The following is a 144,179-nucleotide window of genomic DNA, read 5'->3' as shown; positions in this document are numbered from 1 at the left end:
TAATTTGTACGGGCTAAGATCAAAGAACAAACAAAGCCATGGGTGGAGACAATGGCCAAAAGGCAAAGATGGCTCGTGAGAAGAACGCTGAAAAGATGAAAGACCAAAAGGAAAGTCAGCTTGAGGCCAAAAAGAAGGCCATGAATATCCAGTGCAAGGTGTGCATGCAGACATTCATTTCCGTCACTTCTGAAGTTAAATAAATATTACTTCACTAATAAGTATTAAGCGTATATATAGTTAGACTATTAGAGTATTAGTCATATTAGTCACTAGTAACATATAAATTCGGTTTGTTCGAGTCGATTTGGTTGATAATTGAAGTCAACCGTATCCGAACCGTTAAATCGTACTATTTTACAATTGCATTTGTAAATCGAAATGGAATTGTATTATCCAAATTGAATTACCCGAATTGTTTCGAATCGGCTCGGAAATTCGAATTGAACCGATTTGTGCACAGGCCTAGACTATAACATCTAATACTACTAGTTATGTGAGGCCTCATACCAAAGTGATTATGAATTTATAATTTGAGTGGCAAATGGGTGGAAAATAGGGGTAAGGGGCAACATTTGAAGAAACCAATTCGCTTATAGGGGGTTGGCCGCCCACTGGCACAGCAACCTCCTCACTGGACCCCACTCCTCCTCTTCTACTAGCAAAAAATAGCCAAATGGATAAAAGGCGTGTCTCCTATTTCCTTTCTACTGCTACTAATACCAATAATTTCTGCCAAAATAAGTTTTTACTATATTTTGTGTATATAATAATTTTGCCACTCCTATTTATTTGGATTTTGTGTATATAATAATTTTACCTCTCCTATTTCTGTGGATATGAATTTTGGTATTTCTATATTCCATTTTCTCTATTTATTTGGAAAATAATCTTTTATACCATATGACACGTTAAGACGTTATGAGGAGAAAATATATTAATATTACACTATGCCGTCGAATAATTTGAGCTAATATGAATCTACTTTTCAACTCCTTATTCTGATTGTAAAGTTCTGACACCGTGACGCTTAAGACTCGATTAGTTTTATATTTCTTTTACTTTAAATTCACAAAAAGGTGGTGGAATGTTGAAGAAAACAATAGTGATAAAGGTGGAATCTACAGAAAAGTTTTTTGGCACGTCTCTTAGTAGTAGGTAAAGTAACTGCAAAGCAATGAACTATAACATCAAATACTACTAGTTATGTGAGGCCTCACATTAAAGTGAATTGGAATTTATACTTTGAGTGTCAAATTGGTGGAAAGTAGGGGTAAGGGGGCAACATTTGAAGAAAACAATTCTCTAATACGGGTATCCCGCCCACGAGCACAGTCACCTCCTCACTGGCCCCTACTCCTCCTCTTCTACTAGCAAAAATTAGCCAAATGACGAAAAGGCGTCTCTCCTATTTCCTTTCTACTGCTACTAATACAAATAATTTTTGCGAGAATAAGTTTTTACTATATTTTGTGTATATAATAATTTTTTCACTCCTATTTATGTGGATTTTTTGTATTTAATAATTCTTCCACTCCTATTTTTGTGGATATGAATTTCGGTATTTCTATATTCCATTTTCTCGTTTTATTTGGAAAATAATTTTTTATACCATAAGACATGTTAGGACGTTACGAGGAGAATATCTAGTAATATTACACTATGTCGTGGAATAAATTCACAAAAAGGTTGTGGAATGTGGAAGAAAACAATAGTAATAAAGGTGGAATCCTAAGTAAATTTTTTGGCAAGTCTCTTAGTAGTAGGTTAAGTAACTGCAAAGCAATGGACCATACATCTAATACTAGTATTTATATGAGGCCTCACAACAAAGTGAATCTGAATTTATACTGAGTGGCAAATGGGTGAAAAGTAGGGGTACGGGTGCAACATTTGCAGAAAGCAATTCGCTGATAGGGGTGGCCAGCCTACAAGCACAACCACCTCCTCACTGGCCCCCACTCCTCCTCTTCTACTAGCAAAAATTAGCCAAATGAAGAAAGGTGTCTCTCCTATTTCCTTTCTACTGCTACTAATCCAAAAAAATTTGCGAGAATAAGTTTTTACTATATTTTGTGTATATAATAATTTTGCCACTTCTATTTAAGTGGATATTGTGTATTTAATAATTCTTCCACTCCTATTTTTGTGGATATTAATTTCGGTATTTCTATATTCCATTTTCTCGCGTTATTTGGAAAATATTCTTTTATACCATATGACATGTTAGGATGTCACGAAGAGAAAATCAAGTAATATTACACTATGCCGTGGAATAATGTGAGCTAATATGATTCTACTTTTCAGCTCATTATTTCCACTGTAAAGTTCTGACACCGTGATGCTTAAGAATCGATTAGTTTTATATTTCTTTTACTATTAAATTCACTAAAAGGTGGTGGAATGTCGAATCAAACAATAGTAGTAAAGGTGGAAACCGAAGCCAATTTTTTGGCACGTCTCTTAGTGTTAGGTTAAGTAACTGCAAAGCAATGGATTGTAACATCTAATACTACTAGTTATGTGAGGCTTCATAACAAAGTGAATCTGAATTTATACTTTGTGTGGCAAATGGACGGATAGCAGGGTTAAGGGAGCATCATTGGAAGAAAACAATTCGCTAATAGGGGGTGGCTAGCCTACAAGCACAACCACCTCCTCACTGGCCCCCACTCCTCCTCTTCTACTAGCAAAAAATAGCCAAATGGAGAAAAGGCGTCTTTCTTATTTCCTTTCTACAACTACTAATAACAATAATTTTTGCTAGAATAAGTTTTTAATATTTTGTATATCTGATAATTTTTCCACGCCTCTTTTTGTGGATTTTGTGTGTACAATAATTTTACCACTCCTATTTCTGCGGATATGTAATTCGGTATTTCTATAGTCCATTTTCTCGCTTTATTTGGAAAATAATCTTTTATGCCATAAGACATGTTAGGACGTTACTAGGAGAAAGTCATGTAATATTACACTGTGCCATGGAATAATTTGAGCTAATATTGTTCTACTTTTGAACTCATTATTTTCACTGTAAAGTTTTGACACCGTGATGCTTAAAACTCGATTAGTTTTACATTTCTTTTACTATTAAATTCAATCAAATGTGGTGGAATGTCGAAGAAAACAATAGTAATAATGGTGGAATCCGAAGTAAATTTTTTGGCACGTCCCTTAGTAGTCGGTTAAGTAACTGCAAAGCAATGGACTATAACATCAAATACTACTAGTTATGTGAGTCCTCACAACAAAGTGAATCTGAATTTATACTTTGAGTGGCAAATGAGTGGAAAGTAGGGGTAAGGGGGCTTCATTGGAAGAAAACAATTCGGTGATAGGGGGTGGCCCACCTACAAGCACAACCACCTCCTCACTGGCCCCCACTCCTCCTCTTCTACTAGCAGGACATTGCCAAACGAAGAAAAGGCGCCTCTCCTATTTCCTTTCTACTGCTACTAATGCAAATAATTTTTGCGAGAATAAGTTTTTACTATATTTTGTGTATATAATAATTTTGCCACTTCTATTCATGCGGATTTTGTGTATTTAATAATTCTTCCACTCCTATTTTTGTGGATATGAATTTCGGTATTTCTATATTCTACGTTCTTGCTTTATTTGGAAAAAAATCTTTTATACCATATGACATGTTAGGACGTTACGAAGAGAAAATCTACTAATATTACACAATGCCGTGGAATAATGTGAGCTAATATGATTCTACTTTTCAACACATTATTTTCACTGTAAAGTTCTGACACCGTGATGCTTAAGACTCCATTAGTTTTATATTTCTTTTACTATTAAATTCACTAAAAGGTGGTGGAATTTCGAAGAAAACAATAGTCATAAAGGTGGAATCCGAAGAAATTTTTTTGGCATGTCTCTTAGTGGTATGTTATGTAACTGCAAAGCAATGGACTGTAACATCTAATACTACTAGTTATGTGAGGCCTCACAACAAAGTGAATCTGAATTTATACTTTGTGTGGCAAATGGGCGGAAAGTAGGGGTAAGGGGGGCAACATTGGAAGAAAACAATTTGCTGATAGGGGGTGGCCAGCCTACAAGCACAACCACCTCCTCACTGGCCCCCACTCCTCCTCTTCTACTAGCAACAAATAGCCAAACGGAGAAATTGGGTCTCTCCTATTTCCTTTCTACCGCTACTAATGCCAATCATTTTTGCCATAATAAGTTTTTAATATTTTGCATGTATAATAATTTTGCCACTCCTCTTTTTTTGGATTTTGTGTGTACAATAATTTTACCACTTCTATTTCTGCGGAAATGTAATTCAGTATTTCTATAGTCCATTTTCTCGCTTTATTTGGAAAATAATCTTTTATACCATATGACATATTAGGACGTTACGAAGAGAAAATCTAGTAATATTACACTATGCCGTAGAATAATGTGAGCTAATATGATTCTACTTTTTAACTCATTATTTTCACTGTAAAGTTCTGACACCGTGATGCTTAAGACTCGATTAGTTTTATATTTCTTTTACTATTAAATTCACTAAAAGATGATGGAATGTCGAAGAAAACAATAGTCATAAAGGTGAAATCCGAAGCAAATTTTTTGGCACGTCTCTTAGTGGTAGGTTAAGTAACTACAATGTACTGGACTGTAACATCTAATACTACTAGTTATGTGAGGCCTCATAACAAAGTGATGCTGAATTTTTACTTTGTGTGGAAAATGGGCGGGAAGTAGGGGTAAGGGGGAAACATTAAGAAAACAATTCGCTGATAGGGGGTGGCCAGCCTACAAGCACAACCACCTCCTCACTCGCCCCCACTCCTCCTCTTCTACTAGCAAAAAATAGCCAAATGGAAAAAAGGCGTCTATCCTAGTTTCTTTCTACAACTACTAATACCAATCATTTTTTCCAGAATAAGTTTTTAACATTTTGCATATATAATAATTTTGCCACTCCTCTTTTTGTGCATTTTGTGTGTACAATGATTTTACCACTCCTATTTCTGCGGATATGTAATTCGGTATTTCTATAGTCCATTTTCTCGCTTTATTTGGAAAATAATCTTTTATACCATAAGATATGTCAGGACGTTACGAGGAGAAAGTCATGTAATATTACACTGTGCCGTGGAATAATTTGAGCTAATATTGTTGTACTTTTCAACTCATTATTTTTACGGTAAAGTTCTGACACGGCAATGCTTAAGACTCGATTTGTTTTAAATTTCTTTTACTATTAAATTCAATAAAATGTGGTGGAGTGTCGAAGAAAACAATAGTAATAAAGGTGGAATCCGAAGTAAATTTTTTCGCACGTCTCTTAGTAGTAGGTTAAGTAACTGCAAAGCAAAGGACTATAACATCTAATACTACTAGTTATGTCAGTCCTCACAACAAAGTGAATCTAAATTTATACTTTGAGTGGAAAATGAGTGGAAAGTGGGGGTAAAGGGCCAACATCTGAAGAAAACAATTCGCTGATAGGGGGTGGCCGCCCACAACCACAACCACTTCCTCACTGGCCTCCACTCCTCCTCTTCTACAAGCAAAAAATAGCCAAACGGAGAAACGGTGTCTCTCCTATTTCCTTTTTACAGCTACTAATGCCAATCATTTTTCCCATAATAAGTTTTTAATATTTTTTGTATATATAAAAATTTTGCCACTCCTCTTTTTGTGGATTTTGTGTCTACAATAATTTTACCACTCCTATTTCTGAGGATTTGAATTTCGGTATTTCTATATTCCATTTTCTCGTTTTATTTGGAAAATAATCTTTTATGCCATAAGACATATGATGACGTTACGAAGAGAAAATCTAGTAATATTACACTGTGTCGTGGAATAATTTGAGCTAATATGGTTCTACTTTTCTACTCATTATTTTGACTGTAAAGTTTTGACTGCGTGATGCTTAAGACTTGATTAGTTTTAAATTTCTTTACAATTAAATTCACTAAAAGGTGGTGGAATATTGAAGAAAACAATAGTAATAAAAGTGGAATCCGAATTAAATTTTTTGGCACGTCTCTTAGTAGTAGGTTAAGTAACTCCAAAGCAATGGACTATAACATCTAATACTACTAGTTATGTGAGGCCTCATAACAAAGTGATTCTGAATTTATACTTTGAGTGGCAAATGGGTGGAAAGTAGGGTTAAGGGGCAACATTTGAAGAAACCAATTCGCTTATAGGGGGTTGCCCGCCCACTGGCACAACAACCTCCTCACTGGACCCCACTCCTCCTCTTCTATTAGCAAAAAATAGCCAAATGGAGAAAAGGCGTCTCTCCTATTTCCTTTCTACTGCTACTAATACAAATAATTTTTGCCAGAATAAGTTTTTACTATGTTTTGTGTATATAATAATTTTGCCACTCCTATTTATTTGGATTTTGGGTATATAATAATTTTACCTCTCCTATTTCTGTGGATATGAATTTCAGTATTTCTATATTCCATTTTCTCTCTTTATTTGGAAAATAATCTTTTATACCATATGACATGTTAGGACGTTACGAGGAGAAAATCTATTAATACTGCACTATACCATGGAATAATTTGAGCTAATATGATTCTACTTTTCAACTCCGTATTCTGACTTTAAAGTTCTGACACTGTGATGCTTAAGACTCGATTAGTTTTATATTTCTTTTACTTGAAATTCACAAAAGGTCGTGGAATGTCGAAGAAAACAATAGTAATAAAGGTGGAATCCAACGAAATTTTTTTGGCACGTCTTTTAGTGGTAGGTAAAGTAACTGCAAAGCAATGAACTATAACATAAAATACTACTAGCTATGTGATGCCTCACATTAAAGTGAATTTGAATGTATACTTTGAGTGTCAAATTGGTGGAAAGTAGGGGTAAGGGGGAAACATTTGAAGAAAACAATTCTCTAATTCAGGGTGGCCCGCCCACGAGCGTAGTCACCTCCTGACTGGCCCCCACTCCTCCTCTTCTGCTAGCAAAAATTCGCCAAACGACGAAAAGGCGTCTCTCTTATTTCCATTCTACTGCTACTACTACAAATTATTTTTTCGAGAATAAGTTTTTACTATATTTTTTGTATATAATAATTTTTTCACTCCTATTTTTGTGGATTTTGTGTATTGAATAATTCTTCCACTACTATTTTTGTGGATATGAATTTCGGTATTTCTATATTCCATTTTCTCGTTTTATTTGGAAAATAATCTTTTATACCATAAGACATGTTAGGACGTTACGAGGAGAAAATCTAGTAATATTCAACTATGCCGTGGAATAAATCCACTAAAAGGTGGTGGAATGTGGAAGAAAATAATAGTAATAAAGGTGGAATCCGAAGTAAATTTTTTGGCAAGTCTCTTAGTGGTAGGTTAAGTAATTGCAAAGCAATGGACTATACATCTAATACTAGTAGCTATATGAGGCCTCACAACAAAGTGAATCTGAATTTATACTGTGAGTGGCAAATGGGTGAAAAGTAGGGGTACGTGGCAATATTTGCAGAAAACAATTCGCTGATGGGGGGTGGCTCACCTACAGGCACAACCACCTCCTCACTGGCCCCCACTCCTCCTCTTCTACTAGCCAAAAATAGCAAAACGGAAAAAAGGCATCTCTCCTATTTCCTTTCTACAGCTACAAATACCAATCATTTTTGCCAGAATAAGTTTTTACTATATTTTGCGAACATGTTAAATTTGCCACTCCCCTTTTTGTGTATTTTGTGTGCACATTAATTTTTCCACTCCTATTTCTGTGGATATGAATTTCGGTATTTCTATTTTCCATTTTATCACTTTATTTGGAAAATAATCTTTTATACCATAAGACATGTTAGGACGTTACGAGAAGAAAATCTACTAATATTGCACTATACCATGGAATAATTTGAGTTAATATGGTTCTACTTTTCAACTCATTATTTTCATTGTATAGTTCTGACACCGTGATGCTTAAGACTTGATTAGTATTAAATTTCTTTTACTATTAAATTCACAAAAAGATGGGGGAATGTCGAAGAAAATAATAGTAATAAAGGTGGAATCCGAAGTAAATTTTTTTGGCACGTCTCTTAGAGGTAGGTTAAGTAACTGCAAAGCAATGGACTATAACATCTAATGCTACTAGTTATGTGAGGCCTCACAACAAAGTGAATCTGAATTTATAATTTGAGTGGAAAATGGGTGGAAAGTAGGGGTAAGGGGGCATCATTGGAAGAAAACAATTCGCTGATGGGGGGTGGCCCGCCTACAAGCACAACCACCTCCTCACTGGCCCCCACTCCTCCTCTTCTACTAGGAAGAAATAGCCAAACGAAGAAAAGGCGTCTATCCTATTTCCTTTCTACTGCTACTAATACAAATAATTTTTGCGAGAATAAGTTTTTACTATATTTTGTGTATATAATAATTTTGCCACATCTATTTATGCGGATTTTTTGTATTTAATAATTCTTCCACTCCTATTTTTGTGGATATTAATTTCGGTATTTCTATATTCCATTTTCACGCTTCATTTGGAAAATAATCTTTTATACCATATGACATGTCAGGACGTTACGAAGAGAAATTTACTAATATTACACTATGTCGTGGAATAATGCAAGCTAATATCATTCTACTTTTCAAATCATTAATTTCACTGTTAAGTTCTGACACCGTGATTCTTAGGACTCGATTAGTTTTAAATTTCTTTTATTATTAAATTCACAAAAAGGTGGAGGAATGTCGAAGAAAACAATACTGATAAAGGTGGAATCCGAAGCAAATTTTTTGGCACGTCTCTTAGTGGTAGGTTAAGTAACTGCAAAACAATGGACTGTAACCTCACAACAAAGTGAATCTGAATTTATACTTTGTGTGGCAAATGGGCAGAAAGTAGGGGTAAGGGGGCAACATTGGAAGAAAACAATTCGCTGATAGGGGGTGGCCAGCCTACTAGCACAGCCACCTCCTCACTGAGCCCCACTCCTCCTCTTCTACTAGCAAAAAATAGCCAATTGGAGAAAAGGCGTCTCTGCTATTTCCTTTCTACAACTACTAATACCAATCATTTTTGCCTGAATAAGTTTTTAATATTTTGCATGTATAATAATTTTGCCAATCCACTTTTTCTGGATTTTGTGTGTACAATAATTTTACCACTTCTATTTCTGCGGAAATGTAATTCAGTATTTCTATTGTCCATTTTCTTGCTTTATTTGGAAAATAATCTTTTATATCATTAGACATGTTAGGACGTTACGAGGAGAAAGTCATGTAATATTACACTGTGCCGTGGAATAATTTGAGCTGATATTGTTCTACTTTTCAACTCATTATTTTCACTATAAAGTTCAGACACCGTGATGCTTAAGACTAGATTAGTTTTAAATTTCTTTTACTATTAAATTCACTAAAATGTTGTGGAATGTTGAAGAAAACAATAGTAATAAAGGTGGAATCCGAAGTAAATTTTTTGGCACGTCTCTTAGTAGTAGGTTAAGTAACAGCAAAGCAATGGACTATAACATCTAATACTACTAGTTATGTGAGGCCTCACAACAAAGTGAATCTGAATTTATACTTTGTGTGGCAAATGGGCGGAAAGTAGGGGTAAGGGGGCAACATTGGAAGAAAACAATTCACTAATAGGGGGTGGCCAGCCTACAAGCACATCCACCTCCTCACTGCCCCCCACTCCTCCTCTTCTACTAGCAAAAAATAGCCAAATGGAGAAAAAGTGTCTCTCCTATTTCTTTTCTACAACTACTATAACCAATCATTTGCCAGAATAAGTTTTTAATATTTTGCATATTTAATAATTTTGCCACTCCTCTTTTTGTGGATTTTGTGTCAATAATTTTACCACACCTATTTCTGCGGATATGTAATTCGGTATTTCCATAGTCCATTTTCTCGCTTTATTTGGAAAATAATCTTTTATACCATAAGACATGTTAGGACGTTACAAGGAGAAAGTCATGTGATATTACACTGTGCCGTGGAATAATTTGAGCTAATATTGTTCTAATATTCAACTCATTATTCTCACTGTAAATTTCTGACACCGTGATGCTTAAGACTCGATTAGTTTTAAATTTCTTTACAATTAAATTCACTAAAGGTGGAATATCGAAGAAAACAATAGTAATAAAAGTGTAATCCGAATTAAATTTTTTGGCACGTCTCTTAGTAGTAGGTTAAGTAACTGCAAAGCAATGGACTATAACACGTAATACTACTAGTTATGTGAGTCCTCACAATAAAGTTAATCTGAATTTATACTTTGAGTGGAAAATTAGTGGAAAGTGGGGGTAAGAGGGCAACATTTTATGAAAACAATTCGCTGATAGGGGGTGGCCGCCCACAAGCACAATCACCTCCTCACTGGCCCCCACTCCTCCTCTTCTACTAGCAAAAAATAGCCAAACGGAGAAAAGGGGTCTCTCCTATTTCCTTTCTACCGCTACTAATGCCAATCATTTTTGCCATAATAAGTTTTTAATATATTTTGTATGTATAATAATTTTGTCACTCCTCTTTTTGTGGATTTTGTGTCTACAATAATTTTACCACTCCTATTACTGTGCATATGAATTTCGGTATTTCTATATTCCATTTTCTCATTTTATTTGGAAAATAATCTTTTATGCCATAAGACATGTGGGGACGTTATGAGGAGAAAATCTAGTAATATTACACTATGCCGTGGAATAATTTGAGCTAATATCGTTCTACTTTTCAACTTATTATTTTGACTGTAAAGTTTTGACAGCGTGATGCTTAAGACTCGATTAGTTTTAAATTTCTTTACAATTAAATTCACTAAAAGGTGGTGGAATGTCGAAGAAAACAATAGCAATAAAAGTGGATTCCGAATTAATTTTTTTGGCATGTCTCTTAGTAGTAGGTTAAGTAACTCCAAAGCAATGGACTATAACATCTAATACTACTAGTTATGTGAGGCCTCATAACAAAGTGATTATGAATTTATACTTTGAGTGGCAAATGGGTAGAAAGTAGGGGTAAGGGGCAACATTAGAAGAAACCAATTCGCTTATAGGGGCTTGCCCGCCCACTGGCACAGCAACCTCCTCACTGGACCCCACTCCTCCTCTTCTACTAGCAGAAAATAACCAAATGTGGAAAAGGCGTCTCTCCTATTTCCTTTCTACTGCTACTAATACCAATAATTTTTGCCAGAATAAGTTTTTACTATATTTTGTGTATATAATAATTTTTCCACTCCTATTTATTTGGATTTTGTGTATATAATAATTTTACCTCTCCTATTTCTGTGGATATGAATTTCGGTATTTCTATATTCCATTTTCTCTCTTTATTTGGAAAATAATCATTTATACCATATGACATTTTAGGACGTTACGAGGAGAAAATCTATTAATATTGCACTATGCCGCGGAATAATTTGAGCTAATATGATTCTACTTTTGAACTCCTTATTCTGACTTTAAAGTTCTAACACTGTGATGTTTAAGACTCGATTCGTTTAATAGTTCTTTTAATTGGAATTCACAAAAAGGTGGTGGAATGTCGAAGAAAACAATAGTAATAAAGGTGGAATCCAAAGAAAAAAATTTGGCACGTCTCTTAGTGGTGGGTAAAGTAACTGCAAAGCAATGAACTATAACATCAAATACTACTAGTTATGTGAGGTCTCACATTAAAGTGAATCTGAATTTATACTTTGAGTGTCAAATTGGTGGAAAGTAGGGGTAAGGGGGAAACATTTGTAGAAAACAATTCTCTATTATGGGGTGGCCCGCCCACGAGCACAGTCGCCTCCTCACTGGCCCCCACTCCTCCTCTTCTACTAGCAAAAAATAACCAAACGACGAAAAGGCGTCTCTCCTATTTCCTTTCTACTGCTATTAATAGCAACAAGAGTTGCACAATGTTTTCTTCATTCTCTCTCTCTCTCTCTCTCTTTGATTCATTCATTAGGCAGGTTTTCCTATTTTCCAAACAACAAACAAAACCTTTACTCCAATAAAGAAGCAAAGCACCCAAAAATCAAAATCAAGTAAGCACTCATCATTTCCTCTGTTTTTATTTTCAATCCATCTCTCTGTTGTTAACTTTGTGTGTTATTGCTTATTTGTTTGATCTGTGAAGTATATTGCTCGCTTGATAATTTATGTGACACTGTTTGAATTTCAATAGTTAAATAAGAAAATCTTCAACAGGGATTTATTCATATGCATTTTAAATATTTTGAGAGTCAAACTTCTTTATTTTAACTCTCGAAATTCGAGCGGTAGCATATAAATTGGGGATAGAGAGAGTGTATTTATTTTGCTCATTGCTGTGCTTCGAAATTTTGAAAAAAATGTGAAATTTCTAGTATTTGATCATTTGATGAAGCTTCTACATGAAGATTTTATTTCGGTTTTCTGTGGTGATGAATGTCAAATTCTTCTTACTTCTATCTTGATTTATATTTTGAGTTTTTCTTGTTAAATTTTGCTTCGATTTAGATCGCTTATTAGTAATCTGTTTGTAGTATCTCAAAGATGAAAATACTCCAGTAAACTATTAAAAGGACGTTTTTGTTCATTATGTAATGATATGATCTTCATCTTCTCTCTAATTGATGCTCGCTTCTTCGTAAACCATCTGATCATCAAGCACCAGTTCTTCTGATCATGTGTTACTTTTGTTAAAAGAGACGTTTCAATTTATTTGTCTTACTTCCCTTTTTTTAGTTTGTAACGTTTCTTTCTAATTTGACAACTCTTTACTTTCAACAATCTAGTGACATGTTTAATATTACAAAATTAAAGAACATTTTGGTGCATGATACATTTCTTTAGTTTAAGACCCAAAGTTTTCTTTAATTTATTTAACTTTGTGTCCAGTCAAAATTAAAACAAATAAATTAAAACAGAGGGCGTATTAAAACTGTCTAGAATTGTTTTGGCAATTTGTGGTTGAGAGGTTATATCAGTAGTGGATTCAATTATATTCATGGTGCAATAATTAGTATTGGATCTGTATGTGATTTAAAGAAATGATAAGTTTCCGATTCTTACCTGGAAGACTGTGAGAGAATCAATAAGGTACCTTACCCCCGTTGTTTACGCGCTTTTGCCTCTCAAATTACGCCTTTTTTTTTTCTTTCCCTTTCGTTACAACTTACAATTAGTATGATTTATGTCTTCTGGGAAGGAGGACATGCGAGAGAAACTATAGTTCAATTTTCGTGTGATTTGAAATAGGAGAATATCCATAGCATATTACATTTGATTCGATCTTAAATATGATTTTTACTAGATACTATAGTAGTTTCCAGTTGTTCACTTGGATAATTTTTCATTTAATTGCTTCGTCTCAGTTGCCTTCCATTTTTATATTTTGAAACTTTTACGCACGAATAAGTTTTCGATATATCGTGTATGGTCTTTTGTGTCGTGTGTTGCAAGTGTACTTTTCCGGAATAAGTTTTTACTATATTTTATGTATATAATAATTTTGCCACTCCTATATCTATGGATTTTGTGTATATAATAATTTTTGCCACTCCTATTTTTGTGGGTATGACTTTCGGTATTTCTATATTCCATTTTCTCGCTTTATTTGGAAAATAATCTTTTATACCATGAGACATATTAGGACGCTACGAGGAGAAAATCTAGTAATATGACATTATGCCGTGGAATAATTTGAGCTAATATGGTTTTACTTTTCAACTCATTATTTTGAATGTAAAGTTCTGACACCGTGATGCTTAAGACTCGATTAGTTTTAAATTTCTTTTACTATTAAATTCACTAAAAGGTGGTGGAATGTCAAAGAAAACAATAGTAATAAAGGTGGAATCCGAAGTAACTTTTTTGGCATGTCTCTTAGTAGTAGGTTAAGTAACTGCAAAGCAATGGACTATAACATCTAATACTACTAGTTATGTGAGGCCCCACAACAAAGTGAATCTGAATTTATACTTTTAAGCTTACAAATTTTGTCCCCATTTATTTTGCAAGACAGAAAAAAAAAAAAAAAAAAAGAGCCAAATAATTAAAGAATTCAACTTTGCATCTGGAGTTGGCAGAATTTCTTATTTGTTGGATCTGTGACAGTGTGACTGTGATCTAATCGTGTTTTTGCTATTGTTATTTACTTTTGTCATACTCCTAATATTTTTTTTAATTGCATATACGAGCCGGCTTGGCTCACTTGACCTACCTAACTTTTTAGTACTTTTTTTTTTGGCTTAGTGCATATGCAACCTCCTAAACTTATCTCTTTTTTTCATTTTAGCACCTCAATTAAGTGTTGTTCCTATTAAACCACTGAACTTGGCCTCAAGTGTGTCTATTAAACACAATTCAACTTTCATAGTAACATATATGAAGAGTTTCATTTTCTTTAGCCTTGCGCGTGAATGTCAATCGCATTTTACATGAAAAATTCAATCAATTAAAATACCATGCAATTTTAATTATACACGTCAAATAGGAAGAAGTGTGCTACTGTGCTATGCAAGTGAAGAAGCACTACTTAAATCAATCAAATAACAAAACTGGATAATAAGAAATCAAAATTAGTAACTAAAACTGAAAAGTGAAACCAAAACTGAAAAATAAGAAGCCAAAAATATTAAGCAACACCCGGGCCTATTATGTTATTCTAGAATCTCAAAAAAGCTTCAAAATCAATCTCAAAAGGCTAGTCTTCAATTCCTGATTGGCCAAATTGCTTGGTTCTTGAAAAAAGGTCGTTGTATACATTTTTTAATGATGTGTATAATTAAAATGCGTGAACGGTTTTAATTGTTGAATTTTTCACGTAGGATGCGATTGACGTTCACGCGCAAGGCTAAAGAAAATGAAACTAAAAAAAAAGGAAACTCACCATATATGTTATGTAAGTTGGATTGTATTTGATTGATACACTTGAGGTCAAGTTTAAGGGTTTAATAAGAATAATACTTAGTTGAGGTATTAAAATGACAAAAAGAGGCAAATTTAGAGGGCTGCATATGCATTAAGCCTTTTTGTTTTAACTAAATTGACGGCTGTCTGTAGTAGAAGGGATAAATCTATTGTCGTGTGTGTACATAGTAATCCTGTTTGACAATCGAAGGTAGAAATGGGGTAAAATATTGGGAACAGAACCTCCATTATTATTTTTATCATCCAAAAGGGAGGCCACGCTATAAGCAACAAATGATGACAAGAACTAAGAAAATGCCAATTGCCATGTTTAGGATGTCCGTGCGCTTGGAAAAATATCTTGAACTACAAAGAAAATATCTTGAAGACCTAAACGGATATCATGAAGCTGTAGAAAAGTTAGAAGAACTTAAGCTTTTATTGGTAAGAGTTGTTGGGGCATTAAAAGACATTGACTCTCAAAATGTGAAGTTAAAGGATGAATTGTCTCTCACAAAAGCGAAGCTGGAGGAAACTGAAAAGAAATTTGAAGGGCTTGAACTTGATCACAAGAAATTGCAACAGCAGAGTGCCGAAGCAAAAAACAGATATAACACTGAGCTTAAAGCATTGGAAGAGGCATTGCAAGCTCACGAATTGAATAGCAAGGAGCATGTTAAGGTTAAGGAGGCATTTGACAGACTTAGCCTCGAGTTTGAAAGCTCAAAGAAAAAGATGGGAGAGCTTGAGCAAGAGCTTGAAGAAGCACTCACGACCAGAGCTTCAGAGCTTTCTAAAGTTCAAGGAGAGTTAGAGATCTCAAAATCACAAGTGCAAGATATTGAGAAGAAACTTGCATCAAAAGAAGCTCTTATAGATGAATTAAGCCAAGAGCTGGACATGAGAAAAGCTTCTGAATCTCAGGTAAAGGAGGATATTTTGGCTCTTGAGCTTCTATTATCGTCCAGTAAAGAAGATCTTCGGGCTAAGTTATCTGAGTTGGAAGACATAAAGTTGAAGCTTCAGGAGGAAGTAGGTTTAAAGGAAGATATTGAAGCTAAACTGAAAAGCCAGGAAACACAACTCTCAGTGTCGCAGGAGGAGCTGGCCAAACTATCTACAGAGAAAGGAGCTCTTGAAGCTGCTGTAGCTGAGCTAAACAATAATGTAGTCCAGATGAAGGAATTATGTAGTGATCTAGAGGTGAAATTGCAGCTCTCAGAGGACAAATTCTGGAATGCAGATTCTCTTCTTTCTCAAGCTTTAGCAAAGAGTTCGGAGCTGGAACAGAAGCTTGAAGAACAAATAAGCACATTAGAGAAGAAATGTGTGGCGGCAGAAGCAGAATCTAAGAAGCACTCTGACAGGGTATCTGAGCTTGAAGGCGTTGTTGAAGAGCTGAAAGGGAAGTGTACTGAATTTAAAAAGGAGAAAGAAGCACTAACTCAAGAGAACTCAGAGCTAAAGGGAAAAGTGGCCTCAATTGGGTCTAAACTCGATGATTTAGAAGCCAAAATGTCAGCTATATCTGCCCAGAAGAATGAAGCAGTTGAAGAGCTTAAATCCTCAAACCAGGTTATAGACAACTTAAAAGAACAGCTTAATTCTGAAGGACAGGCTCTACAACTTCAGGTTTGTGACACTTTGAAACGGTATCATTCATACTACTAGGCAATTACTGCAGGTGCATATATTTATGTCTTAACTCGAAAGATTACTGATTTGCAATTACTGTAATTCAAATTGCAGGATATTGGTGGCAGTAGTAGTGATCGAAAGGATGACGTAGAGGTGAAATCTAGGGACACAGACATTGGACAAATGCTCTCTACTCCAACAAAGCGAAACAGCAAGAAGAAGTCGGAAGTCTCTTCAACTCAACCATCCTCCAGTGAATCACAAGTTCAACACGTCGAACGTTCTGCTGCCATTCCCCTGAAATTTATTTTGGGGGTTGCTCTAGTTTCAGTGATCCTGGGAATAATTCTTGGTATTAGGGAATATTCTGCACATAAATAGAGGATCTACAGGATATTAGCATTTACTATAACATATCTTAATTGATTGTATGTATCTTAGGACTTATTACATTTCCATTCTTGTATTGTATTGTTATCGTAATTGTACTATAAATATATGAACCCATTGGTGTTGGATTATCACATCAGAATATATTCAATTTGGTATCAAGAGTGTAAAAGATCCTTCCTCTCTTCTTTCTTTATGATGGCACCTTCTTCACCCATTTCTTCTCCAAAAAACACCACATCAGCCACTCTTTCTTCTCCAGAAAACACCACACCCGTCATTTTGGTGCTCCCCCTCCAGCCACCCTCAATTTCTAATATAAAAAAAATTGTACCTTTTGAACTATCTCACTTGGAAAAAGGTTTTCAAGCCTTTCTTGCGTAGCCAAAATCTTTTGGACCTTGTGGAAGGTTCTATTCCCATGCCCCGATCTCACTCAACCACAATATACATTATGGATACAGTGTGACACAACTGGTCATAGTTAGATCAATGCAACGTTGTCACCATCCGTCCTTGACACGCTTATAAATTACAACTATGAGACTTCTCATCAAGCCTGGATCATGCTGGAAAAGCTTTTTCTTGACCATGTTTAATCCTCTATGATCCATCTTAAAAATAAACTTCAAGAAAGGGTCTCTTTCCATGGAAGAATATTTACAACAGTTGCACTCTTTATCGAGTGCGCTATCCGCCATCTGTAAACCAATATCAAATGAGGACCTTGTTACTCAAACTTTGCAAGGGATACCTCCTTCATACAGAACGTTTGTTTCGAGATTAAATGCCAATTGGCCATTTCCCTCTTTTTTTTTTCTACGCCCTTGTCTTCTTACGGAAGAAGAACACATCAAAGCCATTTCATCTGATGATTCTCAACAATTGGCGGCTCTCTTTACTTCAAACAAAAATACTAATGACACTAGTCGTTTCAATCAAAAAAATCAAGGTCATGGCTCTAATCAAAATCATGGTTGTGGGGGATTTCATAACAAGAATCGTGGTCGCGGATTTTCCCAGAACAATTATAATACCAATTTTGGTAATTCTTCTCGTGTTTCTCCAAGCATCCTTGGCCCTCTGCCTACTCCAAATGTTAATAGATCGACGACACAATATCAGATTTATTTTCACTATAATCATACAACTTTGGAATGTTGCAATCGCTTCAACCATTCATTTGTTCCACATAATTCTCCCAAAGGTTTGTCAGCAATGACCCTTGAAGAAGTACGAGCAACAATCTAGTACCCTGATACTGGCACCTCCTCACACATGACTGGAAATCCGAATGTCCTTTCTGATCCCATTCCATATCAGGGTAATGCACAAGTGATGATTGGCAATGGTAACCTACTTCCTATCTCTCATATCAGTCATAGTTTTCTTCCTGCTTCTAAACAACGTTTGCTTCTTAAAAATATTCTTCTTGTTCCTCAACTCAAGAAAAATTTATTATCTGTTCATCGCCTTTGTGTTGAAAATAAATGTTTTGCTAGATTCACCGACTCTTCTTTTTTCCATTAAGGATCCAAGGACCAACCGCACACTGCTCCAATGTAGGAACTTGGGCTCTCTCTATCCGTTTTCATCTTCCTCGAGCTTCTCTCCATCAATATGTCCCACTGCTTTGTTTGGATTTGCTTTGCAATCTTCATTGTGGCACAAGCGCCTCGGTCATCCCGGAAAACTTGTGTTTGATGTATTATCCCAAAATAAATTTAATTCTAGTTCTTCATGTTTTAATCCTTCTATGTGTAATGTTTGTCATTTGGGTACACAATCAAGGTTCCCATTTTCCACTTCTGCAAGTACAACAAATAAAGCCTTCTTTTTAATTCACTCTGATGTTTGGACATCCCCTATTGTGTCCAATTCCAGTTATCGTTATTATGTGTTCTTTATGGATGATTATACCAAATTCTCTTAGACTTATCTCATGCACCCAAAATCAGGAACTTTTGAAAAATTTCTTCAATTCTATAATATGGTTTCTAATGTCTTTGATTCATCGATTTCGTATTTCCAATCTGATGGGATAAAGAATACGATAATACTCAATTTAAGACCTTTTTCCATGACTAGGGTATTATTCACCAATTTTCTTGCCCATATACTCCCCAACAAAATGGTCATGTCGAGCGCAAACATTGATACCTCAATGATGTCATTCATTGCTTAGTTTTTCAAGCTATACACCTGCCTCTGTTTGGCTTGAAGTTCTACTTTATGCCACTTATATTATTTATGCTACTTATATGATTAACAAGCTACCACATCAAAATTTGAAGTTCTCCTCACCATTTAAAGCTTTATTCCATAAAGAGCCAGATTTATCACTTGTAAAAATATTTGGGTGTCTTGTTATCCACATATTGTCTTGGTCATGTTCAAAAATACCATCCTCGTTCCACTCCTTGCTTATTTTTGGGGATTTCACCCGATCACAAGGGATATAGATGCCTTGATCCATCAACTAATAAAATACTAATTTCTAGGCATGTAAAATTTGTGGAAGATGTGTTTTCTTATGATGTTATGTTTGCTGATTCTAATTCTCCAAAAATCCCTACCAACTTTGATTTTTTCACAGCTCAACCTCTCCTACATCATCTCCTAATTTTTCTTCTTCACCTACCCATGTATTTCTCCCCTCAAATTATGGGATTCAAACACCACTTTCCAATTCAAAGTCCTTTCCCAACTCAAATTCTACTTTACCTTTAATACCTGGCAATTCTCACGCCAACATACCTCTTGATTTACATAATTCTTCTACTTTTTCATCTTCATCTAATAACTCTACCAATTTTTCTCCATCTAATAATTCTCCTAATTCTTCTCCATCTAATAATTATCATAATTCATCTCCATCTAATAATTCTGCTAAGCCTTCTCCGCCTAATAATTATCCTAATTCATCTCCATCTAATAGTTCTCCTAATTATTTTCCATCTAATAATTCTCCTAATTCATCCACCTCAAGTAATTCTGATACTTCATCCCAAACAACCTCTTCTTCTCCGGTGGTTGCTCCTCAGCACTCCAAAATTCATGGGATGACAACTCGCTCTATGACAGGTTCTTTGAAGCTGAAAGTCTTACCTTCCTTACTGGCAACGGTCACTCTCGTTCCATGTGAACCTTATTGTTACTCAGAAGCGGCAAAAGACCCATCTTGGAGAGATGCCATGAGCGCTGAATATAACGCTCTCATTTTTAATAAAACTTGGACATTGGTTCCTCCTTCTCCTCATCACAATCTGATTGGTAACAAATGGGTATTCAAGATCAAAAGAAAAGCTGATGGAAAGATTGAGTGTTACAAGGCTCGTTTAGCCGCCCAAGGTTTCTCTTAACAACTTGGAATTGATTATGATCAAACTTTCTCTCCAATTGTTAAACCTTGTACTGTACGTTTGGTCCTATCTCTGGCACTTTCTCAGAGTTGATGAGGCAACTAGACATCTCTAATGCCCTCTTGCATGGAAACTTGGCAGAAACTATTTACATGTGCCAACCTCGAGGCTTCATCCCTCCAGATTATCTAGATTATGTTTGCAAGCTTAATAAGGCATTATGTGGGTTAAAGCAATCTCTTTGCACTTGGTTTGAGCGCCTTACCACATATCTTTCTGATTTGGGTTTCATGCAAAGTCGTTCAGATCATAGCATGTTTTTATACTCATCTGCAGGTACTCATATTATTATTCTTATACGTTGATGACATTGCTATCTTTGGTTCTTCTTCTTATCTTATTCAGAAAATAATTGATGCTATGAAATCTGAATTCTCCTTAAAAGATTTGGGTCCTTCGAGATTTTTCTTAGGGGTTGAAATCAATCCTAATCCTTATAGAATAATGTTATTCCAAAGAAAGTATATTTCAAATTTGTTGGTTTGACATAATTTGTCTGAATCAAAGCCAGTGAGTACTCCTTTACATAGCAAGCAAACTTGGCACACTATTGATTCACCACTTTTGAAGGATCCAACTGAATATCGAAAAATGGTTGGAGGATTACAATTTCTGGCTTTCACTCGACCTGATATCCTGTTTGCAGTGAACATAGAATCACAGTTTCTCCATCAACCTCGCCAAACTCATTTGCATAATGTTAAGCGAATTTTTTGCTACCTTCGAGGTACCGTTGATTTTGGCCTACAACTCTACTGTGATTTCTCACCTAATCTTCTTGTTTATTCTGATGTTGATTGGGCGGGATGCCAATCTAGTCGACGTTCAACTTCTGGTTATTGTGTATTTTTTGGAAAGAATCTTATTTCTTGGTCAGCTAAAAAGCAGCCCACAGTAGTGATAAGTATAAGGATGTACAGTCCTAGTATGTTAGGATAAGTATCTGATTTGTATACGTATTTTAGTTCTTCTTATCTTTAGGTCTCTTAAGCTTAGCAAACTCTTTTCTCTTATATACATGTACCTGTATAAATACAATACGTTATATCAATGATAACCAAGCCTTTCATAATCATATTCAACTCTTATATGGTATCAAGAGCATAGAAAACACTCTCACGAGTATATCCGATCCTCTTTCCTTCTTTTTTTTTCCAGAATGTCAGAAAACTCCTCTGCGCTCTCCCCATTAGTAACTCTCAATCAATGGGACATTGTTCAACCCTCTCAATTGATCTCCTTTAACCCTGCATCACAACTTTTCTACAAGCTAACGGGAAGCGCGAATTATCCGACATGGAAATCCCAGGTTACCACACTATTGTTTGGCTATGACCTTCTTAACTTTGTTGATGGCTCACTGCCCATCCCATCCATGCAAATTCTAGACAAAAATAATCAGCATTCCCCAAATCCCAACTTCAAATTGTGGCAACACCAAGACAGTCTTGTTCACAATGCCATTATGGCATCAGCTGACGCTACAATTGCCCCACTCATTGCTCATGCTTCCACTGCCAAAGAAGCTCGGGACATTCTCCAAACAACTTATGCTAGCAAATCGCGCTCAAGGATTTTTAGTTTGTGCGATACTCTGGCAAATATCAAACGAGATGCGCATTCAATCAGCGATTACATGAGAGAAATCAAAACCATTGCAGATGACTTGGCCTGCAGTAGTTCACCCGTTAACAGCGAGGAACTTGCCATTAAGGTCCTGAGTGGTCTAGGCCCTGAATATAAGGATCTATCTACAACAATAAGAGCTCGTGATAATCCTATCACATTCGAAGAACTCTTTGACAAACTCCTGGCTTATGAGATGTTCATCAAACACTCGGAGCCTAAGGCTGACACACCCCTGATCACTGCTCAACTTCATCAACGTTCCCACAACAATGCTCCTAGAAATAGACCATCAAACTCTTCCAATCATAGGAACACTGCTCCGTCTAATTCCTCCAACTTTCGTAACCAATCTGTCCCAAATAACAGTTCTTTCACCCAGCTGAACAATACAAAAAGCAATAACCAGCGAATTCAATGCCAACTCTGTGATAAGTTTGGGCTCATCACAAAGGTCTGTAGGTCCAAATCACACGATGCAAATAAAGCATACGCCAATTTTGTCAACCGTCAATCTTATGCTCCCAATCCAGCAAGCCCTTGGGTTGTTGACTCTGGAGCCTCTCATCATATTACAAACAACCCTCAATCTCTCCACACTCCAACTGAATTCTCTGGCACTGACTAAATAATTGTTGGTGATGGTAAAGGAATTCCTATCACTCATATTGGTCACACTACTTTAACTTCGCCTAGTCTTATTACCAAATTTCTTTTGAATAATGCTCTTTGTTCTCCATCTATAAAAAAGAAGTTGATTTATGTTGCTCGATTTTGTAGACAAAAACTAACTTCCATTGAATTCTTTCCTTATTCTTTTGTTGTGAAGGATTTGAGCATGGGGGCATGTCTTCTTCGAGGCAAGAGTAACGGCGATCTCTATGAGTGGCCAACGGACATGACCAAATCAGCCACAACTCATCCTCAAGCACATTTTATTGCATCAACGTCTCCATCACTGCATCTATGGCATGCTTGTCTAGGCCATTCTCAACCTTGCATTACCAAAGCTTGTGTCTCTTCCTTCAACCCACCAGTAAACTATGTTGAGTCTTTTACATTTTGCAATTCGTGTTTATGTAATAAGAGTCAACGTCTACCATTTGATGACAATTCAATTTCAAGTTCTAGGCCTTTTGATGTTGTTTACTCTGATGTTTAGGGTCCCTCTCCAATTATGTCTTTTGATAATTTCAGATTCTATGTTATTTTTGTTGATCATTTCACGAAATATACATGGTTGTTTCCTCTCAAATCCAAATCAAGCGTGAACGAAATTTTTACTAATTTTGTTCGAATGGTTCAAAATCAATTTCAACTGACAATTAAAACAGTGTACACTGATGGGGGAGGTGAATACATCAGTCTTAAATCTACTTTATTAAACTTTGGAATACAACATCTCATGAGTCCTCCATATACTCCCTAACTGGTTAGTACTGTTGAAAGAAAACATTGCCATGTTGTGGACACCGCTCTAACTTTTCTTCACCATGCCTCTGTCCCTCTCAAATTTTGGTCCCTTGCATTCCAAACTGCAGTATACCTTATTAACAGACTGCCAATGCCACTCCTTGGCCGTAAATCTCCTTTTCAGTGTCTCTTTAATACTGCCCCAAACCATCTCAAGCTACGGGTATTCGGTTGTCGTTGTTATCCATGGTTAAAGCCCTACACATCACCCAAACTTGATCCCAAGTCCAATCCTTGTGTATTTGTGGGCTATTCTACTGCCACAAATAGTTATGCTTGCCTAGACCTCACTACTTTAAAAATTTATATCTCTAGGCATGTCGCATTAGTAGAACACATTTTTCCGTTCACAACCAGCTATCCTCTGTTCTCTCGTCCACAAGTCTCTCACATGGCTAATTGGATTTTTCCAGATGCTCCCTCTAGCCTCTCCTCTTCCTCGCAACCTCCTTCGCCTCCCATCGCTGACCCAATTTCGATTCTTGCTACTACTGATTAGGTCAACTCCGTCGTTTCTCGTGGATCGTACACTCAAGGCCATCGGGATGATGTGCCCACCGACTCCACTGTAAGCCCTTCTACAAACTCCTTGTCTTCTTCTCCCTCTCCAAATAGCAGCACATATGCTCCCACACGGCAACTCCTGAAGTACCGTCAAATCGAATGGTCACCCGATCTCAGAATAATATTTTCAACCTAAAGTGGTCTTCGATTACCTTGCAACCTCAACTGTAAAACACCTTTCGGTTACCCCAAATACTTTCAGTCAAGCATCCAAATATCTCGAACGGCTGCCAAGAAAGACGAACACATAGCCCTCCTCAAAAATAAAACTTGGTCATTGGTTCCATCTACTCCCTCTCAAAACATAGTTGGGTGTAAATGGGTGTTTCGTGTCAAACACAAACTTGATGGTTCCACAGAGCGTTATAAAGCTAGGTTAGTGGCTAAAGGATTTCATCAATGTCCTGGAATTGATTTCCATTCCACCTTTAGTCCAATAATTAAAACCACAACAATTCGCCTCATTTTGGCCTTAGCTGTGTCTTTCAAATGGCCGTTGGGTCAACTTGACGTGAACAATGCCTTTTTACAAGGCACTCTTCGTGACGTTGTTTTCATGCAACAACCACCTGGCTTCATAGATTCTCGATTCCCGAATCACGTGTGTAAACTACACAAATCTATCTTTGGACTTCGCCAGGCACCACGAGTATGGTACACTGAAATTAAAGAGTTGCTCTTATCTCGTTGCTTTGCTCGCTCTAAGTATAATGATTCTTTATCTATCAAATGGTCTTCTAATTCTCTCATTATTATTATGATCTATGTTGATGACATTGTTGTTACAGGCTCTAACAAGTCTCATGTCCAGGCAACAATTAAGTTGTTGGGTGATAGATTTTCAATCAAGGACCTTGGCCCTTTACATTTTTTTCTAGGTGTTGAAGTTATATAGAATGCTCATGGATTGATGCTCACACAAAGTAGCTTCATTGCGGACATAATTGGAAAGTTCAAGATGCTGGATGCAAACAGTGTGAGCACTTCTCTGTCTACAAGTGACATTCTATCCTTGGAGGACGGTCCTCCATCCGCAGATGCTAAGCTTTATAGGTAGGCCATTGGATCACTGCAATACCTAACCTTCACACGACCTGATATATACTTTGCAGTAAACAAGCTCGCCCAATTCCAACACTCTCCTTCATCCAAACATTGGCAGGCAGCGAAGAGGCTTTTTCGTTATCTAAAAGGAACCATTACCCATGGACTTCACTTCAAACATGGTAACTCTTCACAGTTACTCACCTACTCAGATGTAGATTGGGGTGGTATTCCCGACACTAGGCACTCCACCTCAGCTTATGTTATTTTTCTTGGAAATAATCCAATCAGTTGGTGCTCCAAAAAGCAACACACTGTCGCTAGATCTTCCACAGAAGCAGAGTACAGGGCTTTAGCAAGTGTTGTAGCTGAGCTAAACTGGCTCACCAACCTACTGCAAGAACTTCGAGTCAAGATGCCTTCTCCTCCCAAGGTTTTTTGCGATAACATCGGTGTCACTTACCTATGTCGCCATCCAGTCTTTCATAGTCGAATGAAACATGTAGCAATCGACTTTCATTTTGTCCATGACCAAGTTGAAAGTGGAAAAATTTCAGTTCATCACATTCCAACAGGAGCTCAACTAGCAGATGCTTTAACTGAAGCACTTCCCAAAAGGTCCTTTGTCAACTTCGTTGGCAACATTGGCCTCCAGAAAATTGAGCCAATGTAGAGGGGGCATGATAAGGATAAGGATGTACGGACCTAGTACGTTAGGATAAGTATCTGATTTGTATATGTATTTTAGTTCTTCTTATATTTAGGTCTCTTAAGCTTACCAAACTCCTCTCTCTTATATACTTGTACCTGTATAAATACCATACGTTGTATCAATAATAACCAAGTCTTTCATAATCCTATTCAGCTCTTATAAGTAGCACGTTCTAGTACTGAAGTGGAATATCGTACTCTAGCCTCGGCTGCAGCTGAAGTCACATGGGTCCAACAACTATTGTGTGATTTACACGTTTTCTTGAAAGAGCCAGCTCGATCTTACTTTGATAATATTGGCGCATTATATCTTGCTCAAAATCCAGTGTTGCATTCTCGAACGATTCACTAGACTATCATTTTGTTCATGAGAAAGTTGCTTCAGGACATCTTCTAATTCATCATGTCTCATCGTCCCAGCAACTTGCAGATATGTTTACTAAGTCATTACCTTCAACCAGGTTCACCAATTTCGTCACCAATCTGAACGTTCTATCCTCCTGCTCAGATTAAGCGAGGGTGTTAGGGAATATTTTGCACATATATAGAGGATCTACAGGATATTAGCGGATCTACAGGATATTAGCATTTATTATAATATATCTTAATTGATTATATGTATCCTAGGATTTATTAAATTTCTATTCTTGTATTGTATAGTTATTGTGGATGTACTATAAATATATGAACCCACTGGTGTTGGATTATCACACCAAAACATATTCAATTCTTGGTAAAAGATATTAGTTTCAAGGTATTCGAGTTTTGGTCTTGGCTTTAGAATGGGTTATTCTTTTCTTTTTCTGGGTACTCTGTTCTTTTTCCACTTTGTAATTTTTGAAAAGCACTTGATCCTTATTGTTGGTATCTTACTCGATAGTTGGGGCCGGAAGTTTGTGGGGAAACTCGTTTTTCTATTTCCCTCTACTTGATTAATGTAGTAATGAAGATTGTGTTTAGTTTTGCTCATGAATTGTTAATTTACGAAATCGTCTATTGTTGATAGGTTTCAGCTACCAGAATTTTTCTTTTCTTGATGAAGTCATTTTACTTGATTAAATGAAGGCTGGAAAGTTGCTGCTTTTGGTGATATTTGTGTCATTTAAAGTTAATCGTAAAATAAATGTGCTTTTAGTTGAAAATTCTGAAATTGTTTTTGGTCTTGTTTTTGTCTTTTCGTTTGTGCTTTACTTGTTTTACTTAGATTGACCATATTCATCAATAAGTCTTACTTCTAAGTAAGAGCGTCAGATTCGTTCCTTTGATATATACACATACTAAACTTACGGGTCCGAAGTCTAAAGGGCATAAAAATACACGGTATAAACCAAAAGGGGATTGCCTTTCAGAAATATACCAAAACGGGTATAACGTGGAGGAGTCCACGTTATACCCCAAATGTTTTCTTCATTGTCAGAAATCACAACAAAAAAAAAAATAAAAAAAAAATAGTATAACGTGGACTGATCCACGTTATACAAAATTATTTGTATAACGTGGATCAGTCCACATTATACCATTAATATATACTTTTCTCCCCAACATTTTACAAAATAGTTTGTAAGACGTTGCCTCTATTTAAATCATATTCGGCTGTGTTTTTAATTAAAAAAATTTATTGATTTTTAAAATTTTTAAAGCATATAGTTAATTTCAGCGATTAACTCAAATAAATATTTTAACACATGCAATAATTAAATATGTGTTATATATGCGAACATAAATAAAAAATAAAATATAAGTTAAATAAACGTCACACGTTAACTGAGTAGTGAGTGTTAAATTACATACTAACTATTAAACGGCACAAGACATGTTATATATTCTTGGAAGATTACATAAGGAAACAACGATCGTACAACCCAAGAAAAAACATAAAAACCAACAAGCAACAACAACTACTGATTTCTGTTAGGGCAGCGATTCTTGTTATGACCTGTTTGCTTGCACGTACTACACTTTCTAGCCATGCGAGTAGGAGCTATATCCATTTCATTCCTCCTTCTAGTTGTAGTCCGCGCTCTTGAAGTTCGCTCGTATTCAGTGTTTGCAATTAAATTGAAGGGAGAAGGTGGCCAATATGCCTCACCAACCAACGGTGAAAAATTTCCACTGTACGCTTGCTTGTAAAACCTGCAACTATAGTACTTGCTAACATAGGTCTTTGGTTGAATTCCACGGATATCACAATATTTAATTGCATGTGAACATGGCATATGGTAGTTTCTCCACTTCCCACACGAACACTTTTTCCCTTCGGCAAAGACTTTATGGATATTCCGCCCTTACCTTCGTGTGCAAATGTCAGAATCTCAAGACCCCTTCAGCTGCATTGTATTGTTGCATGTCAGTATGCTTTAGGGACCTCTCCCAGTATTCATCAAACTTCTTTTCAACAGTGCATGGCCAAAACTTTTTATTCGCAATCAACGAATCAGCAAGGGTGCTTCTCTCAACAAACCGATCAACAATATTTTTAAACGTATAACGGACCATGGCAGCAATAGGCAATCCACGAGCTTTCTTCAATAAACCGTTGTAAGACTCGAAGACATTCGTTGTCATAGCCCCCCCACCTATGACCGTTGTCCTTATGCAATGTCCATTTCTCCTCCGGAAGAGATTTTAACCACAGATGTGCTGGAGGTGACATTCTTTTGATTTGTTCCATCCTCATTTTATACTTCTTCTTCTGGTGCTCTGTAGCCGCCAACCACATTAGCTTCTCAAGGTCACTGTTGAGGAACTTTTTATTAAAGTTGTTTTTCAAATGCCGAACGCAAAATCTATGGTGTGTGGATGGTGGTTGTAACCAATCATATTATTGGACACATTGCAAGATGCCCCGATGACGGTCAGAAATAAGTCCAATTCCTTGTCTCTCACGAACAATATGTCTCCACAACAACACAAGGAACCACGTCTAAGACTCAAAGCTCTCACATGCAACAATAGCATATGCAAGTGGAAAAATGTTATTGTCCATCAATTCCAACAGCAATTAGCAGTTTCATCTCATACTTACCGTAAAGATGAGTACCGTTTGTTGAGATGACAGGCCTGCATATTTTGAATCCATCGATGCTTGGTTTATAAGCCCAGAAAAGAAACTTGAAGATGTGTTCACCTTGCATTGTAGTTGATTAGTGCTCCCACTCAACAACGGTCCCTGGATTGAAATATTTTAAGGCAACCATGTCGGGGCAATGTCTTGAAAGAGGTTTCAAAATCACCAAATACCATTTCAATAGCTTTCTTACGCCCCTTTTGTGCTTTTCTATAACTAGGAGTAAACGTATGCAATCCTTATATTTTTTTGCTGAACTGACTTAATACTGATGTATGGATCGACCATAATATATGGTATCAACATAGTAGCAATTAGGTGACTGTTCAAATTGGAATGATCCATTCTGTAATCATCCGTGAGACAACTGTGGTGCAGAACTGCTTTGCCTTCCTTCCACATACCACTTGAAATTTCTCTAAAACGGATCATCTACTCACATCCCAACATATGACACTTGCAAATAACTCTCCAAAATTTACCTTTGGACTGATCACAAATGAACTCTTTCTTTTCTTTGAGACAATATTGTCTCACTGCGCCTTTCATTTCCTGCTTGTTCTGAAATAACATACCTAATTGCATAATACAAGGAAAATTATCAACCCCCTAAAAATGGGCCAACAAAGAAAAAGAATATTCATTGCCACCATACTAACCTGATCTGATAAATTCAGGTTTTTTACAATCCCAAAGTGCAGATCGAACTGGACCGTCATCTCTCGTGAAAGCAAAATCATTCGGGCCTTCTTCTGTGTTATCCAAATATGGAATCGCATTAGAATGGTAGCTAACGTTACCATCACTTCGAGCAGTGATGTCTTCATAAGAATGACCATCATCATCAGATCATCGTCTGTTTCTGTGTGATCTAATGAGATATCACTATCTAACTCATTGGAATGATCATTAGCTATATCATTATTGCTCACAATTTGTGTGAGCTGAGTTAATACAGGGTTTTTTTCAAAATCGTTACACCTACAAACATAGGAAAATTCAAGGCGTTCGAATCTCAGAAACAATTAGTTAGAATTCTCCTAGTTTAAGCGAAAAAAACATTGTTATATTTACCTTCCCGTAAATGACTCCACTTGAGTAGGGCGATATTGAACTATACTCCCGCCACCTAATTCACTTGTATCTGGAGCACTACTCGGTCCAGGAATATCACAGCTCTGCATAGTCCAACCAAAGTTATGTGACTGGCTACGAACTCCTACCATTGTTTCTTGTTGAACTGTACCTCTTTGAAGCCCAATATTCATAGCGGGAAGATACATAATACCCCGAATATCAAACTCATCGTCAGTGGGTGCTTCAACATTAGTAGAGCGTTCAACAGTTGCATACATGTCAAGTGTCGTTATACTGACATGATTGCTAAATATATCAAGACTTCGAATAAATAACGATAAGGAGTCATCGTCCGAAATAAGAGTTTCCTCGTAAATGGGAAATCCCCTAGCCGTAATTGATGTTGGATATCGTCCAGTGATAACCACTGAAAGGTTAGGATCAGTTATGACCATTTTGCTTATGAAAACACGTTGTAAATGATCGTATTTGAGGGAAATTGGAAACCTTTATACGGCTCCCGAACCACGGTTATATCTCACTGAACCTTCTTCGTACACAACTTCACCACGCCAATATAAATTAACTCTTACATAATTTTCCACCATATTATTTTCAACAGAATACAAATGTAAAAATTAATGGAGAATGCAAGAGAGAAGTGGAGAATTCTTGAAAAATGAAGTCTACAAGAGAGAAGTGGAGAATTCAGAGAGATATGCAGAATACAAATCTTAACTGGTATATAAAACAAATGATTCACGGACCTTTGAATGTCATAATGCTGATGTTGAAAAAATTTATTTACTGTTTGATTTTACGAATACATGCTTGATTTGACGATTGCATGACAGATTTGACGACTACATGCATTCTACGCTTTAACAAAAAAAAATTACAAATTATTTTACTATTTTGCTTTTACAGCTGCATGCGTGATTTGACGACTGCACGGATTCTCTGGCGTAAAAAAATTTCAAGAATCAATTATTGCTACGTTGGCCGGCCAACGTTTACCAATCAACAAAATGAATTGTTACAAAACGTAGGCAGGCCAACGTTTTGCAATAAAATCAACTGTTGTAAAATGTTGACCTGCCAACGTTTTGCAACAATTCATTTTGTTGCAAAACGTTGGCAGTTTTGCAGTAATTGATGCATGAAACCTTTTTTATGCACGTTATAGCTGAGAATCTATGCAGTAGTTAAATTTGCCATGTAGTCGTAACATCAAGAATGCAATTGTTTTTGTTGTAAAACATTGACAAGCATTCAAATCTAACCTTTATTTGTTGTAAAACGTTGGCAAGCATTCAAATCTAACCTTTATTCAAAACATAATATGTATTCTTGAAAGATTACATAACTATTGAGATTTTGCCTTCACGAGAGATTACATATCTTGATCAAAACGAACCTCTTCCTCATCAACCAACTGGTGATCCACGGGACCTCGACCCTGTCTGTTACCTGATTGGTGTCCTCTACCATGCACTGCAGGTCTTGGTACATTAGGACATTGACGACGAGGCACTTGCACAGTAGGCGGCTCAACATACTCTGTCGGCGGTGTATAATTTGGAGCGAAACTCAACATCATCCCCAGAGAGGCAGCAGCTATGGACTCTGTATTAATGTGGCTAAACATCTCTGCTAATTCCTTCACTTCATTAGACTTGGTTGGATCTTGGATAGTCTCCTGAGCCAACCTGTACGATTCTTAATGTCCTAAAGCCTTAAAAAATATTATAAGATTTGACAGTGGGCTAAGACACATATAAAGACATCAAACATCTAATGGAATGGAATGTACGTACCAATGCCTCATGCCTGCCTGCCATGTATTGGTATCCTCTATCCACATTATGCGCAGGATTTCCTATGAAAGTGCGCGAGTGATGTCGATACCAACAAAAATACTCTAATAATGACGCTGGGTCTTGAGTTTCATACTCGGCCAGAATTACCCTTTGTCGACGATTTTTCCACAAAAAGTCCATTTGTATATAATTTTGTTGATCCTCCACTATTATAGCATACCGTTTGTCACGTTTGTAATGAGAAGGATCTATCTCAGCACATGGTCCCAGAATATGTTGCTTCCTACCAAACTGTCTGAGAACGCAGTCTACCATGTGCCACTCTCGATAGATCCCACAAATAAGGGGAACCTGCGCCATCCAAATAGCTCGGCCACGCCGACACCACTCAGGGAATCCATTAATGATGACCTCTGAATAAGGCTGCCACACAAACTACGATAGAAAGAACATAAAATTACATGATAATAAAATAAATAAATTACACATAAGCGTAACTATTATATCAAAATGCCATTAACAACCATAATTATGATAAAATACCTGACCATCTGTTAGGTTGTCCAATACATCCCTACATATGGGTAGCACAGCACGTGCCTCATTTTCGCGAGCTTTACGATGAGTCCACTTTCGTGCAAGAGCCGTGTGTGGTTGAAGGGCCCTAGGTGGTGGCTGCATCGGTATAATTCTCTCCCAAGCCCAAACCTATATTAAAATTTTAAAATAAATACATAAAAACCTTATAACTATCAAATAGGACAACCAAATAAAATTATATAATTTTAAAGGTCACGTACCTGCAATAAGGAAATGAACCCACACACATCCTTGGCTTTCTTCAACGAAGCGTGGCATAAACAAGTATACAAATATGACAATGCAACCGCTCCCCAAGCTTGTCTACTCATTGCTCTAAGGTCAAGCATGTCAAGCAAATAGTCTAAATTAAGTAAGTCACCGGACTTATCCGGAAATATTGTGCCGCCACAAAGCCATAGCAAGTACAACCTAACCCGCTGTTGCACAACAATTTCTGGGGTCTGATCTGTAACGTTATCTAAGCCTCTAATATATTCAATTAATTTATTTACTTCTAACCTACTAACACCATTAAAAAAAAATCCAGACCGGGTACCCAACCAATAAGCTCATGGATTAATTGTTGTCACCCAACAATACTTATATTTCTAGCATTAACATCATTCAAGGGATTACCATCAACAACCATGCCAAACATGAGTCAATATCTTGTAATGTGATGGTCGCCTCACCCGTACGCAGATGAAAGGTGTGCGTCTCAGGACGCCATCTCTCTATAAGTGCAGTGATGACTGCCCAATCATATGATACACATCCTACCCGTACTACTCCCCTAAATCCACACAGGCCAAAGTAGTCAAGGATGCGAGGATGAAAAGGATGACGCTTCACGTGCTTCCAAAATTCGGTATCCGCGCGGCGTGGAAACAGACATCCGGTCGGTCCTCTCAGGGCACCATCCCACACAGCCTGTTATTGATGCTTCTCCTAGAGTGTTAACACATCGTACACTTCTGGCCCCGGATATAGGCATACCCGTGGAAGCTCCATACCTTAGAAAAAAAAATTGAAGTCCAGATCAAGCTATTTGGAGTAACTTACTATTAAAAAAAAAATTATTCCAATTTTAGCAGAACAAATATGCACTGGCTAGATAAAGCCAACTTCCATACGCCTTATTTAGAAACCACTGATAGTGGACCACATTAATACCTATAAGGTATAGACAAAATAATTGTCCACCCACTTAGACTTAGGTCCCATATAATAAAGCATTATCATGACATTTTAAGTATCTTTTTTTAGGGCTACTGAGGCATCAATTAAGTTTCACTTTTCTGGCTATATAAATATCACATTAAAGGTACAATGAACAACAATTAGTTATTCAGATCTTTTAAATAACAATCTACAAAAATAACAATAACATAACAACAAATTTCTTCAAAAGTGCTACTAAACAAATCGGACCTTTTATATAATAATGCTTCTAACAATCATATCTTAAGTTCAAATTAAAATAACACAAATAAGACAAACATATATCTTATACGTATTAAAATAACAATTAAGATATATAAGACAAACAGATATCCTACATCTACTATAAATATACAATATTATATGAGTTAGAAAAAATACCTTAATTTAGATAGCAACAAAAGATAAAGATGAAGAAGTTGCTCCAAAAATTAGACTGTAACGCAGGGTTTAAAAAGAAAATAAATGGAGGAGAAGGAAAAGGAAAAGGAGACGGAGACGAAGATGAAATTCTGTAACTTCAAAAGGAAAGAGGAAGAGGCGGAGGAGAAAGGAGAAAAATTAGGGCAACAATTTTATGAGTCGTGGACAGTCCCACGTTTTACAGATATATGTTGTAAAACGTGGACTGATCCACGTTATACAAAATTATTTGTATAATGTGGATCAGTCCACGTTATACCATTAAATAATTTTTTATTTTTTGTTGTGATTTCTGATAATGAAGAAAAAATTTGGGGTATAACATGGAGGAGTCCACGTTATACCCGTTTTGGTATATTTCTGAAAGGTAGCCCCCTTTTAGTTTATATCGTGTATTTTTATACCCTTTAGGCTCCGGACTCCTAAACTTACTCGCACCAACCATTTCACTATTACTCCTTTAACCATATGATCTGACAAATTTTTTTAATAAATTCCAGATTTGCAAGGGCCTGAACGATTAACGAGGTTACGAATTGAGACTTATTTGATTGAAACACGTATGACTTAAATTTTTTATAATGTGTCACAATTATTGTCAGCTTGAGCAAAGGATACTAATCGCCATGTGAAATATGTTACTTCACTCTCTTATCATCGATCAATGAAGTTTTTAAGGATAATTGATGGCACTGTCTGCACTCAACCATTGGACTTTATGAAGAACATTATCTCCACTGCATAGCTTTTTCTTCCTTCGTGGTCAAATTTGATGATATGCTTTGGCGATATTATCTACTCCCTCCATTTCTAATGAATATTTAGAATATGACGCACCCTTAAGAAAGTCAATTAGAGACATTAATCAAAGGGTAATTTGTCAATAATATCCTTTTGCTTTTTCTCAAACTTTTCTTAAATCTAGATATCGTCAATATTTGGGATTTGATTATAGTTGAAAAATTTATTAAAGAAAAGGGTAATTTTGAAAAATATTAATTAATAGGTCTTTGAACTTTAAAACTCATTCCTTTCGGACCATAAAAAAAGTGTCAAAAACTCATTTATGTTAAAATGGAGGGAGTATTAAATAAAAAACCTGCTACGTGATTGAAATCGAAAAGATTGAACAAATGATCCAACTGCATAACTTTTTCTGTTCTACTACTTTCGTGACTGTGCCAATTGATGTAGCATCCTCTGCCTTTATCTGTTTCTAAGCTTCAGTATAAGCAGTAAAATATTCGCACATGCCGTGTCACTGTTCCCAAAACCAAATTCTACTTGCAACAATTTGTTTTAATTAAATCCCGAAATAGCAAGATGCACCTCCTGAATGATTAAATTAGGTAACAGAGTAGAATCTTCCACAGTCCACATTGCAATTATTTCATAAAGAAAAAGGACAAAATTCTTTTGATCCATTGCAATTAATTCTTAAACGAATAATTTTCAAGAATAAGACAATTACATGTGTGGTCTCCTCAGAATTAACACCAAAGTGAACAAGACCAGTTCACTTATTAGGATGTCCAATTTCTTTAGGACAAAGCCATTAGCACCGATAAACATGATCTAACGGTTCAAATTGAACAAAAAAACATCTTACTCCCACAGTACAGTTGCAGCCACTTAAAAAAAAAAAATTCAGCCACTTGTCACGACCCAATTTAATTAAGTCGCGCGGGCACCTACCTTTCTCATCTCAGTAGGCGAACCCTCAACCCAACAATGGTAAAAACAAGAATAAATGATTAAATACGCGGAAGAGATAAAATCACGTAAGTCTGACGATATAATATAGAAATATGCGAAAGTAAGGAAAATACACCCTAGAGTCTGGTCTAACCATACAAGAGTATCTAACTAGAATCTACAAGTCTGGTATATCAATAATACATCGAGTCTGAATATGTCTCGGAATAGAAAATAAGACATAAATAAAGAAGAGCCTTCAAGGCAGCGGATGTCTCGTGTTCACCCTGTAGACTCTAAACTCTTGAAGGGACTATCAGCCGCGAGAAACAGAGGTCGATTCCATCTGGAATTCTACATTCATAAAAGAATGCAGCTAGTGCAGGTTAGTACAAAACCACAATACTGGTAAGCATCATAGGCCGACCAAGTTTAGCTAACATAATCCAAACAATAATGTAAGATAAACAGGTAAATCAACAAGTATAAGTTAACACAAGCCAAAAACCAAGTACACGTCATCACCTGGCTGCAGCATCTAAACTCAAGTGTGCCAAGTCTCAATATTTTCAATCTGAATCCAAATACACAAGTACATCATCAGAATGTCACAATAGAAGCCATAATGCAATGCAATGCAATGATGTATGGAATGTGAATGCAATGCAATGTTGTGTACACATGTACTCTGGACGAAAATCTCGACGTCTCGATAGCACAACCCATGGGGGACCCGTGAAGTCCATGTACCACTTGTTCCGGATCTTTTCCCAACGGTAACAAGACTCCGGATCTTTGCCCACAGAGGATTTTCATCAATACAACCCATGGAGAATCCGCGAAGTCTATGTACCACTCGTTCCGGATCTTTGCCCAACGGTAACGAGTTTTCGGATCTTTGCCCACAGAGGATCTTTATCAAATCATATCATATCATATAAAATCACATCACCCGGAACCATTTCCCATCGGGCATTTAAAATATTTTCTCTTATAAATACCATAAGTCTTTCATTAATCAGTTCCAAACCATTTCCATCATGTATGAATGTATGGACGCATAAATGTTAAATCAATGCAATAAATTCCCACGAATATGCTATGGAAGCCACATACACTATAAGCCGATCAAGACTTATATAAATCAACTTAACAATAAGCATGGTCAATCAATGAAATCCAGTACCAAGCATGGGTACGCCAACAATATCATGAAAAGGCTACACAAGCCATATAGAACACTATCCTCGTATCAAATATCAACAAGTAAGATACCGCAATATCATGATCAAGATATATCAACAGACTCTAATGTCTACTATCTCCACGTGGTATTAAGTTAACAATAATAGAACGAGACAATCACAACACAACGGGGTGGCTAACCCCAATCACACAATAGGGTCCAACTTAAGAAAATATCCAACCCAACTTTATACCCGAAGGTTTACATGCATTCTCCGACAATATCGTCTAAATATATACTTTGCTAAACGAAGTGGTAAACCGTAACCTACCTGGAAGGCCGAACAACAACATCACCAACAATCACACCTTAGCTTTTCCTTTTCTTTGACCCTCGAGATCAAGAAAGTCTCATGGAAGAAACTTGAAGAACAACCTTGAATTCTCCCAAATCCAAGCTTTCAAGATGAGAGAAACCCCAAACAACATTAATAGCAAAAACGCCAAGCTGTTCTGCCTCGTTTTTGGTGCCAAACGATCCCAAAACCCTCTTTTAATGCCTCCAATTGATTCCTTATGAAATTTCACTCAAGTTAGGCTTTTGAACCACTCTGTTTGACCTTATAATGAATGAGATAAGTTGGTTTCAATATTTGGAAGAATGCAGATTTTTAAATATGAATTCAATGGCAATTTCGTAATTAATCTAAAAAAATCTGTCAACCCAATTCTTAGTAAAATGACCATAATTCCCTCATACGATGTCGAAACTCGATGATTTCAGTTGCTATGGTTCCGAAATTACGATACGGATATAATGGTTCATTCGAAACACAAAGCAAAGACCGTTTGCTCAATATGGTACCCTTTATGCTCAAATCGACGTCAAAACCGAAAACAATCACCATACAACCCAAACTTATCCAAAACTCATCGAAATCTAACCAAACTTTGTGGACATGTCCAAAATCATCATACAAGCTTATTGGAACTTTTAAAACATTGACACGGGATCATATTGACCCGATGTTGACCGTGGTCAACTCCAATTCTAATTTAACCAGTTTATCAACCAATGACCCAAATCACACCCGAACCCTTCGGGAACCAAACCAATGACACCACTAAATCATAAATCACGCTCCAGACCTAATGAAACTATTGAAATTTGATTATGGGCACGTTTACCCAAAAGTCAACTTCGAGTCAAATGATTTTCGCTTTAAGGCCAAATTTTTTAAAAGTCATTCCAAAACCCAAAACGATACCTGGGGAACTGTCCCACTGGTCCCCGCGGGTCAAAATAGTACTAACAAGGCTTAGGGATGAATCAGCGGGGGAAAAAAATGGTAAAAATGCAATAACGACCAAACGGGTCGTTACACACTTATGCTTGCTTCAGGTTAGGCTGTTTACATCACACCTTTTGGAGTACCGTGTCACGCCCCGAAACACAACACTCGGTGCCTTACTACATGTGACCGAGCGAATCACATGGCTTGCTGAATCATCATAAGGCATACATGACCGGAATATAGCATGGAAACATGACCTGAGTGAAACACGGCACTCGGTGCCTTACTACATGTGACCGAGCGAACCACATGACTTGTTGAATCATCATGAGGCATACATGAGCGGAATATAGCATGGGAACATGATGGGCACCAATAAAACATGATAAGTCATAATATTTAATAAGATGCTTGTTTAAAAAGAGAGTGCGGAAGTATCATAACTGAGCCAAAAGCAAGTTATTCTACTCTGAGTATCTAACATGACATAACTGACTGACTAGTCCATGAAACCTCTAATCATGAGTCTGAACTGCTAAAAAATACTTACTGGGACAAGGCCCCCAGCATACCTTTAATACATAGATGATATAAAGTAAATAACTGACTAAACCCCGAAGGAGATGGGGCTCACCAATGAGCTGATACGTGCAAATCCTACTGAGCAGATGCATCATCCTGTAAATTCGTACCTGCATCGTGAAATGTAGGCCCCCGGGCAAATAAAAGGGGACGTCAGCACATTGAATGTACTGGTATGTAAAGCAGCTGAAAGAATAAGCATGGCACAAGAAGTCACAATGGTAAAAGATGAAACTGAAACTGAAACCTGGCTGTGAGCATGAATATGGATACACATATATAAATAACATGAGTAAAATATCTATGGGAGAGCATTAGTATGATCGCCATCTAACCACCACGTTAGCACTTAACGTCTGATCTCTGTCCGATCAGCTAAGCCATCTTGTACCTTGCCAGGGTACAAGACATGAACATGACATGAATGGATCCAAATCCCTCAATGGGGAAAATATGAAGGAATCGTCCGACTGGGCGGAGCGATCCTTATCCTATATTGGCATATGTAGTTTCAGGTATGAAACCTTCTCGGTAATCTGTGCAACTCTCAAATACATGAACATGGATATAGTTGGCTTCATGAGTTATACAAATTGCTGGTAAACATGATTCTTGCTTTGTATTATAACATGCAGGTGATATACAATATAAATTGTATGAAAACATGACGACATGTAGGATTTTTAGGAATTTAAGCATAATAATTCATATCTAGCATATAAGGAGCCACAAATTCAAAGTATAGGTTTTCACGAATTATGGACAGATTCTCAATAACCAAAAGGGACTATTAAGAATACAATAACGAAGTAATCATACAAACATAGTATGTCATGGTACATGTACTTAGAGTTATCATCAACATGGATAAAATCCTAGTTTTGGTGTAACTTGTATAATCATGGAAGAACGTGGGGTGGGGAAGAATAAAGATGTTCCCACACGTGGATACAAACCCTACATACCTGGTAATGCTCCAAAACTTGTAGTAGAATTCCAACAGATTAAACCTTGAGCCTTGACATAGGTTTTCTTGAAAACCCTAGGTTAAGAATGATGAACTCTTATTTAGAAATCATGGATACATGTTAGAATTCACTTGGAATGGTTGGAATAGTCTTATCTTATTGTTTTGGATTGTTGGGAGAAGAAAACCTTCGTGTTAGGGCTTGGGAGTATGAAAAACAGAATAAAAAGGCTGAACTGGGTATTTATACTTAACTGGGTCGGGGCATTATACGGTCCGTATAAAATTATACGGTCCGTATAAACTTACCGTATATAACAATGGTCAAAATACCAGAAACTGGGAATTTCAAATGTGTTTTACGGACCTAAAATACGGTCCGTGTAATATTATACGGACACAAAGTATGGTCCGTATAATATTTTAGAACTTTGACAGAAACTGAAATTTTTCCACATGTGTAACACAGACTGATTATACAGTCCGTATAACTGGTCGTATAAATGGGATTTTGCTAAACTGAGACGAATTTATTTCCCACACTTCTCATTTCGTCTTCTAAGTCTCAAATCATGAACGTAACCTAGTTTAAAGGTACGAGATGTTACATACCGCCCTTCCCTGAATGTTGCTAATGCGAAATGCTTTGTGTACCTGACTGCCCTTTAATCGCAAGGTTGCCATGTAGAGGCAGTCAACAAAGACAAATCCTTCCAACCCAACTTCAAACACCCATTTTCCTCAACCAAAGTATACCCTCTTGGAAACATCCCTAGCAACAAACTAGCTTGTGCAGCTGGAGTACCCGATAATGAAACGGGCAAAAAACCGACCCGTTTCAACTCATCACCCCATCTTTCTACAGGTACCTCCCCAGTCCTCTTGGGCCCACCTACAGCTAAAATATTCCTAATTTTACTACCAAACAATTATTGTTCCACCATATGCCTCTCTACACTCTCCTCACTTAATCCATCCCCTAATGCATCAAATAAAGCTGAATAATAATGCAATGCCTCAACAAACCGGCCCCAAAAATTCGAGTTTGCGACTTAAATGACCCAAAAAGTGAGTTTGTGCACCAAAATAACCCATAAAAAGAAAAAAGTTACCAAAGTATCTTTTGCGCAGTAATTTAGTGCGCAATAGGGGTTTACTAAAACGCCCCACATTTTCCCCACCCGACGGTCCCCCCATATATATTTTTTTAAAATGCCATTAAAGCACAAAAACCCGAGGTCCCACATTCAAAAAAACATCATTTTCGTGTTATTTTTTAACCCTAAAGTCAATATTCTTAGTATATTCAAGTCAAGGAACAAGTTTCAAAGCTTGAATTTCGGAATAAAGCGGCGTAGAACTCGATTTCAAAAACAACCTTTAATCCCGGTATTTTACTATGAATTTTCTATTACATTGTTAAAAATATTATTATCCTAAGCAAGATTAATGTTTAATAGTTGCAGATTTCGAAAAAAAAAATATTACGCAAGAAAACAGCGCGCAATAGGGCTGTCCAGTGAGTTTTTTTCATTTTTAATTTTTTTTTTGTTAATTATTTGTTAATTGTTTGATTAGCTAATTGTAAATTATTTTATAAGGATATGTTAATCTTTAATTATTTGTTAATTGTTTGATTAGCTAATTGTTAATTATTTGATAATGATATGTTAATCTTTAAATTTTTGTTGATGATTTGTTAATTGTTTGATTATAGGAAAATATACTAATCTCCTAATAATATATTTATTTATAAAAAAAATTAATCCATGTTAATTATTAATGTGCTAATTAGTTATCTAATTTTATGTGCTGATCTAACTTTTTTTTTTTTTTGCTAATTAGTTATCTAATTTTATGTGCTAATTATTTATCTAATTTATGTGTTAATGTGATAATTAGTGGTCTAATTAATTATCATATATTGAGGAGCCTCAGCAGCTCAGATGGTATCGGCTGGAGTTGACTAGGCTCACTGATTTCGTGCCGGACGAGCATGATTTTTGGGGATATACTCGGGTGTCGTTGGTTTCCCTCTGTACTTACTTGCGCCTCATAGACATCCAACATCCTATTACGAAGGACGCGCCTCAGGTGGAGGTCGATCGTCGTGCCCGTCTATACTTACTCATCATATTCAGGGGCAGAGGCAGATCCAGGTTTTAAATTCTATGGGTTCAATCTTAAGACTTTTAGTATTGAACCCATTATATTTTTAAGGTTATGGGTTCATATCTACTATATATTATAATTTTAATACTTTTTTACACATAAATTTATGCTCCGCGTCGAAAGTTAGGGGTTCAACTGAACCCCCATTTATAATGCTGGATACGCCCCTGTTCGGAGGCATCTTGTTCCCGAACACATCGGGTTCCCATGTGAGCTTACGGTATTTGCTATATATGGAGGATCTGGGCCAGTTGGGATGTTATAGGTGGGGAGCTGCTGTTATCGCTTACCTGTATCGATCACTATGTCGAGTCAGATACACGGATTAGATATCCCCAGTTTTTCAGTGATTCAGATATCTCTTCTTTCTTTCATGTTCGAGGACGAACATGTGTTTAAGTAGTGGATGATGTAACGACCCGTCGGGTCATTTTGGTTGTTTTCTGGTTTTTATCTATTTTGCCCTTATGGACCCGCCCCTTTTCTTGTTTTGGTTCGTTGTGTAGTGGGCTTGGTTGGCACAATTCCTGAGGTGGTTGAAATACCTTTAGTTGGAAAATTTACCAAGTTAAAGAATCTTTATGTGTTGGGTTGACTTTAGGCATCATCGGGGGTAATTGTGACATTTTGGGAATTTCATCGGTTCCATTAACTCCAGAACGTCGAATATAGGCTGATTGTGTATTTGGTCCAATTCCCGAGGGTCTTGGGGGCATTTTGGTCATTTGGTTGGAAAGTTGGTCTTTGGCCGTTCGGGGTCGACTTGGTCAACCAGACCTCTTTTGGGAATTCCGAGTGTGCGAGTGAGGTCGTATTGCGTTTTCACATATATCTGCATATTTGGTTTGTATCTGGGAGGTTCCGGGAGAGTCTTGGGATTTCGGGTTGTGAGAGTCAAAAATCAGATTTTTGGCTGGTTATGGTGTATGCTGAAACAAACCCGAAATAACTAGTTCACACACAAGGAAACTGACTTGTAGTATTGAAATTACTAAACAGAATTACTAGGAAATAGCAATGGAAATTACCTAGAAGAACTGATAAGAAGAAGGGGATGAGAGTCAGAGAACGGGAGATGAGAGACGCAGACTTTGTCGAAGCATCACAATACGCATAACCGTTTCCTTCAACCCCTGGTCCCTTTTAACCTCTTGCTAATTGGGCCTGAAACCCAAATAAAACTCTCCAATATTTTACTCAGCCCAATAATTCCAATTGAATCGCTCTCATTCACCACTTCTAGCCCATATGCCCTTATAAAGTTAGCTTGGTTCACAACAATACTCTCTTCCTCAAAAAGAACCTTGTCCTCATGGTTCGAGTAAAGCCACACTGACATTAACATGGTAATTTTGTCCAGGCTTGGATGTTTGTCGAGAGTTGTTGCTCTAGTGTGAAGATAAAACCAAGAGCTGTCAACCTTAAAGACTGATAAATCAATTTCAGTGGCCTTTGCAGATTCTAAACTACCAACATGAATAACAGAAGCCACAACTCCTACAATTACCTCCGGCTCCTTCTTGTTAAATCCAAAAAATTCCAGTACCTTCTTTATATCTAGAGAGCAGTGAGCATCAATAACAGTGACTAATTCATAGTAATAAATATAGTGCTTAAGGATTGTAGTAGTTTCATTCATACAAGCACCACCGTGCCCACTAATAAAGATAGAATAGCTTTTGTCCTTACTAATCACTTCCCAGCTGGTAGTTAAAGAAGCAATATTAAGTGAAGCTAAAATCACCAATTCAACCTCAGTTGGCCACTTTGCATGGACATGGGCATACATATCTCTTAAAATTACAAACAGAACGAATATCTAGTAAGTAGTTTCATAAGCTATAATCTGTCCATCAAAAGGGTCGGCCATGGAGAAACGCCATTGCAATGGAATTGATATAAAATTGATAAGCACTTTTGATGTCAAATGATGAAGATCAAAGTTGTTGACAGAGAGAGGCTCATTGCATATAAACAGATTAGTTATGGCTTTTGAGATTGCCTCAAGAACACCATCCCTGTCTTCAAGAATTATTACATAGAAAGTACCTCCTCCAGGATCAAAGACTATATCCATTTCCAAAGTAACTTGGCCTCTCGAAAATTTCCCAGTTTGCCCAACTTTGACACCAGAACGGACTTTTTTAAAAAAAAAAAAAAAAAAAGAAAACCACCATAGGTGGTATTTTATTCAAAATAAAATAGTCTGTACAGCATACCAAACAGGTTGGAAAATAAAGAAAACAAAACAAAACATGCAGAACTAACAACATAAACAAGCTAATCAACTAGAAACTCCTGGAAACTTGACTTTCCTCCAATATTCACACCTCAGAACTCTCACCAGGTGTATGGATTTTAGTCTGTGAATTTTCTTCTAGGATCCAGGTTTGTAGTTCATATGGCTTCTATAGTTGTCCTATTGCGTTATGAAGTGGAAATGCCATGCAAAATGAATCAAAACACCCTCTATATATTAGTTAACATCCTTCACATAGGGAATGAGTATGAAACACACTAATACCACCCTACATGAGATCTATTAACTAGTATAGAAGATGTGAAATATAAGATCTCTGGCATTCTATAAATAGTTGCAGATCATGATGTCTGCATAAGTGCACAAACTGTACTATGAGTTTCTGCAAATGTCGTATCAAATCCCCCTGTCCCTTGTGTATCTGATTCTTAAGTTTGGGACTTGAGCTTTATCCATATTGATCAATTTCTTGCTGCATTAGGTAAATCCTGAAAGTTATGAAACTGTGCTATACCTGCAAAATCAAAAGCTAAGTTAGTCGAAAAATCTGCCACTGCATTTCCTTTTCAGCGAAGAAGCAATATGTGGTAAACGCACCACTATTAAAATATCTTCATCATGGTCTACGCCCTCATTATATTTTCCATGCTCAACGTCAGGCATTATTTCATCCGAAGACAATTCACCTGTTGGAATATCATCCTCATTCTCCATAAGAAATTTATCTAGATATAGATCCGCAAAAGTCTCCGGTTCCATGAGCAAGTCAGCAAGATACATGTCTTCCAAGGTCACAATTTCAATTTACCGTTCACTAGAGCTATGATCAAGAGTAGTTGCATTACCGTACCTCTCCTACAGTTCTCTTTGGGGACGCCCATCGAACAGTTGGATTCCGTTGCTTTCAGTACATGTAGCTTCTTCGTCGGTAATTTCAACCGGGGTATTTGATTGCACATCAACAAATACTGTGGGACAACAACTATTTAACATTTCGTCGAACACCTTGTTAACACCTAAGTTTTCACCTCTCATAATTTATTTTAATTACTCAGAGCTCTTGGATGACAAGCAAGATGAATCATGCATCTTAGAGATCAAAATAACTTTATAAAATTGCTTAGGTTAATATTTTTACTCCTTTAAATTGATAAAACAATTTCTAGGATGTTATAGCTCATTTAGGAATTAATTAGTACATTTTGTGACATTTATGAGGTATTTGTTAAATTTAATCAAAGAAAAGCAATTTTAAAATAATAATTTATTCAAATGTCTAAATTGTCAAAAGTCAAATTAGCAAATACATTATTCCCCTTAATCCAAGGAGTTTGAGTAATTAAAATAATTGACCATTTTACCCCTTAATCTTTAATTTTGTGTAATTGTATGATTTGTTAAAATTATTCATAATTGTCTATAAATGTTTTAATTAGGCTAACTAATCAATTAGAGGGTCACTATTGGTTTTAATTATTTAATTTTTTACATTATGGCCACAATTGAACCAATCAATTCATGATTGAGGTAATTGGGGTCATTCTTGCAAATTTGGCCTCCTGGTGACTTTAATTAAGATGGCCAAATTAATTTGGCTCGAATTAGTTAAGGTCATTAATGTGATTGATCTTTAATTGACTAATTTAGCCAAAAGTGGTCGTAATTGCAATAATCAATTAGATTTAAGGCTATATTCGCGAAATTGAGCTTGTTTACGCAATTAGACATATTTTTAAATTAATTAATAAGTTAATTACGTCCCAATTTGTTTATAATTAAAATACTATGGTTGATAATCGATATTCTTGGTATTTGTCCATGTGTTAAACTACCCGTGTTACCCCCACGCACGTTTATACATTTAGATATACATAATATACATTATATATATATATATATATATATATATATATATATATATATATATATATATATATATATATATATATATATATATATATATATATATATATATATATAAGTAGGAAGCTCCTATCTTCAAAGTTAGATTACTATTTTATCCCTACACTAAATTAAAATCTAATTAAATATCTAATTAATTAAAAGTTAAAAGACCAAAATAGCCACGTAAAAATTATGGACTCTTTTACCCTTTTAAAAAATATCCTTCTATTTGGCAACTAAGTCCAAAAATGCAATTTCAATGTTTGTTATAGGCTTTTGAAGTCTAAGTCGTAATGTTCAGAAAATTTATTTTGATTCACTCAACAAGTCAAACATTAAGAATTAGTACATTGTATGAGGTATCCTTTAAAGATGTAGCTATCAATATTTATAAATTAATCTTTAAAGATACCTCATACAACGTACCCATTAATAGTACCATTCACCCCAAGAAACTACTCCTATAGGGGATTGAAGAGGCAGAAGTTACGTTTGGGCCTTTGGGGGAAAGGAAGTGAAAAGGCCGAGGGCTGTTTGCATCAATTTTTGTGGCTTTAGTCTTCTTTTGTGGAAGCTCATTCATTCTCATTTGATTTGCGATATCATTTCAAAATTATCCCTTTGTTACTTTAGATTTTGTTACACTTGATTATTTGATGGGTTCCAAAGTAAAATGAATACTTTGGCATCTGGAACATAACTAGCTCATCCGTCATATATAAAATTTGTGATAGTTGCACATTTTCTTTTCATTACAATTCATAAATTTCATGTAGGTGAGTTAAGGCCAGATGCTTTTTTATTTCGTTTTTGTCTTCTTTTTGATATTATTTGTACATTTGGAGGTCTTATCAAATTATAGATTTTCGATTACTTAGCTTTTTTATAATTATCTTCGTCATGTTGACCATTGTCGTCATCCTCACTATCTTCAATTAATCTAATTCTTCGAGAGGTAACTTTGAATTCTAAATCTCCTTGCAGGTTAACAAGTCCATGGGATTCTCCCGAATCACAAATCTTAAGCCGTTCTTTCAAGGGAGTGTTACTTGTCTTGGTGAAAAGGTGATCATATCATATTTTATATTATTTCTTGGTAAAACTTAAGATGTCTAGCATATCATTAATTTTTTAAGGCAACGAATCTTCGTATATTATACCACCAATATTATTTTAATGTACCATGTATCATTATTTAAGCAGATAGTGTTTCAACTTTATCTTTCAAATATTGGACTGTATTTCAGTTAATTGTTACTCTTTATTTGAAGTATTAGTATATTATTCATTCTTTTTAATAAGAAGGTTTTTGTTACTTTCTTTTCGTAAAGTAATTATTGGTACTTTGTAGTCTCATTTTGATTCGTCAAGGTTCACATATTTGGTATCATCTATTTTATGATGAATACTGTTTAATTTACAAAATTAAATATTAATATTTTTTAATAGAATATGTGATAACTTTTAAAACAGTATTAACAAATTAAAATGTTTAAAATGGAATTGTACCAGCACACATTTGCTTAAAATACTATTAAAAGATAAAGGCGATGATAAAGAAGAGGAAAATAATAACGATCAGAAAGTTAATTGTAACTTTTTGCAACTGGAAAGATAATAGATTTTGAAAGAAAATAAAAAGCTGAATTGCTCCTAAAATAGTACTAAATAAAAATTGAAAGCAAAAGGCTTCAATAAGTAATGAGAATTACTAATGGATAACATTTGACTTATCAGCTGGGGATTCTTTTTTCCTATTCTCCCCCTTCGCATAAGATTTACTAACAAAAGATGAGTATAATTACTTTTAGTCATGTACATCCACCATATTGACTTATATTTGCCGAACATGTCCACACTGAAAGTTTTGTCATGACAGCTTAGCTTAATCAAAACGGCATAGTGAAACATACGTCAAAAATATTTTTATAAGGAAGTATTAATTGGGAAGCAATCATTTCAACATATGCATGTTTATATCTAATAACATCAATATTAATATTTATACATTCTACCTACCTAACTACATCCGTGAGTTGAACAGCTAATTATTGTTTTACAGTTATTTGTCAAGTTGGTCGAATTAGTTCATCATTTATGTTTTCGAGCTTGTATTTGTCACTTTCAAGTTCATGTTAATCATCAAACATATGTTTTAACAATATTTATGTCATAAATTTAACTTTATACTATTAATTGATATGAAATACACGTGCAACGCACGTACCCAGAAACTATATATATATATTCTGTGTGTGCATGTGTGAAACGGAGGGGGACAAGTCTAATATTTCTGGACCGAGTCCAGCCCAAACGGGCGAGACCCGGCCCAGTCCCTTTCCTGATAAGGGGAGTAATACCCCCTTTAAACATTTTATCTCATACCAAACACCTCCTTATCTCCCCTCTCTCCTCTCTTTCCTCTTCCGCGTAAAACCCTAGCGCCGCACCTCGTTTCTTTCCTCTCTTTCTGCCAAAAATTGCAAAAATGCAAAGGTTACAGAGAGACCACAGCTTTTGCATGTCTATTATGGTGAAACAATTAATGTTTCCACCCGATTTCACGAAAATAACTCCAAACACGGTAATGAATCATTTCCTTTACTCTATTTTTTTTAATTTTTCAAGTCAAACCTGTGTTTTATTGTTGTACTTTACTCAACCCTCATTGGTTGAATGAGAATGGGTTAGATCGAGTCAAACAAAACTCAAATCTGAACATTCATTGTTGATTCAAGTTGATCTAGGTCGTAGGGAGGTTTTGCAAAGGTTAATTTCTGGGAAATCTTGTTTGTCCCACATCGTTTGTTTAAACTCCTTGTATGAACTTTAGGGGTTCTAAAATAGAACCCCAACCCTTACTAGAAAAACAAGTTTGGAGAATCCTAAAAGCTTGAGATTTGAATTAAAAAGTCAAAACTCGAGCTTACCAGTATAATTTTAGGCTTTAACTTTAAGGTTGAGGTTTTCCTAGTTCTAAAGTTTATTTTTCTTTGTGTTTTGTGTGGTTGAGTGTGGGATTTGGAAGCATAAAGGGTCTTCAAATCCAGTCTTGTACCCGGCTGCGCATAAAAAAGGTAACCATTAATCTTGTTATTGTTTTTTTTTTTTAATTTAATGTTGCTTAACTTAAATCATTGTTAGTGATGTTCTGCTTATTTTTTAAGTATTATGATGAGTGATAGGTTGTTTTAGGTTTAAGTGTTTGTTAGTAATGTGCTAAACTAATTTATGTGCTTGAAATGTGTTGCTAGTTGTGAACTGCTTAGATTGATCAGCTTGACTTATATTTATGTGGTGTTTGAACTCTGAAGACTGAGGTTAGGTAAAATGTGAAGTAATCAACTTGTTCTTTTAATTGGGCTAATCTCTAAGGTGCTGATTATATAGAGATGACATCAAAAAAAATGGAAAACCAAAATGGTGTTGAGTTTAAGCTTGGTTTTGATTGATTGAACATGGTTTAAAATGACCTGGTCAACTAGTTTTGGGATCCTTTAGTTTTTTTCCCTTAAAGTGTTTAAAAAATAAGATGACACAATTTTTCAAATAAGAAATTCACTAAGTATCACCTAGTCAATATAGAAACTGGGTTGGACATTCTAGATACCTATGTGTCTTCAAATTAAGATGTTTACTACTTAAAACAGAGGTTAATTCAGTTATTTTGAAATTCTGAAGTGTGCAGTAGTGTTCGCTGAATTTTTCTTTCTTTTTCTGTCTTAAGTGTGTGACTCTAATGAGTTGACTTGGATTAATGGGATAAGTTTGAGTTAGATCCATGTTGTAGTTGTAAGAGGATGAAGATCATGAGAAGGGATAGATGAGTATTGAGTCTGTTATGCTCCTCTTTTTATGTCTTCTTTTTGAAGTGTCATAATTACAGTCTTAGACAAACAAGTGATCATAACTAGAAATAGGTATAAAAAAAAGAGCTATTTTTACTCTTTGAAGTTTAAGTACATATGTGTTGTTTTTCTGTCTTTTGTTTGTTTGTACATCACTTAGCCCATAAAAAATGAAGAGACACATAGTGGTATGCTGCACAAAACAAACAGATTAACTACCTAATCTTTAGGGGGGAGGGGGGAGGAGCCTCTGATGGTATGTTACTTGGTTTAGGATAGGGGTGAAGAATGAGAGTTGTTTCTGGGGAGTAAAGGGTGAGCTTAGGCATGAACTGGAGGTGATGACTAGTGGAACCTTTGCTCCCCTTTTACTGAAAGGAAAGTCCAGGAAAGGGTGGGGGGTAATGGCCTCACCCTGCACTGTCTTTTCTTCAGGACCTGGAAGCCCTTCCTTCTAAATCCAGTTTTTCTATAACCATGGGATCCATCAAGGTCATCCCCATGATTGTTTAAATGAGAGCTAGTGTTAATACAAAGATTCTTGTCAAAACTAGTGTCTCTGAGGGTCAATATGCTAGAGTCATGATGGTTTCAATATGTCTAAATAACCTGGTTAGTAACTTTAGTTTCAAGCTGAGAGGATTCTGAGGTTTGAAAAGGTTCTGATTATGTGAGCAGGGTTTGTTAGCTTGAACGTATGGTCCTGTTTCAAATGATCCTCTTGATCTTTGGGACTCTGTGTATCCTGGACTTTGTTTTGACCTTGGATGACTTTTCCTTGACATTCATTTAGCTATAATGGGAAGAGAATTAAAGCATGAAACTAAGAATACTCATATAGCCTAAATCAGCTTTAAACATGGTGTGTATGTTTGTTTAGTACTTGTCGGGATCAAAAGAAGTTAAGAGTCATGCTCTAGGAGCAGAAGTCTAGTTTGAAATAATTTAAAAGGATAAGTGCCACGCCCCGAACCATGGCCTGGACGTAACACGGCACTCGGTGCCTGACTGCATGTGACCGAGCGAACCACATGGCTTGCTGAACTATCATGAGGCATACATGAGCGGAAATATAACGTGAAGTGCATGATGAGCCTTTATAAAAACATAGTAAGTCATAATATTAAATATAAATACTTGTTTAAACATGAGTACGGAAATAACATGAATGAGCCAAAATGGCTATACGACTCAGAATGTCTGGCCTGACATAACTGACTTGTCTAGTCTATGAAACCTCTATCATGAGTCTGACTGGAAAACATACTTACTGGGACAAGGCCCCCAGCATACCTTCAGATGCATAACTAAGCATAAAACAAAAGTTGACTAAACCCCGAATGAGATGGGGCTCACCAATAAGCTGATACGAATGTTGTCTTACTGAGCAGATGTGTCGTCCTGTATATCAGTACCTGTATCGTGAAATGTAGGCCCCCGGGCAATAAAAAGGGGACGTCAGCACATTGAATGTACTGGTATGTAAAACAACTGAAAGAAATAACATGGGACATGGAATAACATGATAAGAACTGAAACTGAAAACCTGGACATGAACATGAGTGCATACATATATATATAAAACATGGTAAAAATATCATAAGTAGGGAGAGCAATAACTTATAACCGATCAATGGTCCGGTGCTTGCGTCCCGCCAGCAGAACACTCAGTCCTTGCCAGGGAAAATGAGATTTAATAAAATATGAAAGGATCCAGTCACTATGAGAGATCGTCCGGGACATGGGTGGAGCGATCCTCATCCTACGATGGCTACATAGTTTCAGGCTATCTGAAGCCCTCCTCGGTAATTAATGCAACTCCCAAAACATGAACATGTAAAATAGTGGCACTTGCTGCCCATGGTATATCATGAATCGTAACTTGCTTGTACATAGTATTCATGATCATAACTTGCTTGTACATGGTTTTCATGAATCATAACTTGCTTGTACATGATTTTCATAAATCATAACTTGCTTGTACATGGTTTTCATAAATCATAACTTGTAAATATAGTTTCATAAGATAACTTGTCATAGTCTTGCAAAACATGTTTTTGATGCATGAGTAATAACAATAGTTCATAATCATATATATATACTTGACTTGAAAACATGCTTGTAACTTGCTGGATGAAATCATAAAGTTTCATATAAACATAATGAGAACACATGAGGAAGAATTCATGATTCATGGATTAAGCTAGGATTCCTAATAACCGTAATAGAAGATTAGGAATACAACAACGAATATAGATACAAAATTCATGTACATAAATACATAAATACGGGCTACCAATATGTTGGGTTTAATGCCCTAAGATTTGAACTTCATGAATATCAAGGAAACGAAGCATGGGGAAGAACATAGAGATTCCCACATGTGGATGGAAGTTCTACATACCTTAATTGCTCCAAAACTTGAATTAAAGACTTGGATTTTGGAGAAGATTTCCTAAATCTTGATTCTTGAATCTTGAGATGGTTTTTATTGAAAACCCTAGATTAGGATTGATGATTTCTTGTTTAGATTACAAGGATATGTTAGAATTGAGTTGGAATAATTAGAATGGACTTACCTTGGTGTTCTTGATGTTGGAGGAGAGTAGGAGGTCGTTCTAGGGTTTGAAGGAATGAAAAATAATGAGTTGAAATGATATGGATGAATATATACTGTCCTGTGAAATTGCAATTTACGTTCTGAACAGTGCTGGTCGTAAACTGCAATACGGGCCGTATTTTGCAATACGGACTGCACTGCGTCTCTTCAGTAAAATGGCCATAACTCTTTGCACAGATGTCCGTTTGACCTCCGTAAGATACCGTTGGAAAGTTATTTCAATGCTCTACAACTTTCATCAAGGAAGTTTTCCCAAATTCCGAACAAAGTTTGAAATACGGGCCATAAAGTAAAATACGGTCCGTATTTAACCATATGACCTCAAAATGTCAAATTCCAGAATGTTCAGAAATTCTTGGTATCAGTTTACAGGCACTGTTCATGGTCGTAAATTGGAATACGACCACTATTCATGGGCGTAAACCACCATATCACAACTGAACGGAAAAATTTCAATTCCCACATTCTTTATCTAATGTTCTAAGTCTATGATCGTGGTCAAAACTTTCGTTAAAGGTACGGGGTGTTACAATAAGTCTGTGTTAGTAGTGATTAAGTGTTTTTGATACGGTTTACTTAATGAGGTTTTTTGAGGATGCCATAAGTGTTCATAGATAAGGTATGAACCACTTGACATAGAAGGGGTCTTTTAAAGGCATCTTAAAGAGGGGACAGGGAAGGATCAGGCTTAGCTTGGTCCATAGTACCTCTCCCCTAAGTCCATGGGGAACATATCTGCTATATGAATACATTTGAATCTTGGACCTCCCCATTATGCCAAAAGGTTAAGTTTCCTGATCAAAATCTGGAAAAGCTGCTAAAATTAAGAGGCAAGCCTGTCTGACCATAAATGACTTTGTGTAATTATCATGAGGGCAAGACTTAAGCCAATTTGTCCTTCATTGAGTAAGTATGAAACTAGAAGTCCTCACATGGTCTCAACTGTTTTATGAGGGTGGTTTTCTCCTAAGTTTAAAAAAAAAAAACGACAAGGGAAGATGAATGCAATTTGAATCTGTCCAGGTCTTTTATGTACATGTTGTTTGAATCATTGTATGAATTGGTGCTTTGAATATTGAGTAGGTAATGGTCATAGTGAAGAGGAGATAGATAATGCATTTGGTCTTTTCTTGAGGGTGAAATGTACTGTTCTAGCCCCATTCTTAGTCCGTCCTTTCTTAAAATCAACTTTAAGATGAGGTGTATATGATTATTTTTTTTGGGATTTTCATGAACAAAAAGGGCTAAAATCACTTCATAACTAGAATACTAGGATAAGGGTAGTTGAAGATGTTAAGATTTGTGTCATTGGTTGGGTTAAATGTTTAATTGGACTTTATTTAAGGATGGTATTTGGAGAAGCTTAAACAAAGCATAGTAAAGGAGTCGGGTTGAATATGCATATTCATGGTGTTAGTCAATTTAACACCAAGAATATGATTTGTCGCACCCCATTTTAACCGGGAAGTTAAATTTAAGAGTATGACATATTGGTGATTCCTGTTTATTGTTTTATTTTAAGGAGTCGCCACCTAATTAATTTAACGATGAATTAGGACATCTAAATGTTAACTAAGGTAAAGTTAAAACTAAACCTCCGTTAATAGTCTGCTTAACCAGTGTGATTCTAGATAAGGGCTCTATATTATCCTAAGGGGAAGGGGTTAGGCATCCTTTAGAATCCGTTAACTTACGGTTATCCAACCAAACTTAGGTTAATTAATTGAAGTTAAAGATGTAACATTTAAATTTTAAGAAGTGGGCTTGTAATGCTGCTAATGTTTCAAAAGAAAAATATGGAACTGCTTAAAATAAGACTCATACATATTGCTAAGGCTTTAAATAAGAAGGTTATTAAAATAAGACTAATACTTTGTATAAAAGAAATCTTAAAATACTATTTGAATAAAATTTATAATAGTTGCTAATAGATTTAAAGGAAGTAGCATAATAAAACTGAAATTTACAAAGTATGATAACTTACATATAAGTAGAAGAAGATGCGGATTTATGCAATGTTTTAATAAATATTTAAAAAACTAAGCAATGAGGTATTAATTGACTTTGAGTTTTAGAAGTGTGAATAAAAATACAAAATAGCTAATAGATTTCCTTTATCCATTTTTTATTATCTTTATCAACTAAGCTCAATGAAGAATATGCGTGATTGACTCAAAAATTTGAAGAGTTATAAAAATGTGTTTGAATTTATGTTTGCATATTAATGATGTTTTGAAATTTCTAGGATAGTAAGAATAAAATACGATTCTCTTAACTCGAAATATAAAATCATGTCATTTTGCAAATCAAAGAAATGAAACCAGAAAAGAAGAGAATAATCTTATGGGATTAATTGTTAGTCTTCCTTAAACTAACTACCCATTACTAGAAATAAACCTACTGATTAATTATGATTTATCTAAACTAATAAAAACAAAACAAACAAAGAGTTAGTTACATAATACAAATTAAATGCACAAAATAAATAGAGTAGATAATTTAAATGGGCTCAGCCCATTTTCGGACTGCTGCTGTGTGGGCTTTGGCCCAGAAGATTTCATTTTGCTGCGAACAGGGGTGGGACACGAGAGGTGTCATGTTTCGTTGAGCCTTTAGCCCGACGGCAAATGCGGGGGAGACGAGTCCGAGGGACTCGTATGCGATGGTCATGCAAAAGATCAGAGGAAAAGGATTAGTATCCCATCAATGAGTAAGGTCAAACATATAAAGTGTAAACAGCAAAAAAAAAAAGAGCGACAGGCTATGTATATTATGTACACCCCACGCATATCATATAGCAGTAGCACATAATACTAAAAGACTCAGGATTTAATGCTGCAAGGATCTTCGATGCTAAGATAAACACACTGCCCACAACCAAATGATTAAAACTAAGTTAGGAGGTCTTTATGCTAATGCTAAAGCTAGCTAGCAGCAGAGGCATAAGGAAACTGCACAAATGATTATATCTTAAACTAAACTGATTTCATCATTAAACTTACATGAATGTTTAAACTAAGATTATTAAGGAATATATTTGGCACTGGACATGTACATGAGATTTCAGGACTAAACATACTTAGCAACTGATTAGATATACTAATACAAGACTGACACTAATACTAAATTGTTGTTAACTTACAGCAAAATGATCTCACTATATCATCGACCCAACATATAAATAATTAACATCATGCTGAGTTTAAACAAAGCCAAAAAGAAACTTCCAATATCTAGACTAACAACAAGGCTGAACCAACAAACCAACAACATAATTGCATATAAACGTATACAGACATACAAATGCCAGAAATTTTTAAACCTATACTAAAAGGGCCAAAGCCTTACTCCAACAGACATGCATTTTTGATATGCTCACACTAGTCTGGCCTCCTAGACTAACATAGGGTCTCATAAAGATTGATAAGACAAAGGAAGACCAGAATATATCAGTTTCAAATCCTGAGAAAGGTGTTCATGCTATCCTTAGATTTTTCAGGCAAGTATTCTAAACAAACAGACTCATTTTTCTCTTGAAACGGAGTAGTTTGAAATCATATAGAGACAGATGTTGGCATACTTAAACTAAATAGGCAGGACACGACCACAAAAGAATAAGTAAGAGCATAGTCAGTTATTCTAGCATACTAAGACTTGTTTTAGACTTTAACAATTTAAAGACTATCCTAACATGTGCAAAATAGTCGATTAGAACACATGAGAACAGATTAGACCATTATTGGTGCCTCATGATCATACCATTATTCCACATTTTTTCTAAATGATGTCGAATCTTAACTTAAAAACACCCATGCATTCTCAATATACTCTGTTGCATAACTGAGATTAAACAACCATAGGAATCCACTAATCATATATTTTAAACTCAAAAAAACACATGCTTGGACAAGAAACCCCACTCAAGTAAACAATATACTCAGATCTTAGTGAAACATAACTGTTTCCTTTCATATAGTAGTAATGACCACATAACAATGGCTTAGCGCCCCAGCCAACTAAATAAGCATGAGAACAAACAAATGCCTGAGCTTAGAGGGGCATAGGAAAGGGCTAGGGGACTAATCAAATTGTACAGAAAGTTATCATTCAAACAAATGGAATAGACTTGTATCCCTCATAAACATGTATTTGAACAGAGTTCAATTTAAGAAGGATTCATAGACATGTAGGCAATAATCTTAATTCAAAAACCCATTTATCCATTAAGTCATTTAATCAAACCGACCAGACCTTCTGAGATTTATCCAACCTTTAAACAATTAACAAGTTCATGCTCTTTTTAAATTGAAAAAGCAACTAAAATCTCATAGCTTAACCACCAGTGTGCATGTCGACTCAATAACAGATTAAATATACCTCCCACAAGCCTAAATCTCAACTAATTATGTCACTATATCATTATTACTAAACTAGGCTATGCCTTAACAACATCGTAGAGGTGTTATATACTAACATGAGCAAATAGGGGTTGAACACATATCTTTACTAATCATACTTGACTTAAACAATGCCATTTTTGAACAGGATGGGAACATATTTGGAAGCAAATCAAACAAGACAACTTTGTAATAGTACTAACATCCAGCAAACTAGCTTAAACTAATTAGCCATTTAGCTAACGCATGAACACCACATTTAAACTAAAGCAAACGGTCTTCATATTACTTAAAATTGCTAAACATTAACCTAGCTAACTAATCCAGCAACCAACGATGCGTAAATACATGCTAACCTTAAGCTAATCAAAACAATGACAATAAACAACTATACTAGCATTTAAAACTAAGCTAAACATGCATATGGATATGCTTATTTCTAACTAAACATAACTTTAAACTTAAAGCATACAGCCACATATCTAGCTTAATACGCATACTAAACATAATAAAACCGAGACAAAATATAAGTAAACAAATAAATAAGAAGGAAGATTTTTACCTTCTTTGAGCACAGCGAGCTGAGGCCTCGAGTCTTCGATCTACACTCGAACACTATCAAATCCGGGCTTGCGAAGCTCGAATTCACAGCAACAACAGAACAGAAAAAAACATTGTTTGAGTATTTTTGATTCGGTATTTTTGAATTATCACAACTACTACAAGCTCAATATTTTGGAGATTTTGTGCAGCGAAATGAAAAAGAAACTCAGTTTCCTTGAGGAATTTTTGAATCGAAAACCTCTCGGGTTTTGGGGAATTTCCTGACTAAAAAAAAATCGATTCTTGGGGGGTTTCACCAAAAAATCCTTTACTTCTTGAGGTAACTTCGTGAACCCGAAAAATCCCCCTTAACTTGACTTGGACAACGATTATATATAGGGCGATCTTGGGTTTGAGCTAGGGTTTTCGTTCGAAAGGAAGAGAGAGAGGAGCGTGGGGGGACAAGATGGAGTGGGGGACAGAGGGAAGTGGGAGCGGCAGTGGCGTGGGTGGCGGGGAACAAGAAATAGTGGGAGGGAGCGGAGAAGAGGGAGAGACGAATAAGGAGAAGGGAAAGGGGGGTGCGGCGGAGAGGTGAGGAAAATGAGGGGAAACCCTTTTAAGGGTTTCCCTTATTTTGAATAAAATGGATCGGACCCTGTCCATTTGTGGACTGGGTCGATTTTAGACTGGGTATTAAAAGAATGGGCTAATAAATTTAAATATGGACTGGTCTAAAAATTTTGGGTAAAAAAAATATGGACTGGTAAAAAATATTTATGAGTTGATTGGACTTTGATTTGAGATCCGATAAATCAAAAATACGGACTGAGTGCAAGAAATAGTTTGGCCTCTAAATTTGAATAAAAGACCCATTTTAATTAACGATATACCGAGGGTGATAAAATATTGCTTAATACAAAATATGTGATTATTATGACTCGGGTAATAAAATTATATGGTGTTATAACAGCCGTGCAATAATATTTTTTGAAAATCCACAGTAAAATAAAATACTATTATTTAATTATGCAAAGATAAATGCGATGCGTGTGCGTAAGCTGGTAAAATGCCGAAATGATAAAATTGTGAATTATAATAATAATAATAAAATAATAATAATAATAATAATAATAATAATAAAAAAATGCGGTAATAGTAATAATTATAATTGATAGAATAATGCAATGGCGGTATTGACAAGAGGCTAATAATTATAGTAAAAATATAAATATATATTTATTTTATTTTCTCAAAAATATTAGAAGCACAAATAGGTATTTTGGAGGAGAGGCGGGACACAATTGGATGTCAACAAACTGGTTCTCACATTAGTTACTATGTGGACTGCTCATTGCTTAAGGGAATATATAGAGCTGGTGTGAATCATTTGCCTAACATGTACAGAATTAAGTTGAATTTAAACCAGCTTTAGTCTCAGATTTGAATATTGCTCTAAGAAGTAGGGACTAGCTAGGTTAATAGATTGGTCATAAATCCAAGACCTAAGCACAAAGAGTGTAAACATATACAGAGTATATATAAGTTAGTTAAAGAGGGAGACGTATACATATGGTATACACTTGATATACACATCATATGTGTATATCATGGGTGTATTATGTGCATATAAATGAACAAGCTAGACATGTGTAGGGTGTATATAAATGAGCAAAGGGGATAGAAACCTCATTCAAGCCTTAACTTTTAACTTAATCTCCATTTAGAAGGCAATTGGGCCTACCCCAATCCAAATTCAATTAAGAAGGGACTAGATTTCATTAAGTCCCAAAAGTAAGAGAGAAAAAAAGGGTGACTCTGTTTTTGGTTCATCTTATGATTAAGTGCTTTGGAGGTATTTTGTTTATCTTATAATATCATGTTGTCGTATCTGTTCTGGTTCCATTTCTATGACCATGGGTCTGTTTCCAGTGTTGTTTGTAATTTAATTATCTCCACACATGTTGATTTATACCATACTTGTGCATGATCATGGGATTCTGATTTATCCTATGGCTATACTGGTTTGGGGAGCTGAGGTGATTTGGGGCCTGGTCTTAGCCATTCCCCCGATGTCCTGCCATGTCGGGGGTTCGTGAAACCCCTTGGATCTTGTGTGGCGTCGGGAATATGGATGGTGATGACTTTTCCCTTTTTACTGTATTAATCTCTACCAGTAAAGCTCAATAGCAGATAATCGAATACCTTAACTGTGTAACTTGTAGAAATTTGATATATGTGCACTTGTATTTACATATGTGATAAGTTCGAAAAATTTTAAACTAACCAGGTCCCTTTCTTTTTCCTCTTCTTCACTGCATGGCCACTTGGGCCTAGTCCAGCCACCCCCAATAGGAAAACTCTTTCAAAGATTATTGAGTTCAAGAAAAGAAATGGAAGCTAATATTGTTAAAGACGCAAAGTAGGCCCAACCATGGGTGAAAATGGCCAACTAAGGGCTTGGTACGCCCCCAGTCTTCCCTTTCTCTTTACTTATGCATTATTTGTTATATGTAATTGATTGTATCATGTATTTGTAAAGTTGTAAAACTCATGTATATTATTGGAATCATTATGATTATGAACTAATCGTCTTAGGACAACAATGCCTACGCCGTTTAGTTCGACTTTAGGTCCCCGCATGATTTTCAAATCCGACCTTAATATAAACGATTTTTGCAAGTAAAAGTGGCTAAGTAAATAAATCAATGAAGAGGATAAAAGGGGATTACATTATTATGGAATATTGTCACCGTCTTCTTAAAGGAAAAAAACAAATTGATGTTTTAAACCAAAAGAACATTTTCTTTAAAACTCAATTTTCCAAAAACAAATAAAAAGATTTTTGGACCAAGCCAAGTTGGAAAAAATGAGAATTTTGGGGCTAAAGCCCAATTAAAACCACTTTTTTTGAACCACACTTAACAAATTTTCATAAAAAAGGGAATGACTATTTTTAGGCTGAGCCCAGTAGCGAAAAATGAAAATTTTAGGCTAAGGCGCAAAATTGCACTTAATTAATTTTCAGAAATAAGAAATAAATAAGAATTTGGGCCAAGCGCACGTAAAAAATGCAACCTCTTTATTACAAGTATTGGGTCTTATGTTTAATTTCAAGGACAAAGAAAAGGTTAGTTTTTTTTATGTGAAGGCAAAACTTCTCATATATATATATATATATATAAATCCGTATAAATCATTTGTAAACATAAAAGTTTTAGATAAGGACATTCTAAAAACGTATTAAACGGATTAACCCGAACCATGTATAAGTCAAGCATGAACAAAACCCATTCATTCCACACTTTAAATAAATAAACTTTTTATATCTTTGCAAAACCAGTACTATCCTTATCTATATAAAAGGAATTAGTTGTATCCGGATATATAAATTCGAACCTAAATACCCTATATGTAAAGGGGATATACTCAATTTATTTCAAAAAATGATATGCAAAATGACAGACTTTATAATGCGGGAATAAAACACTAAATAAACAGTTCATGCAAATACTCATACATTGGAATTCTAAGGTCAACCGTATAGTACGGATCCTTAATACTAGGGCGCCTAACACCTTCCCTAGGGGATCATCAGAACCCTTACCTAGAACTTTGAATTACGAAGGATTTTTCACGGTATATGAATAAACCCTTCAAAACTGGTTTTCCTAATTTCCTAAAAATTAGGGGGCGGCTCTTTTAAAATAAAGTCCGAAAGAGCACCAATGAGTTCGAAGTAGCTTTCCGAGCGCTAACCCCGTTCGCGAAATGCGAACCGTAACATACCTTGCGCACATTTGTTTTGCTTTTGCAATCACATTGATCATCGTAGTTTTAATGCAAATGTGAGTTAGTTGTATTGCTCCACTTTGGATGAATATGTGCAAAGCATAGCGAAATTACATCTAACTCACCGAAGCCCGACGAAACAATCTCGAAACGACTTGGGTAATCGGTCACGGAGGTTAATGGCTAGCGATTGACCAAGCAACCTTCTGATGGTTCGAGATGTCGTTTACGGAAGCGAATCAACACTTTCGCAGTAAAATGATCCCAATCGACCAATTGCTTGTTCTTAAAAAGCCATCGGTATCACGACAAAGCTGCTCCGTCAAGATACGACAAGGTGAGAGACAATTTGTGGTTGTCTATAATATCATAGAATTCAGAGTAGCGTTAAGCCTGAGAAATCCATAATTCTGGTTTCTCACCACAAAATCGTTGGAATTCCACCAGGGTAAGTTTCTTCGTTGCAAGGTTTCCAGCGAACTCCTGTAACATTGAACGAATTTCAGCGAGATCGTTTGACCACAAATCCTTCACGCCCGAATCTTCGATTGTTTGAGATATTTGGTCCTCCATTGAAGACCTCTGGATGAAATCACCAATGAAACAAACCCGAAATAACCAGTTCACACACAAGGAAACTGACTTGTAGTATTGGAATTACTAAACAGAGTTACTAGGAAACAGCAATGGAAATACATAGAAGAACTGATAAGAAGAAGGGGATGAGAGTTAGAGAACGAGAGATGAGAGACGCAGACTTTGCCGAAGCATCACAATACGCATGACCGTTTCTTTCAACCCCTGGTCCCTTTTAACCTCTTGCTAATTGGGCCTGGATCCCAAATAAAACTCTCTAATATTTTACTCGGCCCAATAATTCCAATTGAATCAGTCTCATTCACCACTTCTAGCCCATATGCCCTTACAAAGTTAGCTTGGTTCCCAACATACGCGCAGGCGCAAAGGTAGTTCCTGTTGGAAATCTTATGGAAAATACTTGATCCCAAATTTTGTCGGAAAATACTTGATCACAAACACTTGTAGAGAAATTCGTGAAAGCTTGAGGCATGTCAAATAAGACACTGTCCTTAAGGATATTTCACCCGGTATGAGTGTATCCCCCAGGATTCAATAAGCTCTTCTAATACAAAACTAGGAGCCAGAATCTAACAAAGATTTAATAAAAAAAAACCCAGCACACATAATATATGAGAGGAAGTATGTTTGGCTCTATATTATTCTCTATCTCTGTCTAATACACAAAAGAGAAGACATAGGAATGTATATATATATATATAGTAGAAGTTGTCTCTTGATATTTCCATATCCAACAACATGAGCACATGAAGGATATATGCCAACGTCTAATGTATTAATCACATGCCAACTTCCAAAAAATTAAGAGTAGTAAACAACCATAAAGACAATATTTGGCCATTAAGACCATTAATTATCGAATTTAATATAATAGTACCGTTTGAAAATGTCAACTTCATTCAACATGAATTCTGCCATTAAGGCTAATAAAATAGAATCAAGTCTTTGTATTAAAGTCTCAATAGGAACTTCAGAAATGTTTCTTTTTATTTTTGAGAAATTAAATAGAAAATATGATTTTTCTAATAGTTCCACTCCTGCAGATGCACTCCAGCGAGAGGAGGCCCGCAGGAGCGAGGGTCTGGTGAGTTGGGTTGGAAGGCCAAACAAAAAGAAATTTATAGCTCGAGCAAAAGCGTAATCTGAGAATCTCTATTATTTATTTATTTTGTTGCTTTTTTCCTTATGCTTACATAATGTTTTTGCTCGTTCTTTGTAACAAACACTACAAAAGAAACCCCAATTACCAACAAAAAATTTCGTTGGTAAATTGATCAAATCGGTTGGCAAATTGAGTTACCAACCGAACACCAACTGATATTGATCCGTTGCTAAAAGGCTCGATGGTAAATTTTGCCAACTAATTTTAATTTGTTAGTAAAATTACCAACTAAAAATTGGTTGTTAAACACCCGAAGACATTGTTGGTAATATTTTAAGCTTGGCCTTGAAATTTCCGTTGGTAAATTCACTAACTAATTTTCGGTTGGTATATTGTTAGTACCTTTACTAACTAACAGAAAAGAAGTTAGTAAATTTGGTTCTTCATTATCCAATTGCGTAGGTAATTTGTTGGTAACTATAGTAAAGAAAAAGAAATGTTGTTGGCATTCCGTTAGCAATTGTACTAATGGATAAAATTTGGTTGGCAAGTCCGATGGTAAAATTTTCAAGATACATTGGTAATTGGTTAGCAATTCTAGTTACAGAAAAGTTATGTTGGTAATTTGTTGGTAATTTACCAACGAATTTTCGAAACGTTAGCAAGAATGGTTATTTAGTTTTCTAAATTATGTTAGTAATTGGTTAGTAATATTAGTAACAACAATTTTTTTGTTAGAAACCGTCAGGAAATTTATTAACTGATTGTTAATTCGTTGGTAAATATTACCAACCAAATGATTAATATTTATACTAATATAAAGCTTTGAAAAATCTGAAAGCTGTAAAACAAATCCAAAAAACATTACCTATTTCATAAATAATAACATCTATCACAGAATTGAAGAAACAATCCAAAGTGTGTCTAACATAAAGCAATCTAAAATTGACCTAAATATGACTTGTTTCATGATTCGAGGACGTGTCAGGTCTACCAGAAGGAGGTGAAAGTAAGAGAGCTATGATGCCCGAACAATGTACTTGAAGTATCTGATTAACTTCCTCTTGCACCTCTTGTTGCACTTCAGGTCTCATTCTTCACGCAATACTTGTCGCATTTCTTCCCTTATTTCTTGTTTGATCTCCTCTCATCTCATGCTTCGTTTCTTGAAGATGATGTCCAACAAATTCTTGCACTCTAGCATCAAAGTCGAGATGTCGAACGCGGAGGATTCACCAACATGCCCATAGAAAGGTGCTTGAAGACCAACACCATAAAGGTGCATCTTCTTAATCCCACCCACTTCATCCAAATAAATTTTTGAAAAGTCAATTGTAGGAGGTTCGCTGGATCAATCTTCAGGCTAAGATACAGGTGTAATCTTAGATATGACAGCATCCTAGAAGCATCAAAATTGATAAATGTTATACTTATATTCTTGAAAGAAAAACCATCAAGAAATATTCGGGGAGGCATCATAGAAAACTTAACCGTTAAAAATAATACCTTAAAGAAACAATCAGTTGATGTAACAAACTCTAATTTTTTTCCCATACGAAATGCATTACCTGTTTGGTATCAACTTGCCACATTTTTCAGATAAAGGATACTACTAATATTTTTCAATACATGTCCTATAGCTTGGATAAACAGTTATGTAACAGAAAGATGGTACAGTTTCTCTATAGAAAAAAAACTCGTAACAGTTTACCGTGTTTTTCTGATTTTTACATAATTAATAGGCATCTATTAAGAAAGAGATGTCAATAAACAAATAATTTGCTAATAGTGATCAAAGTCTAATATAAGGCATTGCACAGAACAAGGTATGTAAGTAAATGAAAAAGCAGAGAACTTGTAGTTCTAAAAAAACTTAAGTAAACATCATGTACAATAACAAATAGTTCTCTATGGTTTAGTCCATTGAAAAAAGAGAAACGTGATAACTGATAGCGCAAAAGATTTTTAGTTATTTACTGTGCATTCATTACGGACATGCTTTGCAGCACCATAGACTAATTTAATTAACATCATATGATAAATTTAGACAAAAGTTTTACATAGAAAGTGGATTGTTAGTGCCAGTTAAAGCAACAATACAATAGAACATGTTCAAAACTAAACCAAAAAGATAACCTTGTTCACAGAAGTACTATTTAATAAACTTACAGAATGGTAAAAAGAAGCAGTAACTGGAAGGCTGGCCATCTGCATAAGTATTTTCTTCCCTTTTTGGGGAATACTTTAGGCATTTTTATTAAGAAGTATTTCCCGGAACATGTTCTGTAGCTTAGACGAGCATTTTTTGAACTTAAGCATATTAAAAAAACTCATGATCATGAATTTGTCAAAACCTCTCATTTTTAATGGTTTATTTTCTTGATCAGATTTGGGGTAAACACGGGGGACGATTTAAGCCAAAAACTCAACACAGATCGAGAAAGATAAATAACAATGCTTACATCCAGATAAAAGTAGAAAGGATTACGTCACTTACATATGCGGTCTTAGATTTGTCCACAAACTCATTATTCGCCTTGAGACGTGTCTTCCTCAGAAGCTCAGGTGGAGGTGATCTTCCCAGTTCTAGCCTAAAATTGAAATTACATTTACCACATTAATATATAAGGAGTAGCTTTGAAGAAATTATAACTTTGGCTAAATAAAAATAATATACCAGTTGTCTTGCATGTTCTTGGTGAATTTTGGAGCCTCCTATAATGGAGTAGATGATGCAAAAATTTGGAAACCTGTTAGTATCACTGATCCTATACAACTTGGAAATGATGTGGTTCAAACAGCTTCAATTTATTACATTTGGTTTGTTGGACATGCAGAATATATTGGTGTCACTGATCCATACAATATGGGACATGACGTGATACCAAGATGTACAAATTTGATACCAAGTTCTATCTATTGATTTCCTCTCAAGGTGTGGTATTAGCACTTAGTGCTCAATCTGTTGAGAGGTCCTCAATAGATGGAAAGTGTGGTATCTCAGGATATAATATGGGATTTAGGAATCATATGGTTGCCTCAAATACTTGCAGCACTGTTATTAGGCAGTCTCTTGAGGCATTGTGGAATGACTTGGTTCAGATTTGGTTCAAGGAACATAAGAGGGTGTACAGGATCTGCTTATTGACCTTACCTCAATGTTCTGTTGAGATATTGTCAATGAATGGAAAGTATATAATCTCTGCTGCTATCTAGTTTAGCTGCATAAATTACTGGTGTTCAAGAATCTTAAAAGAGAGACACAAGAAATTTGGTTTTAGTTATTACTGGTTTTTGCCGGTCTAAAAATACTAACTGGCTGCATATTGCTGTTATGCATACAGGATCTGTTTGTTGACATTACTTCAGTATATGGTATTAGCAATTATTGCTCAATCTGCTGAAGTGGTGACAACTTATGGAAAATGTATTGCTAACACGAGGACAAAGAGCAGCATGACACTACTACAACAGTGCTACAAGGCAAGGCCTTGTATGCACATTAGCTACAGAGTTCTACAAACACAGACTGTAAGCATGATGCAAACTGTAGGTTCAAATGGTTCTTAAAGTTTTGATAAACCTGCAGTCTGGTTCGTACAAATAGAAATAGTAAGTTCATACATGATCCTTGTATTGACTTTGTCAGTGTGTGGTATTGGTACTCAGTTCATCATACTGTGAAATTGACAATGCATAGAAAGTGTTATGAAGTTAGGTTGTACAATATCACAGATCATGCAGGGAAACAGAAGCAAATTAGGAGGTCATATGGCTTATTGGTGCATGCACCTCACTTTTGGCACAATTTCAGGCTATCGATGCAAGACTCAACAGCAGATCATTTCATGCAAGGATTATATTACCTAGGAGCAGTTTTGTGGTCAGTTAATGTTTCATCTCATAGTTTACAATGCAATTTTCAGATTTCTAGTTAGTTGGATTTAATGTTCTGAAGCATGATAACAGTAATGAATAGAGTGGATATCAACAAACATTTTCAATTTACAATCTGATAATACTTTTGCCGTAGAAATGCTTCAATAACCGTAAATGAAGGACTCAATTAAATATAAGCTTCATATTACCATAGAACAGGGAAATCACTAGGTATGTTGTTGTTGTATTACCATAGGACAGAGAAATCACCTTCCATATCCGATTTGAGTCTTTTTATTTATTGGTAACTGGAAGCTAACCTGCAAGCTTGACGGTAGAACTTCCTATTACCACCAAAGACCAATATTAGGAAAATTCATCGACATGATCCCACAACAACTTTTGGTCTGTGGATTCTTTCCTAAAACTCATCGGGAAATGAAATTTAAGAACATATTCACATGACCTCAGACAACAACTTTTTACTTGGCTTCCTTTGTTAGTTTTTTCAGCAATAGAAACATTTCAGGAGCAAAGTAATATACTCAATTAAGATAGTTACCAAGGAGGTATATGTAAAGATCTAGGTCTTGTCAAAGAGTCTATAAGCGCAGACTAATTTAGGACAAGCAGCTGCGAGAACTCTTTGCGGAGGAAATTTGTATGTTATGCCTGAAAAATCAAATAGTATAAGAATTAGTAACAGAAAAACATAGAGATGCAAGTGATAGAGAGCAGAAATAGAAGAAAAACAATAAAAAATCAACTGTAGAAGCCATTTACTGAAGAAGGAAGAACTAGAAAGAAGGGAAATTTCAACAATAAAAATAGAAGAAAAACAATAAAAAATTTCAACAACTGATGGGCTTCAATGGGTAATAACCAGAAAAAAGACTATGTTTCAATCACTCTAGCTCTATTTGAAGAGATTGGAGTAATTTGACTCTATTCACTGCCACTTGCATCATATGCCTCTTCATCCTCATTATCACCATCTTCATCTAATTCAGATTCATCATGAATTTCTTCCTCATCACCTAAATCATCATCATCGTCTCTTAAGTTTATGAATTCTCCATTTGGATCATTCCGCTCAATAGTTTCATTGTCGGGTACCACATCAAATGTTAAACCATCTTCATCATTTTGGAATGGCTCTACAACATCAGCTGGAGGTAATTGTGAAGAAGATGGGGGCATATCCACAATACCCCGAGCTTTTGTTTTGCACACAGCCCACCAGTCAGTCTTATCACGTCGTAAGCTAGGATAAGCGGCATAATACACTTGGGCCGCTTGCATTGCCAAAACAAATGGTTCATACTTTTTTAATTTCCTACGATGGTTGACATCCACAAGTTTATATTGCGGGTGAATCTTCATTCCTACTTTTGGTGTGGGATCAAACCATTCACACTTAAATAAAACAGTTCTCTTTATCGGCGTGCTACCCTTGTACTCCAATTCAAGGATATCAGTAAGCACACCATAGTAGTCATAGTCATCTGCACTGTAGTTGGTTCCTTTTATGCATACACCACTGTTATTAGATGCTCTAGAAGAACTGCGGCTTTTAGTGTGAAATTTATAGCCATTGACATTATAACCCGTGTACGGTTTTGCTGATCGACGCGGACCTTCTGCAAGGGCCTTGATGAATTCATTATCTATGTGGACTCGTGCCTATTAAATAAAAACAATCAGAGTTTATCATAAGTAATGTAAGTAAAAGAGGAAAGATACTGTACAGGGTCTCACATATCTTTTGAACCATGATGCGAAATCTTCATCAAGTTTCCTATCCACATCCTTCTCCGTAATTTGTGGAAAATTTTGACGCAGGGAGTCAATAAAATTTCTTTGAAACACATGCAAAAAAATGACACGCAAATTTATTTTCACAATTTTGATGTATAAATGAAAATAAAAGCTTGAAATCTTACTGCACATATGGTTGCACTTCTACGCAATTTAGTAGAATATAAATATGAGCTGCATCAAGTTCTTCTTCTGTCAGATATCTCCGATCCTGTTCACCAAATCCTTTACCTGGATAGGTGAATATAGAAAGATTACCGTGGTGTTTACCCTGATCACATGTACCACCATCATCATTTTGTGGAACTTTCCTATGCCTTGTGTAAACATGAGACTCAAAGTAGTGTGAACAAAAAGAAGAAGCTTCCTCAACTAAGTAAGCATTGCATATGGATCCTTCAACATGTGCCTTATTACGAACATTGTGTTTGTAATTCCGGAGGTTTCTGAAAATATCACATAAGCTCAAGTCATTAGTCACACGTGATAATGAAAATGAGGTAATTAAATATATCAAATGAAATCTTACCTCTCAAATGGATACATCCACCGATTTTGCACCGGACCAGCTAGCCTTGCTTCATAAGCAAGATGCACAGGGAGATGTTCCATTGAATCAAAGAAACTAGGAGGGAGTATACGCTCTAATTTACAAAGTATTTCAGGTATTTCTTTTTGAAGTCTTACCATATCCTCTTCTCGTATTACCGTGGAAGTGAGATCCCTAAAGAAAAGGCTCATCTCAGTAAGTGCTTCCCAGACTTTTGTTGGTAATAGCTCACGAAACGCAATAGGAATCAATCTTTGCATGAATACATGACAATCGTGGCTTTTCATACCAAACAACTTATGTTTTTTCATGTCCACACACCGTCCCATATTTGAGACATATCCATCTGGAAATTTCAGATTTTTCACCCATTCACACAAAACCTTTTTTGACTCCTTGTTTAGTGTGTAAATAGCTTTCGGGTATTTGCCACCAACAGCTTGTAGTTCAGGGCGTCGACAGAACTCTTTCAGGTCTTCTCTAGATTTGGGGTTATCTTTTGTTTTACCATCTACATCCAGTACTGTGTTGAACACATTCTCAAAAAAGTTCTTCTCAATGTGCATTACATCTAGATTATGCCGAATGAGATTGGTACTCCAATACGGCAAATCCCAAAATATGCTTCTTTTCTTCCAACCGGAAAACTTACTAATTTGACGATTAACAATATCAGCCCCAAGTTCTGTTACCTTTTTTAGTCCCAATTCTTCTATCTCTCTCAAAATATCCTCACCTGACCGTACCGGTGTAGGATGAATTGTGACTACTTTGTTCTTTCTAAATGAGTTCCTATCCTTTCTATATGGGTGATCCGGTGGTAGGAACTTACGATGATTGTCAAACCAAGATTGTTTGCCACCTTTTGTCAAAGTAAAAGCATCTGAATTCTCCATGCAATATGGACATGCTAGCCTACCCGCAGTACTCCACCCAGACAACATCGAATATGCGGGAAAGTCACTGATTGTCCACATCAAAGCAGCTCTCATTTTAAAATTTTGCTTCTTAGAGATATCATATGTATCGACACCTATATTCCATAGATTATTTAGTTCAGCAATCAAAGGCTGCAAGAAAACATCCAATTGCTGCTTAGGATTCTTTGGCCCAGGAACTATAACTGACAAAAACAAATAGGGATCTTTCATACACATCCAAGGCGGCAAGTTGTATGGTGTCACAATTACTGGCCAAGATGAATATTGTTGTCCTGTTTGTCCAAATGGCTGAAACCCATCTGTGCATAGCCCCAATCTGACATTACGACTTTCCATTGCAAAAGATGGATGCACTCTATCAAAGTGTTTCCATGCGGGTGCATCTGAACAGTGACGCATCACACCTTCCTCAACTTCATGCTCGGCATGCCATCGCATGTGTGAAGCAGTAGCTTCGGAAGCATACAGTCGTTGCAACCGTGGCGTAAGAGGAAAGTAATACATCTGTTTAAATGGTACAAGATTTCTCTTTGAATTAGATCTTTGCTTACTAGGCTTGTACCTGGGATGACTACAAAACTTGCAATATATAAGTTCACTGTCTTCTCCCCAATAAATCATGCAGGCATTAACACAACTATGAATTTTTTCTACTGGCATGTTCATTCCACGCATTAACTTCTTAGTTTCATAGAAATTTTTGGGCATCAGGTTATCAGGCGGAATTATCTCATTCACATATTGACAAATGTCATCAAAACATCTTTCAGAGAGGTGGTGTTCAGCCTTGATGTGCAACAAACGCGCAACAGCTGATAGTTGAGAATGCGTTTCGCAACCAGGCCACACTTCTTGATTTGCAGCATCAATCATATCATAAAATTTCTGTGCATCAGGATTAGGAAATTCTTCCATATCATTTGGATCGAATGAGGGACCAGCAGCCTCATGGATCATTCTATGATATGAAGTAGATGGTCCAGGCTCATCAAATGCACCATCATTCACCGGTGGGCTATTCATTGTATGATCCCAGTTGTGCCTCCTTTCATGTTGATGTATATTTCCTCTAACCTCATTTTCTCCATGCAAGTACCAAACATGATAGTCCGGTTTAAAACCATCGCTCAACAAATGTGCATGGACTGTATGAACATTTTCAAAGTTTCTATTCTGACATTTCTTTCGGTTACACGGGCACCTTAGTCTCTCACCATCCCTCCCTTCTGGATGATTCATGGCAAACTCAATAAATTGTTGTACACCCCTTACAAATTCTGGATGATATAGACCTCCAGATAACCTTTTGTACATCCATTGACGATTTGAACTCATTTTCCTTACAAGCCTTCTTTCTGTAAATATGGGAAGAGTAAAGAATATTATAATTTATACAATCTCTGGATAGTAAAACAAGTGCAATTTACAACTAAGTATCAAGACAAATGTTTCCGCTAAATTTTAATTGCAGTAGTATCTTGCTTCTTTTCTTTTTCTTTATGTAGCTTAGTTTAATCAAAACTTCATAAAATAACTACTATTGGGACATACTATGATTCAAAAGTTTTATTCTACGACGATAAATACAATGTATCTAAATAAGTAAGTTAGTGTAGATCCTATTTTGATTTGGTAACCAAAGATCAGAGTAAATGTTCCAGCACATTATAAACCAAAAAAACAAACAAGTCCAGTTATTATGAGCACAAGCTTCAAAATGAAGTGTTATTTAACAGGGGGTTCGAAAACAGTAGAACTAAAAGAAATCTTGAGCCCACTTCAGAACTATCTTAGATAATTCACCTTTATCAAGGGTATTTGAAAACACAACCCAACCCATAAACTACAACCTATATAATTAGCCAAACAAATGTAGCATATTAGCAGAGGATTGATCGAATCAAACAAATAAGGGAAAAGTAAGATTGATAAGAATACTTACCACTTAGCCAAATAGATTGTGCAATTGAGAATCCAAGAGCACGGATGAATTTGGGGAGACCGTAGTTTGAGATTATGTTTTAATTGAGAAAACCATGGAAAGGATTTACATATTAGTAGTGGAATTGTGAACTGTGATCTGGGTTGAAACTGAAAGAGAATATCTAATTGGGGCTGAGGGTTTTGTTTGGACACCGTAGAATTTTATTGACTTCTTTCGTTTTTGATATGTAGTATTTTTGCAATTTTTTTAAAATTCTTTATACTCTCTCCGTTCACTTTTACTTGTCTAATATTCTAAAAATAAATTTTCACTTTTACTTATCACTTTTAGCACATTAAGATAAGATAATTTTATTTTTTCTATTTTACTCATAGTATTAATTACTCACTTCAAATTATTTTTCAAATCCAATAAAAATATACACTAATTAATATGGGCACAGTGATAAATTATGCACTTCATTTATTAGTTCTTAAATAGCGTGAAAAGTCCAAAGTGGACAAGTAAAAGTGAACGGAGATAGTATTACTAGTAGCTAATCACATGATTTAGAGCCTGTTTGGCCTAGCGGTCTTGAGTCCAAAAGTGCTTTTTTTTAATATTTTAGGTGTTTGGTTTGTAAATTGAAACATGTCATTTTACGAGCACCAGCTGATAATCCAAGCAAAATCACAATGAAGTTTTTGAATTTGCACTGAAAAATCCCGAAAAATAACTTCTTTTTTTTAAAAAAATAAAGTGGGGTTAGTGAGGGTTGTGGAGGGGAAGGGGGTGGTGGAAGGTAGGAGTGGGTGGGGTCGTGGAGTGGGGTTTGAGATGGGGTAGGTGGTAGAAGGTGGGGGTGGTAGGTTTGGGTTGGTGGGGGTGGGGTGGCGTGGGGGTGGGTTGGGTTCAAGTTTGTTGGGGCGCGGGGTGGGGTGGTGGAGGAGGAGGGGTTGGGTTTGTTGGTATGGGGGGTGGAGGCTGGGGTGGGTTTTGGAGAATGCGTTGGTGTGTTTTTGTTAATCAAGAAAATGTTTTTCCTCAAAATTTTAAGGAAAACATTTTTTAAGATCTTTAGTGCAATCAAATAAGAGAAAATAGGAAAACGTTTTTCTTCATATTAAACACACCCATAGTGACAATAAATCAACGAACAGAGCATGCTAATTTTATATAATTTTATAAAATTTTATAAAAAGCAAGCAAATAAAGAGTCTTTACAAATGTAGCCAAACTGGCTAATAAAAATGCAAGAATTAATCTAATGACCAACTTAAGACTTATATGATGTCCTAAGTTGGTTCTACAACTTGTTAAGAAATAAGTGAAACAAGATAAAAATATGAAAACTGCAAATTCACATTCTTGAAAACCAGATTTTGACCAACAGATGGCTTAAAAATTGTTTCTTGGAATTGTGCTTTTGCTGATGAATTGCTGCAGCTGCTAAGCCTTTGCATGAATGGCTTGATCATGTGATAAACCAAATCTTGTCCAATCCTGGCCCAAACCTGCAGCCTTACTCTCAAACCTGCACACATTAAAACCCAGTAAAGCAGTGCAGGTCTGCTATTATTGCCCAATTTCCTGCAGCAAAAATGGCCTGCAGTACTTATCTTCAAATCCTGGAAACAGATTTGCATCAAATCCTTTCCTATATGAATAGGATCAATGACAAACAAATTTCAAATGTCCTAAAGCAGGCTAAACAAGTAGGAATTTCTCAAGGTGTGATTGCTATATCAACTCAACACATTCATGACCAATCTATATAAACATACTCATGCCAAATGTCTTATCAAAACAGCAATTAAACCCAACAAGACATGTAGACTATCTATGCACATGCTAATAGTCTAGAGCTAATTTGAACAATCACATATTTGAAACAGCAACTGAACTTAACTCAACATGCTTATGATTACTTCAAACTGGCACATCAGTAGTCATAAACTAAACCACATCAAGCTAGGCAGTATGCTAATTAACAATGATCAAGCTGAAAGGCAGACATGCTGATGACTATTTTAACATACTAGTCAGTTCAAGACCAAACTGGCTAAACCCAAACTAGATGAAGTAATCCTTTTTCAGACATTCAAATGACTAATAATCTACCATGTGTTTAATTAAAAAATAAGTAAACCATAGAGCAAGACATCCGGACAATATTAATCACTAACTAAATCTATTTACCTAAGCAAAAGTAATTAAACAACACTTGAACTAAACCAATACTGAACACATTAACGGCAATAACTGGGCAGAATGAAACACATAAACACAAGAGCATACTACTAAGCTAAAACTAACTAGGACATGAACAAACTGTGATTAAGCTAAACAATATATACACATGATAATAACTATACGTTTCCTAAAGCAACATCTAAACTAAAACAAACATATAAGCATATAAATATACAGACACAGAAATTACTAAAAATAAATAAAAGGAAGAAATTTTACCTTTTCTATATGCAACCTCTTGTCAAGATTGAAATTGAAGCTTTTTCTCCTCCCTCAAACTCAGCCACAAAAGAAAAAATCAAATTTTAATCTAGGAAATCAAATTAGTTAAAGGTTTCAGCAACTATGCTAAATCCCTAGGAAAATTTGTTTTTTTTTTCCTATGTATGGAAACTTGTGTGTGTTGTGTCAAGAATGGGTTCGTCATATAGAACCTCAAAAACTCTAAAATTTGATTCCCAATCGATGTGGGATTTTCAGTGCGTTTGAATGAAAACGAACAGGAATCGAGCACAAATGAACAGATACCATTAAGGATTTGTCCTTATTTGACCATGAATTGCATAGAAGTATGATAGAGGATAGGGTTTTACCTTGTTTGGCTGAGTAGAGGTGGAAAGAAGGCAAAGCATGATGATAAGGTCTTGTTTTCATCCCACCACCAACAACCATCTTCAAAACTACCAGCAGGAATAGTTTCATTCTCCCCATAGCCCAACTTCTCAACAAAAGCCTGCTGCAACTGCCAACAATTCTACATAACCTCCATATTGCCTGAACATACAAATACCAAGTTCTGAGAATCCCATATCATCTCCTAAGTACCTAGGATCAGTGGTACAAGCAGCATCAAATTTTTCCCCTTCTGCATACTAGCAACAAATTCACCAAAATTACCCTTGATGGTTTCTAAGCCTATCCACTTCAACCAAATATGCACCAATCATTCCAACCATAAACAAAACTGTGAGAATGCGCGTAAAGTAATCCTTCATCGAAGTTGCAAAATGTGAATAAAACAAACAAAAATAGCTATTTTTGAAACAATAACATCAATCATAAGTTAATAAACAATCCAAAGTATGTCTTAACATAAAAGACTCTAAATAAATCTAAATAGTACTCTTGTCATTATTTGACTAAGAGTCGCGTCTACGAGAAGGAGGTGTAGGTAAGCCGGCTATGATGAGCGACATACGTGCTTGGAGTATTTGATCAACTTGCTCAGTCACCTCTTGCTGCACTTCTGATCTCATTTCTTCACGCATTTCTTCTCCCATTTCTTGTCTAATCTCTTCTCTGATCTCTGCTCTCATCTCATTCTTCATCTCTTCCTTCATTTCTTGCATACGTTGTCCGACACATTCATTCACCCGAGCATCAAAGTCTAGATCTGGATGTCGAGATGTTGAAGCGGAGGATGCGCCAACATGTCCATAAAGAGGTGCTTGAGAACCAAGACCATAAATGCGCTTCTTCTTAATCCCGCCAACTTCATCCAAATAAATTTTTGAGAAATCAACTGTTAGATGCTCATCGGATCCATCTTCAGGCTGCGATGCAGATGCAATCTTAGACATTACGGCATCCTGAAAGCAACAAATTATGACATGAATATTATAATAATATTTTCAAAGAAAAACCATCAATAAATAATCATATACAACAAAGTAGAAACATTAAATGTTAAAATAACACCTTAAGGAAACAATTATTTGATGTAACAACATCTAACTTTTCCCATAAGAATTGCATTACCTGTTTGGCATCAACTTGTCACACCTTTCAGATGAAACAATATTTAACAAACTTACAGAAAGGTATAAAGAAGTGGTAAATGAAAGGTTCGCCATCTTCATAAAGTATTTTCTTCCCTTTTTCGGGAATCCTTTAGGTATTTTGATTAAGAAGTCTATCCTGGATCATGTTCTATAGCTTACACGAGCAATTATGTAACTGACCCAAATCAGATATCAAGCATATTTCAAATTAAAACTCAGATCATAAATTTGTCAAAAGCTCTACTTTTTAATGGTTTAATTGCATGATCAAGTTAGGATTAAACATGAGGGATGATTTAAGCCAAAAACTCGACACAAATCTAGAAGATAAACAGCAATGCTTACATCCAGGAAAAAAAATAGCAATGCTTACGTCACTTACATATGTGCTCTTAGACTTCTGGTCCACAAACTCATTATTCGCCTTGAGATGTGTCTTCTTCAGAAGCTCATGTGGATGAGGTGGTCTTCTTAGTTCTAGACCCTAAAATCGAAATTGCATTTACCAGATTAATACATAAGGACTAGCTTTGAAGAAATTATAGCTTGGCTATTTAAAATTGAATATACCAGTAGTCTTGCATGTTCTCGGTGAGTTCTAGAGCCTCCTGTATGGCGTGAGGGGCCAGATCCTTCGCCACCTTTCTCACTTAATCGATTTTTTGAACATTGTGCGGACTTGGCTTTAAAAGCGTCAGTCTCCCAATGAGGCTTCCAGCTATCCCAAATAGATGCCGGGATATGTTTGCGCTTCTTCTCAGAGGCTCTTGCTTCAGATAGCATACCTTTGTATCGCTCTGCACATTTTCTCATAAACGCATCCTTTATGGAACCTTCGATTGCAGTATCCCATCGGAATCGTTTCTGTTTTAAAAGAACAAAATAAAAATAATAAAAGGCATTGTTTTAATTGTACAAAGTTCATTAGTGAAATGATAATTAGCAAAAATTTACCTTAAATTCCTCCCAATAGAAGTCCTTTGTCTCTGGTGTAACGGACTTCCAATTATGTCCTTCGTGATCTAGCTTCTCCTTGAAGATTTTTGTGACTGCCCGAGATACGTTATTACTCGGCTCCAGGCTTGAATAAGTGATAAACATAACAATTTTTACACTTTCAAGTTAGCTAAAAGATAACACAATAAGCGAAAAAATAAGGCACGTTACTTGCTACTACAAATTAAAATAGAATGTTAGTGGATGTCATTGCATATAAGTTAAATCCATCGACCTTTTTGTCATCTTTTCCTATTTAGAAGGTCACTGGAAAATCAATAAGTTACCAGATACTGCTATGAACTAGGATTTAGTTGGTGATAATGATTGTGACAAACAATTGGAAAAAAAAAGTATGTCAATGGGATGCTAGTTAAGCATATTTTTATTGAAGCATTTGCTCATTTAACACCAAAAGGAAGGTGAAGTCATCTGACAAAAAAAATATGTAATTCTATTATGGGAATTAATCAAGTTATAGTGCAAAAAGAAACTTGGATCACATTTTCAATCTTACCAGTAAACTTCTTATCAAAACCCCATCTTTCAACACCTATCAGGATTCCTCAACCACAATTCTAAAGAAATAAATGTTCCCTATGAACCTTCAGGAGTAATTACAAAAATTAATACTCCTCTCACACCTACTTCTTTCAACAATATTTCCTGACTATGCACAAATATAAGTTCAAATGAGCGTTGATTCCCCTAGAAAAGTTTTCTAGAAATTGTGTATTTTTTTACTGTATAAAATATTTAGAAAGATCCCAAATTAGTTGTTCGTGTAAAGTTTGATCTTACTCTAACAACCTGTTAGATTAATTTTACTTTAGTTTCTTATTCTTTGTTTATGACATGTCTTTCTTATCGAATTTACGTCTAGAACTGTTTAATTCACCTTCAAAGAGCTTGTGTATCTTCAAATATGAGTGACAAGATCCAAAAATAGAATTAAACCATGGTTGTGAAACCACTTCATACTTATTTCTTAATGTTGAAAAAGGTTGCTGCTTATGCAGAATGTACATAAGTTTAGGTTGAGTACTAACAGATAGGAACAACTAAAGAGGAAAACGTATCCTATCTTAATTAGATGTTCAACCTTGATTTACATTTACTTTGTACTATGTCCTTAAATTAGTGTCATATTTGGTATCATTTTGTGCGAGTTAATTTCTTTAGCTAGTTGTACTCATATCGACAGTCGCCTTACTTCATATTTAAAAAATATAATACAAAATGTAAATAGTGTGGCACTTGGTACTCTTACCCTCCAAGGACAATTTCAATTGGGATATGAGTACCATCAATTGTGTTTGAAGAACTTGTTGATACTATTTCATCTCTAGGTGTATCAAGCTCAGAAGATGATGATGGTACAGATCCATTGACTGCTGCGACTGAATGCGGCGTTTCTGGTGCCGACGATTCAGGTGATACTGGTGTTTGATTAGGTGCGGGAGTCAACATAGGAGAAGATGGCAGTGGATTTGCATTCCTTTTTCCAGAATATCTACTTGGTCCACCTCCCCTCGGTGCCATATCTGCGATTTCAAAGAGACATGTAGATGAATAAATACATAATCAATGAAATCATGATCAGATCTAATTATAACAGGAATGAGCAATTAATTGACATGTCACTGCAAGAACAAGATGTCTTTGAAAATTTAAGGAATACATATTTTAATTCATGTGTGGCTGATAAAAAGATAAAAACCTGAAGAGGAACAAATTTATTCCATCACTATTTCTTAATGTAGTTCTAGAACAACTACTTCTCTCACAAAAATGAGAGTGAGGGATAACGGTTCAAACAAACAACCTGAAAAACTATTAATACAAATACTTAAACTGGTGACAAAGAAACGTAAAATCGACGAGATCTAAAATTCAAGAACTTTGTCAGCAAGAAATATAAAATTCAATAATAAAAACAACTTACAGACTATGTTTCTATCACTCTAACTCTTATAAAAATCTTATTTTTGTAGAAAGGTTTATGAATGTTATCCTAAATATATCATTAATTTTGAGACATAAAGAGAGATTGGAAGAGACAGCTTCCTAGCAACAACAAAGGACAAAAGGAAACACAAAAAAGGTCTGATGTTCCTCAGTTTTTTGGAAAAGAGTTTTAATTTTTTAAAACAAGGAACTAGAGGGGGGAACAAACACAATTTTAATTTATGCTATAGGGGGCTCGAAATTAGTAGACCTAACAGAACTCTTGAACCAACTTCGCTGCTATCTTAGAGAAATCGCCTTATCAAAGGGATTCAAAAACACAAATAGCCATATATCATCTCTTCCCTAATCAATAACCGATCAACCACAAACTATATAAATGTTATATATTAACCAAACAAAGAAAGCATATCAGAAAGATATACAATGGACTGATCAAATCAAATAAACAAGGGGAAATTAAGATTGATTATAGAATACTTACCAGTTAGAAGAAAGGATAGTGAAACTTAGTATTCAAGAGCAGCAGATAAATGTTGTAGCTTGAGATCATTTTCAGTTGAAATTTACATATAAGGGCGTATTGATATGCTGATCGTGGGTTGAAATTTATACATAAGGACATACTGATATGTTGATCGTGGATTGAAATTGGAGAATGAGAAACTACAACAATGGCGCGAGTGGAGAGTTATGGCGCGAGATTGTCTATAATTTAGGATGTGGAGGGTTTGCTTCTTCTTTTTTCACTTTTTTCTACTGAAGTTTTCTTTTTTCTGTGCACACTAAATTACTTACGGGTTGAAATTGGAGAATAAGAAACTACAATAATGACTAGGCATGATATTTAAGAAACAAAGAAAGATTATTAAATCTTATGGTCTAAAATAAGTTAAGGATATTTGTGAGATTATAAATCATCTCGTTAAGCATGAAAGACAAAGTTTAAAGTTAAATTATTGCCAAATAAAGAAATGTATCATATTTTAACAGACTAAAAAAAAGTATATCACATAAATTGGGATAGAGGGAGTAATATTTTAATTACAATTAGTTATTTGTATAAAATAATAAATTTTAACTGTGCTAAGTTATTTTCTTGAACTACAAAATACAAATTAAGTTTTTAAAAATTTATAACTATTTTTTAAAGTTTGGGTATGAGATTAATATTAATACTAGAATTTATAATAATTGGATGTCGTCTATATATACAAAGACGAATACGCAATTAGAATAATTAGTATTATGTAAAATAAACCATGTAAAAATGCTACACAGTGTTTTAAGAGGCGGGGTCGCGAGGCGAAGCCTTTTCCGCAGCACGGGGGCGAGACGTAAGCCCCAAAACACGGGACGTATGTTATGTCTCATGTATCTTCAATTTTATAATTTAATTGCTAAAAAATAAGCAAGTAAAGTTTTCATTAAAATTCTGCAAATAAATTCCAATAATATAAAAAGAATTATTATAAATATTATGTGAGAAAGGTAACAACACAAAAATGATAATAGCCTAGATAATTGTCATTCACTTCATCATCAATATCCATATCTATTATTAGTCCTTCCCATTCTCAACTATATTCAATTCAAAGAAGGAGAAGGGCAAAAAGTATAAGAGCAATGACAAAAATTGGATAAAGTTGCTTCACGAACATAGGGCTATGAAATCTTTATCTCTTCAATTTCAAGCACAATCATCTTAAAAAACTATTTATGACAGTGTTATTTTCTACAGGATGATAACATAAAATATAATTATCATTATACCAATAATGAAGATCATAATTCATAGCATAATTTTAAAACAATAAAAGCCAAAGTTAATATGGGGCATACGCCTTTATTCCCAGAGCTTACACTTGTGCGCTTGGAACTTACGCCCCAAATCCTTGGGCATACGCCCTATGGATCAACGCCTTCCATTTGCGCCCTCAAGCGTTTTTTATACGCCTCGTCCCGGACTCGCCCAGAAAACGCCTCTGAAAATACTAATGTTACACAACATATTTTAATTTTGACATGATATAGATCAACTATTTTAATGTACTTTTTGATAGAACACACTTTTGTTTCCATGAATTCTTTTCGTGTGTCCTGATTAATGTGCGTCGAACTAAATTTCGCATATGAAAAATTAAAGATAATAAGAATAGTACTCCCTATGTGACACACTTTTCTTTTTTGTTTTTCTTAAAAATGATTATACATTTCTATATTTAGAAAAAAATTAACTTAAAAACTTCCCCTTTTAATATCTATGGCTTATTAAACCACACGTTTGAGAAGTCTTTTTTCGTAAACTCTCTGTCTAGTCAAACTATATCGCATAAATTGAGATGTAGGGGCTATAGCAAACAATAACATTTGTATTTCAATAAATTATGCAGATAACAATATTTAGACTTTCTTAAATCAAAAGAAGTAGTCCTCTGATTCTTCTCCTCATGACCGTCAACTCAATTCTTGAATTGATGGACTAAACTTGTTTCTTAAATTTGACCATGAATGAGGAGTTAGGCTTTGATCACGAACGTGGAGTAAGGAACACTTACGACTTACCACTTGAGAGAAGAGCTTATTGATTTATGAAGACTTTTTATAGCCACTTGAGAGGAAGGCTTCTTGATATGTAGAAGACTAATGAATCACCACAGAAGAGGAAGATTTCTTGATAGATGGTAAATTTTTGGATCACTGACAGAGATGAAGACTTCTATTAATATATGGAAGACTTCTTGATCACCACATGAGGGGAAGGCTTGTTGATATAGAGAAGACTTATGGATCATCACCGAAGAAAAAGATCTTTTGATATATGGAAGACTTTCAAATCACTGCCAAAAATGAAGGCTTCTTGATATAATATGTATTTTTCTATCCTCTTCTTATGATGTCCCTCTTTTGGACTTACCACGACGCCTATTATTTTTATGGGGGAATGAAGTTTGTGAAAAATACATATGCAAAATCTTAAGGGTAAATGAATAAAGTGATCCTTCAGAGAAGCCACAACCTACAAAGGGGAATCTTTTGCCAAATCCGCCAACTTAAGGAGGGATGCTACAAATAGTCTCTCTGTACTCGTGGAATGCAAGTGGAGGCACTAATTAATTCATCTCAACAACTACGCAATTGTGGATGAGACACATCTAGCCAAAGATTTTTAAGTTATAAAAAACTCGTTCTCACTTACAAAAAGGAGATACAAAAGTTTAGCACTCTTGAGCTAGTGAATGGCTATAATGAGATAGATTGACAAAAAACGAATTTGATTAATTCAGTTTGTAAGACTTTGAAACAATTAGAAAACCACAAAAATTAAATGATTTGGTTTGAACAACAAGGACATTTAATCAAGTCCGAGAACGAGCTACCAAACAAGCCTTACGAGAAACTATAGGAACTCTACATCTGAATAGTTGTTTGAATAACGAGTTTCGATATTTACGAACTATTAATGCCAATATTGACATAATTGGAGCAATAAAACAAATAACTAGTAGTATTTCTACTGTAAGTATTATTTTTTTTATGTCAAAAAACAATTAAGAAGAATCATGGTAACCCTCCGAGCTGACAAAACTAGTAATGTTTTTCGTGAACGTAATATTAAACAATTAAATATACAGCAAAGGGTCAAAAATACTCCTGAACTATTCGAAATAGGTCACCTATACCCTCCGTTAGTTTTTCGTGTCAAAAGGGCCCTCACCATCAATAGAAGGGACCTCAAATACCCCTCCACTTAACGGCTGGCCATTTAAGCTGACGTGGAAGTGCCATGTGGAAAAAATTATCCACGTGGACGGCCACATCAGCCTCTCTCCCTCTTATTTTATTTTTTCACCAGTCTCCGCTCGTCCTTCCACCCCTCACCCTTACCCCCTCCCCCGACCAAAAAAAAAATAACAAAAGTTTTGAAACTTTTTATTTTTTGTTTTTTCACTAGCCCCCCTCCTCCTCCCACCCCTCACCCTTACCCCCCAATTTATTTTTTTGTCAGCCCCCCTCCTCCTCCTACTCCACTCCTCGTGACCCAACACCTCCACCCTCTAAAAAAAATGAAGTTTTGAAAAGTTTTTGTTTTTGGTTTTTTGCACCCTTCCACCCCGTACCCCCTCCCCCCCCCCCCCCCCCCCCAAAAAAAAAAAATTTGAAAAAAAAGTTTTGAATTTTTTACTCCATCCACCCACCTAAAAAAAATAATTTTGTTTTAAAAAAAGTTTTTATTTTTTGAATTTTTGCACCACCCATCCACCCCCACCCAAAACAAAATCTTGAAAAGAAGTTTTTTTTTGGGGTGGGGGGTGGGGGTGGGGGGAGAGGTTGGGGTGGGAGGAGGAGGGGGGCTGGTGAAAAATAAAAAAATCGAAACTTTTGTCAAATGTTTTTTGGGGGGCGGGGGGAGCGGGGGTGAGGGGTGGGAGGAGGAGGGGGGCCTAGTGAAAAAATAAAATAAGAGGGATAGAGACTGACGTGTGGCCGTCCATGTGGATAACTTTTTCCACGTGGCATTGTCATATCAGCTTAAATGGTCGATCGTTAAGCGGAGAGGTATTTGAGGTCCCTTCCATTGACAGCAAGGGCCCTTTCGACACAAAAAACTAACGGAGGGTATAGACGACCGATTTCGAATAGTTCAGTGGTATTTTTGACCCTTTGCCGTTAAATTTATAAAGAAAGATAAATTTACCACTAAATGCTAGATTCATAAAACAATATCAATTGATGTAGAATCCATTACTAAATTTATTATTTAATATTAAATTCGTCAAAAAATATCAATCGATTTAGCACCATCTTTATATTTACCAACCGTTTGAGCACCAATTGGTGATTTACCAACCACTTTAATTTTTCGTTTGGTAAATTTACCAACTATTTCAATATCAGTTGGTAATTTACTAATGAATTTGATCTCAATTGGTAGCAATTACTAACTGATTTAGCATTGGTATGTAATACTACCAACTAAAGATGTATCGGTTGGTAAATTTTGCCAATGGATTAGTTATCGGTTGGTATATTACCAACTAATTCTAATATGTTAGTAATTTGCAAACCACAATCTTAATCCATTGGTAAGAATTTCCAACCGCTTGAGTATTAGTTAGCAACTTTACCAACAAATAACAATTTGTTGGTAATTTACCAACGTATTTTTGATTGGTTGGTAAAATTAGCAACAAAATTTCGTCGTTGGTAAATGGTTGGTTGGTAATTTGTTGGTAATCTGTTAATAAACTATACTCTATTTCTTACTATCATATTTACCAACCGATATATAATCAGTTGATAATATTACCAACGAAAGGTGTTTGTTAGTAATATTTCGGTTGGTAAACCGTTTGTAGGAAGTTGCTAAATTAGGCGCCATTTTTTCCCGCCATATTTACCAACTAAAGTATTTAGTTAGTAAAATTTTAGTTGGTAATCCGTTAGAAATCCCTTGCTAAATTCTAAAAAACAATTTGGTTACTAATATGTTAGTAATTTGTTGCTAATTTGCTAACGAATTTGGGTTGTTAGTAAAATTGGTTGGCAATTCGGGTTTTTCTTGTAGTGAAATATCATGGTTCAACTCTTATCTCTGCCAGTACTGGTGCGGACCCACCCTATTAGGAGGGGTCACGTGCCACTGCTAATCTCGAAAAAATATTATATATATATGGTGTATACACCGTAAAAAACGTATGTATATTTAAAAGGACGCCTGAAATATATTCACTATTTTGGTTCGATTGGTTGTTGGGCCCTTAAGTCCTTACATGAAACTTGGGTTCGGGCCTAGCTATAGCAGTTTAGTTTCTATTTTTTTGTTGAGTTTGTTTTGTATAGACTCTCAACAAATAAATTAATAAGCCCACAACTTTTTTTTTTTTTATTCTTTAGTCCTCCCTTAACACCCCCCCCCCCCCCCCAACACACACACACACAAAGGAAAAAAAATGAAGAAGAAGCCCCAAATCAAATATTTTCCCCATTCTAAACACGTTCTCCTTCTTTCAATGTTGAAGTTTATACTTTATACTATTTACTAATACCTTATCATAATTATTAAATTTTCAAAAGAATTGCACGCCAAATTTTGACAGTAACAATTGACATGTCAATATTAAGGCATTTAGTCATTATTGCCCCCTCCGCGTCAAAATCATGGGTCCACCTCTAAATACAATAAGCATTATTTGACGCCTCTGAATCCAATAAGCATTATTTGAAATCAAAATCGTTAAGATTCACTATTATGTTGCCAGTATCTGTTTGGCTAATACTTTCTTTTGCAGTCTTCCTGCATTACACCAAAAATTTAATCTTCCTGTTCCATTTGTTCTGCACGCTGACTGCCCTCATTATTGGCGTTATCATCTGCCAGGTTATTACATATTCTTACCAACTCTTTACTTTTCTCCTCTTCTTATGATGTAATAAACCATTTTCTGTATATATTATGTCAGGTGAGACAGAGGAGGAGTTCTCTACCAGGTTGGCTAAAATTTGGAAGATCTTATTCTCAAAGAGGGACCTGAAACAGTAACTTCCGTCAACTTAAACTCCTGCTACTCAGTTTGTGCATTGAGGTTGATTTATTTCTGATTTAATTTGCCTTTTCACCTCAGGTTGCTGCATTCATTGCTGAACCGGTCATGGGAGCAGGAGGTGTCATATCTCATCCGGCAACCTAGCTATTTTGATAAGGTAGTTTTCTTTGCCTTTTTGTTTGTTCCTTTTCATTCTTGTAGGAGGAAGCTAAATTGCTTTTGCATTACTCCTTAGAATGTTGCGTGGGGTACTCAATCTAGATGTGAGAGTTCTTTCTATAGTGTGGTGCCAAAGAATGAAGGCAATCAGCTATTTCTTAAGAACCTTTGAAGTTTCATTCTTTAAGTGCATAATCTTCAAGACAAGGATGAAGCTGGTAAACAATAAATAGTTTGTGGTTACTGTCATTGTCAAAGATGAGTGTAACTGGTAACATTTCTCTGTCTGTACACCCAAGCATATCTGGATTTGTTTTTTCCATGAGGTAGAATTGAGGATTAGCAGCAATAGAGAACTTTGTGGGTACATAATGCTACGACCTACGAGGCTTTTGCAGCTGCAAATCCCTTTCTTATATTTCGGGCAGTTTTTGCATTTATCTATTTTAATTACTTTAGATTATGCTTATGCATAACTGAAAGAGCAATTTTCCGTTTCATTTATAGATCCAAGCTGTAGTGAAGAAATCTGACATTCTTTTCATTGCGGATGAGGTCATCTGTGCCTTTGGGAGGCTTGGAACAATGTTTGGATGTGACAAGTATAACACCAAACCTGATCTTGTCTCCATAGCCAAGGTAGTTTCAACAAAATCCGATCTCAGCTATACCAACTTATTTCTAGATATATAAATTTTCTTTCCTGAATTGTTTTTCAAGCTCTTTCTTCTGCATATAAGCCAATTGGAGCTGTCCTTGTAAGCCCTGAAATTTCTGATGTAATATATTCTCATAGCAATAAACTTGGTGAGCATTCTATTTGTTTGATAGCATATCAAATCATTTCCTTTGTCTGTTAGCCGAAACGCTGATTTATTTTTTTCTGGCTCTAGGTTCCTTTTCACATGGATTCACTTATTCTGGGCATCCTGTTGCATGCGCGGTGGCAGTGGAAGCTCTTAAGATCTACAAGTATGTATGCTTGAATTGCCATTCGACTTCCTTCCTCCCAGTTATGGATTTTTATGAACACGTGCTTTTTTCTTTACCTTGCAACTTGCATAAGACTTATCTACTAGTATAGTCTGCTTATTCTAGCATTATGGTTGCTGACAACCATGCATTTAGTATATAGACATTGGCTATTGTACTTAGCTAGTTCTAAAGACCTGAAAATGTTCAAATTATTTCAGGGAAAGAAATATGGTTGAGAAAGTAAATAAAATATCCCCAAAGTTTCAAGAAGGTCTGAAGGCGTTTTCTGACAGTCCCATAGTGGGAGAAACTTCCTAATGATTGGTTGTTCATTTGCTTCACTCTTATTTTTCCGTATGTAGATTAGGGGAAATGGTTTGATCCTTGCGGATAACAAATCTCCTAATGATCCTTTCCCTCCTGAATGGGGTATGTAATTTCCTCGTTGGCTCTCCAATAATCGATGGTCAAATTAAACTCTTAGCTTATGTAATTTGCTCATGTATTGGTACATATTTTGGAGCGCAGTGTCAGAAGAATGGTATGTTGGTACGTGTTGCTAGTGATACCATCATGATGTCTCCTCCATTTATAGTGACTCCAAAAGAAGTTGATGAGGTATGTTTATGGCTTACAATTAATATACATAGAGTTTAAGTTTATACACTATAAGTGTAAAGAAGTTCTACACTATCAGGTCACCCCAAGAAACTATCTACAAGTAAGCCTCCTTAAAATGTGAAACTTGTAATATTGAAATTAAACAAGACCGATTACCTATGTAAAGGTGACCTAATGGTATAAAAATTGCTTAAGTTAATGGTGTATATAACTTAAACTCATATTCATATGTGTGTGTATTCCCGGAAATTGCTTTGAGGCCTCACCTTTATATTAACCAGTTTTTGTGGTTTCTTGTGATAGCTTTGCAACTTGATCTTGATAATGTGTAATAATATTTTCCTTTGTGCAGTTGATTAGCATCTATGGGAAAGCATTAAGGGAGACTGAAAAGAGGGTAGAAGAACTCAAATCCCAGAAGTAATATATTGCTGACAGCAAAAGCTTGATGATGGCCAAAAAACAAACTCAAATTCAAGCACAATCAAAAAAAAAAAAAAAAAAGTCAAAATATCTTGGATATTCTGTAAAATGTCCAGAATGAAGTAAGAAATATAATTTTTAGTCCAAGTTGCTCTTCTCGTTCTTTGAATTGCTATAGTTCCAGCATTTTATTCATTAATGAAGATGTCTATACTTTACCAGTTGTCATTCAAGATTAGTACATTACAATATTTTGGAAAGTCAGTTGCATGGAATGCAAACGAGTATTATTTGTTATTTTTAATACATATGCTTAAAACTTTTTGAGTTTTTATATGTTCGAGTTTGTATGTTAAAACACATTTTTGCTAAAGGCTCCTTTTGTCAATAACAGTTTCTTAAAGATTACAGGTTAATCATTTTTTATTTGGGAATCAAATAAAAATGAAAGCTCGCCTAACACATCCAAATTATGGACCGTCAAGCAACTTTTTTCTTGTTTCATGTTGGAGAGAGTGAATATGTAGAAGTAGTCTTATGTGATTTACAATTTATTCTCTTCAAATTAAGAATATTTAGAGTGTTTTTTTTTTTTTTTAATTTATGGGAAAGACAAAAGTAAGATAAAAAAGGGAAAAGGGTCAAAAATACCCCTCTACTTTGGGAAAAGGGCTAAAAATATCCTCAAAACTAATTTTGGGTCAAAAATACCCCTCACATCATCAATTTTTTCACATATACCCCTGTCTTAACGGAAATTCTCAAATCTGCGAAGATAATCCGGTTTCATTTTTTAAACTCGCTCCATTATTTAAATCCAACCAAACTATATAAAAACCTATGATCCTACGATCACATTTTTTCACCCTGGTCTACATGTTTAAAGGGGATTGTAGGATCGTAGGTTTTTATTTAGTTGGGTCGGGTTTAAATAATGGAGCGGGTTTAAAAAATGAAACTGAATTATCTTCACGGATTTGGGAATTTCAGTTAAGACAGGGGTATATGTGAAAACTTTGATGACTCGAGGGGTATTTTTGACCTCAAATTAGTTTGGAGGATATTTTTAGCCCTTTTTTCAAAGTAGAGGGATATTTTTGACCCTTCTCCCAATAAAAAAAATATATAAACATAGGGAATATGTATGTGGTTTGGAAAATGTGAAGTAAAGTTGGAAAATATTGAAAGAGACGCCGCTACTTTTAAAAAATTTGGCCTGTAGATTTTGCATAAAGTTTCCTAATATCAAATGCAAGTAATTGCGTGAAATTGAAGAGTAAACCGCAAAAGGGAAGGATTTGGGGAGGGTCCTAACGTATCTTTCTGACTTACTTCATAGGGCAAATGTGACGAATTCCCTCACTTTAATATCTTGGTATCTAAACAATTTTGTATTATATAAGGAATAAGGAATAAGGAAAAGGAAAACTGTGAGAATTGAATCGACATTAAAGGTCTACTGATACCGCTAAATTGTAAGTTATATTTATTGATTATTTCTCAAGTAGATGAAGGATTATATTTCTTCTTTACTTGACTTGTATTTCCTTGTAATATAGCATTTGTAAACTGAAAAATATCGTCATATTCTGGAATTATACCCACTATCTATGTACATATCCGTTTTTCTTTTTCTTTTTTTGTGTGGGTTGTCCTTCAAAAGCACTGGTCTTTAATTTTTGCCCCTCAAATTGGTGGTATTTAATTTTTACCCTTTGCCTAATACCCTAAGGTTCTGGGTTCGAACCCTACCTCAGTAAAAAATAGAAAAACAAGAAGGAATTTGGCAAGGCAGAGGTTTGGATTCACAAGGCATAATTTTGCATGCAAAACTCTACCTCAAGCAGAATTTTGAATGCAAAACTCTACCTGAGGCCTAACTTTGATCCGAATAGGCCTAACTTTGCAACAAAACTCTGCCTTGTGATTTTTTTTTTTTTACTGAACCGGTGTTCGAACCCAAACCTCATGGTATTAGGCAAAGGGAAAAAATTAAAGATCACCGATTTGAGAGGCAAAAATTAAAGACCAGTGCCTTTGAAGCGTAATCGTGAAAATGACCCTATGTTTTTTGCCCATTAACAAACCTGAATTTCTGAAATGGGCTGAGCCTTACTAGCGTAACAATGCCCAAAAAATGGTCGTATTGTCACTTGTTGGCCACTAATTCATCACCACCACCACCAACAACAACATACCCAGTTAAATCCCACAATGTGGGGTCTGGGGAGCGTAAAGTGTACCTAGACCTTACCCTTACCTCGAAAGGTAGGGACTAGGGAGGTTGTTTCTAAAAGACCCTCGGCTCAAGAGAAAACATGACAAAAAAGGTCAGATAAGGACAAACTGTTCAAAGCAGTATGAAAATGAAACTAACGGAAGCGAAAAACCATGATTAAGCAATCTGAAAGAAAAGAGCAGTATCTACCACATATAAAGAAGATAATTAAATAAACAACAGATAGTAGTAGGAATCAAAGGACAATAAACTAAAGAGCAAACCTATGACTACTAGTACGAAGGGATAAGCGGGATTGCCTACTAGCCTTCTACCCTAGTATGAGTCCTCCATAACCTCCTATCTAAGGTCATGTCCTCGGTAAGTTGGAAGTGCTCTATGTCCTGTCTAATAACCTCTCCCCAATACTTCTTTGGCCTACCTCTACCTCTTCTGAAACCGTCCATAGCCAATCTCTCACACCTCCGCACTGGGGTATCTGTATCTCTCCTCTTCACATGTCCAAACCATCTCAGTCTCGCTTCCCGCATCTTGTCCCCTATCGATGCCACTCCTACCTTATCATGGATATTTTCATTTTTAATCCTATCTCTCTTAGTGTGCCTACACATCCATCGCAACATTCTCATTTCCACAACTTTCATCTTTTGAACGTGAATTAAAATCCTTCCTTATTATTTCAAAACTGTATGAATTCCGCACTAATTCGACATCGATAGTTCCCAAATTCAGAATCGTCTTAATATCCTTTGCATTATTTGCATTCTAATCTGAAAACACTTTTTTTTAAATAAAGAAAATATTTTAAGAATCCTCTTAATAATAAAGGAGCTTTCCTGCGGAAGAATCAATTTTTAGTTCCATAGAGTTATGCAGGTATTAGTAATGTTTAGTAGGTTCGATTTGTGCTTTCAATTTCAAGCAACTTGGCCACGTTCTGTAACCAACATAACATTCTAGTCTAGACAAACACATTTCTTATTCAAAATAGGTGGGGGTGGGGGGAGGGGAAGGGGGCGGCAGTTGTGGACTCTTGGTGAGAATCTTAGTTGACGCATTCACCTGATTCATTTTCGTTCCATAAGCTGATTAGCATCTAATAAATAGGTTCTTAAGTAAGATTTGTTGGAAATTCTCTATTTGGTAGACTCACATATTTAATATAATTGTACATGGATTGCTATCAATTAAAGGAGTCCATTTTTCTGATTTAATAAAGTATTAATTTTATGGGCTAAATATATAAATCTTATGTTATAAGGTATGAATTTTATATGCGTAGAAATCTAGTTAATTCTTCAGTTATAATTGATGAGTTCATAACTGAAGAGTTACACCTCTTTTGAAAGGTTGCCTGTGAAGAGTTATGTCTCTTCTGAAGAGGTGTCTCTCTGTTATATATTGATTGTGGTCCCTAAGTCTGTTACCAATTATTTTCCTCTTTACCCCATTAAGAGAAGTGTCATAAAGAAAGTAACAAGACTTAAAAGATCTTGTAATCAGTCTTTCTACAATTTCTCCAAAAGTAAGGTAAGTGTTCAACACTGTCTAATGATTTACTTGCGATCATGTGTTGTTAATCAAGTTTTCCAACAAATGGTATCAGAGCACGGTCTAGTTAGATCATTAGACGTGATTTTTAATACTTTCGGGGAAAGTTCAGATATGAAAATACTGCGCTTTTCCAATAATTGGAGAAATGTTTCCGCTATATTTTTTGTTAAAAAGTTATGGGTGCAGTATTTTTTTGCCGCTTCGTTTCAACTTCTCTTGTCGTTTTTTTTCATTATATGTGGAAAGAAAAAGACATACACTTTCACTTGTGCAATGATATGAGGTTGGGGTTTGAAAATTTTGAAAGCACTATCGTTTTTCTTCAAGTTTTGAGCAATTTTTCACCCTTGAAGATTGTTCGATATTCTTTAATAACTTTTGGATATTTGAGCAGATTACTACCAATATTACTATGGGCAATTTGTAGGATTGTCCTTCGCTGGGGATGGTCTTTAATTTTTGGCCCTCAAACTGGTGGTCTTTAATTTTTGCCCTCTGTCTTTGCAAAACTTAAATTAGGGCAGAATTTGCAAAACTTAAAGAACACCAATTTAAAGGACTAAAATTAAAGACCACCCCAAATGAGGGACAATCCGCGCAAAAAAAAGTATTATTATTGGAGTTTAATTTTTGGTTTCTCGTGATATGGGTTTCTTCATTAGATGAATCGAGACACTTCTTCAGTACTAGCCAATGGTTTCCTGAATCCCACACCCACTTCTCTATGGAGTCTTAACAATTGTGTTTAAGACTGACTTTATTGAACAAAAGTTTTCTTTGAATTCTATTAGGAAAAAAAAATATGTTGCAACCTTTCATGAGCGGATCCGCAATAATGGAGTTTGTACTAATATGCTCTATTGACACAAGAAAACTCTAAACTCTTGACTTCACACAATTAGAAATTTAATGTGTATATGCTTTAGTTTCGACGAATTTCGAATATACATATTCCAGACACATTTATACCCTAAAAGGGCTCGTCTCAAGATACCTAACACAACATTATTATTTAGTCTTTGGACATAAATATTAATTTGTAATGGTACTCTTATATATAGTTCCTAAATATTGACTACCAAATCGCCCTAGCAATATGTCTTTCTTTGGACTGACACATTACCAACATGATATTACTAAATCCATCACATATTCATGACTATCAATAGTCTGGCCAAAATAATCTTCCTTTGGGATAATTATTTCGCATAGACAAAACATGCTTAATGTTCGAAATAAATAAATTTTATCTAATAGAGGTTACTTTGGCAATATATTAGACTAATATATTCTATTTGAAACAAGAAACACAAATGGTTTAATTCCATTCCTAGTACAAATAATTATTTCTTTTATGCGCAGCGGAAAAGTAGCAAAAAAAGAACATCCCCAAAATGTAACTGAAAAAATGCAGATCAATATTTGCTTTATGCAAGGCTGCTTTAGAAAATCCGAAAAGTACATCAAAAATCTACATAAAGTTCTGTAGAATAATGCTGCCAAAAATTCAAAGTTACTTTTGTGCTACAGACAAATGAACTTGACACTAGTAAATTCCAACATCACCTTTGGGCAGAAGTTTGCAAACCGCATGGAACTTACTAACTATAAAACTGAAACAATTTAAATACAAAAACCCTTCTAACTTTATTGTACCTATGGGCGACCAGAAAAGTTTTGTTCTTAATATTTAAATGTCTCATTCTACCACAATCAATTCCCCATATTAACCGTACCTTTGGGCGACCGGCTAATTACCTAATGAATTGATTGCAATATTAATATCATACCTTTATAAGGTTGACACATCTTGACTATCAAATTTAAGATGCTTTGGCTACTCTCAAATTTGTAGATATGTAACCCTTGGTATTAATGATATTGTTTTAATGTCATAATCCATTTGAAATTTTCTAAAATCTAATGCCTTATAGTTCTAGAATGCGCTAACAATCCTAAAATCTTAGATTTAAGAAAGTTTCATGACACTAGTCCTTTACTACAATATTACTTTCTAAATGAAAATTCTTCACAATCTAATACCTTATGATCTGAGGATGGTTATAGCAAATTGTGCGCACCATAAAGTTTTAGTTATGTACAATTTTTCAGAAATATATGTGGTCTAAGTAGGAGATTGTTGGAAATACTCTATTTGGTGGACTCACATATTTAATATAATTGTACATAGATTTCTATCAATTAAAGAAGTCCATTTTTTTTATCTAATAAAATATTAATTTTATGGGCTAAATATATAAATCTTATGTTATAAGGTATGAATTTTATATGCATAGAAACCTAGTTAACTCTTCAGTTATAATTTATGGGTTCACAATTGAAGAGTTACCCCTCTTCTGAAAAGTTGCCTGTGAAGAGTTATGGCTCTTTCAAAGAGGTGCTCGCTGTTATATATTAGTTGTGGTCCCTAAGTCTGTTACCAATTCTTTTCCTCTCTACCCTATTAAGAGAAGTGTCATAAAGAAAGTAACAAGACTTAGAAGATCTTGCAATTAGTCTTTCTACAATTTCTCCAAAAGTAAAATAAGAGTTCAACACTATCTAATAATTTACTTGTGATCCTGTGTTGTTAATCAATTTTTCCAACAAGATTGTCTTCTGATTTTACTAATTTCAAAAATAAACTATAATCAAAAGCACAAAGTGTGTGAGGTAGACTAAGTTTTTAGTTTGCAATGAAGTATAACAAAACTTATTTGGACCGTCCGTTTTTATAATGCAAAACATACTGAATTTTTCTGTCATCACTATTCTCATGAAAAGTAACTTAGTAGTGACATTATATTCTTTATTTTCTAAACTTTGTAATTCTCATTAAAGTACGAACAAAGCTAGGGTACCGGGAGGCCCTTAGTGATGTGAAAATTACACTATATATATAAAGTCAAAATTATTTTTTAGGTGTATATATAGTAAATGTGAATCCTCTTGACTTCTTTATATATATGCGTACGTACTTCTTTATATTTTTTAATTTCCTTAGTGAAAATCATGGATTAGCTACTCTAGAGAGTAAGCGTAGTACTATTACATGTGAAGAAAAATCCTTGAATTTTATGTCGGAAAATCTTAATGATGTAACCACAACCTAATATTATTTGACCTTGGTCTTATTAGCTAGCAATAGAATGCCAATATTGAAGCAAATTGGCAGCCATAGTTGGCGGTCAGTGGGATCAATTGACCATTTAAAGAAACTTTCAAAAAATTCAACTCTAATGTTGAATTACTTGTCTAAGTTCAGTTAGCCTGCCATGATTTAGTCAGAGCTGAATTATATCCCTCTTTCAGACTGTATTTTCTCTAATTATTATTTTGCCCATTTTATAAAAGTCAACCGTCTGATTATGCGAAATTATTTTGATCAAGACCAAAACCTATCCCGGAAACAAAAGACACCCCATTGGTAATTTTCACAAAAAAAAAATAATACAAATATCCTCAAAATGAATTTTTGGATTTTAATTTTTTTTAGTGGATAGGTTAAAATCCCATCAAACTATCACCAATTTATGAGTTTCATACTTAAGCTATTGAGTCATCCTGTTACCCCTGCAGGACTATGACTCCCTTTAGATTAAAATTCTCCACCCCCCCCCCCCCCCCCCAATTGAATATGTGCAAAATCTTTGATATAACTTACTGAGAGTTGCGTGCAGATGAAACAAGTTCTTGAAAATGAGTCCAACTGGCACAATGAATTCATGGTATTCAAACTCCCAATAGTTTAGGTATGAAACCCGCAAAATGGAGATAGTTTTGGCCGGGGGGGGGGGGGGGGGGGTACGAATAAATTCCAGTTCTCCTAATTCTTTGAAGGTGTTTTTGGAGCCATAGCATGTCATATTTCTGTAGGAGGTACTTTTTATGAGTTCATGATAGTTCAGAGAGGTTTGTGAACGCCTAATAGTTTAGGTAGGAAACTCGTAAAATGATTATAGTCTAGAATTTTTTAACCTATTCATGTTTTTTAACAACACTTTCGGAAAACATCTTTAAAAACTAAACCAAAACAAATTCCAAATGCCATATTCTAGCTGTTTGTTAAAGACAAAGTTAGGGAATTAATTTCACATGTCTAAAATTTTGTTTGGTTTGAAAGCCAGATATGCAACGAGTACTACCAATTGTGAAATGCAAACTTATGTTAATGGTGAGAAAAAGGTGACAACACAGCTAACATGGCCACGACATACTAACGAAATCAAAGGGGAAAAAAAGGATATAATTTTGGCTGGTACTTGGCAGTGTCCTTGAGGAGATGTGATCCTTTCCCAGTACGAATTTTTCTTTTACCGTGAAAAGAGTTATGAGCAATAATTAAGAAACTTAGGTTAGTTACAGTTTAAACCGGACCTTGCAATGTGAGCAACAAATATATCAACGTGTAATCAATATGATTGATTAATGCATTTCCGTTTACTCCTACGTCTAAAATGTGACTAATTGTATTTGTATTACCTACTCTTTTCCCGGTTATACAGTGTTACTAAGTAGTGTAATTGATCATGCTCACTAGCTAGGTAAATTCGATCTGAACATATTAAGAATTCATATGTTGGCGCTAGTAATTTGACTCTAGATTTTTACTACGTTACATAGAGAGTATTTGTTAGTGTTCTATTTTCACTTAATGCGGAAAATCATTCTAAAAAAGAGACAAACATATTTAGAGGAAGATATTGAGGAAATATATTAGACATTTAATCCAATATTATGTGTAGATATTGGATTAACAGCCCGGGGTTTAGTTCAAGCGGCAAAGGTTAAGAGACTTGTGACTCAGGTCACAGGTTCGAGGGACTTTGTATACGGGTAAAACCAAGGATACAGGCACGCTCGGTTTCCCGTTATCATGATTATGCTCGGCCACGATATGACCGGCTCACCGTGAACGAGGCATCGAGCTCGACATGGGATGAGGCGATAAAGGAAGGCCTGTTAACTGTCATAAGGAGAAAACCGAAATATCCGCCCTCAATCGGATATTTCGGCGTCGATCTCGATAACAGTTGTCACCAGATTTATTTTCTTTATTTAGAATTGTACTAGGGTTGGGACTCCTCTGCTATATAAAGAGGAGGTTCTCACCCATTGAGGGGGTTAGCAACAGAAAGAAAGAAAAGAGTTCATATCAAGAGATAAAAGAATCATTCTAAGCTCATCTCCATTTTGTTCTTGAGTTCATTTTCATTATTCATCGTGTACGTGTTCAGCATAGGGTATTGACCTCGGTTTCTATACCCGAGGCTAGACATAAATAACATTCGGTCAGATCTGCTTCTTTGTTTGCTTATTGGTTTATCTTGCAATTTATTCTGTAATTGAATTTAGCCACATATCTTTGGCCTCACGCATAAATTTAATTGTTCTCCGTTTTAAGGTTAAACAATTTGGCGCCCACCGTGGGGCCTTAGATACTAGTGGCGGTTCAATACAACATTCTAGTTACACTTGATATTTTACACTTGTTCTTTAAGGTTTGATTTCAGGTATACCAGAATGTCGGATTCCCATTCTGTTAACTTCCAAGTGGAACCAAGCCATCACGAGAATGACGACGGGGACGTACCAAATAAAAATGTGCCCCCCATTAATCTTGTTCAAGTCGGATCATCGGTGGGCAACGTACCGGCCGACGAGAATAACGGAGTCATGCTGCAACAGCTCCAAAACCAGTTAGACATGGCTATGGCTCAGTTGCAGGCCCAGCAATAGATCATAGCACAATTGCAAAATCGAGGTCAGGCACCCGATATTGCCCCATCAGAATAGACCCAGGATACGGAGGAAAAACGCATCCCACAGGGTAACGAGAACCACCCCGGGCAAAGCAGCAAATTGATAAGAATGCTCGAAGAATTGACTAAAAAAGTCGAGTCCGGCGAAAAGAAGATAGAGGCGAACGACATGAAGGTGAAGAACTACAACTCGAGGGTCGATTAGATTCGGGGGGCTCCACCAGTGTTGAAGGGACCGGATTCGAAAAAATTTGTTCAAATGCCATTTCCGCCGAGTGCGGCACCGATGAAAATCCCTAAGAGATTTCACATGCCCGATATCCCGAAGTATATTGGGACGACGGAGCCGAATGAACATGTGACTGCATATACATGTGCTATTAATGGCAATGATCTTGCCGATGACGAAAGAGAATCAGTGCTACTTAAGAAATTTAGGCAAACTCTGTCAAAGGGGGAGATGATTTGGTATCATAACTTGCCCGAGTATTCAATTGATTCATTTTCCATGCTCGTTGATGCTTTCGTCAAGGCTCATGTCGGGGCCATCAAGGTCGAAACACAAAAATCGGACTTGTTCAACGTCAAGCAACGAGATGACGAGACCTTCCGCGAGTTTGTGAGTCGATTTCAAATAGAGCGCATGGACTTACCCCCAGTCACTGACGATTGGGCCGTTCAGGATTTCACCCAAGGGCTCAATTCAAGGAGCTCGATCACATCTATGGAGCTAAAGCAAAATCTGATAGAATACCCGGTGATCGTTTGGGCTGATGTACACAACAGGTATCAGTCGAAGATCAGGGTCGAAGATGATAAGATTCTGAGGGCTGCTTCAGTATCATGGTATCAAAATCGTCCATGGTGAACAGCAGGCCGCAAAAGAAATGTTCGCGGTTGAAGAGTCTGTTAAGACTATAAAGGCGCCAGATCGGAACGAAGGGAAGAATGCCAAATAGCAATTATAGATCTCGATCCCGAGATCTTCGGAAGATCGGAACGGAAACACACTAGACGAAGAGCTAAAATTCGGAGTGTCGAGAACCTTTGTGGTGCCCGATGATTCCGATGCCACTAAGTCCACGGTCGAAGAACTCGAGCAAGTCATACTGTTCGTCCATCTACTAAAGAAGAAGGTATACCTGGGCACGGGGTTAACCCCCGAGCTCACGAAAGAATTTATTGAGTTTCTTAAAAATAACTCAGATTGCTTTGCTTGGTCCCATTTAGACATGACAGGTATTCCACCGGACGTGATGACACACAAGTTGAGCCTAGATCCAAGTTTTCCCTCGGTCAAACAAAAGCGGAGGCCACAACCCGAGATAAACGATGCATTCTTCAAGGATGAGGTAACCAAGCTCCTTAATATAGGATCCATTCGGGAGGTAAAATACCCAGATTGGTTAGCTAACGTTGTTGTAGTGCCTAAAAAGGGGAATAAGTTTAGAATGTGCGTAGATTATAAAGATTTAAACAAAGTCTGCCCGAAGGATTCATTGCCTTTGCCCAGCATCGATCGCATGATCGACGCTACTGCGGGTCACGACATGTTGAGTTTCCTCGATGCCTACTCCGGGTACAACCAAATACAAATGGACCCGGAAGATCGAGAAAAAACCTCTTTTATAACTAGGTCTGGCATATATTGTTATAATGTAATGCCTTTCGGCTTAAAAAATGTCGGAGCCACCTATCAGCGTTTAGTCAACCGCATGTTTGAATACCAAATAGGGAAATCCATGGAAGTTTATATAGATGACATGGTCGTTAAGTCCCTGCGAGCAGAGGACCACTTGAATTTTTTGCAGGAAACTTTCAACATATTAAGAAAGTACAACATGAAGTTGAACCCGAAAAATGTGCCTTCGGAGTCGGATCGGGCAAGTTTCTCGGATTCATGGTATCAAATCGGGGAATCGAAATCAAGCCGGATAAGATAAAGGCAATTAAAGATATCACCGTGGTCAATGACATCAAGGGGGTACAAAGATTGACAGGACGGATAGCTGCCCTAAGCCGATTGATCTCCAGATCCTCGGACAAGAGTCATCGATTTTTATCATTGCTAAAGAAAAAGACTGACTTTGCATGGACCCCCGAATGTCAGATGGCCTTAGCAGAACTCAAAGGGTACTTATCGAGCCCACCTCTACTCCACACGCCGAAAGCGAACGAGCAATTGTATCTATACTTGGCAGTGTCCGAGATAGCGGTGAGCGGTGTCCTGGTTCGAGAGGAGAAAGGTACGCAATACCCGGTTTACTATGTAAGTAGAACCCTCGGTGATGCCGAAACCAGGTACCCACATTTGGAAAAACTCGCCTTGGCTTTATTGAGTGCATCTAGAAAATTAAAACCTTACTTTCAGTGTCATCCCATATGCGTCGTAACGTCGTACCCCCTAAGGAATGTCATGCATAAACCCGAACTCTCAGGCTGACTAGCGATGTGGGTTGTGGAGATTAGCGGGTATGATATTGAATACAAACCCCGAACTGCGATCAAATCCCAAATATTGGTGGATTTTGTGGCCGACTTTGTACCGGCCATGATTCCCGAGGTCGATGAGGAAATGCTTCTTACCTCAGGGACTAATACGGGGGTCTGGACTCTTTACACAGACGGTGCTTCTAATGTAAAAGGGTCCGGGTTAGGGATCGTTCTTAAACCTCCCTCGAATGACATAATAAGACAATCTATTAGATCGGCTGATTTAACTAACAACGAAGCCGAGTATGAGGCTATGATTGCAGGTTTAGAACTAGCTAAAAGCTTGGGAGCCGAGATCATTGAGGCCAAGTGCGATTCTCTCCTGGTGGTCAACCAAATGAATGGAACCTTTGAAATCAAGGATGATCGAATGCAGAGATATCACGAAAAATTGCAGGTTATCCTTCGCCGGTTCAAGGAGTGGACGTTGAACACATACCCCGGGATCAGAATAATGAGGCGGACGCCCTGGTAAATATGGAATCCTCGGTAGAGTCAGACGGATTCAATTCCGGAACTGTGGTACAGTTGACAAAATCGATCATAGAGACCGACCATGCCGAGATAAACTCGACTAGCCTCACTTGGGATTGGATGAACAAATACATAGACTATATTCAAACAGGAAAGCTACCATCCGATGCCAAGGAATCAAGAGCCCTCCGAACCAAAGCAGCTAGATTTTGTTTGGTCGATGGCCAATTATACCGAAGGTCATTTTACGGCCCCTTGGCAAGATACCTAGGACCAGGAGAAACCGACTACGTTCTGAGGAAAGTTCACGAGGGGACTTGTGGAATTCATTTGGGAGCCGATTCATTGGTCCGCAAGCTAATCAGGGCAAGATACAATTGGAACGAGATGGAGGAAGACGCCAAAACCTTCGTTCAAAAATGTAACGAATGCCAAAGGGACGCCCTGTCAATACACCAACCCGGGGAAAAGCTCCATCTGGTCCTTTCCCCATGGCCATTCATGAAATGGGGCATGGATATAGTAGGGCCTTTTCCATGCGCCCCAGGTAAGACGCAATTTATTTTACTTATGACTGATTATTTCTCTAAATGGGTCAAAGCACAGGCACTCGAGAAAGTCAGGAAAAAAGAGGTTATTGATTTCATTTACGACCATATAATATGTCGATTCGGGGTACCCACGGAGATCGCGTGTGATAACGGGAAGCAATTCATAGGTAGCAAGGTCAGCAAGTTTTTCGAAGAATACAAAATCAAGAAAATCCTATCCACCCCGTATCACCCGAGCGCGAATAGTTAGGCCGAGTCTACCAATAAAACTAGACTGCAGAATTTAAAAAAAAGACTGGCCGGCTCTAAGCACCGATGGAAGGATGTTCTGCTCGAGGTTTTATGGGCCTACCACACAACGGTAAGATCAAGCACCGGGAAGACTCCGTTTTCACTTGTATACGGAGCCGACGCCCTGATACTCGTCGAAGTTGGTGAGCCAAGTTTAAGATTCCGATATGCCACTGAGGACTCGAACCATGAAGCAATGTCTGTCAATCTGAACCTCGTGGACAAAAAGAGGGAGGCTGATCATATCCGAATAGCCGCACAAAAACAAAGAATGCAAAGATATTATAACTGAAGGACCAACCTCAGGCACTTTGAGATTGGGGACTTGGTACTGAGGAAGGTCATAGTTCATACAAAGAACCCTCACGAAGGGAAATTAGCCCTGAATTGGGAAGGACCGTACCGAGTCACTGGAGTAACCGGTAAAGGTTCTTATCAGCTCGAGAACGAAGACGGACAGCAGCTGGAACGTAACACACCTAAAACGATATTACTGTTAAAGGTACGAATAATTTTTCTTTTGTTTTTCTTCTCTCTCTCGATCTAACCACACAGGAATACAGTCCGAGAGACACCGAAGCAACACAACGAAAACTGGGAAGTCATAGACTTAGGACTGAAAGCACGTGCTGCACTCTTTTTCCCTTTGACCATTTTGTCACGAAATGGTTTTCGGCAAGGTTTTTAATGAGGCAGTGCTGAATAGCGTGCTACGCAAATAGAGCATACCGATCAAAGACTGGAGACCAGGGACTGCACATACCGGGTTTATAGTACCCAAGCTCTCATACTTCGGGCTCGAGTACTAGAGGACTATTATACTAAGTGATATTATACTAAGTGATAACTATGTAAAAGCCAAGGCTTTAACGATAGGATCACATGTAAGGACCAAACGATCAATTGAAGCGTGTCCAATTAGTTTGTTCTTGCCACGACAACAATTACGGATACATCTCTGGTTGGGTTTTCAATAAAAAATCTTACTTCGATCACAATGATCCAATGTTGCCAGATACTGAAAGGCTATGGCCCAAACAATTAAAGACTACAGTCTAGAAAGCAGCTAAAAGGCTATGGCCTAAATGGTTAAAGACTACGGTCTATAAAGCATGAAGATTACGGTCTTAAAACACAAAGAATATTGTGATCCGGCCTGTCTTTCAAATCATAAATAGGGCAATGATTAAATTCAACACGGACTAAAACCCGATCACGAGCCATTGCCACTTGAATTTTATCCCTACCGAAACAATAAGGCAAGATAAAACGATGGCATAAATCGAACAAACATTGAACCGAGGAATAATTTGCAAAGAGCAACAAAAGGCGATGAATAGACCGGATGAATATCTTCTTTTTATTTATACATACACATAAGTGAATTTACAAAGGCTCAAATTAGCGTCCTTAAAACAAAAAGCAAAAACAACAACAAAGGGAGAAAAAAGGGATATAAGGCCTACGAGCCTAATCTTCACCCGATCCCTCAGTCTCTTCCCCGGCTGATTCAAGGTCGACGTCCGAATCCTCAGGGTCGAACGCAGCTTTTGCTTCTGCTTCGAGCTTCTTGGCCTCCTCGATTAGATCTGACAAGTCCACCCCGGTGGCTTGAACCTCTTCAAGGGTTTCCCTTCGGGAAAAGCACCGCATATATTCGGCTCGAAGATTACTGGACTTCTCGGCAGCAGTCACGTCAGCCTTATACTGCTATAACATATCGTTGTAACTCGAGATCTTGTCAAGAGCCTTTCCATGTTCAGCCTGTAGATCGGTGATGACTCGGTTTAGTCGATCCAGTTCAGCGTTGGCCGCAGCAAACGATGAGCTGAGTCCGTTTATTTATTCCACCGACGCCTGAAGCTGCTCCCTGAGAACATTACGTTCGGACACAGCACCGATGGTCATTTCTGGAAGGGCATTAAGCTCGGGCATAATTCCATCAAGCTCTGCCCGAAGTTGATCAATCTAATTAACATATGCCCGGGCCTGAGAAAGAAGGGCATTAGCATCGGCTATTGAAGATTTATTGTAAGCTTTTAAAGTCTTTACCTTCTCTGCCAACTGGTCACGTTCCCGCTTAGCCTCGACAGCTTCGTTTCGAGCCGCTGCTAAATCCGACTTAAGGATAGAAAGGTCAGGGAGAGACAAGATATATCGCAACTTCTGCTAATACAGATTCATGAGCTCGTCTACCTCCTGACTCTTGCTTTTGAGCTCCTCCTTGAGCTGGCCCACTTCGTGCCTGAGCCGGGGGAAGCTTGCATGATGAAGCACAGAGGCCTGTAAGGGAAAGAGGAACGGTTGTTAAAATGAGGCTTGAAATTAAAAGTAAGTGAAAAGGGCGTAAGAACAAGACTGACCCGGTTCACTACCTGTTGAGCCTCGTTGAAAAGGCACGATTCGCTGACTTCAGCTATTTTCTTACGATCTTCTTGGGACATTAAAGGGTACAAATAACTGGCCACCCCGACCGACCCCGATAACATGTTCATATCGGCCGGTACCTTGAAAGTTATTAGCCTCTTCCGATTCGGGTCGGTACTAGAGGCAGGAAACAATTTCTCTAACCTAGGACCGGAATTGACCACGAAACTGTTGGCTACGGGGATGGACAAATGCTCAAAACCCGACATACCCGGAGCGGGTATTTCACAACCTTCTTGACCGGCTGCCCCTTTCTCGGTCATCTTGCCCTTGGCTTTTTCAACATCGGCGGGAATATCCACCAATGGGGACGGAGAGTCCTGTATACAAATTATTGTTTCAGACGAGGCCACAGCTCGTATCGGAAGTATAAAACCAATACCATACAAAGGTGCAATGTTAGGTACCTTTGAGCCTGGTACCGAGAAAGCTGCCTTCGATCCAGCAGCTGCGGCTGGCAGCCTTTCAAAATTTCGAGTAGGAGTGTGCTCTGTTGTTGGTCTATAGGTGCTCCGACCTTCGTCCTCGGGACATCCCTCGAACTCGCCAAAATTTGACTTGAGCTTTCCACCAGTGGTAGAGTAATCGCCGCAGAACCGGTCAGATCTTGCTTAAGGAGCTCGTCAACAAGACGATGCCCGCCCAATGCCTGGTCGTCATCATCAGAATGATCCGATAGTTGTCCGACAACCTCAGAATCCAGAGCACGCGCTGAGACATCTTCCGAAGAGGCCTCTCTGATAGTAAGCCTCGATCTTTTCCGGGTCTGGGAAGAAATTCGAGAAGATTCGGAGGATCGAATTTTCCTCCTTTCAGCCTTTTCTCCCGGATCAGGAGCTTCGATATCTTGCTCGTCGGCCGAGGCCTCGGCAGCCTCCTGGCCCCGAATTCTGGTGGCCTTTGATAGACCTGTAAAGTGAAAAGAAAAACAGTCCTTACTTATCTGACATGGCGTAGCACGTAGGGAAGACGGGACAAAGCTCTAAGGGAAAGACTTACCATGTGCTCCGGCCTCCCATCGGGATCGGGACAAACGTCTCCAGGTACGGTCGGCATAAGTGAGTTGGGAACAGATTTTTCCGACCCACTGATCAAAGTTAGGAACCCCACCGAGGGTTCGGATGAGCGTTATATACATACGAGCAAATAAAAGATTCAGTGTAAGTACAGGCGTATGGTCATATCGAACCAAAATAAAGTTGTTCACGGTTCGGGTATTCAGTGTAAGTACAGGCGTATGGTCATATCGAACCAAAATAAAGTTACTTACGGTTCGGGTTCCATTTCTCGGGAAACGACAACTTATCAGCAAGAATCAGATCTGTTGTCCTGATTCAGACAAATCTACCCTGCCAGCCTCGGTCTCTATCTTCGTCCAGACCGGAGAAGGGCGCCTTGCTGGCTCGTTTTGAGAGTTTCATCAAGCCCCCTTTGAAGACACAGGGACTATATAGCCGGAGTAGATGGTGCACCGTGAATGGAGCATCCACGTTTGAAGTGAAATAACGGAGGAGCACAATGATCTTCCAAAATGACGGATGAATTTGGCAGAGGGTAATCTCATACCGTTTGCAGAAATCCACTACCACGGGATCGAGTGTGCTAAATGTGAAAGGATAGGTATAAACGCTTAAATACCCTTCCACATAGGTCGTTATGGCTTCATCCTGCTCGGGAATAATGACCTCCTTACCCTTCCACCCACAATCGACCTTGACTTGCTCAAGTTTACTCTGGGGTATCGTGCGCAAGTAAGTCGATATTTTGACAAGTCGATCCCCTTGTTGAGAGGGTTTCTCGACCTTGAATCCCGGATAGTCGAGCAATCTTGAGGAATGAAGTCAGTCAGTACTGGCTCCGATTTTGGAGCCGAGGAGGTCTCACCGGTTTTAGCCTTTGAAGATTTGCTCGTCATTTCAGAAGTATGAAGGTATGAAGGTTTGAATGAAAGTTTGAAGATTGAGTAGGAAACTGATAAGGAGATATGAAGATATGAAGGTATGAAGGTTTGAAGATATGAGAATCAACGTGCACGAAGGTCAAAATCTCTTTGGTAAAAGTCAGAAAGCGAAAAATGAAAGGGAAAACTTGCTTTTATAGAGTGGGGCCGAGACGGCTTGCCTTCCATAACCGTCTTCAGAACCAACAGAGTCTTGACACGTGCCGATGTCAGACGGATGTGATGGATGTGACCTTGATCTTATCCAACCACGGGGAGCGTACGCGAGAAGGAATCGGGACAACTGCTCGATCAACAGATCGTACTTAAGCAGGTCGATCTTCCGATGAGACCTCGGTCGCACTCTCACACGAATGTCACTATCAAGTAAAAGCTTCTGTATCGATCGCAAAAGATGTGGTCTCGAACTAATTACGGCCGAATTTTGAATAAAATGTTCGAACATGGCAGCCGGTAGCGAAACATTTCGAATTTTTGTGAATTATGGTACAACAGATTATTGATCGAATATTGCAAGGACAAATACAAAATTTAGGTACAAACAACGCACATGGAATGCTCAATCAAGTCCAATAAAAACCAATTCGCAAAGTCCCATTAAAAGTTGTCCCATTCCACAAAATTCCGACAATGTCGGATACATCAGCATGACAGGAGAAAATGGGAGAGGCCCTACTCTACTGTTACTAATTGGAAAACGAAAGTAAAACAGCAACACCCTTAACCAGCCTAGCAAGTTAAAGGTTGAGATCTTTAGCCTACTCCACAGGATGCGGCGATGACGCATGATATCGATTAGATATCCCCATGACTTGCACCGGAGGCAGATGAACCGGGGATATTCGGCCCCGATAGATCTTCTTAATCAAGCACTATTGTTGGCGGAGCTTCTCCAAAAGGCATTTCTCGACGGGTCTCCATGATATGACAGGTTCGAACCCGAGATCCAACCCCCGATTGCCTAACTGGGAAGTTTCTCGTCTCTCTGCGCCCAGGTGCCCTCAGTGGTGCAGATGCTCTTCTTCCCCGAGTAACATCCTCGGCCACCAACTTTCCCTTAGAAGCCCTCCTCGTCTGAAGTCCTGAAAATCAAATACATTGGGTTAAGACATAATGCAGGGAAATGAGGGTCGAAACGATCAAATTAAGAGACTATCATGGTCTTTGCCTTTCCACCCTTCGGGTGCCATCCTTCTCCAAGAACGGCCTACGCTACGAGAAACTCGGAGAAGGGCAATCACCCATTCAAAAATAGCCGTAAAAAGCTCGGGTTCAACCTAATTTGGTGAGGGGTTCCACATCTCAGGAAAATCGGCAAACGAAGGACGATGAAGTTGAGCTGTGCATATCATTACAAACCGATGAAGCCATCCTCGGTCGTAATTGTCTTCGGGGTCGATCAGGCTTCGGTACCCTTAGGAACCATATGAACAATTCCCCCTCGGATCACCCGAGGTATATTTATGTGAAGCAAATGGTCAAGGGTAAGGCGACTCCGGCCACATTATCCAACTTCTCAATACAATACACAAGTCTCCAAACCTGTGGAGCGATCTGCCCGATACATATTCGATACCAGATACAGAAGTCCTCGATCACTCGATAAACAGGGAGAGTGAACCCTATAGCAAAAGGATACATGTATAACAACGAATAACTGACAATGTGGTGATTTATTTTCACACCGTCCCCAACAGGGCGAACGTCAACATCTCCGCCTAAGTTGCAATCCTCTCTGACCACGGTAATGGCGCCATCGTCGATACAAGATTCGAAGTTCTCCATCGAATCAAAATGGTGAAGAATTTTGCAGTCGTTCGTGTAGAAAAGACCCGACGGGAGAATACCAGCAGCAAGAGATTCTAGCCCCTTGTCAGCACCAGCGGCTCCCGTTGATGATGTAAATGAGTGCTGATCTTCACCTTGAGTCAATAATGGGACGTGAGCCATGTTTGTGGAAGGTTTTTCTTAACAGTAAATAGTCACACCCTGATGAAGGAAGATTGAAAAAATTCAAGGATCACTACAAGGTCAATTAGGGAATCGCAGAAGGTTTTAAGGAGGAGCAAAGTGAGATTTGAGGAAGTGCAGATGCATGGAAAGGGAAGAAGACATGGGCTTTATATAGAAAGAGAATCAAGAGGCCTTGTAGCGTATCAAGGACTCTGATACAAGGACGATTCCCAAAAAGATTTGGCAACTGGGTAATGATGACCTAGCATCGGATAGAGTGAGATTTTGACTGGAAGGTCTTGTCCTAGGTAGTTGGAGGCGGCTATTCAGCTTTATTTTGGTCCATTCCCCGCCGTCAGTCATTTTACCTCGGAAAATGGGGGGACTATCTGTATATGGTAAAACCGAGGATACAGGCACGCTCGGTTTCCCGTTGTCATGATTATGCTCGGCCACGATATGACCGGCTCACCGTGAACGAGGCATCGAGCTCGACCTGGGATGAGGCGATAAAGGAAGGGCGGTTAACTGCCATAAGGAGAAAACCGAAATATCCGCCCTCAACCGGATATTTTAGCGTCGATCTCGGTAACAGCTATCACCAGATTTATTTTCTTTATTTAGAATTATACTAGGGTTGGGACTCCTCTAATATATAAAGAGAAGGTTCTCACCCATTGAGAGGGTTGGCAACAGAAAGAAAGAAAAGAGTTCATATCAAGAGATAAAAGAATCATTTTAAGCTCATCCCCATTTTGTTCTTGAGTTCATTTTTTTTTTTGGTAACTAACATTTATATTAATCACCAGTGAAGATTTACAAACTAATAGCAAGTTAATACTCACTCGCTAATTTCTCATCTTAACAACTCCACCGCTCCTATTGGACTGCTACTATGTAAAGATAAACTGTTGAAGTACAGGTGCAATTTTTGGACTAGCTCTTACACTACACATAAAGGCAATTTCCCGAGCAACTGACTCCCAATTCTTGCTTTTTTTCTCAAAGATCCGCTGGTTTCTTTCTAGCCACACCGCATACACAAACTCAGCATAAATCAATCTGAAGATCTGGGCACCTACTGACTTACCTTTCCCTTTCCGCACGATCTGTCCAGCATGCTCCTCCCAAGTTGTACTAGTAAAATTTTGGTTTCGAGACCACAGTAGTAGTTTCCTCCATATGGCAGTGGAGTAGTCACAGTCCTTAAATAAATGGTCTCTTGTCTCCATTTGATTCTGGCAAAAGATGCAGTCTATATTCACATCGATACCCCAATTCTGCAATCTATCAGTAGTAAGCAGTCTATCTTGTAGTTGCAACCACATAGTGAATATGGCTTTAGGCCGGGCTGAGTTGTTGAACATCAAGCATTTCCATGGAGGTCTCGACTGAGACCCAATTAGTTGTAGATAAACGATCTTGATAAGTGACTTACCAAGATTCGGCCTATGTTGGATGTGTTCAGTTATGGCTCTTGCTTCCAAAACCTTTCTCACCATCCAGCAGGCTTGTTGTGGTGTAGCAGCCTCATGGAATTGTTGCCCCTTAATGTAATAAGCGTGGATCCATCGGATCCATAGCTTATCTTGTTTGTGCTTCAGGTCCCAACAAGTTTTGGCTATAGCAGTCTTGTTCCACTGCTGGAGATTGATCAAGTTGAGGCCACCAGCTGATTTCGGGGTACACATCCTCTCCCACGACACAAGAGCTTTCCTAGTGATGGTGTTTGTCCCCGACCAAACATAACTTCGGCAATATGACTCAATATCTTTAAGAACCTTGCTTGGAATGATAAATATTTGAGCCCAATAAGCTTGGATGCCAAAAATAACCGCTTGCACCAGTTGTATCCTACCAGCATAGGACAGTTTTTTTTGCAGTCCAAGAAGATATTTTTGCAGTTATTTTCTCAATTAAAGGCAGCCACTGGACCATAGTCAGTTTCTTGGTGGACAAAGGCACCCCTAGATATTTAAAAGGGAGATTACCACACGAGTAGCCAAGAAGAGATAGTATACTGTTTTGGACAGCTAGGGGAGTTCCACCAAAATACACCGAGCTTTTCCCTAAGTTTGCTTGTAGACCCAAAGCCTGGGAGAAGGACTGAAAACATTGCTGAATTGCTACAACAGAGGGAACATCAGTCGTGGCAAACAATAGAAGGTCATCCACAAAACTTAGATGGGTGATCCCAAGTTTCGAACACCTAGGATGAAATTTGAATAGCCGACAGTGCTTAAGGTCATTCATATGTCGACTTAGATATTCCATAGCGATTGCAAATAAATAAGGCGACATGGGGTCACCTTGCCTAAGGCCTCGAGCCGCATCGAATAGTTCCGAAGGTTCTCCATTGACCATAATAGTGTAATGTACTGTCCTTACACACTCCATCACCCACCCGAGAAATTTATTTGGAAATTGTAGCTCCCTAAGAACTTGCTCAAGATACACCCATTCGATTGAGCCATAGGCTTTTTTTAAGTCTATTTTGATGACACATCTAGGGGATGTATGTTTTCTAGTATAAGCTCTTACAAGTTCATGGGAGAGGATGATGTTGTCTGAAATCTTCCGACTGGGAATGAAACCAGCTTGAGCTTCACAGATAAGCTCTGCCATAAAGGGCTGTAGCCGAGCAGCAAGAATCTTTCCAATGATCTTATAGAGAATGGTATAGCAAGCAATCGGTCTGAACTCTTTAACAGTAGTTGGCTTTGCTGTTTTAGGAACCAGCGTGATCGAAGTGCAGTTTATTGCTCGATACAGCTTACCTGTGGAGAAGAAAGTTTTTATAGCAGCGAGGACATCTTCTTTAAGTATAGGCCAAGTTTTTTTGAAGAACAGAGCATTGTAGCCATCAATACCAGGAGACTTATCGTCTCCAATAACTTGTAACCCCTGGGCAATTTCAGAGTCAGTTACCTCTTTACATAGGTGCAGCTGTTGTTCATGGTTTAGCACCGGACCCTTCCTCATTATCGCTTTGTTGACCGCTGGCAGTGAATGTGCTGCTGTGCCCATTAATTCTTTGTAGAAGGTGAGGATCTCTTTTTATCTCTGCATTCTTGAGTTCATTTTCATTATTCATCGTATACGTGTTCAGCATAGGGTATTGACCTCGGTTTCTATACCCGAGGCTAGACATAATTAACATTCGGTCATATCTGCTTCTTTGTTTGCTTATTGGTTTATCTTGCAATTTATTCTGTAATTGAATTTAGCCACATATCTTTGGCGTCACGCATAAATTTAATTGTTCTCCGTTTTTAAAGTTAAACAGACTTATACTCAAGTCACAAGTTTGGGACTTGTGCCATGCGAAGTAAAGCTTGATATCTAAATAGTAGAAGGGTAAAGAGGCGACCCATTATCCTCGAATTACTGTTGATCCTAAGGGTTGGCTCCAGATGACTTTCTGGATCATAAAAGAAATATTTTTTGTTTTTAAACATAAAAGAAATACTCAACGAACTTTAATTTGTCCCATAGGCAAACTATTAATTTCATTCCCATGTAGCAGGGACGTCAAAACTCAAAAACATGAAAATTGGAATCAAAGGGGGAGTTGAGTAATTACCAGATATGTGGGTGCTGTAATTGAGGGCCAGAAAGAAATTGGTAATCCAAAAAGGAAAAGGCAAATGTCTTCATCGTTAATAGGACAGAAGACTGGCTAGTAAGGCCGGTTTGGTCGGTCATCGAGTGGCCCGTCCACCACATCAGCTCTAAAAAGAGAAATTTGCCTAATTTTTATTAATGACAAGACTAACCTTATTATTTTATTTTTCAAACTTCCACTAAAATATGATGGGCATTATAAAGAAGGAATCTTATCCTCATTTTTTTAAAACTTTTGTAAGGAGGGATGGCTCTTTCAATGATGAAAAAGAAAGGCATGAAGAGTGCAAGTTCTTTTTTTCTTTCTATTTTTATGTAATTCGGGTCATATGTTGGTAGATATGAAATATGATGATTAGACTACAACTTAAACATTAGCTTAAGGACAACTTGATGTAGTACTTAAAAAAATAAATTGATTGAAATTTAAAAATCATAACCACAGTTTACATGCATAGAAGGTTCTTTTTTTTCCTTGTAGATTTGCACTGATTGTGTTTGGCTAGTTTTGAATTAAGTGTTCGCGTATAGCATTTACCATTTTCAGTGTAATATTAAAAAAGTGAAGTTTTTATATAATAGATTCATGTGAATTTCATTTAGTTTCAAATTGAAGCATAAATAATTGACTAATGCAAATTTTGATTTTGGTGGCACATTCCAAATTATGATGGTAAAAGTGGCAAGCAGTTGGTTTTGAATGGTGAACTTTTCATGAACAATATCACAGCCTAAAATTAAAATTACCCACCATATCATATATGCAACCTTTGTATTTTCTCATCGTCTTTCGAAAATAGAACTAACCAATATTTCTATATTTCAATTTATATAATAGTGTTTGATTGAAAAGTAAATTTAAAACATTTAATTGACTTATATATGATTGTATAGGGAAATCCGTCGACACCAAGTAGACGTATCAAAGAATGATACGTGGCGATGGTGACATGTTAAATTTGAGTCAGCAAGCAAGGGGCTCCGGGAAATAATAACGACGCTCCGAGGAGTAACTTGGCAGCAGCTACCGGAAACAGAAACTACAAATTGCCGAAGAAGCATGCCAACTCACCGGTCAAACGTCATTCAATGTGCAACCGTTACAAGAAACCCCAAGTCTTCCTCCGGTCTTACATGTGCATTATTGCCCTTCATTGCCATAACATTAAATCCCTTTATTACATATTATAACCTTTGGCATTAATATTGGTAATGAAGAGGGCGTGATTTGAGGATCATGCACCCCATAGCTCTAGTATAAATAGATGTGTTCATCTCATTGTAAGGATCATATGAAGATATGTACAAGAATTACCTTGTTCTTATTTTGCTCTCAGTTCCTACTTGCTTTTGTTCAACTAAGCAAAGATCTGATTGTTCACTTGCTCGGAGACTGTAGCTCAAAAGCTTCTCCAAGGCTCAGGCTATTGCTTTAAATTCCTTTAGCTTCTTTATAATTATTTTGCTTAATTTTACATATTATCTCATTATTCGGTCATATTGATCCACGTGTCCTTGACCACATACACAAATTCAACTGTAACGATTTTTCGTGTATACAGTTTGGCGCCCACTGCGGGGCCAAGACAATTGTGGTATCATTATGATCCACTTTCTTATATTAATTCTCTTATAGCTCTAGTATAAATAGATGTGCTCATCTTATTGTAAGGATCATTTGAAGATATGTACAAGAATTACTTTGTTCTTATTTTGCTCTTAGTTCCTAATTGCTTTTGTTCAACTAAGCAAAGATCTGATTGTTTGCTTGCTCGGAGACTCTAGCTCAAAAGCTTCTCCAAGGCTCAGGCTATTGCTTTAAATTCCTTTAGCTTCTTTATAATTATCTTGCTTAATTTTACATATTATCTCATTATTCAGTCATATTGATCCACGTGTCCTTGCCCACGTACACAAATTCAACTGTAACGATTTTTCGTGTATACAGTTTGGCGCTCACTGCGGGGCCAAGACAATTGTGGTATCATTATGATCCACTTTCTTATATTAATTCTCTTATAGCTCTAGTATAAATAGATGTGCTCATCTTATTGTAAGGATCATTTGAAGATATGTACAAGAATTACTTTGTTCTTATTTTGCTCTTAGTTCCTAATTGCTTTTGTTCAACTAAGCAAAGATCTGATTGTTTGCTTGCTCGTAGACTCTAGCTCAAAAGCTTCTCCAAGGCTCAGGCTATTGCTTTAAATTCCTTTAGCTTCTTTATAATTATCTTGCTTAATTTTACATATTATCTCATTATTCAGTCATATTGATCCACGTGTCCTTGACCACGTACACAAATTCAACTGTAACAATTTTTCGTGTAAACAGTTTGGTGCCCACTGTGGGGCTAAGACAATTGTGGTATCATTGTAATCCACTTGCTTATATTAATTCTCTTATGTCTTTTTTTGTTAGAACATATATTTCAGATATGACAAACGCTGCTGATAACCAAACTTATCTCACTACCAGGAACAACGATAGAGCAATTGTCCCAGAAAACAGTTTGAATCAACGGGTTGCGGAGGAAATAATGCCTACTAATGAAACCCCCCAAGAAGCAATGCAGATCGTGAGGGAGCAGCATTGGTAAATGATGGGGGAGACTAAATTCACGAGACAAACTATCTCAGAACTTTCTGGCAATCCAAACACCGGAGTCAGAAGGCCCGGGGGAATCCTTCAGCGCCAACTGTCGGAAACAATACACCTAGTGGAGACCGAACGGAGGGAATGACCATTAGGAATGAAGACGCATTTGGGAGCTAATCCGTCTGAGATGATCCTTTCCGGACACAAGTCTTGTAATTTATGAAAGACATAACTGATACGATGAACAAAAGTGCTAAGGAAGCAGAAAAGAACGCGAAGGAGTTACAAGCCCGTATGGATCAAATACTGGGGGCTCCGCCAGTCGTGGAAGGCCTAGATGCAAAGAGATACAGCCAATGGGCATATAAACCTGAAGCCACGCCGGAGTTGATCCCAAAGAGGTTCAAGATGCAGAACATCCCCAAGTATAACAGGGCGACAGATCTGCAGGAGCACATAACGGCCTACACCATGGCTGTCAAGGGAAATGACCTGAAATCGAATGAGATCGAATCGGTTTGATCAAGAAATTCGGCGAGACATTGGCTAAAGGGGCTTTAACTTGGTATTCTCTTTTGCCCGAACACTCTGTTGATTCATTTGCTATGCTTGCAGATATATTTATCAAAGCACATGCTGGAGCCTGAAAGTTGCGAATGCGAAAGGCAGACATCTTCCGCATAACGTAAGGGGAGACCGAGTTTCTCCGGGACTTCGTCACCCGGTTATAGAAGGAAAGGATGTTGTTGCTTGTGGTTTCGGATGAATGGGCAGCTGAGGCTTTCACTATGGGTCTCAACCCTCTGAGTTCGGATGCTTCACAAAAACTCAAAGAAAATTTGCTAAAGTTTGAGGCACCGACATGGGAAGATGTTCACAATCGGTATACGTCGAAGATTCGCGTAGAAGATGAACAAGTAAATATACCGACATCTTCTACAGCCCGGAATCAAGGTCAATTAAACTTTGATCGGAGGCATTCCAGACATCGGTTTGAACCATAATCGCCGGGACCACGGACAAACAGGAGGCGGGAGCGTTTTCGGAGCGAGTCACCAGAAAATAACTCAGATGGAGAACAGTAATATCTACGAACACCATCTCGTCAAAATAGCGGAAACCGCAATAATAAGTACCGGAAGCATTTGAAAATGGCTCTGGAGCAGTAACTAAAAAAAAAAGGCAAATGTTCCCAATTGCACCATGTTCGAATAAGATACCAGAGATAGGCCGAATTGGCTCCAGAATTAAAAAAAAAAAAAAAACAGAATCAAGAACTGGCTAAACCCAATAGATGTCAGCACGGCCGTAAGTCTCCTGCAAGGTATTTTTGTCCATTTCAAGTAAACTGGTTGTAAACACTTATGTACACTCAAGGAATGGAATGAAGTAAACCAATTGCACCTTCTGAACATTCTTGTATATGTCCAAATGAGACGAAATCATTCTTGAATTTGCTCACGCTTAAAGCAACTAAGGATTACGAATCTAAACAATTGTGCCCAAATGAACAAGAGATGTCCTCTTCATAAGCACCGAAACTTAAGGGCTCTCTCTTATAAAGCCGTCAAGTTAAATGGCAAAAAAGCCGGATGCTTTATTTTCCGGTCGTAAAGTTAACCGAACATGTTATTCCAGACTTTACCAGAACCAGAAGATTTAAATCCTTGGTCATTAAAATCCCTGGCTTCCAAGGCTACGAGGTTATAAAAGTTTCGGGTATAACTAAAAACCCTAGAATCAACACTCTAAACTTAAAAGCTTTTGGGAAAACTAAAAACTCAGAGTCAAGATTCAAAAGTTTTAAAAGTTTTAGGGAAAATTAAAAACCCGAGAGTCGAAACTCAACGATTAAAAGTTTCGGATAAACACAAAAAATATGAGATCATGCTTTCTATAGTGATGGTACTTTTTCAGCACCAACCGACCGTTGACAGAAGATGGTGGAGTTGTCATTTGAATCCCTAAGTCCTGCACTTTTTTTTCTTTCGTCCGATTTTTGTCCCAATTGGGTTTTTTCGGCAAGATTTTTAATGAGGCAGGCGAGAGGGTGATTACATGACTTACCGGCAAGAAGGGAAAAAACTTCCACTTCCCGGTCACACCTGAGCGAGTAACTGGAAAGTGGGGGGACTATCTGTATAGGGTAAAATCCGTCGACACCAAGTGGACGTATCAAAGGATGACACGTGGCGATGGTGACATGTCAGATTTGAGTCAGCAAGCGAGGGACGCTCCGGAGGAGTAACTTGGCAGCCGCTACCGGAGATATAAACTACAAAGGGTCCGAAGAAGCATGCTAACTCACTGGTCAAACATTGTTTAATGTGCAACTGTTACAAAAAACCCAAAGTCTCCCTCCGGTCTTAAATGTGCATTATTGCCCTTCATTGCCATTCATTATCACAACATTAAATCCCTTTATTACCTTTTATTACCTTTGTCATTAATATTGGTAATGAAGAGGGCGTGGTTTGAGGATCATGCACCCCATAGCTCTAGTATAAATAGATGTGCTCATCTCATTGTAAGGATCATCTGAAGATATATACAAGAATTACCTTGTTCTTATTTTGCTCTTAGTTCCAAATTGCTTTTGTTCAACTAAGCAAAGATCTGATTGTGCGCTTGCCCGGAGACTCTAGCTCAAAAGCTTCTCCAAGGCTCAGGCTATTGCTTTAAATTCCTTTAGCTTTCTTTATAATTATCTTGCTTAATTTTACAGATTATCTCATTATTCGGTCATATTGATTTATGTGTCCTTAACCACGTACACAAATTTAACTGTAATAATTTTTCGTGTAAACAATGATACTATCAGAGACACAAGAATAATAAAAATAAAAGTTTAAAGTCTTGTATACCATCAATATAAAAAACATTTTACACAACAGGTAATATAAATGATCTACAGGTAATTTTCTTTCAAATGTAATATTGAAAATAAAATTTGTTACCCTTTATAACAGATAAAAATGACCGGATAGCGTCGAATTGTTTCTACTGATGGTATGTGTTAAAACTCTGAAAATACAATAGTCAAAAGATTTGTTTACAGAGCATTGTATCATTAGGACTTGGTTTTAAAAAGTTAAACGAATTGAAATTTATGTAATTTGTAACCGTTCCAGTGTGACAATAGAGATAAAGTTGTAATAATAGAAGAAAATGAGTGGCAAATGGTGCAAAGTAGGGTAAGGGGACAACATTTAAAGAAAACAATTGGCTAATAGGGGACGGCCCGCCCACAAGCACAGCCACCTCCTCAGGCCCCACTCCTCCTCTTCTACTTAGCAAAAACAATAGTCAAATAAAGCAAAATGCGTCTCTCCTGTTTCCTTTCTGCTGTCTACTAATACCAACATTTTCAAAGAATCTTTTCTTCATTCTCTCTCTCTCTGATTCATTCGTTAGGCACTTTTTGCAATTTCCAACCAAAAACAAAAGCTTCAATCCAATAAAGCAAAGAATCCAAAATCAAAATTATCGTCTCTCTCACACTCAGGTAAGCACTCATCATTTCCTCTGTGTTTTTTTTTTCCATCGATCTCTCTGTTATTATCTGTATGTATTATTGCATAAATTTGATCTGTGAAGTTATAGTGTTTATTTTTGCTCGTTTCTATGCTTCGAAATTTTGAAAAACAAAAAGGTGAAATTTCTAGTATTTGATCAGTTGATGAAGATCTCATTTTAGTTTCCTTTGATGATTGAACATCGAATTCTTCTACCTTCTTTCTCGATTTATATTTGAGTTTTTTTGGTTATATTTTATGACGATTTAGATCGCTTATTAGTAATCAGTTTACATTTTACAGTATTGAAACGTTTAGCAGTGTGCTTTTGCTATGATCTCGAAGACGAAAATACTCCAGTAAACTAGTATTAAAAGGAGCTTTTCGTAATCATATAATAATTTGATATTCATGATCTTTCTAATTGATTCTCGCTTCTTCGTAAACCATTTGGTCGTCTTGCTTGGCTTACATCTTTAATTTTGTCATCGAGCACCAGTTCTTCTGATCATGTTTTATTTTCTGTTTCTAAGTTAACAATTCAAATATTCTACCTATGATAAGTTTATAATCACAAAGTTCGAAAAATATTTTAGTACATTACACACATTCTTAATTTAATATCATTAGATTCAAAAATCTATCTTTATTTTTTTAATTTCGTATCTAGTCAAATTAAGACACTAAATTGAAACGGAGAAAATAAAATCCCGTAGGATTGTTTTGGCAATTTGTGGTTGAGAGGTTACATCAGTAGTGGATTTGATCATATTCATAGTGCAATACTTTCTCCGTCCCACCTTATGTGATCTAGTTTGACTAGACACGAAATTTAAGAAATAAAGAAAGATTTTTGAATTTTATGGTCTAAAACAAATCAAAGATATTTGTACAGGTATAGATTATCTCGTTAAGCGTAAAATATAAAGTTTAAAATTGAATTATTATCAAATAAAGAAACATGTCATTTTTTTTTAATTTAACTAAAAAAAAAAATATGTCATATAAATTGAAATGGGGATTAATAAGTACTGGATCTTTCAGTGATGTTGAAATGGTAATAGTTTGCGATTCTTATTTCTTACCTGGAAGACAGTGAGAGAATCAGTATGGTGCTTTACCTCCGTTGTTTACGCCATTTTGCCCCTCGAATTGCGCCCTTTTATTTTGTTTTTCCTTTCACTTCCGTTAGAATTATGATTTATGTCCTCTTGTGAAGGAGGACATGCGAGAGCAACTATAGTTCATTTTGGTCAGAGATCGGAATATAACCTGCATTTTGTGGGATCCACAAACATCCTTTTATTTTTTCTTTCTTTTTCAAATGAAAATCTGTGTGATTTGAAATATGAGAATATCTATGGCATATTACATTTGATTCGTCCTGAAATATGTTTTTACTAGATAATATAGAGTCTGTTTGGATGAGCTTATGGCTATAAGCTGTTTGTAGCTTATAAGCTAAAAAAAATAAGTTGGGGATAGTTTAATTTTTTTTTTTTGCACTGCTTTAGATAAGCTGAGTCAAATGAGCCCAATTATTTTTTTTGAGCTTATTTTAAGCATAAAATGACTTTAAGCTGGCCAGTCAAACACTCAAAAAAGTTGAAAACAACTTATAAGCAACTTATAAGCCAATCCAAACGGGCTCATAGTAGTTTCCAGTTTTTCACTTGGATAATTTTGCATTTAATTGCTTCGTCTCAGATTGCCTGCCCCCCTTTTTTTTTTTTTTTTTTTAAACTTCTGCGCACAGCGAAGTTTTCAATATTTCGTGTATAGACTCGTGTGTTGCATGTATATTTTGCAAGAATAAGTTTTTTTTTACTATATTTTGTGTACTATAATAATTTTACCATTTCTATTTTTGTGGATTTTGTCTATATAATAATTTTACCACTCTTATTTCTGTGGATAGGAATTTAGATATTTCTGTAGTCAATTTTACACCACAAGATATGCTTTAGGACGTTACGAGGAGAAAATCTAGTAATGTTACATTGTGCCGTGGAATAATTTGAGCTAATATGGTTCTACTTTTTAACTCATTATTTTGACTGTAAAATTCTGACACTGTGATGCCTAAGACTTGATTAATTTACATTTCTTTTACTATTAAATTCACTAAAATGTGGCAGAATGTCAAAGAAAATAATAGTAATAAAGGTGGAATCCGAAGTAAATTTTTTTGGCATGTCTGTTAGTAGTAAGTTAAGTAATTGCAAAGCAATGGATAACATCTAATACTACTAGTTATGTGAGATCTAAGTGATTCTCAATTTATACTTTTAAGTTTACAAATTGTGTCCCTATTCATTTTATAAGACAAAAAAAGAGCCAAATAATAAAAGAATTTAACTTTGCATCCGGAGTTGGTAGAATTTCTTATTTGTTGGATCTGTGACGGTGCGACTGTGATTTGATCGTGTTTTCGCTACTGTTATTTACGTTGTCATGTTCCTAAATTTTAATTGCATACGAGCTCGCTTGTCTCACCTGGCCTACCTAACTTTAGTACTTTTTTCTTTTACTAAATTGACTGTAGCTGTCTGTAGTAGAAGGGATAAATCTTTTGTTGTGTATGTACATAGTAATCCTGTTTGACAATCGAATGTAGAAATGGGGTAAAATATTCGGAACAGAACCTCCACTATTATTATCATCCAACAGGGAGGCCACGCTATAAGCAACAAATGATGACAAGAACTAAGAAAATGCCAACTGCCCTGCTTTGGATGTTTTGGTCTCTGTCCTACCTAGAAATTCGTGCACGGCATGATAGAGTAATGCTATCATATGGTTAGGTCCTTCAAGCAAAGTTCAATTAAATAATGCATTTAACTAATATTATAAATCAAAAAGATACGATGATAAGTCTCAGCCTCACCAGTCAGCTGTTTATTTTTCCTTTCTGTAGAAGTAGCACTTGTTTTTTTCTTTTTCTTCTTTTCCTTCACTTTTTGATCCATGACCATCTAATCCCTCTCTCTTCATCCTAAAAGGGAAATTTAAAAACAGAAAAAGGATACTCCTTCCGTCTCAATTTAAGTGTCTTAGAAGTTGTTTAGACATAATTTCATCTCATAAAATGAAATTATATTTGGACATACAATTTAAATTTCTTAAGTTGCAGTATTTTTTTATAAACATAAAAATCCTACAAGTTATGAAAACCATAAAAAAAAAATTCTCAATTCTTATATAATCTTACCAAATGAGTAAATTATAGTTCATAATAAAATTAATACGCTACTAAAAGGCCTTTCTAAAAAATACAACATCAATTGATCAAATTTTTAGTTTAATAAAAAGAAAATTTAATATGAATAGTAATGTAACTATTTTTTAATATAATCCTTTCACATGGTACGAACAATCTCTTCACGCCGAGCATGCATTTCTCGGTTGGTAAATATGATTGGTAAATATATCTATTAACTTATGGATTTTTTTTTTTTTTACAAAATATAAACATATGGGTCAAATTTTACATTTATATTTTTTGAAATCATGATTTCAAATCCCAAATCATATCTTTTTGGATGATTTGGGATTTCATCTCATGAGATGAAATCGCATGTCCAAACGCTTACTTAATATATCTGGACACAAAGATTAAGGAATAAAAAGAGATTTTTGATTCTTGTGTTACTAAACTAAAGATGTGTTTAATGTACTAAAAGGTCATTTTAATCCTGTAGTTTTAAGCTTGTCAATAATTGTCATATATGATGTTGAGACAGATAAAAAAGAAAAATAAGACATTTAAAATGGGACGGAAAAGTAATATATTTTGTGTAGCCTTTTGGTTTAGTTACCCCTGCTTTTGCTATCTTTTTGTCGTCTGTTTAAAAAAAAAAAAAAAAAACAACAACAACAACTCTCTGTGATTTTCTTAATTGATTCATAAGGATGTATAAGCAAACTAAGAGCCCGTTTGATTTATAAGCTGGTTTGACCAAAAAATAGCTTGTAAGTCAAAAAAATAAGTTCAGTCACCTTAACTTATTTTTTTAGCTTATTCTAAGCACTTTGCTAGCTTATAAGTTTATTTTGCTAAACACCTAAAAAATCAAAAAATAGCTTATAAGTTAATTTGACCACTTACAAGCCAATCCAAACGGGCTCTAGATAAGTTGACAAATTTGTTATTCCTTTATTGACCTTCCGTGGATTTAAAAGAAAGAGAATAAGTCACATTTCATCAATCACTATATTGTGATGTGAGAAGTGAGAACTATATGTCATCTGGAAATCTTGATGCCGCAGCTTTTACGAAACCATTGAAAATAACTTTATGGTTTGGATAAATTATAAGTTATGTCCAAATCGATTTTTCGTTCCTTCTTTTCATTTGCTTTTTAAAACAAAAGTCAATTCTTCTTTACAGCGATACTTATATAACATGGGGCACGAAACTATATGCCAGTATTTTACATACGCCAATTTATCCAGCGAATGTTTTCTTCTCTTTCTTTTTCTTTTCCAATGCCTTTTAAGTTTCTAAATTTCTGGAACTGAGGTACCCTATTCATTTAGTTAATACCACTTTTCGTTATCTTCTGTACGAAAAATAGATATTCATTTTTATTTGTTCAGTTTAGGAAATCAAATCATAATTAACACTTAATTTTGAACTTACCCTTATTATTTACTATAATCACTTATCAATGCATTTTCCAAAGCATTGCATTTATTATACTCAAAAGGGTGATATAGTAAAATTATCATTCTATTTTTGGCTCCTTAATCGGCGTCGTGGCAAGTCAATATAAAAATGGACGGAGGGAGTAGTTACCAGAGAAGTAAAACAACATGATTGGAAAGTGAAGACTTTACAGCTTGTCTAAACTTTTAAAAAGCATTAGTACTTGTTAATTGATCTTTATCTTACGAACTTAGCTGTTTTCATTAATCCAGATACTGTAAGAACTTCACAAGGTGAAATTATTTTGACATGGAAGCAGAGACAGCAACCACAGATGTACCCGTTGTACAGGTTTCAGAACAGATAGAGGGCAAAGAGGATCTTATTAAGGTAATGCTAGTTACTTGCGTTTTTGCTTCAGTGTCCAGAATATCATTTTCTTAAATATTGGCTGTGGTTAATATTGATATTCATATTGATGGGCTTCAGTAAATTGTATCAACGTATGGTTCAAATTAAAATGGCCAGAAACAAACTGTTCTTTCTTTTTCTGCCAATGCTTATTTTTTGAGAACTTCAGAAACCATTGATGTCCCACAGCATTTTTGCTTTGTCTGTGCCTATCGTGATTAAGATTATCGAAACCTCAGCAACTCGAATCACAGTAACAGAAACCTCTAAATTTGCACGTTTAATCAAACTACACGACTGGCCAATTGCTTGATCTGTTGTGATTCCTTTATCGACAATAGCATGTGTTTACTTTTTCCTTTTGTGGGAATAGCATTTGGATCGCCGTGAGAACATTTAAATGTTGCTTATGTAAGAAAAAAATGCTGCTCTAAGTTTGTTTATTTTGTTAGACTTCTTCCTTAAGGATGCATGTTGATCAGTTCCATCTGAACATTAACATTGCATAAGTTAGGTGCTTTCGAGATTGAGGTTGCTCTCATGTGCAAATTTCTCACTCTAGAGTTTTTTGTACTTAAAACGAAGTTTCTTTTTCTATCTACGAGCAAGCAAAAGACTCCGACTTATGTTACTCGAGGAGCACTTTACCAGTTTCCTTCTGACTACTTCTTGATCACTGGTGCTGGTTTAAAGAGTAAAGGTGGTGGTACCGGAAAAAGACAACATGAATTTACTGCACTGTTGTCAAATATGATGCAATAAATAGCCTATGACAATGTTAATTTTTTTCTACTCACTGCACGTTTAATACAATAACTTTGGCAAGCAATTTGCTTGATATCGAGTAAATCATTTTTCAAGTTTTCGCGGTTTAAAGATCAAGTAACTGTGATTGAATATACTGGTTAAGAAATTCCTTTTTCTTCTTCCTCATCTACTGTTGGGGTAAATCTTATTTCAGGTGTCCAATGGCGAGAAAGGACAAAAGGAGCACGAAGAGTCTGCTTTTGATGGAGAGTTTATAAAAGTAGAGAAGGAAGCTCTGGAATCAAAGGGTGGTTCACATGCTGCAGCTGAAGCTTCTCCTGCAGAGGGCAAAGTGTTTGCAATGGAGCGCAGCTCAAATATTTCATCTGCTAGCAGAGAGTATCTTGAAGCACAAGAAAAGTCTCAAGAACTTGCGCTTGAATTGGAAAGAGTTGCTGGAGCATTAAAAGACACTGAATCTCAAAATGTGAAGTTAAAGGATGAATTGTCTCTCACAAAAGAGAAGCTGGAGGAAACTGCAAAGAAATTTGAAGGGCTTGAACTTGATCACAAGAAATTGCAAGAGCAGATTGCCGAAGCAGAAAAGAGATATAACACTGAGCTTAACGCATTGCAAGAGGCATTGCAAGCTCACGAATTGAACAGCAAGGAGCATGTTAATGTTAAGGAGGCATTCGACAGACTTAGCCTCGAGTTTGAAAGCTCAAAGAAAAAGATGGGAGAGCTTGAGCAAGAGCTGCTGACTTCTGCGAGTGAGGCCCGCAAGTTTGAAGAGTTGCACAAACAAAGTGGCTCACTTGCAGAATCAGAGACAAAGAGGGCCTTGGATCTTGAGAGATTTCTGGAGTTGTCGAAACAGAGTGCAAAAGATGCTGAAGAGCAGATGAATTCTTTACAAAAAGAACTCAAGGGCCTAAATGAGAAGATTGCTGAAAATCAGAAGGTTGAAGAAGCACTCACGACTACAGCTTCAGAGCTTTCTAAAGTTCAAGGAGAGTTAGAGATCTCAAAATCACAAGTGCAAGATATTGAGAAGAAAATTGCATCAAAAGAAGCTCTTATAGATGAATTAAGCCAAGAGCTAAACATGAGAAAAGCTTCTGAATCCCAGGTAAAGGAGGATATTTCGGCTGTTGAGCTTCTATTATCGTCCAGTAAAGAAGATCTTCGGGCTAAGTTATCTGAGTTGGAAGACATAAAGTTGAAGCTTCAGGAGGAAGTAGGTTTAAAGGAAGATATTGAAGCTAAACTGAAAAGCCAGGAAACACAACTCTCGGTGTCGCAGGAGGAGCTGGACAAACTATCTACAGAGAAGGGAGTTCTTGAAGCTACTGTAGCCGAGCTAAACAATAATGTGGTCCAGATGAAGGAATTATGTAGTGATCTAGAGGTGAAACTGCAGCTCTCAGATGAGAAATTCTGGAATGCAGATTCTCTTCTTTCTCAAGCTTTAGCAAACAGTGCGGAGCTGGAACAGAAGCTGAAATCATTGGAAGAGCTTCACCATGAATCTGCATATGCCGTAACTACTGCTAACCAGAAAAATGTTGAGCTTGAGGACATGCTAAAAATCTCCAATACTGCTATAGAAGAAGCAAAATCTCAGTTTAAAGAAATGGAGAATCGCTGTGCTGCAGCTGAAGAAAGGAATGTGGAGCTAGAACAGCAAATATATCTGGTGGAACTGAAAAGCAATGATACGAAGAGGGAACTGGAGGAGTTCTCGGGGAAAGTTTCTGAACTAAATGCCACCCTTGAGAAGACCCTGGAAGAAAGGAAACAGCTGGATACCAGATTGCAGGAGTACGAGGAGAAGATAGCTCATTTGGATTCTGAGTTGGTCAAGTCAACTAGTCGTAATTCAGAACTTGAAGCGGAGCTTAAAAGTGTTGCTGACAAGTGCGCTGAGCATGAAGGTCGGGCCAACACCACTCATCAACGCAGCCGTGAATTAGAGGACTTGATGCTGGTATCACACTCAAAAGTAGAGGAAACGAGCAAACAGGTGAGTGATTTGGAGCTATTGCTTGAAACAGAAAAATATAGAATTCAGGAGCTTGAAGAACAAATAAGCACATTAGAGAAGAAATGTGTGGCGGCAGAAGCAGAATCTAAGAAGCACTCTGACAGGGTATCTGAGCTTGAAGCAGAAGTAGAGACATTCCAAACAAAATCATCAAGCCTTGAGGTTGCGTTGGCGGATACCAAGGAGAAGGAGAAGGAATTGAGTCAATGCCTGAACAGTGTGACAGAGGAGAAGAGTAACTTAGAGGATGTGTACAGGAATTCAATTGAAAAACTAGCTGAAACAGAAAACTTGCTTGAGGTCCTGCGTAATGAATTGAATGCCACACAACAGAAACTGGAAGGTATTGAGAACGATTTTAGTGCTGCTGGATTGAGAGAGAGTGAGGTGATGGAGAAGCTCAAATCAGCAGAAGAGCAGCTAGAGCAACAAGGAAAGGTTTTGGAGCAAGCAACAACTCGAAGCATAGAGCTTGAGTCATTGCATGACACTCTGAAAAGGGATTCCGAGCTCAAACTTCAAGAAGCAACTGGCAAATTTGTTACCAGAGAATCAGAGGCACAAACATTGAATGAGAAACTGATGGCTCTTGAAGATCAGCTAAAGAGTTACGAGGAGCAGATTGGTAAATCTGCTGAAAGATTTTCAGCGGTTAAGGAAGAACTGGATCAGGTGTTGGTGAAGCTGGCTTCATCTGAAACTGTCAATGAGGACCTGAAAAAGAAAATATTGGAGGCAGAAGATAAAGCTGCAGACGTTTTATCTGAAAACCAACAATTGATGGACACAAATATGCTTCTAAAGAACAGGGTGAGTGATCTTGAAGAACTATTAAACTCAGCCCATGCAGAAAAGGAGGCCAGTGTTCAACAACTAGTTTCTCATATGAACACTATCACAGAACTGTCAGATCAGCATTCCAGAGCCTCTGAACTTCAATCGGCAACTGAAGCCCGCATATCAGAAACAGAGGCAAAGCTGCAGGAAGCCATTCAAAAGTTCACCAACAAAGAGTCTGAAGGTAAAGAGTTAATGGATAAGCTACACTCTCTTGAAGCTCTGGTGAAAACATATGAAGAGCAGGCTCATGAAACCACTACTCTGGCTGAAACTCAAAAAGTGGAACTAGAGCAAAGCCGCAAGAATTTGAGTGGGCTTGAAGGCGTTGTTGAAGAGCTGAAAGGGAAGTGTACCGAACTTAAAAAGGAGAAAGAAGGACTAACTCAAGAGAACTCGGAGCTAAAGGGAGAAGTGGCCTCAATTGGGTCTAAACTCAAAGATTTAGAAGCCAGAGTGTCAGCTGTATCTACCGAGAAGAATGAAGCAGTTGAAGAGCTTAAATCCTCAAACCAGGTTATAGACAACTTAAAAGAACAGCTTATTTCTGAAGGACAGAAGCTACAACTTCAGGTTAGTGACACTTTGAAACGGTATCATTCATACTACTAGGCAATTACTGCAGGTGCATATATTTATGTCTTACTATTCTAAAATATTCACTGTTTACAGTTATCATCCATTTTGGAGGAGAATAGCTTGCTCAATGAAACACATCAAGCCTCTAAAGAGGAACTGCAAAGTGTCGTAGCACATCTTGAAGAACAGTTGAAAGAAATCAAGTCAAGTGAAGATTCTCTGAAGAGTCAATTAGAAGTTTTCCAGGCTGAGATTGATCAGAAGTCTGAATTGCAAAGCCGCATCAAGGAGCTTGAAGATCACCTAGCTAGTGCTGAGGTGCAAGTGAAAAAAGAGGTAATGTAATTTTTAGACAGTTAAATATACAACCAAGCTAGCATTCTAGAGCCTAAATTATTAGCCAAATGGGTGATAGTCCCAGTAAATGTTTCTGGTTTTCCTCTTCCTCTAATATGGCATGAAAATTAAACATTTACTTCTCAAGCTTGATTACTAATTCATATTTGAAATGTCAACAACACAGAAAGAGGCTATGTCCAATAAGGGGTTGGAGCAAGAGGCAACTTTGAAGAGTGCATCAGAGGAGCTGCAAGCCAAAAGCAAGGAAGTACTAGTTCTACAAAACAAAGTCAAGGAACTTGACGAGAAATTGCAGCACGCTGATGCTATCAAGCAGAAGGTTAGTTTCTCTCCTGAAACGTATTTGCTGGGTATCTTGATTGGAATTTTTTGATCCTATCATTTCCACATCATTTCTCTCAGCCTCCTCTTTTCTGCTGAGTCTAGTGTTACCATCAGAATAGTTCCACATGCTTGACCTATAGAAGAAAGATGGCACATTGAAACATATAAGTAACTAAATGAACAAGGACATCTCATCCTTTTGTATCTTTAGTCTTTTAGCTGAATGCTAGCGTACAATTATTATGTATAAGAGCAATGTAAATAATGCAATTAATGTGACCATGGTGATCGTGAGATAGCTCGAAAGATTATTGATTTGCAATTACTGTAATTCAAATTGCAGGATATTGGTGGCAGTAGTAGTGATCGAAAGGATGACATAGAGGTGAAATCTAGGGACATAGACATTGGACAAATGCTCTCTACTCCAACAAAGCGAAAGAGCAAGAAAAAGTCAGAAGTCCCTTCAACTCAACCATCCTCCAGTGAATCACAAGTTCAACACGTCGAAGGATCTGCTGCCATTCCCCTGAAATTTATTTTGGGGGTTGCTCTAGTTTCAGTGATCCTGGGAATAATTCTTGGCAAAAGATATTAGTTCAAAGGTTTTCTGAGTTTTTGTCTTGTTTGTAGATGTGTTATTCTTTTTTTCTTTTTTGGTGCGTCTTTTTCCCTTTGTGATATTTGAAAAGCACTTGATCATTATTGTTGGTATCTTACTCGATAGTTGGGGTGCAAGTTTGTCGGGAAACTGGTTTTAATATCTCGCTCAACTTAATTGATTAATGTAGTAATCAAGGTTGTATTTAGTTTTGCTCATGAATACGTTCTTTAAGAAAGCATGGTTATTGAAGATTCCAGGATACCAGTTTTTTCCGGAATTTTTGTTCCTTGCTGAAATCATTTTATGTGATGATATTTGTGTCATTTAAAGTTAATCGTAAAAATATGTGCTTTTAGTTGACGCTAAGAAACTTGTAGAGTATAATTCGCCATGGAAATGAAAATTATGAAATTGTTCTTGTTTCTTTTTGTCATTTTGCATTTGTGTTACAACTTACAACTTGTTTTATACTTGAGATTGACCATAGACAAGTGAAACACACACCACTTTCACATCAGTTTTCACCAAGGATTGTTACCAGTAAGAGCGTAAGATTCCTTACTTTGATATATACACATACTAAACTTATTTCGCAGCAACCGTTTCACTCTTTACAGTCTTACTCCCATTAAGTATTAACCTTATAATCTGACAATTAGTTTTAATAAATTCCAGATTTGCAAGGGCCTGAACGATAACGAGGTTACGAATTGAGACTTATCTGATTGAAACAAGTATGAATTAAATTTTTTTATAATGTGTCACAATTATTGTCGGCTTTTGCAAAGGATACTAATCGCCATGTGAAAATTATGTTACTTCACTCTCTTATCACCGATCAACGAAGTGTTTTAAGGATAATTGATGGCACTGTCTGCATTCAACCATCAGACTCTGTGAATAACATTATCTCCTCTATATGTCTTTTTCTTCCTTCGTAGTTAAATTTGATGATATGCTTTGGCGATATTATCTACTCCCTCCATTTCAAATAAATAAATTTTTAGAATATGATACATCCCTTAAAAAAGTCAATTAGAGACATTAATCAAAGAGTAATTAGTCAATAATACCCTTTCTTCTCAAACTTTTTTAAGATCTAGAGAAAGTCAATGTTTGGGATTTGATTATAGTTGAAAATTTATTAAAGAGGAGGGTAATTTTGAAAAATAATAATTAATAGGTCTTTGAATTTTGAACCATAAAAAGGGTGCCAAAAATTTATTTATATTAAAATAGAGAAAATACAAAATAAAAAGCCTGCTGCGTGATTGAAATCAAAAGGATAGAACAAATGATCCAACTACATAACTTTTACATCACTTTCTGTTCTACTACTTTCGCCAATTAATGTATCATCCTCTACCTTTGTATCTATTTCTAAGCTTCAGTATGAGCACTAAAATACTAGCACATACCATGTCACTATTCCCAGAACCAAATTCTACTTGCAACAATTTGTTTTAATTAAATCCCAAAATAGCAAGGCGCTGCTCCTGAACGATTATATTAGGTAACAGAGGAGAATCTTCCACAGTCCACATTGCAATTATTTCATAAAGAAAAGGGACAAAATCTTCTTTGATACATTGCAATTATTTCTTAAAAAGAATAATTTCAAGAATGAGAGAAATACATGTGTGGTCACCTCAGAATTAAGACCAAACTGAACAGGAGCAGTTCACTTATTAGTACGTCCAATTTCTTTTAGGACAACATCATAACATGATCTAACGGTTCAAATCGAACAAAAAAACATCTTAATCGCACAGTTGCAACCACTGATGCTTGCATTAGATTAGATTGTTTACAGCACCGTTCTTGAAGGTGCAATCCTTTCCCGAACCTGCTAATGCGAAACGCTTTGCGCATTGAACTGTCCTTTAGTCGCAGGGTTGCCATGCAGAAGCAGTCAACAAAGACAAATCCTTCCAACCCAACTTCAAACACCCATTTTCCTCAACCAAAGTATACCCTCTTGGGAACATCCCTAGCAACAAACTAGCTTGTGCAGCGGGGGTACCCGATAACGAAACGGGTAAAAACCCGACCCGTTTCAACTCATCACCCCATCTCTCCAAAGGCACCTCACCAGTCCTCTTGGGCCCACCAACAGCTACAATATTCCTAATTTCACTACCAAACAATTGCTGTTCCACCATATGCCTCTCTACACTCTCCTCACTCAATCCATCCCCTAATGCATCAAACAAAGCTGAATAATAATGCAATGCCTCAACAAACCTGCCCAAAAAATTACCTCCATGACCCAAATCTTGTTCAACGGTCGTGATCAATTTGGGCCTTAACAAAGTCAACAATCTGAACGTCCCTAAATCACTCCCAGTTATATCATACAGACAATGATGCATCCAATTTACTACAGTAGTTTCCCCTACTTTCACACCGAGTTGACTCAGGTCAGTAATATTTCCGATTTTGCCCTCGACCGGTTTAAACTCGAAGGGCAGCCCGAACGAGTTAGCAAACTCGGTGAGTCGCCTGCCCGTCGATTCCAGCAACTCCATTGACGATCCAATCCCAGTGATCTTAAATGAATGCAGTTTCTTCGGCCGACTTGTTAGAATCTGGAACAATCCAGGCCACTGAAGACCTTGCATGATGTCGAGATCGATGACGTGGACGTGATCTTCGCCCTCCAGTGCCTGATATATCGCCTGATTGGCGGTGTAGTGAGAGAATTTGATGAGAGGGCTAATCGTGTTGTACGATTGCAAAGCGGTGAAGAGCTTTTGCGAATGCGTTAGGGTTAGGGATTTGAGGTTGAGAGGAGAGTAAAATCGGAGGTGACAGCTGATGATCCTAGCCGAGAGAGCTTCCGCGAAGTACGCGGCGACTCTCTCGGCTGAAGAGCCGTAAGGCGAAGAAAGCTCGGCGATTTCGGGCAATAAATTGACCGCTTCGCCGAGGTTTTCTGTTGCTACGCACTCAGCGCATTGTAGCAACAACCCTAGAAGGCGAAGACCGATAGAGTCCGCGTCATCACCGCGGACTACCTCTTGTTCTTCGCCTTCTGAAAAGTTGCGGGGCCGTTTTGTAATTACTGGATCTTCTTCAACAAGGGAGCGTTTGGAAGACATGGAAGAAGATGATGAAGAAGAAGGGTTATTTGTGTAAGTATTAATGGGACTTTGTAGCATGATCACTATACTATTGTTGTGAGTTGTACTGTTTTTTTTGTCAGATAAAGAACATGGCTAAGAATGTAAGAATTAATTGGCAGTAGAAAAAAATGAGTGGTAAGGAAGAAGGGGGAGTGATAATAGAAAGGGGGGTTTGTGGGAAAAAGGTTGATGACTTTTTGGAATTATCGATGTTTGTAAAAGAAACATTGAAGTGAGAGGTTTTGTACTTTATTGTTTGAATCTTTCCGAGAACATAAAATACTATACGAGTATTAGCAGTATATCATTATCATAACGTAAAATATATTTAGATGTTCCAAGGGAAAAAACATAGTTTCCTTGGAATATAATATTCTCTGTCTCTCTCTGTGTTGTCCCATGATTATTAGGTGCTCTAGATTGATTTTATGGTCAATTTAATTAATTTCAGATAATAGTTATCCTCTAAATACTTGTCGTGTTTTAATAAGAATAGTGTTTTGATATTTTACTCTCTTTATAGAAAGTGCAATGGTGTAAAGGCTAGTAGCAATTAGTGCACTTGTTATTTCCAAACGTCAGTAAATGTTTATAAGCACAAGGCAAATTTTTTTTTTTTTTTTTTTTTGGTATGTGAACTCATAACATTATGACAGATATTTTTAATAAGGACAACAAGTATTTTGAGACGGAGGTAGTTATCTTCATTTAGGAAATGCAAGAAACTAAAATGTTAGTGAAAGGTTCATTTTTATTAAAAATACATAACAGAATTAAGAACAGAATTTCGAGTGTAGAAATTTAATTTGCCAAATTCAGATTTGAACAATAGATTGGAGACGGACTAACTGAAGTTTTGAACCGTGCTAAGCAATTTTTAAGTCAGTTTTATTGCTACACTTAAAAGTGTATTTTATACTAAGGAATTTAATAATTATATATACAAAACTGTTTTATATTATTTGCTAATATATTTTTCCTCACAAGGAGGGGGTTCAACTGAATCATGACCTCTCGGATCATATAACTTGCCCTAATGTTGGTACTGAGGAACCCCAATTAGGAATAATATAAGCTTCTTGAAAATCTTGTAAAGAAATACTTGTACTAGTTTGTCAAGACTCAACTCAAGTATGTTTTTCTACTGATATATTTTGCAAAGAAACTTATACAGTAGGTATCATGTTACTCCTTGTAGCTTCAATACCCCATGTTGCTTGGACTTATCAGCCACTGTTATTTTTACTGAAGATAAAAAGTAAGGCTTGAATAGTACTCTAGTGCAAGTCTCCTGTTTAATCATTCTTGAGATTCTCGAGGATTTGTTTGGGAAATGTGGGGGAATCCAATATAGGGTGTGTTTGGTACGAAGGAAGATACATTATTAGAAAATATCTTTAATATTTTTCACGGTTGGTAGATCAATATGTTATAAAATATTTTTGCTCAAACTTTTATAGTTTGTCAAGACTCAAGTATGTTTTTGAGTTAATTTCCTAAAAGGTCACTCATGTTTTGAAAATTAACTTCTAATATTACTGTTGTTTCTTTTAGAACTAAAATATCACTCAACTAACCCAATTTTTCTCAAAAAATACTAAACATTACAAAATCCTCTTTCTCTCTTAGTTGGCATACCATGTAACATTCAATTTTTTTTTTAATAATAAACTTATGGATTAATTTCAAAAACCTCCCTCCAAATTTGCGTAATACTTAGTTCCCTTTACACTAGCTTCCCTTATTTTTATTCTTTGTAATCAAACTAATTTTAAATACTAAAAATTATTTATATTGCTAATATACCCTTTTGTAACCTTATTTATAATGTTTAAACTTTTGACGATAATAGCTTCTCATTGATTGTAAGCTTTTTTTCTAATTTATAACTATCTAATTTTATAGGTAAAGTGTCGGTTTTTTTTTTTTGTGCTTGAAAATTTTAATCTCGAACACTAAAATATGAAATTCAACAACTGTGATATGAAAATTGATTCAAAAAACTAGGACTTCATGCTGCTTCATTAATTATTTTTAAAGTCTGACGCTGTATATATAGTTTCCCACCCTTTTTCGTAGATATAATTATGCTCCTTCTACCAAAAAAAATTAATATAAAATTTATTACAGTTATACAACTGCAAGAATTTTAAAATTAGATTATTCATCTCACCCTCTAAATACTAAATGTGTGATGTACTCCTTTTAGCCCAAATATTGTTATTAATAACATGATTATAAGAACAAAGAGAAATATAACCGTAACACTAGAATTTGGGATTTCTCATAGCGATATTACATTAACACTAGAATTTAGGATTTCTTATTTAGATACAAGATAGTTTTAAATTTTTAGCCTAACTATTAATATAACAATCCTAGCAATTTTAGGGGAGAGAGCTGTTACGAAACATTGTTCACATAATTAAGTTATAAAAGGGTATATTTGAAATATATAGATTTCTAATTATTTAAACATGTTTGGTTACAAAAAGTGAAATAAGTGATCTTAGTGTAAATATCTCAAAGCACAAGGGAACTAAGTGTTATCAAGATAAATTTGGAGAGAGGTCTTTGAAATTATTCCATAAATTTATTATTAAAAAATACAATTTGAATATGACATGACATGTCAACTAAGAGAGAAGGAGGTTTTGTAATGTTTAGTATTTTTTGAGTAAAATGAAAATAGCTGAATGATATTCTAATTCTAAAAAAAAAGTGATATTAAAAAGTAATTATCAAAACATGTTGTTTGGACTTATCTGTCACTGTAATTTTCTACTGATATATTTTGCAAAGAAACTTACACAGTAGTTATCAAGTTACTCCTTGTAGCTTCAATACCCCATGTTGCTTGGACTTATCTGTCACTGTAATTTTTACCCAAGATAAAAAGTAAGGCTTGAATAGTACTCTAGTGCAAGTCTCCTGTTTAATCATTCTTGAGATTCTCGAGGATTTGTTTGGGAATCCAATATAGGGTGTGTTTGGTACGAAGGAAGATACATTATTAGAAAATATTTTTTATATTTTTCACGTTTGGTAGGTCAACATGTTATAAAATATATTTTTAGAAAAATTAAAGTCTGAAAAATTATGAAAATGACTTTTCTTGTGAAAGTAAGAAAAATTAATTTTATAAGTACATTTCAAGCTAATTATCTCTTCCCACCCTGGCCTCCACCTATGCTCTCATCCCCCAACCCCAACCCCTGCTCCTCCCCACAACCTTTACATCCATAATAGTTGCGTAAATTGTATATAATGCTTTAGAGATAATATTTTCTGCTTACGTATTCACCATAAGAAAATAAATTTTGAAAAAACTACCCATACTAACTATGTAGATATTGGATTCCCTTCTCTCCATTTTCCTCAATTTCTACCTTGGATTTGAAACACACGGCATGGGTTAAAATTAATGACTAAGATTTAATTGACTAAAGCGAGACCCTAACCATGATTTACATAATTAATAACTTATCCATAAATATATTAAAACTATTTTCTCTCTCTTCCTATTTTACTTTTCCTACTCAGTAAAATATTTTTTCTCCTTTACCCGATTATTTTTCCCTCTTAATTTTTTTCCCTCCGCAGAAATAGAACCCATTATTCAATTGGTGATATTTTCCATTTTTTTCCAATTATGATACTTACTAATTCACATATATAGACTCCATTATTCAATTGGTAATTGCATATTTTCGAAAGAGTTGTCTATATTCCGAAAAATAACAACATTAAAGAATTGTCATAATTGAAAAAAATGAAATATTAAAATAGGAAGAGAGAAAAAATATTTTAATATATTAATGGATAAGTTATTAATTATATAAATGATGGTTAGAACCTTGCTTTAGTGAACTAAATCTTAGATATTAATTCTAATTCATATCATATGTCTCTAATTTAAGATAGAATTTGAGAAAAATGGAGAGATGAGAAATTGAGAGGAGCCCAATCCGTACATATTGATGCGTCTTTCTACTTATTTCGTTTTTTGTTTTTTTTCGTTACGAGTTACGACCTGTCAGGTATCATTTCGTCATCATAGCAATGTCTAGTTGCTTGCTTGTTTGACTAGCATTTAGCAATTTGAAAATTTTATCAATCGGACGTGCGTCTGATTTATTTTCTCTTTCTTCTATAGGTTCTCTGTAGATTAGTATTCATGACACCATTTAGCAATTCAATTTTTGTTTACTTAAATACTTTAAGACAGAGAAGAAAGGAAACGTCCATTGCGTGCAGTTCTATACCTCACTTTGCACACTAAACATCACACCTTGTAGGGAAAAAGTCTGAATATACCCCTCAATTTTGCGATTTAGAGTAGATATATCTTCCATTATAAAAATAGTGTAAATGTACCTCTGCCGATATAAAATAGTTCGAATATATATTTTTTGCTGACGGAATTTTAAAAAAAAAATCATTTAGGTTATTTTTTGATTAAAAAAATCACGTGGCTTTGAAAAAAGTCTACCCATTTTTTTGAATAGACATATTTTCCAAACAACATGATAATTTTTTTCCCTGGTGAGTCGGGATAGGTTCGTTAAAAAAAAAAGCGTAGACTTATTTTTTTTTAAAGCCACGGAGATATTTTTTAAATTGAACCAGACCCGACCTACTAGAAAAATTTAACATGTGGCATTAGAAAAATATATCTACTCAAAAAAATGAGTAGACTTTTTTTCTAAAGCCACATGACATTTATTTTTATTAAAAGATAAGCTAAATGATTTTTTTTTAAAAAAACCCTTAGCAAAAAAGGACAGATTTGCACTATTTGTGTAAGGGCAGGGGAATATTTGCATCATTTTATAATGGTAAAAGTATATATACACCATTTTTTTAACGGGGGACACATCTGCTATAAATCGCAAAGTTGAGAGGTATTTACTCTTTGCCCCACCTTGTAAGTAAACTTGTAGTGATATCCGTGGAAATCTCTCGTATTAATTTATGTGAATTCAATTCTCATTTTTTTTTTCCTTCTCTTCTCGTTGTCTCCATGCAATAGAGGTGAATATGATACTATTATTATATATCGTTTATCTGAATTCACTTCTAGAAATTAACATAAGTCTTTTCCATCCATATTCAGTAAAAAATTTATGTTATAAAAAATGATTTTTCCACCTTATTATTCCGAATCAGTTCATTGGAAAACATATTTTCATTGAAACGTTGAGAAATTTCTTAATTTTCAGGAGTGGAAACACTACTATTTAAGTTTTTCCCACCGACATTCAGTGGGAATAACCACTGAACATTTTCCGTGGGAAAATAGTAATTTTTAGTATTGGATTGCAAGGTATAAATTTTGTATAAAATTTCATTAAAATTGCAACAAACAGCTAGGGTAAATACAACGGTTCAACGCTAAAAATCTGATAGATTGAATTTATAAAAGTTAATTCTTGAATATACCTGCTATGTACTAGGATTAAAAATTCAATTAGAAAATTAAAAGAACTTGTACGCAAAGCAACAGTTTTAACAGTTTCACTCTCCTTTTTATTTTGCTTGGATTTTCGTTTTAAACAAGAAAAGTTTATTCTCTTACTTTATTAAGCATTAAGAGAAGTTTTGTTTTTTCTTTTTCACGAAGTAGTTATCCAAATCTTAAATTTTTAAGTACTATATATTTAAGTACTATAATAACTGTTAGTATTAGTGATATTATATTGTCATAAAAACTAACAATGGCAACCTATGAAATTACTATTAATTTGTGTCTCTTCTACAACTTTTCGGTTTAGAGAGCATCTAAGAGGGCGGCACTGCTTGTACGGGAGTAAAACACCAATGAACATTTTTCTTTCGATGTGTTATATCAATTATAGACAGACTCAAATAAAAATGAATAAAATCTTTAGTTATAATCGCTTTTATTAAATAATAATTGCTTTACAGAAAAAAAAAAAAAAAAACACTAAAATCATGAGATCAGCGAAAGTTTTGCCGCATTTGTTGTTGAAGAAATCGAAACAATATGTTTGGTTTACACACAAACTTACACATCATTTTAAGTTTTGGTTTCAAGTTCAAGAATTCTAGGGATTTGGATGCATAATCAAACTCTATGTTTTGCAGAAGATATTAAAAAAAAAAAAAAAACATATAGTTCAAGAACAAAAATTAATACTTTCTGTTTTTGTAAATGTCATTTTACCATTCAAAACAGTCCAAAAGAACAACTAAAACAACAAATAAAACTTGAACTCACGGCTTCCAATCACTATCCTGTGAGTTTCGTCTAGGACGGTCAAACGAGCTTATAAAGAAGAATAGCGACAGCATCTTACCTTGCTGTTCAATTACGTGATTTTTCTCTACTTGATGCCCTTTATGTTGGAAAGAAACAAGCAAATACTAAATTGCACAACAAGGAAACAGCAGAAGAATTACCCAAGTCAACTTCCAACAATATTAGAGTCAAGAGGAGGCAAAAATTCGGGCAACAACTATACCAACAACAAGATATCAAAGCAAGCACAATAAATCGAATGCAAGAGATACCAAATTTACGTGGTAAAACCCCTTCAAGGTGAAGAAGAAACATCCACGGGTCCAAAGCTCCACTATATCAAATGAGGGTTATAAAGTTATCCAAAATGGCTACAATATGAATGCCAAATGCTGAACAACAATGTCACGACCCAGCTCCGTGGGCCGCGACTGGTGCCCTATTTGGACACCCCAAACAAACTCACATGCTAACTCGTCATTCTCTAAATTATCACAGATTTCATATTAATCATTTTAAACAGATTAGAAGCAATTATTATCTTAAGCGGTCACACGTGCAACAATATTACATCAAAGTCAGAAGGGACGGCGGAATACACATCGCCGAATATATACACACATATACAAACATACAGGCCATTTAGGCCGCATCAAAATCTCATAGATTGGAGGAATGTACATCGCCAGATACAGACACACGTACAGACAATTAGGCCATTGTGGCCATAATAGCAAACGGGACCGCATTGAGACGTAGATCATAGACAAACGAACACACACATGACCCATTACCCACATATATGACTACAGGCCTCTACAAACCATAACAGAATCGTATGACGGGACAGGGCCCCGTCGTACCCCAAATAGTCAGATATACAAAAGCATATATGTCACAAAAGATGTGTACCAACATATGGGCTCCGGATCAAAAGGAGCACTCTATAATAGCAGAATGTGTGGCCTACACTGGCGGATCTCGAACCACTGTACCTGCGGGCATGAAACGCAGCCCCCCCGAAGAAAGGGGGTCAGTACGAAAGATATACTGAGTATGTAAAGCATAAAGTACAGAAATCCAAACCATAACTGACATAAAAGGGTACAGGAAGTAAATACCGGACCAGTATATCAAAGTTTGTGCCGAAAGCATATGTATAAGTAATGCAAATCAAAATCATGCATAAGGCTCAGGAACGTGGTCACCACTCCGACGCTGGTGCCACAACACATCATAACTCCAGAAGGTTTCAAATCTCCGTACAACCCCGAACATAACACATCATCACAACATATCATAAGCCATATCACAGCATAACTCCATAAACGGAACCCGGCCCTATGGCGAGGTCTCGGGAACCGTAACACATCATACTGCCGAATATATCATAGTGCGCACGATCACAAAACCGGCCCGGGAACCGGCGAACGATATTATAGTAATAGGCACGAGCAGAGTAGTGCGGAAACCATATGCATATACACAATTTAATTCCAAGACTCGACAAATAAATACACGTATATATATATATATATATATATATATATATATAGAGAGAGAGAGAGAGAGAGAGGTCAGAAGGTTCAAAATAGGTATCGAGTCTGTCAGAATTAGTATACAAAAATATGAGCCTTTAAATTTACAAAACTTTCGAAAAATACTTCATAAGCCAATTTCTGAAAATTGTGCGTCGTTCACATTTAGGAGCTTTCAAATAACTTATGGAACAAATCAAATGGAGCCTTAAATTCATAGGCAAAAGTCTCATCTTTATATCATACGATAGTAGATTAAGTAAGACAAACGAAGGACGTCTCGGGACTAGTGGGCCCACCTCGGTCAAATCGAGGTGGCGGACATAAATTACGAACATTAGACTCTATGGAGTCATCCAAGGAAGTTTCAAGGAGATTCGGTTACGCTTATGAAATTTACGAATGTTTGATCACTTTTCCAACTAAACATAAGAATTGTGATTCAATTACATTGAATGAATAGTACCCAAAATCTAGCTCGGGTTTCTAAGAACAGGATTATCCCCGAGGCTCAAATCTCAACCTAGAATAACTAGGACATACCAAAAGAAGAAAAGGGATAGCTTTACATACCTTTTCCGCCTCCTATACGTCTCCAAAATCACGTCTCAAGTTCGCCAAAATCTACAATTTGGTCATAGTTGCCAAATGTTAATTGTAAGGCTTTAAGATTACAATCTCAACCAATACTTGTCTACAAAAATTTGGGCAGCATCTCCCCTATACATATAACATCCCCGAGATTTAAACTCGACCAAAATAGCAGCAACCATACCAACAGCAATCTCAACAACATCAACAATCGGCTAGAGATGCATTCTAACATAAATAGTCTTCTTTTCCAAATAATGCAACAACTCCCAATCTAACTTTGCATTCTCAAATCAATATCAACATTCTCATGTTTCCATACTAATTTAAGATTATCCAAACATAGACCAAGATTATTCCAAGCCATATATCCAATGCTCAAAAATTCCATATTCCATCCAAAGTTCTTACATATACAACAAAACCATCACAACACATTTTCTACTTTCAAAATCATAATCAACAACAACAATCCACACTTTAACAACTTCATTTACACTATACGGATCACAACAACACAACCAACATATTAAACAAAATTAGTTCATTTCCATTTTTCTCTTCCACACCACACGGCTCCATACCCATTATAACGTCACAATACAATTCTTTTATTTCAACAAGAACAACAACATATCAAAACAACCCCCAACTATAACATAACGATGCCCGAAATTCTAACGAACGCTTTCAATACACCAAGCAGCCCATATACACTTCTTATACTTTATTTCATGCAATCTTTTCAGCAGATTTCAGGGAAATACCACAGCAGCCACACGACACCACATCATCTATTCATATGCAAGTAAACCACATTATTATCTCTATAATCCTTACAACAACCCACAACAATTTTAACTCCAACTCTAACCATTAAATTCCTTTATTCTCATCACATAATCCATGATTACAACAACAAAAAAAATATCAATTCAAATCAGTCCATCAATTTTAATTAAAACAGCCCATGAAACTAATATACATTCTAGCATGATTTGATCTTTCATTTTTTTTTTACAGATTTCACTTCCAGCAAATTGAGCAAGGATCAAGGCATCACTAAACATGCAAGATGGAATCAATCCTTACCTTAAAACCTTGATTTTTCCTTGCAATACTTGAGGCAATCAAGGGCTGCCATGGCCGAGAACTTGGCAGCCATGGATGGTCATCTCTTCTCCTTCAATTCAAGGTAGGATTTGGTATTTTAATGGAAGCAAACAGCAGCTGGCCGTGAACAGTGGCGCGTGAACAGTGACGCGTGAACAGTAGCGGCGTGAACAGTGGCGGTAGCCGCCGTGAACAGTGGCGGTTGTGACCTTCTCTCTCTTTAGGTTTGAGAGCTCCTCTCTCTATCTCTAAGTTTCTCAAGTTTGAAAGATGATAAATGAGTTCCTTAATCATCAATTTGACTTAAATATCATGCCTACTAGTTGGACACATGTCCCACTCATGGCTTGAGCCAATCAAATTTGGCCACACGTCTTGGTGGGGCCCACACGACCACTAGTGCCTAATTAGTGAATAATTAATTTTTAATCCCCACTTAATAATCTAATCATGGTTAATTAATCCCTAATCTCCATTAATATTTATACACTAAGTAAAATTTATAAGCAATTCATGTTCTAATAGAAACCGGAAATTAAAGATTTCTACTTCGTGCCCGAAAATGATCCCGTCTTTAACTTGAGTCGATTCTTTTGTGAATAAATCAACGTATACAATTACGGGATATAACAAACAATAGCAACAACAATACAATTGAAGAAAAAAGGGAAATCACCAAAAGTAGATCTACTGTTCACTGCTCGAAAACTCCTGCTACAGACCTTCGAAACCCATCTTCACCGTTCACATCGAAGAACAGTGTGTTTTGAACACTCAGTTAAAATTTCAATCAAATCCAACGGTTAGATCAACAGGGATCGTCAAAAAAACAAAGCTGGTCGCACAAAATTTTCAGCAAAGACAAACTCTCTATTTCTCACTTGGTTGCCTCTTTCTTTTCCCTCTTTGTTGTGACTGATACGTTCAAATTACACCTTTTAATGGCATAACGCGGACGTTGTCAAATATAGTAACTCAACAAGGTTGAAGTCGAATCCCATAGAAAACAATATGTAGGCGTTTAAGCAGATTAAGAATTATCACCAACAACAGCTAGGCCGAACGCATCAATGGTGGTTTTTAGTTATGGTTTTGATAAAATACGAAAATATAAAATCTAATCTAGAAAGCAAGTAAATTGATCAATGGCCACAAGAATGGAATAAAGGAAACTACTTCTCAAGTAGCGATCCAATATATTTCACGAATTACAGATAATGGTAATATTATGTTAATTAGCCTTAGATAATGACTCTAAATTAACTTCTCCCGAAGATTAACTAGACTACCTAATTGAATATCCCTAAAACAATTAGGAGCATTAAGAACACCCGACTATGGCTACAAGTGGTATCGCCTATTCCTCGGTCAATTTCCATTAAATGAGGATTAACGCCCCAAACTCATGTTAATTATTCTATCCCAACCCCGTTCTTCCTCTTCCGAGTTTCAAACAAAGTAAATGGGCGAGTCCTAGGGTTAGCTACTCCCGTGAGAAACGTTGAAGAACAAGAATAATTAAAATAACAATAACTTACTTGATTACAAATAATGTCGATCAATAAATAAGCACAACAAGAGTTTCAATCTCAATTGTCACCAAGAAATTCCCATAAACAAGGTTTGAATAAAAGAAAGAAAATATACATAGGAACCCTAGCCTCCAAACTTGTGTTTTATGCCAAAGATAATTTTACAATGCTCCCAGTTGGCTTTTAAATAAACTGGAATAGAAAAAATCGCCAAAATCCAAGTTCTGCTCGGACTGGGCCTGAAGACCTTCAGCGCTAACGTGCCACGTGGCAGCGCGAATGCGTGGATGATGTCAGCACCACTTCTCTTCTTCAGCGCGATCGCGTGACACACTCACGCGAACGCGTAGAGTCACTGAGGCGCGTTGGTGCAATCGCGTGACTTACCTGCACGAACGCGCAGGCTTAATTTCCAACAAAATTTCCAGAGTCTCTAGCTTTTCCAGTGATCAACTCTTTTTCCTCTTTTTCGCTTGTTTTCCACACTTAGGCTTTAGGGACCTCATATTACCTGCAACATAATAAAAACTCGTAAAAATAACACAAACTTGCTTGAAACACAAGTAAAAACCGCCATTGAAAGCATTAAATGTGACGTAAATACGCGGCACATCAGTGACCAACCCTAAAAATCAGACCACTCAAGTCTATACATATGTGGGCCAAAATGATATGTGGTCTAGGACCAAATGGTATTTTATTTATCCACATAGGAAGGAAAAAAGCCCAAAAGCCCAACAATTCTCCTCCTCCAGACTATGTGGAGGAGACAGCCATCCCGGTGATCGAGCAGCAATCCTCAAACTTCCCTCTTTGCAAAGATTTAGTCATCATGTCGGATCCATTATTCTCAAGTTCAAGCAACTTAGAATGCAACACATCACGAATCCAATGGTATTTCACATCAATATGTTTCGACCTACTATGAAATGTAGAGTTCTTGCCAAGATGATAGCACTTTGACTGTCGCAATAAAGTACACACCTCTCTTGAGAAAAGCCAAGTTCCTCCATAAATCTCTTCATCCAGAGCAACTCTTTACAAGCTTCAACGGCAGCAATAAGCTCAGCTTCTGTAGTAGATAGAGCAACACATTTTTGCAACCTAGATTGACAAGACACAACTCCCCCTGCATAAGTAATCAAGTAGCCTGAAGTAGACTTGCGAGTATCAACATCACTGGCCATATCTGAATCAGTGTAACCACAGAGAATAGGCTTCCCTGTCCCAAAACACAAACTCAAACTAGAAGTGACACAAAGATATCTCATAATCCACTTCACAGCATTCCAATGCTCTCTTCCTGGATTAGAAAGAAAAAGGCTAACAATACTAACAACATGGGCAATATTTGGTCTTGTACAAATCATCGCATACATCAAACTACCAACGACTGAAGCATAAGGAACTTCCTTCATACCTTCCTTCTCATCATCGCTGGAAGAACACTGCTTCATGCTCAATTTGAAGTGCATAGCTAAAGGTGTCCTGACAACCTTAGCTCTGTCCATGTTGAACCTGCGAAGTACTTTCTGAACGTCCTTCTCTTGTGATAACCACAACTTCTTGGCCTTTCTGTCATGAACAATCTGCATGCCAAGAATCTGCCTTGTTGGTCCCAAGTCTTTCATAGCAAAAGACTCATTCAACTCTTACTTCAACTTCTGAATTCTGCAAGCATTATGACCAACAACAAGCATGTCATCAACATAAAGCAATAGAATGATAAAGTCACCATCAGAGAATTTTTGCACATAAACACAATAATTTGAAGAAGTCTTCTTGAAGCCCTGTTGACTCATAAAAGAACCAAACTTCTTGTACCACTGCATGGAAGCTTGTTTCAAACCGTACAAGCTCTTTTTCAATTTGCAAACATAAAACTCTTTACCCTTGACTTCAAAAACTTTTGGCTGCTCCATATAAATTTCTTCATCTAAGTCACCATGGAGAAAAGCAGTTTTAACATCCATTTATTTAACCTCTAAATCTAGACTTGCAGCCAAGCCCAGAACAACCCGAATGGATGACATCTTCACAACTGGAGAAAAGATTTCATAAAAATCAACTCCCTTTTTCTGATTAAAGCTCTTGACAACCAATCTAGCCTTGTACCATGGAACTAGGTTACCATCTTCATGTTTCACCCTCAAAACCCACTTATTTTTCAAAGATTTTCTGTCTCTAAGAAGCTTAACCAGATCAAATTTATGATTATCATGCAAGGATTTAATATCATTTTGCATAGCATCAAACCACCTTTCTTTTTCTTCACTATCCATGGCCTCATCAAAACTTTCAGGTTATCCCCCGTC

At 36.4% G+C, this 144,179-nt stretch overlaps 7 protein-coding genes, 1 long non-coding RNA gene and 1 pseudogene across 30 annotated transcripts; 5 read left to right on the top strand and 4 right to left on the bottom strand.

The window, feature by feature from the left end:
* The first annotated feature begins 11,868 nt into the window (after positions 1 to 11,868).
* Positions 11,869 to 17,013, top strand: LOC132618735 (uncharacterized). 2 transcript variants are annotated; one of them, XM_060333734.1, is made up of 3 exons: positions 11,869 to 12,003; positions 15,187 to 16,483; positions 16,601 to 17,013. In XM_060333734.1, the coding sequence occupies exons 2-3, from the start codon at positions 15,188 to 15,190 to the stop codon at positions 16,868 to 16,870; spliced, it is 1,566 nt and encodes a 521-aa protein (XP_060189717.1). In that variant the 5' UTR covers positions 11,869 to 12,003; position 15,187; the 3' UTR covers positions 16,871 to 17,013. The 2 variants fall into 2 exon arrangements, with proteins under 2 accessions (XP_060189717.1, XP_060189716.1); XM_060333733.1 differs by lacking the exon at positions 11,869 to 12,003 and having other exon boundaries at positions 12,018 to 16,483.
* Positions 17,014 to 48,387: 31,374 nt separating this feature from the next.
* LOC132620366 (uncharacterized) lies at positions 48,388 to 59,975 on the top strand. The gene is made up of 2 exons (XR_009574816.1): positions 48,388 to 49,047; positions 59,721 to 59,975. It is a non-coding gene; the product is annotated as an uncharacterized LOC132620366 (long non-coding RNA).
* A 3,745-nt stretch (positions 59,976 to 63,720) lies between these two features.
* Positions 63,721 to 72,192, bottom strand: LOC132616745 (uncharacterized). Of its 17 annotated transcripts, XM_060331378.1 has the most exons (9): positions 72,000 to 72,192; positions 69,096 to 71,412; positions 68,692 to 69,012; positions 68,507 to 68,606; positions 67,311 to 68,431; positions 67,019 to 67,092; positions 65,547 to 65,584; positions 65,367 to 65,460; positions 63,721 to 64,268 (listed from the first exon to the last, which is right to left on the bottom strand). In XM_060331378.1, exons 2-5 carry the CDS (start codon positions 71,390 to 71,392, stop codon positions 67,694 to 67,696), a joined length of 3,456 nt encoding a protein of 1,151 aa, XP_060187361.1. In that variant the 5' UTR covers positions 71,393 to 71,412; positions 72,000 to 72,192; the 3' UTR covers positions 63,721 to 64,268; positions 65,367 to 65,460; positions 65,547 to 65,584; positions 67,019 to 67,092; positions 67,311 to 67,693. The 17 variants fall into 17 exon arrangements, with proteins under 17 accessions (XP_060187361.1, XP_060187367.1, XP_060187369.1 ...); XM_060331384.1 differs by having other exon boundaries at positions 65,547 to 67,092; positions 67,311 to 67,420; positions 68,497 to 68,606; XM_060331386.1 differs by having other exon boundaries at positions 65,367 to 65,584; positions 67,311 to 67,420; positions 68,497 to 68,606.
* A 969-nt stretch (positions 72,193 to 73,161) lies between these two features.
* On the bottom strand, positions 73,162 to 82,450 carry LOC132616747 (uncharacterized). 6 transcript variants are annotated; one of them, XM_060331390.1, is made up of 10 exons: positions 81,545 to 82,450; positions 80,843 to 80,964; positions 78,282 to 78,555; positions 76,970 to 77,096; positions 76,586 to 76,879; positions 76,398 to 76,499; positions 75,433 to 75,823; positions 74,828 to 75,008; positions 74,454 to 74,512; positions 73,163 to 73,515 (listed from the first exon to the last, which is right to left on the bottom strand). In XM_060331390.1, exons 2-8 carry the CDS (start codon positions 80,880 to 80,882, stop codon positions 74,989 to 74,991), a joined length of 1,248 nt encoding a protein of 415 aa, XP_060187373.1. In that variant the 5' UTR covers positions 80,883 to 80,964; positions 81,545 to 82,450; the 3' UTR covers positions 73,163 to 73,515; positions 74,454 to 74,512; positions 74,828 to 74,988. The 6 variants fall into 6 exon arrangements, with proteins under 6 accessions (XP_060187372.1, XP_060187373.1, XP_060187374.1 ...); XM_060331389.1 differs by having other exon boundaries at positions 73,162 to 73,515; positions 74,454 to 75,008; XM_060331391.1 differs by lacking the exons at positions 73,163 to 73,515; positions 74,454 to 74,512; positions 74,828 to 75,008 and having other exon boundaries at positions 75,251 to 75,823; positions 80,822 to 80,964; positions 81,545 to 82,448.
* A 2,107-nt stretch (positions 82,451 to 84,557) lies between these two features.
* On the top strand, positions 84,558 to 87,979 carry LOC132619643 (gamma aminobutyrate transaminase 1, mitochondrial-like; annotated as a pseudogene).
* Positions 87,980 to 97,546: 9,567 nt separating this feature from the next.
* LOC132619642 (uncharacterized) lies at positions 97,547 to 98,128 on the top strand. Its single transcript, XM_060334485.1, has one exon. The coding sequence runs from the start codon at positions 97,547 to 97,549 to the stop codon at positions 98,126 to 98,128; it is 582 nt and encodes a 193-aa protein (XP_060190468.1).
* Positions 98,129 to 108,302: 10,174 nt separating this feature from the next.
* Positions 108,303 to 109,100, bottom strand: LOC132619641 (uncharacterized). The gene has a single exon (XM_060334484.1). It carries the CDS (start codon positions 109,098 to 109,100, stop codon positions 108,303 to 108,305), a length of 798 nt encoding a protein of 265 aa, XP_060190467.1.
* A 7,853-nt stretch (positions 109,101 to 116,953) lies between these two features.
* Positions 116,954 to 127,952, top strand: LOC132617105 (uncharacterized). The gene is made up of 6 exons (XM_060332001.1): positions 116,954 to 117,136; positions 122,067 to 122,184; positions 123,167 to 126,409; positions 126,509 to 126,751; positions 126,939 to 127,094; positions 127,443 to 127,952. The coding sequence occupies exons 2-6, from the start codon at positions 122,104 to 122,106 to the stop codon at positions 127,695 to 127,697; spliced, it is 3,978 nt and encodes a 1,325-aa protein (XP_060187984.1). The 5' UTR covers positions 116,954 to 117,136; positions 122,067 to 122,103; the 3' UTR covers positions 127,698 to 127,952.
* A 1,280-nt stretch (positions 127,953 to 129,232) lies between these two features.
* LOC132618377 (scarecrow-like protein 23) lies at positions 129,233 to 131,091 on the bottom strand. Its single transcript, XM_060333435.1, has one exon. It carries the CDS (start codon positions 130,862 to 130,864, stop codon positions 129,587 to 129,589), a length of 1,278 nt encoding a protein of 425 aa, XP_060189418.1. The 5' UTR covers positions 130,865 to 131,091; the 3' UTR covers positions 129,233 to 129,586.
* Positions 131,092 to 144,179: the final 13,088 nt, after the last annotated feature.

This window comes from Lycium barbarum, chromosome 11 (genome assembly GCF_019175385.1).
Source record: "Lycium barbarum isolate Lr01 chromosome 11, ASM1917538v2, whole genome shotgun sequence".
NCBI classification, from domain to species: Eukaryota; Viridiplantae; Streptophyta; class Magnoliopsida; order Solanales; family Solanaceae; genus Lycium; species Lycium barbarum.
The sequence above is the reverse complement of the archived record's forward strand: the minus strand, read 5'-3'. Positions and strand labels throughout refer to the sequence as shown.

Coding starts and splice junctions, on each gene's coding strand:
- LOC132619642 (XM_060334485.1), top strand. CDS start 97,547: ATGAAAATCCCTAAGAGATTTCACATGCCCGATATCCCGAAGTATATT.
- LOC132618735 (XM_060333733.1), top strand. CDS start 15,146: ATGATGACAAGAACTAAGAAAATGCCAATTGCCATGTTTAGGATGTCC. Junction 16,484..16,600: donor GACAGGCTCTACAACTTCAG/GTTTGTGACACT, acceptor TTCAAATTGCAG/GATATTGGTGGCAGTAGTAG.
- LOC132616747 (XM_060331388.1), bottom strand. CDS start 80,882: ATGCCCAAGGATTTGGGGCGTAAGTTCCAAGCGCACAAGT. Junction 77,097..78,281: donor ATTGAAATTGTCCTTGGAGG/GTAAGAGTACCA, acceptor CACTTATTCAAG/CCTGGAGCCGAGTAATAACG. Junction 76,880..76,969: donor TCTATTGGGAGGAATTTAAG/GTAAATTTTTGC, acceptor CTTTTAAAACAG/AAACGATTCCGATGGGATAC.
- LOC132619641 (XM_060334484.1), bottom strand. CDS start 109,100: ATGTGTACCCCGAAATCAGCTGGTGGCCTCAACTTGATCAATCTCCAG.
- LOC132616745 (XM_060331371.1), bottom strand. CDS start 71,392: ATGAGTTCAAATCGTCAATGGATGTACAAAAGGTTATCTGGAGGTCTA. Junction 69,013..69,095: donor TGGATGTATCCATTTGAGAG/GTAAGATTTCAT, acceptor TGATATTTTCAG/AAACCTCCGGAATTACAAAC. Junction 68,607..68,691: donor GAAGTGCAACCATATGTGCA/GTAAGATTTCAA, acceptor TGTGTTTCAAAG/AAATTTTATTGACTCCCTGC.
- LOC132617105 (XM_060332001.1), top strand. CDS start 122,104: ATGGAAGCAGAGACAGCAACCACAGATGTACCCGTTGTACAGGTTTCA. Junction 122,185..123,166: donor GCAAAGAGGATCTTATTAAG/GTAATGCTAGTT, acceptor ATCTTATTTCAG/GTGTCCAATGGCGAGAAAGG. Junction 126,752..126,938: donor AGGTGCAAGTGAAAAAAGAG/GTAATGTAATTT, acceptor TCAACAACACAG/AAAGAGGCTATGTCCAATAA.
- LOC132618377 (XM_060333435.1), bottom strand. CDS start 130,864: ATGCTACAAAGTCCCATTAATACTTACACAAATAACCCTTCTTCTTCA.